General features: G+C 42.1%; 1 protein-coding gene across 1 annotated transcript; it reads right to left on the bottom strand.

Moving 5' to 3' along the window:
- Positions 1-24751: 24751 nt before the first annotated feature.
- Positions 24752-75194, bottom strand: LOC139549259 (D(2)-like dopamine receptor). Its single transcript, XM_071359518.1, has 8 exons — positions 74793-75194; positions 52673-52983; positions 39336-39445; positions 36256-36392; positions 32275-32477; positions 26842-26928; positions 26259-26634; positions 24752-25838 (listed from the first exon to the last, which is right to left on the bottom strand). The coding sequence occupies exons 2-8, from the start codon at positions 52949-52951 to the stop codon at positions 25642-25644; spliced, it is 1389 nt and encodes a 462-aa protein (XP_071215619.1). The 5' UTR covers positions 52952-52983; positions 74793-75194; the 3' UTR covers positions 24752-25641.
- Positions 75195-112893: the final 37699 nt, after the last annotated feature.

Below are 112893 nucleotides of genomic sequence, written 5' to 3'. Positions count from 1 at the left end.
TATAAAAATTTAATTATGACTCTGACCATGAGTGGATAATGAAATCATTTTTCATTAGCTGGCAAAAAGTGGTTTATCCTTCTCCTCACTGTGGTGACCAACCAAGAGGACTATATCGTGTGCAGGACTCAGCTGTCACACATGACTGTATATTGAATAGAACTGAAATGCATTGAGTGTCACGTTCTGACCATAGTTCCTTTGTATTGTCTTTATTTTGGTTTGGTCAGGGCGTGAGTTGGGGTGGGCAGTCTATGTTGTTTTTCTATGTTTTCCATTTCTGTGTTTGGCCTGGTATGGTTCTCAATCAGAGGCAGCTGTCGATCGTTGTCTCTGATTGAGAATCATACTTAGGTAGCCTGTTTTCCCCATTTTGGTTGTGGGTGATTGTTTTCTGTTTTGTGTGTATTCCTTACAGAACTGTTTCGTTTTCGTTCTCGCTCTTTATTATTTTTGTCATTTCAGTGTTCAGTTTATTTTGTTTATTAAAATGAACACTTACCACGCTGCACCTTGGTCCTCTTCTCCTTCACCAGACGAAAGCCATTACATTGAGAAATATACTTACTTTCCTCATATGCATTATTCATTTTGCACAGTTGTTGTTTTGTCCCAGGTCTAAGACCCAGAGCCAAATAAACATTTTGTCAGATGATCCAAAGGAACAGCTTTTTGTCAATTTCTCTAACTAGCAAAGCATTTCCTTCTCCAGTTCCATTATGTGAAAAACACTTGATAGAATTGCATTTTAAAAGTCATCCCTAGTGGCACTGCGACACGTTGAACATGAGTTAACATCTTTTCCCTATTTTTTCCCATACTTACAGTGCCTTCAGAAAGTATTCAAACCCCTTTCCATTTTCCACATTTTATAACATTTCAGCCTTATTCTAAAATGGATTCCATAAATAAAATCCTCAGCAGTCTACACACAATACCCCATAATGACAAAGCAAAAACAGGTTTTTCGAAATGTATTTAAAAAACAAAAACAGAAATACCTTATTTACATAAGACTGCTATGAGACTCAAAACTGAGCTCAGGTGCATCCTGTGCACTGAAGGTCCCCAAGAACACAGTGGCCTCCATCATTCTTAAATGGAAGACGTTTAGAACCACCAAGACTCTTCCAAGAGCTGGCCGCCCAGCCAAACTGAGCAATTGGGGGAGAAGGGTCTTGATCAAGGAGATGACCAAGAACCCAATGGTTACTCTGACAGAGCTCTAGAGTTCCTCTGTGGAGATGGGAGAACCTTCCAGAAGGACAACCATCTCTGCAGCACTCCATCAATCAGGCCTTTATAGTAGAGTGACCAGACAGAAGCCACTCCTTTTTAAAAGGCACATGATAGCCCACTTGGATTTTGCCAAAAGGCACCTAAAGACTCTCAGACCATGAAAAACAAGATTCTCTGGTCTGATGAAAATCAAGATAGAACTCTTTGGCCTGAACGTCAAGCATCACATCTAGAGGAAGCCTGGCACCATCCCTACGGTGAAGCATGGTGGTGGCAGCATCATGCTGTGGGAATGTTTTTCAGCGGCAGGGACTGGGAGACTAGTCAGGATCAAGGCAAATAGGAACGGAGCAAAGTACAGAAATATCCTTGATGAAAACCTGCTCCAGAATGCTCAGGACCTCAGACTGATGCGAAGGTTCACCTTCCAACAAGACAACGAACCTAAAAACACAGCCAAGATAACGCAGAAGTGGCTTCGGGACAAGTCTCTGAATGTCCGTGAGTGGCCCAACCAGAGCTCGGACTTGAACCGGATCGAACATTTCTGGAGAGACCTGAAAATAGTTGTGCAGCAACGCTCCCCATCCAATCTGACAAAGCTTGAGAGGATCTGCAGAGAAGAATGGGAGGAATTCCCCAAATACAGGTGTGCCAAGCTTGTAGCGTCATACCCAAGAAGACTCGAGGCTGTAATCGCTGCCAATGGTGCTTCAACAAAGTACTGAGTAAAGGGTCTGAATACTTATGTAAATGTGATATTTCAGTATTTTTATTTTTAATAAATCAGCAACAATTTCTACAAACCTGTTTTTGCTTTGTCATTATGGGGTACTGTGTGTATTTAAAAAAAATGTAATACATTTTACAATAAGGCTGTAACCTAATAAAATATGGAAAAAGTCAAGTGGTCTGAATACTTCCCGAAGGCACTGTATGTTCTCATGGCCATGGCACAGGTGAAATACTCTAGCATAGTAGCCATGACCGTACTGTAACATATCCCATGAGTTGTTATCATAGAAAAACACATGTAGTCAGCTAGTACTCATACCATATCACATCTGTTTGACCTACTTAATGCTTCACTGACAGCTGGAAGTGACCCAAAACCTGCGTGCAATGTTATGTAAACCTTCCCAGAATGTCTGTCTCACCAGAGAGGAATGATATCAATGTGAAGCATTCTAATCACTTTCACTTCCACCGTCTCCCTGAGAAGATAACTGGTTTGACAGCATTTCTCTCTCCCCAAACAGTATGCCGAACACTCTCTGACACCAGTGCATTTCTCCCAGATCTGCAGGATTTGATCAACACTCCTCATTCATAAAAGAGTGTGTGCCACTCCCATCCACAATAGTTGACGGCAGACCCCTCTGAAAAAAATCAAATCATCTTCACCATCTAATCAAAGTTAGTCTGAATCAATGTCTCCGGCACAACCTTTTACACCCACAGTGACACATTTGACGGCTTCCATCAGGCTGTAATTCAGTTTGCAAATGCCTAACGCAATTTCCGAGGTCAGGAGATGACGTGAAACAGCAGCTAATGCCAGTTCGATTGTGCAAGCTGCTAAGGCATTGCATTACAGCAAGGGATGCTAGTCAACAACAGGAGTTGAGATGGAAGAAGGAACGCTTGCTGTCATCCTATTTCCATGGGACATTCCTTGTAGGCCTACTACTTTCAGACAAAATATTGCATTATTAATTAATGCAATATGTTTACTCAGTCTATGGATATTAATAGTAGACCAAACTACTATTACAATGGCATTATGCTAACAAATCGTCACATATGGTGGAGAATGCATGCAAAATACTGTGCTACCTAAACAAAATGCTGAAAAATACTGTGATACCTAAACAAAATGCTGAAATCGTTTTTTACATACAGAAACCATAGACATTAACATACGTTGCAAGAGTTAAAGATCTAATCGGTGGTGTATTTAACTACCCAGCGGGCTAGAGGAATATCTTTGAGTTGAGACAACCTGTTTCAAGGTTAAATGATCCACAGAGGCCAGTGGTGCTTAGCAACTGCAAACATGACTAATGTAGCCCCTGATCCAGCTCCTGACCCAGGTGTGCCGCCTCAGCAGCCCCCCAAGAAAGTCTCCTCTGCCCGGGCACTTCTGGCCTCGCCCAGGTAATTGACGGTGAGTGATCGCTCAAGTCTCCAGGGTGATGATGTGGAGAAAAAAAATTCCATGCAATGTTAGCCCCCACATGGCCTCTCAGTATACCTGTACTAATAAAACACCTCCCGAGTTTAATCCCATTGCCGCTAAGGTTACTATTTGGGCAATTATCATTAAGTCTGTCGTCTAGCAGACTTCAAACCTGTCAGTATAGACACAGGTTAAAGCCACAACTATTTTATAGGCCGATGAGTTTGAAATACTTTCACCAGACATCCACTTGCATCCACTTGTGTGGATAGCATAGATAGCATAGATACTGCAGAACTTCCTTTTTCTTCCAAGCAAGCCCCTCATTCCCACATTACTCAATTCTACTTTTCCATGCCCTTGTTTTCATCAATATACAGTATCGTATTGCCTTCTCCTTTCCCTTAGTCTTATTGTCATCATACATGCCCCTTTAAGATGATAAATGTTTTAGCTTACTGCCATCTCCTCAAAACTGTGCACATTCCCCTACTTTCTCTCTCTTCCTCTCTCTCGCAAAACCTTTGTGATGGTGTTACCCAATTATACCCCTTATCAATCTAAAGTCATGATATTGACTATTTCCTGGCGTTTTCTGAGTAGGTCGGCCTGTTTTGTGCGATGAGAGACAAGTATGTACTGTATGAGCTAAAGCTGCAGGGACTACCATGCACTGAGGATCCAATCATTTCCCCTTATACGATATGTTAGTGGAATAGCAACAATCGGACTCAGTGGTGATAGCGGGGAGAGCTCCCCAGAATTGGATCCTTTGACGAATCCCTACCCTGACTTTCTACAAAAGGGTTAGCTTTTGCCGTGCGGTAGCAGAGAGAACAGTCTATGACTAGGGTGGCTGGAGTCTTTGACAATTGTTAAGGCCTTCCTCTGACACCGCCTGGTATAGAGTTCCTGGCTAGCAGGAAGCCTGGCCCCAGTGATGTACTGGGCCGTACGCACTAACCTCTGTAGTGCCTTGCGGTCAGAGGCCGAGCAGTTGCCATTTCAGGCAATGATGCAACCAGTTAGGATGCTCTCGATGGTGCAGCTGTAGAAACTTTTGAGGATCTGAGGACCCAATCTTTTCAGTCTCCTGAGTAGGTTTTGTCGTGCCCTCTTCACGATTGTTTTAGTGTATTTGGACCATGATAGTTTGTTGGTGATGTGGACACCAAGGAACTTGAAGCTCTCGACCTGCTCCGCCGCAGCCCCGTCGATGAGAATGGGGGTGTGCTCGATCCTCTTTTTTCTGTAGTCCACAATCATCTACTTTGTCTTGATCACGTTGAGGGAGAGGTTGTTGTCCTGGCACTACACGGCCAGGTCTCTGACCTCCTCCCTGTAGGCTGTCTCGTCGTTGTCAGACTTACCACTGTTGTATCATCGGCAAACTTAATGATGGTGTTGGAGTCGTGCTTGGCCATGCAGTCATGGGTGAACAGGGAGTACAGGAGGGGACTGAGCACGCACCCCTGAGGGGCCCCTGTGTTGAGGATCAGCGTGGCAGATGTGTTGTTACCTACCCTTACCACCTGGGGGTGGCCTGTCAGGAAGTCCAAGATTCAGTTGCAGAGGGAGGTGTTTAGTCCCAGGGTTCTTAGCTTAGTGATGAGCTTTGAGGGCACTATGGTGTTGAACGCGGAGCTCTAGCATTCTCACATAGGTGTTCCTTTTGGGCAGTGTGTAGTGCAATAGAGATTGCATCATCTGTGGATCTTTTGGGAAGGTATGCAAATTAGAATTGGTCTAGGGTTTCTGGGATAATGATGTTGGTGTGAGCCATGACCAGTCTTTTGAAGCACTTCAAGCTACAGACGTGAGTGCTACGGGTTGGTAGTCGTTTAGGCAGGTTACCTTAGTGTTCTAGGGGTACAAGCACTAGGGGTACAAAAGCCTGTTTAAAATATTATTGGTATTACAGACTCGGACAGGGAGAGGTTGAAAATGTCAGTGAAGACACTTTAGCAGTTGGTCAGCGCATGCTCGTAGTACATGTCCTGGTAATCCGTGTGGCCCTGTGAGTAATTTAGCTCGTCTGGTAGGCTCGTGTCACTGGGCAGCTCTCGGCTGTGCTTCCCTTTGTAGTCTGTAATAGTTTGCAAGCACTGCCACATCCGACAAAACTTCAGAGCCGGTGTAGTACGATTCTATCTTTGTCCTGTATTGATGCTTTGCCTGTTTGATGGTTCGTCGGAGGGCATAGCGGGATTTCTTATAAGCTTCTGGGTTAGAGTCCCGCTCCTTGAAAGAGGCAGCTCTAGCCTTTAGCTCAGTGCGGATGTTGCCTGTAATCCATGGCTTCTGGTTGGGGTATGTACCTACGGTCACTGTGGGGACAACGTAATCGATGCACTTATCGATGAAGATAATGACTGATGTGGTGTACTCCTCAATGCCATCGGAGGAATCCCGGAACATATTCTAGTCTGTGCTAACTAAACAGTCCTGTAGCTTAGCATCTGCGTCATCTGACCACTTTTTTTTATTGGTATAGTCACTGTGCTTCCTGCTATAATTTTTGCTTGTAAGCAGCAATCAGGAGGATAGAATTATGGTCAGATTTGCCAAATGGGCAAGGGAGAACTTTGTATGCGTCTCTGTGTGTGCAGTAAAGGTGATCTAGGTGGTTTTCTTTCCTCTGGTTGCACATTTAACATGCTGAAATTTGGTAAAACGGATTTAAGATTCCCTGCATTAAAGTAGGAGCGCCGCGTTTTCTTATGGCGGAATACAGCTCAGTCAATGTTGTCTTACTTACTTGACTGTGTTGGTATGTAAACAGCCACAAAAAAATACAGATGAAAACTCTCTAGGTACAGTTGCTTGCGAAAGTATTCACCCCCTTGGCATTTTTCCTATTTTGTTGCCTTACAACCTGGAATTCAAATATATGTTTTGGGGCTTTGTATCATTTGATTTACACAACATACTTACCACTTTGAAGATGCAAAATATTTTTGGGTGTGAAATAAACAAGAAATAAACAAAAAAACTGAAAACTTGAGCATGCATAACTATTCACCACACCAAAGTCAATACTTTGTAGAGACACCTTTTGCAGCAATTATAGCTGAAAGTCTCTTGCGGTATGTCTCTATAAGCTTGGCACATCTAGTCACTGGTATTTTTTGCCATTCTTCAAGGCAAAACTTCTCCAGCTCCTTCAAGTTGGATGGGTTCCGCTGGTGTACAGCAATCTTTAAGTCATACCACAGATTTTGAACTGGATTGAGGTCTGGGCTTTGACTAGGCCATTCCAAGACATTTAAATGTTTCCCCTTAAATCACTCGAGTGTTGCTATAGCAGTACGCTTAGGGTCATTGTCCTGCTGGAAGGTGTACCTCCGTCCCAGTCTCAAATCCCTGGAAGACTGAAACAGGCTTCCCTCAAGAATTTGCCACCACCATGCTTCACTGTGGGGATGGTATTCTCGGGGTGATGAGAGGTGTTGTGTTTGCGCCAGAAATAGCATTTTCCTTGATGGCCCAAAAGTTCAATTTTAGTGTCATCTGACCAGTGTACCTTCTTCATATGTTTGGGGAGTCTCCCACAGGCCTTTTGGCGAACACCAAACGTGTTTGCTTATTTTTTTCTTTAAGCAATGGCTTTTTTTCTGGCCACTCTTCCGTAAAGCCCAGCTCTGTGGAGTGTACGGCTTAAAGTGGTTCTATGGACAGATACTCCAATCTCAGCTGTGGATCTTTGCAGCTCCTTCAGGGTTATCTTTGGTCTCTTTGTTGTCTCTCTGATTAATGCCCTCCTTGCCTAGTCCGGGAGTTTTGGTGAGCGGCCCTCACTTGGCAGGTTTGTTGTGGTGCCATATTCTTTCCATTTTTTAATAATAGATTTAACGGTGCTCCGTGGGATGTTCAAAGTTTCTGATATTTTTTATAACACAACCTTGATCTGTACTTCTCCACAACTTTGTCCCTGACCTGTTTGGAGAGGTTCTTGGTCTTCATGGTGCCGCTTGCTTGGTGGTGCCCCTTGCTTAGTGGTGTTGCAGACTCTGGGGCCTTTCAGAACAGGTGTATATATATTGAGATCATGTGACACTTAGATTGCACACAGGTGGACTTTATTTAACTAATTATGTGACTTCTGAAGGTAATTGGTTGCACCCGATCTTATTTAGGGGCTTCAAAGCAAAGGGGGTGAAAACATATGCACGCACCACTTTTCCGTTTTGTATTGTTTTTGAATTTTTTGAATCAAGTCTTTTTTTTTCATTTCACTTCACCTATTTGGACTATTTTGTGTATGTCCATTACATGAAATCCAAATAAAAATCCATTTAAATTACAGTTTGTAATGCAACAAAATAGGAAAAACGCCAAGGGGGATGAATACTTTTGCAAGGCACAGTAAGTAGTGTGGTCTACAGTTTATCATGAGATACTCTAACTCAGGCGAGCAATAGCTCGAGACTTCCTTAGATATCGTGCACCAGCTGTTATTTACAAAAATAGATAGTTCTCCGACCTTGGCTTACCAGACGCCGCTGTTCTATCGTGCCGGTGCAGTGTATAACCAGCGAGCTGTATGTTGATAGTGTCGTCGTTCAGCCACGTCTCCGTGAAGCATAAGATATTACAGTTTTGAACGTCCCGTTGGTAGTTTAATCTTCCGCATAGGTCATCTATTTTATTGTCCAAAGATTGCACGTTTGCTAGCAGAATGGAAGGAAGTTGGGGTTTATTCGATCGCCTACGAATTCTCAAAAGGCAACCTGCCCTTCGGACCCTTTTTCTCCGCCTCCTCTCCACACAAATCACGGGGATTTGGGCCTGTTTCCGAGAAAGCAGTATATTGTTCGCATCGGCCTAAAAAAAGGAATCTGCCAGTCCTTGGTGAGTAATCGCAGTCCTGATGTCCAGAAATTATTTTCGGTCATAAGAGACGGTAGTGGCAACATTTTGTACATAATAAGTAAAAAAAGAAGTTATAAGTTTTCAACTCTTAATGATCGGCTATGAAAAGCCAACTGAAAATTATTCATGATTATTATTTGACCATGCTTGTCACTTATGAATATTTTGAACATCTTGGCATAGTTCTGTTATAATCTCCACCCGGCACAGCCAGAAGAGGACTGGCCACCCCTCATAGCCTGGTTCCTCTCTAGGTTTCTTCCTAGGTTTTGGCCTTTCTAGGGAGTTTTTCCTAGCCACCGTGCTTCTACACCTGCATTGCTTGCTGTTTGGGGTTTTAGGCTGGGTTTCTGTACAGCACTTTGAGATATCAGCTGATGTACGAAGGGCTATATAAAATAAACTTGATTTGATTTGATTTGATAAACAAACAAAAAAAACACAATCGGTTGGGGGCACGTAAAATGTCTGCCTTCTTCTCCGGCGCAATCTTGACATGCTGACCACACCGCCGCTCACGTCACGTGAGTGTTGCAAAATAAATGTACACATATATGTTATTCAGTCATTGCACCCACACTGCTCGTGCGCAACTAGCGTCTGCGTGACCAGGCGCTAAAATAGAACTTGTTTCTATTTGTGACGCTCGACGGCTGCAAGTCTTGCCTCTCCCATCTCCTCATTGGCTTTTAGGAGTATATACCTGGTCCACACCCCAGTTCAGTCGGTTGTGGTAATGCACCTTAAAGTTGGTTGCCAACCGCCATATAAAGTCCAAAGAAGAAGAAGAAGCCTGAAAGAGGAGAGATTACTAGAAATGAACTCAGTTTACCATTTTATGTGTGGATTAATTGTCGGAGTAGAGGACCTTGTGCATTTCGGGTAAAATAACAACCAATGTTTATATCCCAGGACAAATTAGATAGCAACAGCAAGCTAGCTAGCTAAATTGCCATAAATGTTTAATGCTTTTCGACCGGTCCCAAAATTAATATAAGTGCTTCAGAGTTTGTTTTGATAGTTCAACCTGCGTGTTCTGATCGCATCTGGTGTGGGTGGAAAAATATATACTTCTGTGCGTTGGTGCATTCGGACACACGTGCACGTGCGGTCTGGTCAGCATGTAACAATGAAAATACATTTCTTAAATAATGGAAGGCAGTGGGGCAAGATCAGGTGGGACCATTCTAACCAGTGAGTGGGCAGATACGCATGTGACAGTTACCACAGCCACAAAGTTGTCTATATCATAAAAATTAATGAAAACAAAAATGTGCTTTTTGGTTTTAATTTAAGGTTAGAAGTATGCTTGTTCTCAAAGTTGCAGTGTCCTATTTATATCACCACACTCTTTAAATCATTCCGAAACTCCTGTTCGATCAAATAAGTCACACGTAGGGAAAAAAGCCATAACTTTTTTGTCAACCAAATTTGACACTCGCTCTTTGACCTCTATACAAAAACTCCTTGCTTGGTTAGCAAAACAAATAAAAATTAAACAACACCACTGGCTGGAGAAAATAGATTTTCAGGCCCAGTTATCCCTTTCGCTTCGCCTCTTTCTCTCTTGTGTGGTGTACTGATTGGAATCATCCTCATTGACCAGAATGTGTTGCACCTGTTGTCCGAAGGTGTGCTAACACAGCTGATATTTAAGTGCTGCTGGCCCAGTGCTTCAGTTGGAAGAAGAGATCTTATAAGACCCAACTGGAGTTGATTGGCCAGCAATCAGTAGGCCCCCCATGGATGCCTTTCAGTACCCATTTGAAAACCCACCTGTTTTGTTCTGGTTCATTTGCTCGTTCCCTTTTTCTGTTGAGTGATGCTTTTTGGTTTCTTATTGCGGAACGTAACAAGTCAGACATGCACGCACACACACACATACCCATGTGTATGTACATACTCACACGTGTGCATACACACACGGACGTAACGCGTCACACACGCACATACAAGGCAACACGTGACTCTTTATGTTTTCCCATTGACATTGATCAACATTTTATCCAGCCAATGGCCTCTAATGATATGTTTAGAGCATAAAGGATGTGTTCAATCCAATTGTTGTTATTGTAATAGGAACTACACCCCCCAACCTTTGTGTGTCACACAGACTGTAGCTGGCTCCTAAGGCATTTCAAAGCTCAACAACTTAACAACTCAAGGAACACTGGACGACAAAGGCATTTCGACAATGTATGAAAACTAAAGTTGTACAGTGAAGTACATAGGCTATAGTGAAGTGAAACTCCTTTGTTCAGTCTCTTCTGAAGGATTGAATTAAACAGCACACAGATATGCATCTGTTTCTCCTCTTTGTCCTTCAGGCTTCAGCGCAGATAGCACCATAATGGGAGAAGAACGCGATTGTTCTTCTCATGGCCGGCCAATTCCCTTTAAAAATCACATCCACAACCCTTCGAAAAATCTTCCGCCCACAGTACTGTCGCACAATGGCAATCAGACATTCCTTGTAGTCTGGATCTGGATGGCTTGTGGATTTCACAAGACTGTATAGAACTGGGAGCTTTTTGATGTCACAGTACTGTACTGTATGGGAAGATGGTTTGACTGAAGACATGTTTACAGTAGAGGCAATGCATCGTGGCGACTAGTTGAAGGGGAGGTTTTCTGCTAACTGTCATGAAGAAATGTTTGTAACCAACTCCGATATTAATGTGTTTTAATTCTTACTTGCACATGTGAGAAGAATTAGGAATGGAGTATAGGAAGTTGAGGATTAGAGGCTCCAGAAATCAATGGCAAATCAATTTGGATGGGAAGAAGTTAGGCTGGGCTGTCACTCTTTTAAACAATCAGTTGTCAATTGTAAACCTAATTGTCAGCAGTAGGTAATATCATTACAGTTGTGAGGTTTGCAGCAGCAAAGGTTTGGGCTAGTTCAATTCAACCAGAAAACCTAAATGGAATAGAAAAATCTGGATCACACTTAATTTTAAGGGCTCCTTATCATTGACGTCACCAGACCAGGGCTTTCGTGGCTTTGGCCCCAAATTATTTTGTCTCAGCTCCGAGTCTTTTGCCCTGCTGGGATGGTGTAAAACAAGATAGGCTACACTGCAGTGAATACTCCAAACATGAGCCCTGGACTGCCTTGCCTTTTTAGTGCTGCCTAAAACCAGCATTTCTATGTACGGAGTCAAAGTGGTTTTCCAAAGTAATTTCTGATTAGTCCCCCAAAAATATATTTCAGACTGTTCATTCTCTGAGGGAGAGACTGCAAAGATGGGAAGGAGAACCGGAGATAAACTCTTTTAGCTTGCTATTACTATAGCACAGTGTGTTAGCCCAAGATGATGTTATTCAGAGTTATTGATCTCACAGTAAGCCAGATTCGAGTAACTTACATTTCATCATGTTGACTCAAAAGCTGCACTGACAGATAATGTTAAGCTAACTAATTAACGTGAGGGACGACACAGTCTAGCTTCTTCGGAATCGGTGTCCCTTCCACGGGACGGTTGAGCTAACGTAGGCTAATGCGATTAGCATGAGGTTGTAAGTAACAAGAAACTTTCCCAGGACAGACATATCTGATATTGGCAGAAAGCTTAAAGTCTTGTTAATCTAACTGCACTGTCCAATTTATAGTAGCTATTGCAGTGAAATAATACCATGCTATTGTTTGAGGTGAGTGCACAGTTTAGAACATGAAAAGTTATTAATAAACAAATTACAAATTATGTAGAAAATAGTAAAAATAAAGAAAAACCCTTGAATGAGTAGGTGTGTCAATTTTTTGACTGGTACTGTATGTTTCTGAAAAATGTTCACTGCTAGCGTGCGAGGCCAAGTGTGCGGGGTGCTTCATTTCGGTCGCGCAGCGATCAAATCTCCCCCCGCCGGATGTTCTGAATGTCTAGTGATGTCTCTGCTCCTTATTACAGTGCAATTAAATGTGTAATTAGTATTGCATTTAATTGTACTAAGTTGTAGTTACACTGTAATAACAAAATGAAACTGTCAGTAATTGCAGAGGTGTAACGACAAATGCTTGTTACAAATCATTTAGTGTTTTGTTTCTTCTCAGCTGCATCCGATTCAGTAACTGTCACAAGGTTGTAATCTCTTGTGTAAAGATTGCTGGGTGCCCGAGATTAAAAAGGTTGGAGGCTCAGTAGGCTCTAATTACCTACCTGTGAATGCGCACTCTTCAAAATATCCACTTAGTCTTGTTGCTTGCACTTTCCCCCAAAAAGTGTACCACCTGAGTTAACTTGGTTGAGTTTACAGAAACAGATCAGATATACACTGAGTGTACAAAACATTAGGACACCTTCCTAATATAGAGTTTCATCGCTGTTTGCCCTGAGAACAGCCTCAATTCGTTGGGTCATGGACTACTAGGTGTCGAAAGCGTTCAACAGGGATGCTGGCCCACGTTGACTCCAGTGCTTCCCACAGTTGTGTCAAGTTGGCTGGATGTCTGTAGGGTGTTTGACCATTCTTGATAGGAAACTCTTGAGAGTGAAAAACCCAGCAGCGTTGCAGTTCTTGACACACTCAAACCGGTGGGCCTGTCACCTACTACCAATCAACCAATCAAATGTATTTATAAAGCCTTTTTTACATCAGCTGATGTCACAAAGTGCTATACAGAAACCCAGCCTAAAACACCAAACAGCAAGCAATGCAGATGTAGAAGCACGGTGGCTAGGAAGAACTCCCTAGAAAGGCAGGAACCTAGGAAGAAACAGGCTCTGAGGGGTGGCCACAGTGGGTGCAACAGGTCAGCACCTCAGGAGTAAATGTCAGTTGGCTTTTCATAGCTGCGCATTCAGAGTTAGAACCATACCCCATTCAAAGGCACTTCAATATTTTGTCTTGCCCATTCATCCTCTGAATGGCACACATGCACAATCCATGTCTCAATTGTCTTAAGGCTTAAAGTCCCTATTTAACCTGTCTCCTTCCCTTCATCTACACTGGTTGAAGTGGGTTTAACAGGTGACATCAATAAGGGATCGTAGCTTTCACCTGGGTTCACCTGGTCTGTCTATGTCATGGAAATAGCAGGTGTTCCTAACGTAAAATAAGCCTATCCAACATGAACCTATTAAAAGAATACTGTAGTAATGAGGTTTGTGCAGCAGGCTATAGGCCCAAAACATTATGACTGCATACATTGGCTTTGCTTGAATTGCCCTGCCAATGCATTGTTGTTCTTCTCAGACCATTTATATTTCAACATTTCAGGTACGCTATATAATCACACCGGTAGTAGATCAGTTGTTGTGTTACTTGTGAGGCACAGCTGAGTGAGCATACATTTAAATAATTTACTTTTTTTATATCACTGGGCTGATTGAGCCTGCATCTGATGGTCAGTCACAGTGGAGGGAGAGGGCAGCAGACGGGTCCACCTCTTAATGTCATGTCCCTCCGCTCTCCCTTTCCTCCGCTGACACTGACCGAAAAGGGACACTGTCTTCCAGCTGATGGCGAAACTCAAGTCATGCACAAATTAATGTTGTTACTCCTATGACCAGAGAAAGTGAAATATTCCTTGCAAGATTAAATGATAGAATAAGAGTTTGTTTTATCACCATTTTAAGTGCATTTACTGTACAAACCATTATTCAACCAAGCTTAATAGGCTCACAATTTGACAAGCACAAATTACTATCTCATAATCTTAACCATAACTTTTTTATTAATTTGTGTAAAAATGTTTCATTGATGGTTAAAGTAATTGACCTATTGTCAAATGCACCTATAAATGACTTAACAAGTTAAAGTATTTTTTGATGTGAGGCGTTTGTGAACCCGTTTTGCCACTGAGCCAGAGCTGTTTATTGCAGAGCTGTGACATTGAGGTAGTCAGGTTTTCAGTTGGCTAACACTTATCACGTAGTTCGTGCAGGATGAAATATGGTGCGTTGGGACACTATCGGAAACTTTAACATTTGTAACAAACAAGCATTTTGTTGTTTACACCCCTGTAATTACCGACTGCAATTGCCAGAAGTGACATGTTATTACAGTCTAATTATTATTACAATTAATTACAATACTTGCGACATTGTAATTACATATGTAATAAGAACCCCTTAAAAAGTGGTACCAAATATCCTATTAGAAAACAGTGAGTCAACTGTCATTCGCTAGGCATGTCAAAAACCTGATTTGTTGACACACAGCGGATTTAGCAAGGGTACGTGACTAACTGCTTGGATAATAGATAGCTACAATACATGACGGTATGAAAACCCCGTAGTGAAGTAGTTTAAACCATGGTTAAAGATACACAACGGAAAGTAAGAATGAAGGTAACAATAAAACCACAGAGCACACAATTTGATAACTTATTGTACTGCAGACACAATACAACATGGATCTTAGTTCAGTTGTAATTTATTCCCCTAAACAGGCCTACGTACTTATATTAACCCCAAAGACCTTCCATTCTACTTCTCCAACAATAGCTTGTAATTCCCAGAAGCCATTCAGCAAGTTACAAAAGAGTCTTTTGCAGGAGGAATGGAAAAACGTTGTGATGAGATCCGATGAACTTGCCGGATTGCTCTGCCCAGCTATGTTCCTGTAGGCCTGTAGGCCTATAAAAATTAATCAATACATAGATAACTAGATAGCTATAGGCCTATAAGTGCAAATTATGGGTTATGGAAGGTTTTTGGATGCTGGATAAGCCTGAACGTTTCAGACATACTCAGACATCCCCATAGATAGTACTGATCGTCTTCAATATTGTTTCGATTGAAGTGGAATATGGGATAGTGGTTTTGAGGCCTTTCAAGGAACAAAAAGTGACTTCAAAATATTTCCTCCTGTGAAAGTGAAACCATACATTCTGTCTCAGAAACACATTTGTGATTGTGACTGAGCAAGACATGTTAATGAACTACATGTTAATTAATTAACTACATTCATCGGTTGTAATCAGGCCAAAAGACAATTCCCATTGCAGTGAATAATTGAGTCTGAAGTGGGTTAACATTTCAACTATTTATCAGATACTTGGATAGTATCCACCATTTTATTTATCTCACAATCACTGATGATGTAGAATTGTATTAAGATTCCTCAAACATGATCATATCTCTAGGGAAAGGATTGGAATAAGAGTAAAAATCTGGGATGGAAATGACACACATCGCAGCTGCTACCACTTAAATATATATATTTCCAGGGGATGGCAGACTGTGCCAGAGCTTTTATCCCTAGCCTCAGTAAACAACAGAGCCTGCACCTTGTACACAGCCCAGCCCAGGTACTTGACAGTATTGATTTATATGTGTGAAAAATGAATGCATAAAGCAAATCAACCAGCCGGCTCTAGTTTGGGTCCGGCTAGAAGTCTTATTAACACATTAGAAAAACAAACACAACATCTGCCAGTGGCTCAGCTGTGGCAGCCTTATTCTCCCCATCACCCTGACTCCGGAGGAAGGAGGAGGCGGCTTTCGGCGTGTCTCAAGCATGTGATTATGGCCGCGACGCCGTGGGAGCTCTCAGAGCTCTCCAATCTTCCACCACACTCCCAACACAATTAACAACAGGCTCCTCTTGCAATCTCCGGCCTCAAATGCGATAGATTGTACCAAGATTTAGATTGATACTGTGCCTGGGAGGGATAAATTATTACAAACGACTCCGTCCTGACTCCACAGCCATTAGTGAAATGGAAAAAGTGCCAGGTGAAAATAATTGCCATGATTGAAGAAAATGTTCCCTTTTAAGTAAGGGTCGAGCTTCGAAGGCTTAGGGACAAGTTGCCAATATTGTCTATCAGCCACAAAATCTGTTCTCCGTGCTTATCTACAAAGGACTTACATATGCATACTTTTAGGACAATAGTATGCTTATTTAATAACCCCGGAGTCGATTGACGCACCGGTGCACCGTCAGTTTAAGCTAGAGATATGTTTTTTATTTTTCATTGGATGAGTCTCAATCCACCTCATCCACCAGTGTCGCACTTACGCATCTGCGGTGAAAGTGGCAGAGCTAGAGTGGTGTTTGTCAGACCATGAGACATCCCGAAAAAATCGGTCTTCTCACAAAAATGTCTATAGCGTCCAAACGGTTTGCTCTGTCACCCACACAAGTGTCAAGGGACTCTTCTGAAGTCAGTACGGTTGATGTGCCAACTACTGTTTGTAGCGTCCAAACCGTTTGGCTACAAACTAATGTGACCCCACTGTGGAAAGGGGAGATTCTCACAAACACGATGTTGATTACACCTCTCCCAGGATATCTGTATCCAGTAAATTGATTTCTGGATTAACTGCTACAGTATTCCTCCTGATGGCATTTCAACCACCTTGGTCCAACCCCCTCAGACTCTGAAAACACTCAAAGAGCCAAAATGTGCAGGGCTAAATCATTAGTTCTGTTGCATCAACAACTTTATGAATTGTTTTCTTTTTGTCTCCACCATGCAAGTTGTGGTAAAATATTGTCTTTCAAATAAATATTCAATGCGGTTTATGCCAGTAAAATGTGAACGCATACAGCAGCAGATGGAAGGGTTTTGGGAAAAGAAAAAGAAAGTCTCTAAACTTCTGTATTTATATAGATGCCGTATTTTCTGTTGTTAATACCATTTTTTTTAAATGTCTATAAAAAAATAAGGAAATATTACATTTACATAAGTATTTGGACCCTTTCCTCAATACTTTGTTGAAGCACCTTCGGCAGCGATTACAGCCTCGAGTATTCTTGGGTATGTCGCTACAAGCTTGGTACATCTGTATATGACTTTAATGCAGGGTAACTTAAATCCGTTTTACCTCATTTCTACCAGCATGTTAAATGTGCAACCAGAGGGAAATAAAACTCTAGACCACTTTTACTCCACACACAGAGACGCGTTCAAAGCTCTCCCTCGCCCTCCATTTGGCAATTCTGGCCATAATTCTATCCTCGTGATTCCTGCTTACAAGTGAGATCTAAAGCAGGAAGTACCAGTGACTCGGTCGAAAAAGAAGTGGTCAGATGACACAGATGCTAAGCTGCAGGACTCCTTCCGATGGCATTGAGGACTACACCACATCAGTCACTGGCTTCATCAACAAGTGCACCGATGACGTCGTCCCCACAGTGACCGTAAGTACATACCCAACCAGAAGCCATGGATTATAGGCAACTGAGCTACAAGGTAGAGCTGCCGCTTTCAAGGAGCGGGACTCTAACCCGGACGCTTATAAGAAATCCCACTATGCCCTCAGACGAACCATCAAACAGGCAAAGCATCAATACAGGACTAAGATTGAATCATTCTTCACTGGCTTCGACGCTCGTCGGATTTGGCAGGGCTTGCAAACCATTACAGACTACAAAGGGAAAAACAGCCGCGAGCTAGTGACATGAGCCTACCAGATGAGCAAAATTACTTCTATGCTCACTTCGAGACAAGCAACACTAAAGCATGCATGAGAGCATCAGCTGTTCCGGACGACTGTGTGATCACGCTTTCCGTAGCAGATGTGAATAAGACCTTTAAACTGTCCGAGTCTGTACTACGAACATATTTTAAGCAGAACACCATAGTGCCTGTGACCAAGAACACTAAGGTAACCTGCCTAAATGACTACCGACCCGTAGCACTCACGTCTGTAGCCATGAAGTGATTTGAAAGGCTGGTCATAGCTCACATCAACACCACTATCCAAGAAACCCTAGACCCACTCCAATTTGTATACCGCCCCAACAGATCCACAGATGATGCAATCTCTGCAATCTCTACACTACCTTTTCCCACCTGGATAAAAAGAACACCTATGTGAGAATGCTATTCATTGACTAGAGCTCAGCATTCAACACCGTAGTGCCCTCAAAGCTCATCACTAAGCTAAGGACCCTGGGATTAAACACCTCCCTCTGCAACTGGATCCTGGACTTCCTGACAGGCCGCCCCCAGGTGGTAAGGGTAGGTAACAACACATCTGCCACGCTGATCCTCAACACAGGGGCCCCTCAGGGGTGCGTGCTCAGTTCCCTCCTGTACCCCCTGTTCCCCCATGACTGCATGGCCAGGCACGACTCCAATACCATCATTAAGTTTGCAGACGACACAACAGTGGTAGGCCTGATCACTGACAACAATGAGACAGACTATAGGGAGGAGGTTAGAGACCGGGCCGTGTGTTGCCAGGATAACAATCAATCAAATGTATTTATAAAGCCCTTCTTACATCAGCTGATGTCACAAAGTGCTGTACAGAAACCCAGCCTAAAACCCCTAACAGCAAGCAATGGAGTTGTAGAAGCACGGTAGCTAGGAAAAACTCCCTAGAAAAGGCCAGAACCTAGGAAGAAACCTAGAGAGGAACCAGGCTATGAGGGGTGGCCAGTCCTCTTCCGGCTGTGCCAGGTGGAGATTATAAGAGAACATGGCCAAGATGTTCAAATGTTCATAGATGACCAGCAGGTCAGCACCTCAGGAGTAAATGTCAGGTGGCTTTTCATAGCCGATCATTCAGAGTATCTCTGCCGCTCCTGCTGTCTCTAACAACCTCTCCCTAACAACCTATCCCTCAACGTCATCAAGACAAAGGAGATGATTGTGGACTACAGGAAAAGGAGGACCGAGCACGCCCCCATTCTCATCGACGGGGCTGTAGTGGAGCAGGTTGAGAGCTTCAAGTTCCTTGGTGTCCACAACAACAACAAACTATCATGGTTCAAACACACCAAGACAGTTGTGAAGATAGCACGACAAAGCCTATTCCGCCTCAGGAGACTGAAAAGATTTGGCATGGGTCCTCAGATACTCAAACGTTCTACAGCTGCACCATCGAGAGCGTCCTGACTGGTTGCTTCACTGCCTGGTATAGCAACTGTTCGGCATCCAACCGCAAGGCACTACAGAGGGTAGTGCATATGGCCCAGTACATCACTGGGGACAAGCTTCCTGCCTTCCAGAACCTCTATACCAGCCCGTGTCAGAGGAAGGCCCAAAAAATTGTCAAAGACTCCAGCCACCCCAGTCATAGACCGTTCTCTCTGCTATCGCACGGCAAGCGCTACTGGAACACCAAGTCTAGGTTCAAAAGGCTTCATAACAGCTTCCACCCCCAAGTCATAAGACTCCTGAACAGCTAATCAAATGGCTGCCCAGAGTATTTGCATTGTCCCCCCCTTTTACCCTGCTGTTACTCTCTGGTTATTATCTATGCATAGTCACTTAACCTCTACCTACATGTACATATTACCTCAGTTCCCTCAATCTAACCTTTGCCCCCGCACATTGACTCTGTACCGATACCCACCATACAGTGGGGAGAACAAGTATTTGATACACTGACAATTTTGCAGGTTTTCCTACTTACAAAGCATGTAGAGGTCTGTAATTTTTATCATAGGTACACTTCAACTGTGAGAGAAGGAATCTAAAACAAAAATCCAGAAAATCACATTGTATGATTTTTAAGTAATTAATTTGCATTTTATTGCATGACATAAGTATTTGATACATCAGAAAAGCAGAACTGAATATTTGGTACAGAAACCTTAGTTTGCAATTACAGAGATCATACGTTTCCTGTAGTTCTTGACCAGGTTTGCACACACTGCAGCAGGGATTTTGGCCCACTCCTCCATACAGACCTTCTCCAGATCCTTCAGGTTTCGGGGCTGTCGCTGGGCAATACGGACTTTCGGCTCCCTCCAAAGATTTTCTATTGGGTTCAGGTCTGGAGACTGGCTAGGCCACTCCAGGACCTTGAGATGCTTCTTACGGAGCCACTCCTTAGTTGCCCTGGCTGTGTGTTTCGGGTCGTTGTCATGCTGGAAGACCCAGCCACGACCCATCTTCAATGCTCTTACTGAGGGAAGGAGGTTGTTGGTCAAGATCTCGCGATACATGGCCCCGTCCATCCTCCCCTCAATACGGTGCAGTCGTCCTGTCCCCTTTGCAGAAAAGCATCCCCAAAGAATGATGTTTCCACCTCCATGCTTCACGGTTGGGATGGTGTTCTTGGGGTTGTACTCATTCTTCTATTCCTCCAAACACGGCGAGTGGAGTTTAGAGCAAAAAGCTCTATTTTTGTCTCATCAGACCACATGACCTTCTCCCATTCCTCCTCTGGATCATCCAGATGGTCATTGGCAAACTTCAGACGGGCCTGGACATGCGCTGGCTTGAGCAGGGGGACCTTGCGTGCGCTGCAGGATTTTAATCCATGACGGTGTAGTGTGTTACTAATGGTTTTCTTTGAGACTGTGGTCCCAGCTCTCTTCAGGTCATTGACCAGGTCCTGCCGTGTAGTTCTGGGCTGATCCCTCACATTCCTCATGATCATTGATGCCCCACGAGGTGAGATCTTGCATGGAGCCCCAGACCGAGGGTGATTGACCGTCATCTTGAACTTCTTCCATTTTCTAATAATTGTGCCAACAGTTGTTGCCTTCTCACCAAGCTGCTTGGCTATTGTCCTGTAGCCCATCCCAGCCTTGTACAGGTCTACAATTTATCCCTGATGTCCTTACACAGCTCTCTGGTCTTGGCCATTGTGGAGAGGTTGGAGTCTGTTTGATTGAGTGTGTGGACAGGTGTCTTTTATACAGGTAACGAGTTCAAACAGGTGCAGTTAATACAGGTAATGAGTGGAGAACAGGAGGGCTTCTTAAAGAAAAACTAACAGGTCTGTGAGAGCCGGAATTCTTACTGGTTGGTAGGTGATCAAATACTTATGTCATGCAATAAAATGCAAATTAATTACTTAAAAATCATACAATGTGATTTTCTGGATTTTTGTTTTAGATTCCGTCTCTCACAGTTGAAGTGTACCTATGATAAAAATGACAGACCTCTACATGCTTTGTAAGTAGGAAAACCTGCAAAATCGGCAGTGTATCAAATACTTGTTCTCCCCACTGTATATAGCCTTGATACTGTTTACTGCTGCGGTTTAATTATTTGTACTTTTTTACTTAACACTCATTTTTCTAAAAACGGCATTGTTAGTTAAACGCTTGTAAGTAAGCATTTCACTGGAAGGTCTACACCTGTTCTTTTCGGCGCATTTGACAAATAACATTTTATTTTATATGGGGGTTTCTCCCATTCTTCTCAGCAGATCCTCTCAATCTCTGTCAGGCTGCTCAGCTATTTTGAGGTCTCTCCAGAGATGTTCGATTGGATTTAAGTCCGGGCTCTGGCTCCACCACTCAAGGACATTCGCAGACTTGTCTCGAAGCCACTCCTGCGTTGTCTTGGCTGTGTGCTTAGGGTCGTTGTCCTGTTGGAAAGTTAACAGGTTTTCATCAAGGACCTCTCTGTACTTTGCACTGTTCATCTTTCCCTCGATCCTGCCTAGTCTCCCATTCCCTGCCACCAAAAAACATCCCCACAGCATGATGCTGCCACCACCATGATTCACCATAGGGATGGTTCCAAGTTTCCTCCAGACATGACGCTTGGTATTCAAGCCAAAGAGTTCAATCTTGGTTTCATCAGACCAGAGAGTCCTGTTTCTCATGGTCTGAGAGTCCTTTAGGTGTCTTTTGGCAAACTCCAAGCAGGGTATCATGTGCCTTTTACTGAGGAGTGGCTTCAGTCTGGCCACTCTACCATAAAGGCCTGATTGGTTGGTTGGTTGTCCTTCTGGAAGGTTCTCCCATCTCCACAGAGGATCTCTGGAGCTCTGTCAGAGTGACCATCCGGTTCTTGGTCACCTGCCTGACCAAGGCTCTTCTCCCCCGATTGCTCAGTTTGGCCGGGCGGCCAGCTCTTGGAAGAGTCTTGGTGGTTACAAACTTCTTCCATTTAAGAATGATGGAGGCCACTGTGTTCATGGGGACCTTCAATGCTGCCGACATTTTTTGGTATACTTCCCTAGATCTGTGCCTCGACACAATCCTGTCTCAGAGCTCTACGGACAATTCCTTTGACCTCACGGCTTGGTTTTTGCTCTGACATGCACTGTCAAATGTGGGACCTTATATAGACAGGTGTGTGCCTTTCCAAATCATGTCCAATCAATTGAATTTACAACAGGAGGACTCCAATTAAAAAAACATCTCAATGATGATCAATGGAATCAGGATGCACATGAGCTCAATTTCAAAGGGTCTGAATACTTGTGTAAATAAGGTATTTCTGTGTTTTAATGTTTTATAAATTTGCTAACTTTTCTAAAAACCTGTTTTCGCTTTGTCATTATGGGGTATTGTGTGTAGATTGATGAGGAACATTTGTATTTCATCCATTTTAGAATAAGGCTGTAACGTGACAAAGGGAAGGGATCTGAATACTTTCCGAATGCACTGCATCTCTATATTTACCGTAATATTTCCGTCAACCCTGCCTAACCCTGTCGTTGCAAAGTCATGTCTAGTCCATCATTACCGATGAACAGGTCTAAACTGGATCTAACTGCATAGATGTAGATATATGCTCTTCAGTTAATGAGACGAGACAGAGAGGTGAAATCAGTTGCAGTTCAAAACATCCTGTTAGATTGTCACAACGCAGTACCCAGGATGCTCCATCTCTGAGAGGCAATCATCCATCCAGCATACCCCCTGCAGCACAGCGATCACTAGTCAGAGCAGCACGACTTCACAGCTCACGCTGGAGGTAAATGGCAATGGCTGATCTAGCAATCACATGGAAAGCTCTGACACAAAGTCCATTAAGAGCCTTACAGGCCGCCTGATCACAGCTCGGGTGTGGAAACTTTTCAATAATGCAGTGTCTGGCAAGCCATCTTCGCTCAGTTCATTAAAGGGCCCCAGTGTTGGAACACACACCACCACTACTACTTTATTTGAACATGCCAATCACTGGGGCTCAGGCAAGCCTTAGGGTGATAGCAGGCGAGGAAAAGGAGAAAAGTCACTTCAGAGATCAGAGGAAGAGGGATATACACTGGAAGGAGGCGGGTACCTGCGAGGCCAAGGGAGGCCTATCCCTGTCCTCCCCTGATGGTTTGTATTTGGGCTGTGCAGAGATTATACAGTGTTCCCAGTTGTCCCTTGAGGTATGTGCTTGTCAAAAGTTGCCGTTGATATGAATTAAACTTGAGGAGAATCAATGTCACGGACCATTCAATGTTGCGTAAAGCTTAGACAACACAGTGGGGGCCTGACTGTGTCATCATCACGGATGGAGGGGAGGACATTCAGATTGACAGTGACCGGGGATAGTACATGTATATGGTTGGTATTGGGGTCATTGAAGGTGATATAGCATCTGAATAACAGGATTTTGAAGACTCGGTGCTGTTTGAATTGGGGCCCTGGGGACCTCCTTAAAATGTGACGCAGGGCCAGGGGCTGGATGCTGCTTGTAGGAAACGTCTAGTATTTACAAAAAAAATCTAAGGGAAGCTTGTTACAGAGCAAGGATGATGAAAGAGAAAGGTAAATATTCAAATGGCTCTGGCACAGATGAACCATGGCTAAAGTGTAAATCAAAGTACCCATAATAACACAGCAGCCTGTGATGAGACGTATAGTATGACGACAGAATGTGTCTGAATGCCAAACAAATTCAGACAAGGTATGCAAAGGCACATCACTTGGTCGGAAAAAAACAACGACGACAAGGTTGTGGGTTTAAGTCCCACAGGGATGACACAGACGTTCGAAAAGTGTATGCACTCATTGTACTGCAAGTCAATTTGGATTTTAAGGAAACATCTGGTAAGTGTCATTGCTATCCTACCAGTACAACAATGGGGTTCTGTGTGTGACCGCTACTATAGCTCTATTCTTTACTATTGTTGGTGGTATCAGGCCAGACAGCCAGGGTATACTTTCAGTGCAGTGAGGAGCCATCTCGTGAGGTAGTGATGAGGGACTTGATATGTCAAGACAGGTAGCTTAGTGGGGCAGAACATCTTGAGTGTTCAAGATTACACATTAATTACGGGATGAGGCATCCCTTTTACACTTGAAGACATAACTATTTCTGCGCTGTCATCAGAAACTGTGGCTTTGATCTTATGTAGAGACGAACCACAGTCTCTGATAATGGTTACCATGGGACTAATGACATTATAACATCCTACGAGATGGGGCCTGTAGATCAGGCTGTGTCATGCCACATAAACCATAGACTAGGCCTAGGGGGCTTTCACACTAAAGACTTGCTGTTGGTTTGTCTTTTTCAAATGGATAGATATATTGTATTCGATTTTTCACTATAATGGAAATAAAGAAATATTCAAACATGTTTTGTGTGTCGCATGATGGTTTCCTGCACAGAGAACATTAGAATCATCTGCAGAAAACATTGATATGGAATAGCGTGAGTCACTGTTTTTAGTTGCAACTACATAATTGCCATATAATATTTTGCTGTGTATTTACAGGAAAATAATGAACACCATCTCGACCAATTATAATAGAGTATTCAGCCTAGTAGTGGTATAACGTTTTGCATTGCACTATTGTATTAGTTATTTATACAGTATTACATGATATAAACAGTATATAGAGTATCAAAGAATAATACATTTACGTAGCACGTCTCATTACTTCATTTATTGGACATATAGTTTTTTTTGTCAAACTTACATTTCATGAGAATCCATGTAAAGGAGCATTGCAACATGCATCAAATTTTCATTGCAGGCATTTAGTCACATAGAACGGGTTTATAAAAAGCATGTACAGCAAATGTAAATAATAATTGCACAAAAACCCTTATTCATGGTCCTTCCGGGTCAGATAGGAACAATTGTCACATGGTGGCTGTAAGTTCTTTTGGTATAATAATAAGAATAAGAATAATAAGAATAATAATATTATTAAATGTAATCACAAATATGTGCCTCTCTTGCCAAGTGGACCAGTGAGAAAACCATGAGTCAAAATGTTTAATCTCTATATAACACACATTTTTATTCTGTGGGTGGTTTAAAGCTGCAGAGCTCATAGATGACCAGTTTAATATGATCAGGTTTAATACTGAGATGAACACTGATTTGTTGATATCTAGTTGTTCTTTGCAGGATTCAGCCATTATCAAAATACATCATATATACACAGATTAAATAGGTGGTTTGCTTTAGTGTTTTTAAACACATCGTCTTGTGTTTTCTTTACATTTCCTGACATGGACAGCTCTAAAGTGACAAGCACGATGGTTAAGACCAACATGACATTTCCAAGAAACAGCTCAATGATAAAGACATTATTCCTCGATATACATTCATGTGGGAGAACATGAGTCCACAAAAGAATCAAACAAAAGTCCCCAAGTCTTCATGTGTGGCATTTACTCAGTCTCTCCATTTCTCAAAGATCATCACTGAGATTAATGGTTATGTGCACTGTCCTCATGTGGATGAGGTATATTTTAGTAGGCTGTAAGATATGCATCTCATTCATTTCAGCTCCCTGCTCAAACATCAACCTTAGCAATGCAGGATCTTGATGAAAGCTTTTCTGAACTCTATATTGAAAGTGGTGTATATGATGGGGTTCACCGCACTGTTCACATACCCCAGCCACGTGAACGCGTTATACATCTCCGCAGGAACCTTGCACGTGGTGCAGTGGGTGTTCAATATATGAGTAATGAAAAAAGGTAGCCAGCATATGATAAATACACCTAAAGAGAGAGAGAGAGAAGACAAAATGTGAAGATGTCGGAGAAACCAGCTATTACCGTGGTACTGGATTGATGTTGACATTGAATCATGTCCTGAAGTTAAACTTGATTAAAAAAAAAGTCCTTCTGATTGATGAAAATGAAAACCGTGTCCTTTTGCTGCAACATTGTCTGCCTCGCTGCCTGTAAGCTCTTTTCAAGTTAAGGATTACTAAGGGAATACAATATACCTATACAGGCCATCGGAAAACTACAGCTAGTAAAATAAATATATCAGCTACATTTTATCGAGTTCTCTTATTGCTTATGACGTGTGAAAGTAAAATAGACTTTACCCCAATGTTTGTATCCCTCCTCTCTCCTGAAAAGTTCAAACAGTACTTTCAAACATTCAACGTGGTATTCATGTTAACAACTTACCAAGGACTATGGCTAGCATTTGAGTGGCTTTCTTTTCCTTCTGTTGGGAGATCTTCCTCTTACTCATGAGAGCGGGTTGCTGCTTGATAGACGTCTGGGTTTTGCCGTTGGGTAAGGCCTCGGTCTGAAACACTTTAGCCACTTTGGGCACCACCGCCAGTATATCCTTCGAGTCGCTGTTCTTTTCCACTTTGAGGGAGCTCTCAGGCGGGGAGGGGGACACGGAGGTGGGGCTGGCGTTGGCCTTGGTTGGCGGGAGGAGCTGGTGGCTGACAGGCGTGGCATTGTCCACATTCTTCTGTTTCTGAGGGTTGCAATTGGTCACCTCGTCCAACTCCATGTCGTCCCCTTCGCGGGCCACCTCTTTGATGAAGATCTGCAGACAGAGGTCAACAACAATGTAGTAGTAGCAGTAATAGTAGTAGTAGTAGTAATACTAATAATAGAGCAGTAACTTCTATATCTTGCTTATGGGGAGAAATGGGAACGATAGAGGTGACACTGCGTTAACTGCCTTTGAAAGGAAATAGATGTCCTTATGAGAGTTACTCTGTAAAAATAGCACAACAAATACTTGACGCACCACTTTTTTCTTGTTGACAGGGAAGCTCCCGTTAGGTTTCACAATCACAGTGCACAGCCTCACATCTCCTGGGTGACTGCACTTCTCCTGAAACAACAACAGGGGAGAGAAGCCGGCACACAGTCACTGCACAGGCACCAAATGGTCTCAGAGTCGCCGTTTGAGAGGGCACAATTCTAAAGAACAATTAACAAAATAAAACGGTAATTCTATTAAGCGTACACCGTTATTTGATTCCCATTCGAATCATTACATCCATAACACTCAACAGGGCAGAAATAAAAAGTTAAACTGACAATATTGTTTCAGAAATGGTTTATTGACTGTCAGTATAACAGTGATGAGGACTATTTTCCTTGCAATTGCCTAGTACTTTGTGAATTTATTTTCTCTTCTCTCTCCCTCCCCCACACCAAGACAAAAAGCATGCATGTACATGAGTAATGTACAGGGGTGAGAGAAACACGGCTTCTTTTCCTGTATTGATCCGCTTTAATGTCACTAAAATCAATATCCAGAAAAGGTAACTTAAAGGCACATTATAATTACTGTTGCATTTCACCTCTCCTTCTGTAAAGGCAGTCATTGTTGTTCTCCTCCTCAGACGAGGAGGAGCATGGATCGGACCAAGATGCGGATTGGTGATTAATCATACTTTTAATGAAAACAGCAAACAAGACACTACAAAACTACAAAACAACAAACGTGACTAACCTTCAACTGTCCTGTGTGGCCCAAACACTGACACAGGAACAAACACCCACAAAACCCCAGTGAAACCCTGGCTGCCTTAGTATGACTCTCAATCAGAGACAAACGATACACACCTGTCTCTAATTGAGAATCATACCAGGCCGAACACAAAACCCAACATAGAAATACAAAACATAGACTACCCACCCAACACTCACGCCCTGACCAATAAAGACATAAAAACAAGAGAAAACAGGTCAGGAACGTGACAGAACCCCCCCCTTAAGGTGCGAACTCCGGGCGCACCAGCACAAAGTCTAGGGGAGGGTCTGGGTGGGCGTCTGTCCACGGTGGCGGCTCTGGCGGTGGACGAGGTCCCCACCATAGTCACTCCCCGCTTCCGTATCCCCCTCCCAATGACCACCCTCCAACTCAACCCACCTAAATAAAGGGGCAGCATCGGGATAAGGGGCAGCAGCTCCGGGATAAGGGGCAGCAGCTCCGGGATAAGGGGCAGCAGCTCCGGGATAAGGGGCAGCAGCTCCGGGATAAGGGGCAGCAGCTCCGGACTGACTGGCAGCTCCTGACTGTAGGGCAGCTCCTGACTGTAGGGCAGCTCCTGACTGTAGGGCAGCTCATGACTGTAGGGCAGCTCATGACTGTAGGGCAGCTCATGACTGTAGGGCAGCTCATGACTGTAGGGCAGCTCATGACTGTAGGGCAGCTCATGACTGTAGGGCAGCTCATGACTGTCTGACGGCTCCGGCAGATCCTGTCTGGTTGGCGTCTCTGGCAGATCCTGTCTGGTTGACGTCTCTGGCAGATCCTGTCTGGTTGGCGTCTCTGGCAGATCCTGTCTGGTTGGCGTCTCTGGCAGATCCTGTCTGGTTGGCGGCCCTGGCAGATCCTGACTGACGACTGGCTCTAGCGGCTCCTGACTGACTATCGGCTCTGACGGCTCGGGACAGACGGGCGGCTCTAATGGCTCGGGACAGACGGATGGCTCAGACGGCACTGGGCAGACGGATGGCTCAGACGGCACTGGGGAGACGGATGGCTCAGATGGCGCTGGGGAGACGGATGGCTCAGATGGCGCTATGGAGACGGATGGCTCAGATGGCGCTATGGAGACGGATGGCTCAGATGGCGCTTGGCAGACGGGCAGTTCAGGCGCCGCTGGGCAGACGGGCAGTTCAGGCACCGCTGGGCAGACGGGCCGTTCAGGCACCGCTGGGCAGACGGCAGACTCTGGCCGGCTGAGACGCACTATAGGCCTGGTGCGTGGTACCGGAACTGGAGGTACCGGGCTGAGGGCACGCACCTCAGGGCGAGTGCGGGGAACAGGAACAGGGCACACTGGACTCTCGTGGCGCACTCTAGGCCTGGTGCGTGGTACCGGAACTGGAGGTACCGGGCTGAGGGCACGCACCTCAGGGCGAGTGCGGGGAGAAGGAACAGTGCGTCCAGGGCTCTGGAGACGCACAGGAGGCTTGGTGCGTGGTGCCGGAACTGGAGGCACTGGGCTGGAGACACGCACCATAGGGAGAGTGCGTGGAAGAGGAACAGGGCTCTGGAGATGCACTGGAAGCCTGGTGCGTGGTGTAGGCACTGGTGGTACTGAGCTGGGGTGGGAAGGTGGCGCCGGATATACCGGACCGTGAAGGAGGACACGTGCTCTTGAGCACCGAGCCTCCCCAACCTTACCAGGTTGAATGGTCCCCGTAGCCCTGCCAGTGCGGCGAGGTGGAATAGCCCGCACTGGGCTATGCAGGCGAACCGGGGACACCACCTGTAAGGCTGGTGCCATGTACGCCGGCCCGAGGAGACGTACTGGAGACCAGATACGTTGGGCCGGCTTCATGGCACTCGGCTCGATGCCCAACCTAGCCCTCCCAGTGCGGCAAGGTGGAATAGCCCGCACTGGGCTAAGCACGCGTACTGGGGACACCGTGCGCTTTACCGCATAACACGGTGTCTGACCAGTACGACGCCCTCTTACTCCACGGCAAGCCCGGGGAGTTGGCTCAGGTATCCAACCCGGCTTCGCCACACTCCCCTTTAGCCCCCCCCCCCCCAAGAAATTTTTGGGTGAGCCTCTCGGGCTTCCAGCCTCTCATACGTGCTGCCTCCTCAATCCACCGCTCCTGGGCTGTGGCTGCCTTCTTCTCCTCCCGCGAGCGGCGATTCACACCAACCTTAGCCCAGGGTCCTTCTCCGTTGAATATTTGTTCCCAACTCCATTCCTCTTCTCTCCATTGCTTTAGTTCCTTTCCTCCGGCTCCAATCCGCTTGGTCCTGTTGTGGTGGGTGTTTCTGTAAAGGCAGTCATTGTTGTTCTCCTCCTCAGACTAGGAGGAGCATGGATCGGACCAAGATGCGGATTGGTGATTAATCATACTTTTAATGAAAACAGCAAACAAGACACTACAAAACTACAAAACAACAAACGTGACTAACCTTCAACCGTCCTGTGTGGCCCAAACACTGACACAGGAACAAACACCCACAAAACCCCAGTGAAACCCTGGCTGCCTTAGTATGACTCTCAATCAGAGACAAACGATACACACCTGTCTCTAATTGAGAATCATACCAGGCCGAACACAAAACCCAACATAGAAATACAAAACATAGACTACCCACCCAACACTCACGCCCTGACCAATAAAGACATAAAAACAAGAGAAAACAGGTCAGGAACGTGACACCTTCTAATGTAGTAGACCAATGTAACATGGCCAAGGGATTGGGATTTGTCGTGTGAAATGACCAATTACAGCACAATATGTTGCTAATAATCTCAATGCACAAAAGATAACCCCCTTAAAAACACCTTAGGATAATTGCGTGTGCCCTTTTCATCCCAGCTAGAAAGCTCTCGTGTGTATTTCTTGCCCCCTCCTACAAGATCATTATCTACAGTTTAAGTCGGAAGTTTACATAGACCTTAGCCAAACACATTTAAACTCAGTTTTTCACAATTCCTGACATTTAATCCTAGTAAATATTCCGTTTTAGGTCAGTTAGGATCACCACTTTATTTTAAGAATATGAAATGTCAGAATAATAATAGAGAGAATTATTTATTTCAGCATTTATTTATTTCATCACATTCCCAGTGGGTCAGAAGTTTACATACACTCAATTAGTATTTGGTAGCATTGCCTTTCAATTGTTTAACTTGGGTCAAACATTTCGAGAAGCCTTCCACAAGCTTCCCACAATAAGTTGGGTGAATTTTGGCCCATTCCTCCTGACAGAGCTGGTGTAACTGAGTCAGGTTTGTAGGCCTCCTTGCTCGCACACGCTTTTTCAGTTCTGCCCACAATTTTTCTATGGGATAGAGGTCAGGGCTTTGTGATGGCCACTCCAATACCTTGACTTTGTTGTCCTTAAGCCATTTTGCCACAACTTTGGAAGTATGCTTGGGGTCATTGTCCATTTGGAAGACCCATTTGCGACCAAGCTTTAACTTCCTGACTGATGTCTTGAGATGTTGCTTCAGTATATCTACATAATGGTCCTGCCTCATAATGCCATCTATTTTGTGAAGTGCACCAGTCCCTCATGCAGCAAAGCACCCCCACAACATGATGCTGCCACCCCCGTGCTTCATGGATGGGATGGTGTTCTTTGGCTTGCAAGCCTCCCCCCTTTTCCTCCAAACATAACGATGGTCATTATGGCCAAACATTCTATTTTTGTTTCATCAGACCAGGGGACATTTCTCCAAAAAGTATGATCTTTGTCCCCATGTGCAGTTGCAAACCGTAGTCTGGCTTTTTATGGCAGTTTTGGAGCAGTGGCTTCTTCCTTGCTGAGCGGCCTTTCAGGTTATGTCGATATAGGACTTGTTTTACTGTGGATATAGATACTTTTGTACCCGTTTCCTCCAGCATCTTCACAAGGTCCTTTGCTGTTGTTCTGGGATTGATTTGCACTTTTCGCACCAAAGTACGTTCATCTCTAGGAGACAGAATGTATCTCTTTCCTGAGCGGTATGACGGCTGTGTGGTCCCATGGTGTTAATACTTCCGTACTCTTGTTTGTACAGATGAACGTGGTACCTTCAGGCATTTGGAAATTGTTCCCAAGGATGAACCAGACTTGTGGAGGTCTACAATTTTATTTCTGAGGTCTTGGCTGATTTCTTTTGATTTTCCCATGATGTCGAGCAAAGAGGCACTGCATTTGAAGGTAGGCCTTGAAATACATCCACAGGTACACCTCCAATTGACTCAAATTATGTAAATTAGCCTATCAGAAGCTTCTAAAGCCATGATATAATTTTCTGGAATTTTCCAAGCTGTTTGAAGGCACAGTCAACTTAGTGTATGTAAACTTCTGACCCACTTGAATTGTGATACAGTGAATTATAAGTGAAATAATCTGTCCGTAAACAATTGTTGGAAAAATTACTTGTGTTATGCACAAAGTAGATGTCCTAACCGACTTGCCAAAACGATATAGTTTGTCAACAAGAGATTTGTGGAGTGGTTGAAAAACGAGTTTTAATGACTCCAACCTAAGTGTATGTAAACTTCCGACTTCAACTGTATGTGTTTGGCCTCTCATGTGTGGGAAGAGAAAACACTTTATGGACAATATTTTGCTTCCTCCTGATAGATTACATTCTCCAAAAACACATGACGTGTTGTTGACAAAGTATTTAATTGAATTGGCTCTCCTAAGTGTGTCGAGCACTTCATTTTTGAAAAACATGATTTGCAGCCTAGTCACCTTTAACGTAACGCCTGTGTCGTGGTCGCCTGTCCCTTGACACGAGCGCTTTGTGTTCACCCGTTTTCGCCGCTTGCGAAGCACCACATAAATTTGCACGTAGACCAGCAGAGTGATGATGAAGGGAATGTAGAAGGACACAATGGAAGAGTACACCACAAAGGCCGGGTTGGCGATGATGCACAGGGACTCGTCGCGAGTCGCTAGGGAGGAAAACAAAATGACAGAAAACAACAATACTAGTCAAACGTACAGTGGCAAGAAAAAGTATGTGAACCCTTTGAAATGACCTGGATTTCTGCATAAATTGGTCATCAAAATTGATCTGATCTTCATCTAAGTCACAACAATAGACAAACATAGTGTGCTTAAACTAATAACACAAAAATTATTGTATTTTTCTTGTCTACACTGAATACATCTTTTACACATTCACAGTGTAGGTTGGGAAAATTATGTGAACACCTAGGCTATTGACCTCTCCAAAAGCTAATTGGAGTCAAGAGTCCACTAACCTGGAGTCCAATCAATGAAACAAGATTGGATATGTTGGAGCTGCCTTGCCGTATAAAAAAACTCACAAAATTTGAGTTTGCTATTCACAAGAAGCATTGCCTGATATGAACCATGCCTCAAACAAAAGAGAGCTCAGAAGACCTAAGATTAAGAATTGTTGACTTGCATAAAGCTGGAAAGGGTTACAAAAGTATCTCTAAAAGCCTTGATGTTCATCAGTCCACGGTAAGAGAAATTGTCTATAAATGGAGAAAGTTCAGTACTGTTGCTACTCTCCCTAGGAGGGGCCGTCCTGCAAAGATGACTGCAAGAGCACAGTGTAGAATGCTCAATGAGGTTAAGAAGAATCCTAGAGTGTCAGCTAAAGGCTTAAAGAAATCTCTGGAACAAAACACTAAACAAGAATTGTGTTCATGGAAGGACACCACAGAAGAAGCCACTACTGTCCAAAACAAAAACAAAAATGTAAAGTTTGCAAAAGTGCACCTGGATGTTCCACAGCGCTACTGGCAAAATATTCTGTAGACAGATTAAACTAAAGTTGAGTTGTTTGGAAGGAACACACAACACTGTGTGTGGAGAAAAAAAGGCACAGCACAACAACATAAAAACCTAATCCCAACTGTAAAGTATGGTGGAGGGAGCATCATGGTTTGGGGCTGCTTTGCTGCCTAAGGGCCTGGACAGCTTGCTATCATCGACGGAAAAATGAATTCCCAAGTTTATCAAGACATTTTGCAGGAGAATGTTAGGCTATCTGTCCGCCAATTGAATCTCAACTGAAGTTGGGTGATGCAACAGGACAACGACCCAAAACACAGATGTAAATCAACAACAGAATGGCTTCAACAGAAGGCCAGTCAGAGTCCTGACCTCAACACGATTGAGATGCTGTGGTATGATTTCAAGAGAGCAGTTCACACCAGACATCCCAAGAATATTGCTGAACTGAAACAGTTTTGTAAGAGGAATGGTCCAAAATGCCTCCTGACCATTGCGGGTAGATTTGCTTTTAGCCAAATCCTTTTAGAGCAAGCCAAATAATTTCATGTTTTAAAAGTTATCCTAGATCAGGATTCATTGTTTGAATGTAAGATGCCAATCATTTGGCATCTTACTACAGAAAATGTTTGGTTGAGGTTATTGCTGCCAAAAAAGGGTCAACCAGTTATTAAATCCAAGGGTTCACATACTTTCCCACCCTAAACTGTGTTCAATAAAGACATGAAAACGTATAAGTGTTTGTGTGTTATTAGTTTAAGCAGACTGTTTGTCTATTGTTGTGACCTAGATGAAGATCAGATCCATTTTGTTGACCAATTTATGCAGAAATTCAGGTATTTCCAAAGGGTTTACATACTTTTTCTTGCCACTGTAAGTAAGGAGCCTTGCACGAGCGAACAGGAACAGCTCATTTGAGTAACAGTAATTCTCTGTAGCATGAAGCAGTTTGATGTACAAGTACAACCCCTGGACAGGACACTATTCTATTGCAGTCTTTTCCCCAATGTACCTCCATAATTCTGAGTGCCAAGCTGAGACGCATCGGGTACCATATAAACAGGCTTTGATATGACACAGCCGATGAGCGGTCTCCCAACCTTTCAATCTCAGGGTGGGTACTCTAACCACAAGGCATCTGAGTTGGTCAAAACAGTGCAAAATACATAAAAAGGGACATTTTGGATGAATATACAGTCGTGGCCAAAAGTTTTTTGAGAATGACACAAATATTAATTTCCACAAAGTTTTCTGCTTCAGTGTCTTTAGATATTTTAGTCAGATGTTACTATGGAATACTGAAGTATAATTACATGCATTTCATAAGTGTCAAAGGCTTTTATTGACAATTACATGAAGTTGATGCAAAGAGTCAATATTTGCAGTGTTGACCCTTCTTTTTCAAGACCTCTGCAATCCGCCCTGGCATGCTGTCAATTAACTTCTGGGCCACATCCTGACTGATGGCAGCCCATTCTTGCATAATCAATGTTTGAAGTTTGTCAGAATTTGTGGGGTTTTGTTTGTCCACCTGCCTCTTGAGGATTGACCACAGGTTCTCAATGGGATTAAGGTCTGGGGAGTTTCCTGGCCATGGACCCAAAATATCGATGTTTTGTTCCCTGAGCCACTTAGTTATCACTTTTGCCTTATGGCAAGGTGCTCCATCGTGCTGGAAAAGGCATTGTTCATCACCAAACTGTTCCTGGATGGTTAGGAGAAGTTGCTCTCGGATAATGTGTTGGTACCATTCTTTATTCATGGCTGTGTTCTTAGGCAAAATTGTGAGTGAGCCCACTCCCTTGGCTGAAAAGCAATCCCACACATGAATGATCTCAGGATGCTTTACTGTTGGCATGACACAGGACTGATGGTAGCGCTCACCTTGTCTTCTCCGGACAAGCTTTTTTCCGGATGCCCCAAACAATCGGAAAGGGGATTCAGAGAAAATGACTTTAGCCCAGTCCTCAGCAGTCCAATCCCTGTCCCTTTGGCAGAATATCAGTCTGTCCCTGATGTTTTTCCTGGAGAGAAATGGCTTCTTTGCTGCCCTTCTTGACATCAGGCCATCCTCCAAAAGTCTCCGCCTCACTGTGCGTGCAGATACACTCACACCTGCCTGCTGCCATTCCTGAGAAAGCTCTGTACTGGTGGTTCCCCGATCCCGCAGCTGAATCAACTTTAGGAGACGGTCCTGGCGCTTACTGAGCTTTTTTGGGCGCCCTGAAGCCTTCTTCACAACAATTGAACCGCTCTCCTTGAAGTTCTTGATGCACCAATACATTTTTGATTTAGGTGCAATCTTACTGGCAGCAATATCCTTGCCTGTGAAGCCCTTTTTGTGCAAAGCATTGATGACGGCATGTGTTTCCTTGCAGGTAACCATGGTTGACAGAGGAAGAACAATGATTCCAAGCACCACCCTCCTTTTGAAGCTTCCAGTCTGTTATTCGAACTCAATCAGCATGACAGAGTGATTTCCAGCCTTGTCCTCGTCTACACTCACAGCTGTGTTAACGAGAGAATCACTGACATGATGTCAGCTGGTCCTTTTGTGGCAGGGCTGAAATGCAGTGGAAATGTTTTTGGGGGATTCAGTTCATTTGCATGGCAAAGAGGGACTTTGCAATTAATTGCAATACATCTGATCACTCTTCATAACATTCTGGAGTATATGCAAATTGCCATCATACAAACTGAGGCAGCAGACTGTGAAAATTAATATTTGTGTCATTCTCAAAACTTTTGGCCACGACTGTACTATGTGTTTGAAAGAGGAGCATTCAAACTAACCACCACACTGTTAACCCCCATTCACAGCAGTCATACAGTTTAGTATCACCTATCATTGCCAAATTGAGTCTACTCCTTAGTGCCGTGAAAGCCAAAACACAGCGGAAGCACTGTGCAATAGCAAAGATTACAGTGCAGCAGAGCAAGGTAGCTCACAGTTCCTGCTATTACCTGTGTTATTTAGGCCAAACAACAGGGGGCATGATATCGCAAAGGACAGAACCCACACCACCGAGATCATAACAGTGACTCGTCGTCTGGAGCTGTAGCGCGTGTTGTACAGCATGGGCATGGCGACTGCTGTGTATCTGTTGTGGAAGGAAGCAGATGGGAGGAAAGACGAGGGAAAAACACAGTAGGAATAGACAAACTGGCTTCTCTACTGCGCAGACTACACGTGGAGTGACAGACTACATCTTTCTCTATCTTCTCTTAGTAGGGACATCTGGGATGTATGGGTAGAAAAAAAGGTGGGTAAACACAGTAAACGCAAAAAAAACGCTAATTTAGCATAACAGGTAATGCTATTCAGGAAATAAAACGGTGCCTAAGGTGCATTAACCCTTGTGCATTAAATGTGTTTATATGAAATAACCCTCCACTACATCCCTGGTAGGGAACCTTATCAATTAACCTCTAGCCTGCTGTGTGACCTTATTAGTGAGTTAGTTGACATCCTTAGGAAGTAGAAATTCTCTAACAGACATACTTTACTGATTTCATTGTAATTTGGTTTGGAACCTTTAAGGTACGAAGCCGAAGGCGACTTAATAAGCACTTAAAGCTATAATCCTTAGTTGCTACATACATTTTTGGACTTAGAAATGAATGATATAAAGCACCAGTCAAAAGTTTGGACACACCTACTCATTTAAGGGTTTTTCTTTATTTTGACAATTTTTTACATTGTAGAATAATGGCGAAGAAATCAAAACTATGAATTAACACATATGTAATCATGTAGTCACCCAAAAAATGTTAAACAAATGAACAAATATTTTAGATTTTAGATTCTTCAAAGTAGCCACCCTTTGCCTTGATGACAGCTTTGCACACTCTTGGCATTCTCTCAACCAGCTTCATAAGGAATCCAACAGTCTTGAAGGAGTTCCCACATATGCTGAGCACTTGTTGGCGGCTTTTTCTTCACTCTGCGGTCTAACTCATCCCAAACCATCTCAATTGGGTTGAGGTCGGGTGATTGTGGAGGCCAGGTCATCTAATGCAGCACTCCATCACTCTCCTTATTGGTCAAATAGCCCTTACACAGCTTGGAGGAGTGTTGGGTAATTGTTCTGTTGAAAAACAAATGATAGTCCCACTAAGCGCAAACCAGAAGGGATGGCGTATCGCTGCAGAATGCTGTGGTAGCCATGCTGGTTAAGTCTGCCTTGAATTGTAAATAAATCACAGATAGTGTCACCAGCAAAGCACTGCCACAGCATCACACCTCCTCCTCCATGCATCACGGTGGGAACCACACATGTGAAGATCATCCGTTCACCTACTCTGCGTCTCACAAAGACATAGCTGTTGGAACCAAAAATCTCAAATTTGGACTCATCAGACCAAAGGACAGATTTCCACCGGTCGAATGTCCATTGCTCGTGTTTCTTGGCTCAAGCAAGTCTCTTCTTCTTATTGGTGTCCTTTAGTAGTGGTTTCATTGCAGCAATTGCAGCAAGGCCTGATTCATACTGTCTCCTCTGAACAGTTGATGTTGAGATGTGTCTGTTACTTGAACTCTGTGAAGCATTTATTTGGGCTGCAATCTGAGGTGCAGTTAACTCTAATGAACTTTTCCTCTGCAGCAGAGGTAACTCTGGGTCTTCCTTTCCTGTGGCAGTCCTCATGAGAGCCAGTTTCATCATGATGGTTTTTGCGACTGCACTTGGATTGGATTGACTGACCTTCATGTCTTAAAGTAATGATGGACTGTAATTTCTCTTTGCTTATTTGAGCTGTTCTTGCCATAATATGGACTGGGTCTTTTACCAAATAGGGCTATCTTCTGTATACTGACTGGCTCAAACGCACTAAGAAGGAAAGAAATTCCAAAACAAATATTTTTATTTGTTTAACTCTGCTTTGGTTACTAGATGATTCCATATGTGGTATTTCATAGTTTTGATGTCTTCACTATTTACCAAATAGGGCTATCTTCTGTATATCACCCCTACCTTGTCACAACACAACTGATTGGCTCAAACGCATTAAGAAGGAAAGAAATTCCACAAATTAACTTAAGGCACACCTGTTAGTTGAAATGGATTCCAGGTGACTACCTCATGAAGCTGGTTGAGATAATGCCAAGAGTGTGCAAAGTTGTCATCAAGGCAAAGGTTGGCTACTTTGAAGAATCTCAAATATATAATATATTTTCATATGTTTAACACTTTTTTGGTTATTACATTTTGTGTTATTTCATAGTTCTGATATCTTCGATATTATTCTACAATGTAGAAAATGTAAATAGTAAAGAAAAACCTTGGAATAAGTAGGTCTGTCCAAACTTTTGACTGGTACTGTACATAATAACCATTGATTCTTGAAAAATATAACTTATAAATGCCTTATGAGCTTAGTTCCATTATTGTACCCCATCAGAATCCCAAATTAGCTTGTTTTACTGCACTGTTTGTAAACAATGTAACTATAAACACCATATAGCTAAAAACACGGTAAAACTGTACATTTGATATCATGGAGGGTACAGTCCTTTCATCCATAGCTCTGTCTATGAATTTGAGACTGGTTATTGTTTCAATTAAGGACTCTAGCTTTATGGGTACTCTTTATTCAATAGTACAGATCACATGACTATCACAGGACTAATTGTTAATCACAGGACTATATACCCTCTTACTCTAAAATAAAGTATCTGTAGTATAAACAACTCCAAGATTTTCTGCACACATACTGAATGTGCAGACATTTTGTATTCAAATACAAATTACTTCAATAAATATTTAAATCAACTCTGAGTTATGTATTCACATAACCAAGGAGGTGTTCTGAACATGCATTTGAGTGACACGAAAATCAGTGAAGTGGAAAATCATTTAAAATGAAAAGTGGCGTACTCCATAGTCCATAAATAATGGCATTGGTATTCAATAGAAAGTACCAGCTGGGTTATGCAAGTAGGCCTTTTAGGCCCAGAGTCCAATGAATTTGCTTAAAGATTTTCACTGCAAATCCACAATGGCACCTGCCTCCAGCCAAGATTCAACAATTTCAAGAGCACTTACCGATCAATGCTGATGGCACAGAGATTGAGGATGCTTGCAGTGCACATCATGACATCTAGGGTGACAAAGATGTCACAGTGGATTTTACTAAACCTCCACTCTCCCACCACCTGAAAGGAAGATGTTCCAACATTTAGAGACAACAGAACAATTTGTTTTATCCCCCTCAAGCACTGACTCAAACACAGACTGTTTTACAGTTGCAGTTCAGTCAGATATTAAAAAGCACACCTTTCATGTTCCTGAATAAATGTTCTTATCTTTCCAGCTGTTCTCATGAATCTTCCAATGCCTGCTCCATTCACCATCAAACAATTCTAAAAACCTGTTTTCGCTTTGTCATTACTCGGTATTGTGTGTAGATTGATGAGGGGAAAAAAACGATTTAATCAATTTTAGAATAAGGCTGTAACGTAACAAAATGTGGAAAAAGTCAAGGGGTCTGAATACCTTCTGAATGCACTGTATTTACAGTATATACACACTGAGTGTATGCTGATCTTTCCATGACAGACTGACCTGGTGAATCCAGGTGAGAATTATGATCTGTTATTGATGTCCCTTGTTAAATCAACTTCAAATCAGTGTAGATGAAGGGGAGGAGACAGGTTAAAGAAGGATTTTTAAGCCTTGAGATAATTGAAACATGGATTGTGTACATGTGCCATTCAGATGGTGAATGGTTAAGATAAAATATTTAAGTGCCTTTGAACGGGGTATGGTAGTAGGTGTCAGGCACACTGGTTTGAGTACGTCAAGAACTGCAACGCTACTGGGTTTTTGACGCTTAACAGTTTCCAGTGTGTATAAAGAATGGTCCACCACCCAATGGACATTCAGCCAATGGCAGCCCAGTTGTCGAAAATGTGTCATTGATTAAAAAGGACAAAGGAGACAGACACAAATTGTGCAGAGCAACAGAGGGGCTACAGTTAGTCAACTAACAGTCAAGAACAACATTGCTGCCCAAAGACCAATAAAAGAAAGCACAATTCGTTGTACATTGACACAAATGGGTTATGGCAGCCGATAACCTGACAGACTTCCACTTCTTTCAGCAAAAAATACAAGACTCTGCGGTTGCAGTGGGCTCAGGAACGAAAACACGGGAGAATATCGAAAAACATTGCCTGGTCTGATGAATCTCGGTTCCTGCTGTTTCACGCAGATGGGAGGACTAGGGTATGGAGAAAACCACGAGTACATGTATCCATCACGCAAGGGGTCAACATTGCAGGCTGGTGGTGGTGGTGTGAGGTGTGTTTTTATGGCACACATTTGGGCCCCTTGATAAAAGTGGAGCAATGTTTGAATGCCACGGGATATCTGAACAACATTGCCATCGGGTGCATCCCTTCAAGGCAGTGAGGATTGTCCAGAAATGGTTCCACAAATATGACAGTGAATTTAGCTTATTGCAGTGGCCTGCCCAGTCACCAGATCTCAATTCAATTGCATCTGTGGGATGAGATGGAACAAGCTATCCACTACTAGCCAACTTGACAACTGTGGGAAGCATTAGAGTCAACATGGTCCAGCATCCCTGTGGAACGCTTTTGACACCTTGTAGAGTCCATGCCCCGACAAATTGAGTCTGTTCTGAGGGAAAAAGGGGGAATTGCAAATCAAAATTAGGAAGGTGTTCCTAGTGTTTAGTATACTCAGTGTATATTACCTCAGTGGCAAGTTTATTAGGTACAGCCAACTAGTACTGGGTCAGATCCCCTTTTGCCTCCAGAAGTTATCACTTTTTCTATTTATTCCTTATGTTATTTTTATTGATATATATATATATATATATATATATATATATATATATATATACATATTTGTATTTTTTCTACCATTTCTATTTTTTTATTATTATTGTTGGGGAGGTCCCGTAAGTAAGCATTTCTCTGTTGTTTACGTAGCACGCGACAAATACAATTCAATTTGAACAGCCTTAATTCTTCGGAGCATGGATTGATTCTATTTTCCATCATTTCTCAATGGTATCAAGGGACCTAACGTGTGCCAGGAAAACATTCCCCACACCATTACACAACCAGCATGTACCATTGGCATCAGGCAGTATGGTGCCATGGACTCATGCTGCCTACGCCAAATCCTGACTCTGCAATCAGCATGACGCACAGGAACTGGGATTTGTCAGAACAGGCAATGTTTTTCCACTCCTCAATTGTCCAGTGTTGGTGATCTCGTGCCCACTGGAGCCCGGTGTGGTCGTCTGCTGTAATAGCATATCTGTGACAAGGACCGACGAGTTGTGCATTCCGAGATGCCGTTCTGCACACCACTGTTGTATTGAGCCGTTATTCGCCTGTCTGCGGCCAGCCTGTTAGCCTGCACGATTCTTGCCATTCTCCTTCAACCTCAACGAGCTGTTTTCGGCCCATAGGACTGCCGCTGACTGGATGTTTTCTGTTTGTTGCACCATTGTTGATAAACCCTAGACATTGTTGTGTGTGAAAAGCCAAGGAGTCTGGCCGTTTCTGAGATACTGGAACCGGCGCAGCAGGCACAGACGATCATACAGTCCCACGCTCAATGTCTCTTAGGTCACTCGTTTTGCCCATTCTAAAGTTCAATCGAACAGTAACAGAATGCCTTGATGTGTGTCTGCCTGCTTTATATAGCAAGCAAACCGTTGCGAACGGGGTGGTGTACCTAATAAACTGGCCACTGAGTGAACGTATGCACACACACAACTGGTCAAAAGTTTTAGAACGCCAACTCATTCAAGGGTTTTTCTTTATTTTTACTATTTTCTACATTGTAGAATAATATTAAAGGCATCAAAACATATGGAATCATGTAGTAACCAAAACAAGTATTTTATATTTGAGGTTATTCAAATAGCCACCCTTTGTCTTGATGACAGCTTTGCACACTTGGAATTCTCTCAACCAGCTTCACATGGAAGGCTTTTCCAATAGTCTTGAAGGAGTTCCCACATATGCTGAGCACTTGTTGGGTGCTTTTCCTTCACACTTTTTTGGTTACTACATGATTCCATATGTGTTATTTCATAGTTTGATGTCTTCACTATTATTCTACAACGTAGAAAGTATGAAAAATAAAGAAAAACCCTTGAATGAGTAGGTGTTCTAAAACTTTTGACCGGTAGAGTGTGTGATATATATATAATATATATATATATATATATCACACACTCTACCGGTCAAAAGTTTTAGAACCCCTCCCTTTAAGTCTTGGAAGACTTTCTCCGTCTCCTCGGTCCACGTCAGCGGGCAGACGGCTCCTGGACAGATATACATATTATTATATATATTGTAGCAGGCTCAATAATGCACCAGTAGAACAACTAGAATGCAAATGGGGAGTTTATTAGGGATTTTTGTACACTGGGGAAAAGGGGTGAATTTAACTATTTCACAGTACACAAACCGGTCTCGTTGTCCGTTCCGTTCTCCAGGGGTAATCCTAAAACTCGGATCCTCAGCCAATCCTGTTCGGTACATAAGGGGGGTAAACAGACAGTCCAGGTCACAACGGGTAAACACACAGATATTGCTCTCTCTTCTCCCACTCTTCATCACGCACGCTTTGCTCTCCATTCTCTTCCCCTTTGTGCAGGCTGCTTCCTATTTTATCCCCCAAGCACTCCCTGGCTTAATGATCCACAGTCTCGCCTCGTGGGGCAGGAAGTCCATATAAGACTCGGGCGTGGAGCCAGCGGGCTGCAAGATATCTCCCTTCAATAATCACTCCCCTCACCTCTCCCTGCCGTCTGCCCCACACACACCCCAGCTCCGACCGGGAGGGAGGGGCGGTCCAGCTCCCTAGAGCATCCCTTCTGGAGAGGGCATCGGCATTTCCTTGGGCTGCACCTTATCTGTGGATGACAGAGAAAGCAAAGGGCTGTAAGGATAGGAACCAGCGGGTGACCCGGGCGTTACTGTCCTTATTCCGTGACATCCAAACCAGTGGTGCATGGTCCGTTATGAGGGTGAAGTGCCGTCCCAGTAAGTAATACTTCAGCGTTTCCAGCGCCCACTTGATCACTAGATATTCTTTCGCCACAGTGGAATATCTTTGTTCCCACGGCAACAGCTTCCGGCTAATGTACATGACTGGGTGTTCCTCACCTTCTTGTAGCTGTGACAGGACGGCACCCACCCGTTTCGGACACATCGGGCTGTACCACCAGTGGTTTGGAGAAGTCCAGGGTCACCAGCACGGGTCCAGAACATAGTTCTCCATTTAAGTCCTGGAAGACTTTCTCCGTCTCCTCGGTCCACGTCAGTTGAGCGGGCAGACGGCTCCTGGACAGATCTGTCAGGGGGCTGGCTAGGGAGGCAAAGTGGGGAATAAATCTCCGGTAGTAACTAGTCAACAACACAAACGTGCGTAGCTGCTTCTTGGTGAGGGGGCGGCGCTAGTCCCGAATCGCCTCCACTTTCTTCACCTGAGGTTTGACACATCCCCTCGCGATCGTGTACCCCAGGTACTCAGCCTCCCGCAGGCCGAGCCGACATTTCTTTCGGTTTGCTGTTAGCCCCGCCTCCCGTAAGGCCTGCAGTACCGCGCTCACCTGTTTTAGATGTGTCTCCCACGGATCACAATATTGTCAATGTATGCCGCCGCGTACTCCCGATGGGGTTGGAGAACCCAGTCCATCAACCTCTGGAAGGTGGCCGGGGCCCCGTGCAACCCAAAGGGCAGCTTCTTGTAATGGAACAGCCCATCCGGGGTGGCGAAAGCAGTTTTCTCCAGTGTCTCGGGAGTTAAGGGCACCTGCCAATAACCCTTCGTCAGGTTGAGCGTGCTGATAAATCAGGCGGTCCCTAGCCGTTCGATTAATTCATCAACTCGGGGCATGGGGTAGGTGTCGAACTTTGAGATTTCATTTACCTTTCTAAAATCATTACAGAAGCGAATGGTGCAGTCTGGTTTCGGCACCAACACTATGGGGCTGCACCACTCACTATGCGACTCTTCGATTATATCAGCTTTCAACATTGTTTTTACCTCGGTCCTGACAGCCTCTCTCGTTGCTTCCGGTATGCGATAAGGTCTGCGGTAAGGTTTTCCCGGGTTCGGTGATGATGCTGTGTCAGATCGGTATGTCCTGATTAACTGGAGAACACATCCTGGTTTTGGCCGACCAACTCCTTCAGCTCCTGCTTCTGTGCTTGGCTCAGCTGCTCCTCAGTGGCACATCTGCCCGGCTTGGTCTCTGTGGTAACCTTCTTCGGGGGAAATAGAGTAGAGTGCATCACGTGTGCATCACACTCCATTTCTTTAGCAAATTCACATGGTAAATCTGGGTTAAAACTTCTTAAGGCTAGGGGGCAGTATTTTGACGTAACCTAAGTAAACTGACCAAAGTAAGCGTGCCCAAAGTAAACTCCCTGTTACTCAGGCCCAGAAGCGAAGATATGCATATAATTGGTAGATTGGATAGAAAACACTCAAGTTTTTAAAACTTTTAAAATAATGTCTGTGAGTAAAACAGAACTGATTTGGCAGGCGAAACCCAGAGGACAAACCCTCCAGGGATTTTTTTTTTTAGGTCATAGGATTTCCCAATGGTTTTCTATGGGAAACCCTATTTATGAGGAACCTGGTTGCAGTTCCTATGGCTTCCATTAGATGTCAACAGTCTTGAGAAATTGGTTGATGTTTTCCTTTTGAGAAATGAAGAAGTAGTGCTATTCATTCCATGTGTCACTCTGAAGGTCCCTACTATTTTGGTGCGCGTGAACAGGAAAGCGCTTCGTGTTATTTTTCTTCGGTATTGGAAACAGATTATCCCGTCTTAAATTTTATCGATTATTTACATTTTAGGATACCTGAGGTTGGATTAGGAACATTGTTTGAAATGTTTGGACCAAGTTTACAGGTAACTTATTAGATACTTTGTAGGCATGTTGGGCGAGTTGAAACCGGTATATTTCTGAATCAAACGGCCCAAATAAATGGACATCTTTGGGACATAAAGAAGGACATTATCGAACAAAAGGACAATTTGTGATGTTTCTGGGATATTTTGGAGTGCCAACAGAAGAAGATCTTCAAAGGTAAGGCATTAATTATATCGCCATTTCGGACTTTTGTGGCGCACCTGCCTGGTTGAAATATGTTTTGCATGGTTTTGTATGCGGGGCGCTGTCCTCAGATAATCGCATGGTGTGCTTTCGCCGTAAAGCCTTTCTGAAATCTGACACAGCGGCTGGATTAACAAGAAGTTAAGCTTTATTTCGATGTTTTACACTTATATTTTCGTGAATGTTGAATATTGATAGTCCTGTAGTTTGAATTTGGCGCTCTGCAATTTCACTGGATGTTGTCAAATCGATCCCGCTAAAGGGATTGGCGCGTGAAGGGATCACTAAGAGGTTAAATGCCTAAGTCCCGGCTGTCTGACCCTATAGTTAACTTCACCCACCTTCTCAATGACTTTGTATGGCCCATTCCATCGGTCCAAAAACGTACATTCTGAGGTGGGGAACAACACTTTGTCTCCTGGCTGGAAGTCCCTTCGTTGTGCTCCTCTGATGTACACCTGCGCTTGGGCCTCCTGCATGTGTTTCTGTACCAGGGGCCACAGGGTTGCCATGTGGTCTCTCAAGTCTTCCACGTGCTCCACCAAAAGCGTGCCTTGATCCTGTCTAAGGTCTTCTACACTCATAGGTGAGCCCCAAGAAGGTTGGATTGCGCCAACTGCAGGACAGATGGTACAAAGGGACGGGGCACCAACAACAACTCCATACATTCGTCATTCTTCTTCACGACCTGACATAGCAACTTTTTCTTTATAGAAAAATGGGGAATTGCCTCGTTGGGGCAGGAAGTCCATATAAGGCTCGGGGGTGGAGCCAGCGGGCTGCAACATATTTCCCTTTAATAACCACTCCCCTCACCCCTGTTCAAGCCACAAATATATATATATTTTAAGACACATGACCTTTGCAATCATATACCTATGTGAGAGTGGATTCTCGGCCATCACTAGCATGAAAACTAAATACAGGCACAGACTGTGTGTGGAAAATGATTTAAGACTGAGACTCTCTCCAATACAACCCAACATTGCAGAGTTATGTGCATCCTTTCAAGCATACCCTTCTCATTAACCTGTGGTGAGTTATTCACAATTTCCCGATGAACTAATAAGGTTTTATATGTAAGATGGTTAAATAAAGAGCAAATACAGTGGGGAGAACAAGTATTTGATACACTGCCGATTTTGCAGGTTTTCCTACTTACAAAGCATGTAGAGGTCTGTAATTCTTATCATAGGTACACTTCAACTATGAGAGACGGAATCTAAAACAAAAATCCAGAAAATCACATTGTATGATTTTTAAGTAATTAATTTGCATTTTATTGCATGACATAAGTATTTGATACATCAGAAAAGCAGAACTTAATATTTGGTACAGAAACCTTTGTTTGCAATTACAGAGATCATACGTTTCCTGTAGTTCTTGACTAGGTTTGCACACACTGCAGCAGGGATTTTGGCCCACTCCTCCCTACAGATCTTCTCCAGATCCTTCAGGTTTCGGGGCTGTCGCTGGGCAATACGGACTTTCAGCTCCATCCAAAGATTTTCTATTGGGTTCAGGTCTGGAGACTGGCTAGGCCACTCCAGGACCTTGAGATGCTTCTTACGGAGCCACTCCTTAGTTGCCATGGCTGTGTGCTTCGTGTCGTTGTCATGCTGGAAGACCCAGCCACGACCCATCTTCAATGCTCTTACTGAGGGAAGGAGGTTGTTGGCCAAGATCTCGCGATACATGGCCCCATCCATCCTCCCCTCAATACGGTGCAGTCGTCCTGTCCCCTTTGCAGAAAAGCATCCCCAAAGAATGATGTTTCCACCTCCATGCTTCACGGTTGGGATGGTGTTCTTGGGGTTGTACTCATACTTCTTCTTCCTCCAAACACGGCGAGTGGAGTTAGACCAAAAAGCTCTATTTTTGTCTCATCAGACCACATGACCTTCTCCCATTCCTCCTCTGGATCATCCAGATGGTCATTGGCAAACTTCAGACAGGCCTGGACATGCACTGGCTTAAGCAGGGGGACCTTGCGTGCGCTGCAGGATTTTAATCCATGACGGCGTAGTGTGTTACTAATGGTTTTCTTTGAGACTGTGGTCCCAGCTCTCTTCAGGTCATTGACCAGGTCCTGCCGTGTAGTTCTGGGCTGATCCCTCACCTTCCTCATGATCATTGATGCCCCACGAGGTGAAATCTTGCATGGAGCCCCAGACCGAGGGTGATTGACCGTCATCTTGAACTTCTTCCATTTTCTAATAATTGCGCCAACAGTTGTTTCCTTCTCACCAAGCTGCTTGCCTATTGTCCTGTAGCCCATCCCAGCCTTGTGCAGGTCTACAATTTTATCCCTGATGTCCTTACACAGCTCTCTGGTCTTGGCCATTGTGGAGAGGTTGGAATCTGTTTGATTGTGTGTGGACAGGTGTCTTTTATACAGGTAACGAGTTCAAACAGGTGCAGTTAATACAGGTAATGAGTGGAGAACAGGAGGGCTTCTTAAAGATAAACTAACAGGTCTGTGAGAGCCGGAATTCTTACTGGTTGGTAGGTGATCAAATACTTCTGTCATGCAATAAAATGCAAATTAATTACTTAAAAATCATACAATGTGATTTTCTGGATTTTTGTTTTAGATTCCATCTCTCACAGTTGAAGTGTACCTATGATAAAAATTACAGACCTCTACATGCTTTGTAAGTAGGAAAACCTGCAAAATCGGCAGTGTATCAAATACTTGTTCTCCCCACTGTATATTGATTATTTGTACATTATTATTTGTGCCCTGATTATTATTTGAGCCCTTTGTCACTTCCCACCAGCCGGGTTGTGACAAAAACTCACACTCATTCTTATGTTTAATAAATGTATTGTATAGTGTGTGTGTGGCAGGCTTACAATGATGGCAAAAAACAACATTTGAGAGTGCGCTGACCCTTGCACCAGAGGGGGTAGGCAGCTGGAGGTTGAATGTTTGAAGGGGTACGGGACTATAACAAATTTGGGAACCACTGTTCTAGACGATTCGGTGCATTGAACTTTGTGGCAACAGTTTGGGGAAGGCCCATTCCTGTTTCAGCATGACAATGCCCCCGTGCACAAAGCAAGGTCCATACAGAAATGGTTGGTGTGGAAGAACTTGACTGGCCTGCATAGAGCCCTGACATCAACCACATTGAACACCTTTGGGATGAATTGGAACGCCAAGTTCCAGGCCTAATCACAAAACCTCACTAATGCTTCCATTCAGCCACAAGAGCAAGTCCCCACCGCAATGTTCCAACATCTAGTGGAAAGCCTTCCCCTAAAAAAGTGGAGGCTGTTATAGCAGCAAAAGCAGGGACCAACTCCATATTAATGCCCATGGTTTTGGAATGAGATGTTCGACGAGCAGGTGTCCGCATACTTTTGGTCATGACCGAGAGAGAGAGAGAGATTTTAATAACGAGTAGCCGATGCTTCTACTTCATTCCCAAGAGCCTGATGAACCCATTCGTATTCACAAACCACCTCCACTCTCTACATGAACAGGTCTGCCATGGTCTAGCTACTAGCTAATATCCCTGCTTGACTGACAGTGCGCTTCGAAGCCTGCCCATCGTTGCAGATCCTAAGCCTTTCCCCTGCACCACTACTGCTTTGCTTCTCACTCAATCATATTGGAGTCGTCAAGCTCAGCGATATCTGCATCTCACCTTTTTTCTTTTTTTTTAAACAGCCAGAACTGCGAAGCCGCTCTCACGGAGACCTGTCTGATTAATCTCTGTCCTGAGGCAGTGTGTTATTAATTATGCCAAGCTCAGGCTTGAAGAGGGTTATGTCTTTGCTCCTGGTTGTCAGTCTGCAGCCCTGCCAGTGATTAAAGAATGATCTGACAAACCTAATGAGAGACTCTTTCTACCAGGCTCCACAAATCAGCCTACTAACACACCTCCCTAACTGGTGGGAATGGAGGTCATTCTGAACACCCATAGACATCATGGTCAGGGCTTATTGGAAACATAGATCTACCTTCACCATGATATAAGTGATGCTGGAAAATGCTGGATTGATTTGGCCGAGGACTGCCCCTGACGTCGGTGACATCGTAAAATAAAACGCAGCGAGAAATCCAATTGCTATGTTAATGTCGACTGCGGCCCGATACATATTTTCTGATTTAGTCCGGATGTTTTGTTTTTCTCATTTTGCGTGGGGATTGTACACTAGATATCGCGCTCTCTCATAAATGTCAACATTTCGTTTGCTATCTGCACAGACACTTTGTTTAACATACGGGGAGGCTGGCAGGAAGGAAAGAGGCTAAGCTCTTTCCCAGCTGCTCATCAAAGCCAATAAACATCGGAAGACCTAAGGTCATCTAGCATATGTCAAGAAGAGGCTCTTAATATACCACATTTGGCATGGTCGAACTAAGGCGTAACATATTCATAATTAATGCAAATGTAGCATTTAGCGAGAAAGGGCAACAGTGCTCCTGCAGCAGACTGTGACCAACACATTACCACAGCTTGTTGTTAAACTAGGAAGATCAATTAACCTGAACAAGATCTCAGCAAGATGAAAACAAATAGACAACGGTCACGCAGCAAATTACAATGTTCTCCCGGGAGAGGGACGATAATCCAAAACACGGCATTGTAATAACAAAAGATCAACGTGTTTATTTTCGTTGTGTCGAAGCATAATCCTACATGACATCTCTTTTCTCTGCTAGAAATCAAACGTTTCATGACTGTGAATCATCCCAAAAAATCCACCCGTTTCACTTAAGGGCAGTGCTTATTCTCATGCTAACAATAAGCCCTTGTAATGTTGCCAAGCTGCAGCCTACTGCATACAATTGAGAGGCCCATTTGAAGGGAGCTGAGGGTCACTGTGGAAAGGTTGTGTAACGAGTTAGCCTACTGTATGTGGCATTTCTCAACTTTTAGTCAGATGTAGCCTAGCGGTTTAGAGCGTTGGGACAGTAACCAAAAGGTCGCTGGTTTGAATCGCCGAGCCAACTACATGAAAAATCTGTCAATGTGCCCTTGAGCAAGGCACTTAACCCTGATTGCTCCTGTAAATTGCTCTGGATAAGAGCATCTGCAAAATGACAGATTTTTAAATGTAAGTAGACCAGAGGAGAATTATTGGGGATTTCTTGGATGCTCGAGCAAGAGATCAAGTCACAGTTTTTCTCCAGAGCACACGACAGACTATAATTTTAGAGTGTAACTTGATAGCCCTGGTAATCAGGAGGCAGGCTCATTGACACACACATAGGAGGATTATTTTTCTGCAGTCTTGGATAGCCTCTCACGTCACTGGCCAAAGACCACGGTAAGAAATGACATCCTAACACAGCGAGGTAAGCCAAGGAGTTTTTCCTCCGAAACCTGTACTACTTCCTGCTCTCAATTGATTTGCTGGAATGAGGTTATTGTATTGCTGCCCAAGGCTACCGTTCTGCTGTTTTACGTCGCAAATGTCACTGGGCATTGATTCAACCTTACGTGGTTTACACAGCACACACCTAGATCACACAAGACAGTTTTAAAAGTCACATCACAAAATAATACATAATAATTCACCAATGTTGTCTAACCTAGCTATAGCTGGGAAATGAGTACATACACTACCATTCAAAAGTTTGGGGTCACTTAGAAATGTCCTTGTTTTTGACAGAAAAGCAAATTTTCTGTCCATTAAAATAACATCAAATTGATCAGAAATACATTGCTAATGTTGTAAATGACTATTGTAGCTGGAAACGGCAGATTTTTTAATGGAATATCTACATAGGCCCATTATCAGCAGCCATCACGTTGTGTTATCCTTTTAAAATTATAAACTTGGATTAGCTAATTGATCATTAGAAAACCCTTTTGCAATTATGTTAGCACAGCTGAAAACTGTTGTTCTGATTAAAGAAGCAATACAACTGGCCTTCTTTAGACTAGGTGAGTATCTGGAGCATCAGCATTTGTGGGTTCGATTACAGGTTCAAAATGGCCAGAAACAAAGACCTTTCTTCTGAAACTCGTCAGTCTATTCTTGTTCTGAGAAATGAAGGCCATTCCATGCGAGAAATTGCCAAGAAACTGAAGATCCCGTACAGCGCTGTGTACTACTCCCTTCACAGAACAGCGCAAACGGGCTCTAACCAGAATAGAAAGAGGAGTGGGAGGCCCCGGTGCACAACAGAGCAAGAGGACAAGTACACATTTACAAATTATCTTTGAAAGACAGGGTCCTGAAAAAGGGACGTTTCTTTTTTTGCTGAGTTTAGATAGCTTTGTAGGTACAGTGCCATTTATTTTCATGATGTGAATTTATTAATTTCCTCACTTTGCTCAAACTTAATCGTCTGACCTCCTGTATACAGTAGACATTTGATCAACATTACAGCCTATTTGCTACAGTGATAACTTTTTATTGAGTGACTGATTAAACTGTGAGTTATAATATGCAATGCTATTTCCCACAATTTAATGCTGATGCCATCTTAATTCGTATCTATTAAATTCCATAACTACATTGGATGGAACCATAATTACTTACATATTTTCTTGTTGACAGGGAAACATTTTTGATGGATTTAAACTTTAATATTTTATTGCGTGGTAAATTGGCATCATAAAACGCGATAACATTTATGCATTTTTTGAAAACGGCAGAGCTATTATTCCTCATGCACTTTTAAGCCACGCAGAACATTTTATTTGTAATATTTAAACGTGTTTATTACTCATTTAGTTAAAATGAACATCTTTAACCAGTTATGTGGAGAAGATACACAATGAAAACAGACACACATTGCATTCACATTGTTCCAGCAATGGTATTTGTTGCCTTTGTCCTTTCTGTTTGTGTAATGCTCATTGCTTCAATGACAGACACCTTGGGAAAGCTGTTGTATTACCAGACCTTTAATAAAGGAGCACTGTGAACGTATTCTTTTCAGATCAACAATGTGGCCCTAAAGGTTTGTTTTCATTTTGGAGGACTGAGGAGGAGGGTCAATGCAAGGGCAAAATCAAAGAGGAAAGGGTAAAAGGAACCCTGATTGGCATAAGCGTAATCAAACAACCTCTTGTTTATGTGCGCGTTTGTTTTGCTTCAGCTATGTACGCAATTTGCCGTGCAACCTCATGGGAAAGAATACTCCACTGCACATTTAAGCCTTTAGCCAATGACAAATGTGCATGAGTGTACAGGAAGCCTACCTCCAGCAACCACAGGGTAAAAAACAAAACTGTATCTTTAGCATCAAGCCTTTCTGCCAATGACAGAGCATGCGTGGGTGTGTAGGTAACCTACCTCCAGATAGACCACCCAGGGCATAACCAAGGTGGCCACCAGCAGGTCAGCCACGGCCAGGCTGACGATCAGGTAATTGGTGGTGGACTGGAGGGTCTTCTCCTTGGACACGGCCATGCACACCAACACATTGCCAAAGACGATGACGAGGATGAGCAGCGTCAGGAGCATGGCATAGTAATTGTACGGGTGCTTCTGCCCACTCTCCGTGTCATTGAAGCTCCCGTTCCCATTGTCCCAGAAACTCTCATTGTAGGCATACTGTGTGAGGACATCCATTAGCTGTGAGTGACGAAGGCCGAGAACGGGCCCTGAAATGGACACAAAGAAAAAGAGAGAGAATTTACATATTCAGCTTTAATTACAAGAGCTGTGTGTGTGTGTGCTAAAATACATCATTGGTGATTGCGCATTTACTTGATTGTCTTCATCTCTCTCTACGCGTGTGTGCATTTTTTTGTGCGTACATGTGCGTGCATTCGTGTCTGTGTGAATGCACGCATCTGTGTGTACGATGGTGTGCGCCGTACATGAGGAACTTTCTTTCGACTCAGCAGCCGAGAGGTTGGCTCTGGGATTCTATCCCCCTCTCTCTCTCTCTCTCTCTCTCTCTCTCTCCCCCTTCCTCACGTGCTCCCGCCTACCTGAAAACATTGCACCGGGGACCCAGGCCTGTGCCTTTACCCTGCAGATGCCCTGTGCTGTCTGATCTCATTTATTTGCCCGCTCCAATTCTTTATTTATGAGAGATTGTTCTCACTGCTGTCCTGAAAGCTTGTGTTTGAACTGGTTGTCCTTGCAGTACTCACTGGGGCAGTAGCAGCATCCAGCCTTATCCCTGCAGCGCATCATGTACGCTTATTCCAAGATGAGAGATAGTAGCAACGGCTAGCTATCTCCCAATCGCATACACAGTTTCAGATACACGTGGAGCTCAGGGTGTGCTATGAAGTTGAAGTCAGGGTGCTACTCCTGAAGGTCGTACAGATAAAACTAGTGGATTGTGTCAAGATATAACCAGATATTCAGGCCATGGTCCACTAGGAGCTAAAATGAATAAGCCAAGCCAGATATGCCCATTGATTGACAATCCATGGATTTACAGAATTATTTTTAAAAACACAGGCTGAAAACCATAGAGATGCAATATCATACGTTCTATTGAATTCTATTGCTGATAACCTTTATAAGAAACACACGTTACACAATATCCTATTATCTCCCTGTCTGCCAGCTCACGGAGGGGCTTTTAGTGTCTTCTCTCCGGCATCGTTTGACATCAAATGACTCCATATCCAATCATAAGCTGACCGCATAACCTTGACCTACATCATCCATGAGCGGGTGACCTGCCATGAAGTGCTGACCTGGATGAACACTCAACGACCCCAGTCTAGCCACAAGCATCCATACGCCCTGCATAGCCTGCTATGTCTTACACCATAGCAGCACAGATGACTGGAGCCTAGATAGAAGATGATGATTGGAATGTGCGTGCGTGTGTGTGTGTGTGTGTGTGTGTGTGTGTGTGTGTGTGTGTGTGTGTGTGTGTGTGTGTGTGTGTGTGTGTGTGTGTGTGTGTGTGTGTGTGTATATGGAATACAAGTGTCTGAGAGTGGGAAAAACCTCCAGTAGATACCACCTCTGTCAATAAGGAGTAAAAGTGTTTGATCTTATTCAGCGATAGCAGCTATTTAAATGAGTTTTCTATCTGCCATAGGCCTCTTAGATGCCTGGTTGAAATCATTGATGGCAACTAGCCAATTGCAGGCTGTGAATCATCGGTTGGCATCTGTTGTTACTGTCCAACTACCTACTGACACATAAGTACTGTAGGTAATGTGGTGAGGGAAGGCTCCGCACACTTTGACCCATGCCCATTTGAAGTTCACAGTACAGCATAGAAAAACACAGAACACAGTATTTTCACAGAAACGGATTGGCTGTAGGGCAGTTCGGGCAAATGCCAGATGGGCTGATCTTTAGCCCAGTGGGCCTGCAAAATGTTTATTTAATTTTTTTGCAGAATTATCATTATTTGGCCAATAATGGGGGCCTTGAGGAAAATAATTGGACAGTGTGGGGGCCTCAAGTAATAAAATGGTCCGGTGTGTTAGAAATGCTTGGGCTGATTTCTGGTCCCAGTCCACCCTTGTCCTAGATAGTCATTATACTGCATACCCATTTTACCTCTGTCTGGCATGCTTTCGGTAGGTAGTCATCATTTAGCCATTTACTAAGCAGGGTCATTGTACCTCTACTGTGCAGAGAAGAAAAAGCCCTCTCTGGCCTGCATACAGTAGCAATTACCGTCTCTTCCCTTTATCTTATTCTTTATCTTCTTAGTGCAATTATTTCCTTCAAATGGTTACATCACTAAGAATAATTACCATCCTTGCCCTCTAAATGTGCATCTATTCCGGTTTGGAACTTTTCCCAGATAAAAAAAAATGTAAACAAGAGAAAATTGGAAAAAGTGAGAATTGATTGCATTAATAAAACAATAGAAGCTGTTCCAGATACAAAAGGAATTCACTGTATCATCTTCTAAAATATTGGGGCCCTCGATCTGAACAAAGACAGGGGAGTGTTTCCACAGTAATAATAATTTCACATTTCTCAGGCTCCAACTAAAAGTACGACCTGCAACTGCAATGAGGCTCTTTCAAGGGCCAAAAGAATATGGCTCACAAATTGATTCGAATCCAAGAGGTATTCCTGTGTTGGGTTAGTGACTCAAATACAGCTGGTCTGAAATGGCTGAGTAACTCTTTAAGCCTTCGAGGGGATGTTTGAACACGAACAGCACTTCATCACTCTATAAATGTTTACGGAGGAGATTTGCAGGTCACATATTTCACAACTCGGGAAATTGTTTGTTTACACTTTGATGAAGAAAAATGCTCAGATGTTAACGATTTACACTTCTTACGATTGATACAAAATGTGTTCGGTGAAGGCTTATTAATTACAATACACTGAGAGCTAAGATTTAATTGTGGCCATATCGTGATAGGACAACATAGGAATAAAAGGCGTATCACCTTTTGATAGTATCCGACTAATGAAATATTTACGACCCTCCTGATGGGTTCAAGAAGACAACAAAGTTCACAGCAGCTGAACTGACTCACAGATTCCATAAACTGCAATGTAAGCATTGGAAACCAATAGCCTTTTAATAAACACTCTTAACTTTAGACATGCTATCAGAATATAACAGAAACCAGGTAGTAATTCTACTGATTTTAGCTAGTAGCTACTCAAATAGAGTAATCTGGGAAGCTGTGGAGCATCTGCCTGCTGGAGGAATCGGAGAAGGGGGACGTTAACAAGCCTCTAAATGGCCTCATTAGGTTGTGGGGAAGCTCTTTCCTAACACCTAGCCACGTCTCTGGTGAGCTTCTCTGCCTACTTTCCTACTCAGCTGTCTGCATAGGAGGCCCAGGTGAAGCTCATGCCTGTAGGTAAAGCCCTACCTGAAGCAGCTAGCAACAGAGAATGACAGAAAAAATCCATTGAATTCTGCCTTGAACCCGTTTGAGATGTCTGCGAATAACGTAGGTCGTTTTTTTGTTACTAAAGAATTCAATTTGTGTATGTAGTCACACTGCTACAATAAAATGTCCCTTTATGCTTTTCTGAGATGCTTTTTCCCTTTGATCAGTTGTGTCCCTTTGCCATGTGTTTTTTCCTATTGTCCCCCGATGCAAATTCAATAAATACCCAACATTCTATGGTAAATTCATTGCATCTTGTGACTTTGACGTCAAAACTCACTCAACGGTCTTGCAATATTTGATGAAAAGCACACGCACAATTGTGCTTGATGCCACAGCGTTCTCCAGAAGTCGCACCAAAGACAAAAAAACTGATCACAGCAAGTGTTTATTGCGCGGTCTGTTCCCCGTTGCCCAGACGCTGCAACATCCTTTTAGCCATTTAGTTTCTTACTTGTTTCTCTGAATGAAAAGTTCTGTTACCTAAATCCCTCATTTGTGTAGGAAAAACATTCCCTATCATCTCAACCCTTGCTCTCTTTATGTGAAACATGCAAGCATCGCATGCATGTAACCAATAGGGCCTGACCTATAGCCTATCATAAATCACATCAATAAAACACGTGACAGCAAAAAATGGATGCAGAGGACATGAAAAAGAAACCCGAAACGGGCAAATGTTGACTGGTTGCTCAGGAGGGAAAGGGGAAGTCCGATCTGTGGAAGACATTTGACTTAGTTGTGGAAACTATTGGAGATCAAGAGAAAGGAGGGTATAGGAGCAAGAGTTGAGTGAGTATTGTGTGTGCCAAACAGTTGCTGTTAGGTTACAATATTATTACTTTTTCTGACCATTTGGAACAGTGTAAACAAAAAAATAAGTGTACTAGAGAATCTGTTCTAACAGGTAAAAAAATAATTATATATAAAAGCCTGTATTACATCACACATTCATGAGTTGCGGTTTATTTAATGTTCAGGCTAATTATACAAAGCTCCCCTTGTTATTTAATTTAAAAACTAAAACGTTTGATTGCATTTCAAAGCATAAATGTCTCGTATGTTGTGTGATGGCATGAACAAATGAATGATTGAATGAATGATACAGTAGCCTATATATTGAAATATAGGTGTCACGGTTGTCGTAAGAACGGGACCAAGGAGCAGCGGATGTTGAGTTCCTCATATTTATTTCCAAGTGAAACTTCAGCAAAACAAAAATATACCAATAAACGAACAACTAAACGTGACCACGAGGTGCACATGCACAAAACACAATATCCCACAAAGCAGGTGGGAACAGGGAACACTTAAGTATGATCCCCAATTAGAGACAACCAACATCAGCTGCCTCTAATTGGGAACCATACCAAGAGCACCAACATAGAAATATATAACCTAGAACACCCCCTAGTCACGCCCTGACCTACTACACCATAGAGAACCACAGATCAAGAAAAAGGAGGGTATAGGGGCGAGAGCTGCGTGCATATTATGTGTGACAAACAGGTGCTGTTAGATTACAATATAGTTTTTCTGCGTGTTTGGAACAGTGTAAACACTAAATCAATAAGTACTAACAGTTTGTAAAAAATAAAATAAAATGTAAAGCCTTTATTGCAGTATATAGCAAAGATTTTTTTTAAATGACGAATCTGTGAAATTGCTTTATCCAACATTTTGCAGTTGCATAAGCCTTGGTGCACACGGAATCAGTAGGCTATTAAACAAACAAACACTCAAAGAGGCAACAGAAGCAAGATCGGTCTTATTTATGTAGATATATATATATATATGGTTGATTTATAAAGCCAGGCACATTTCAAAGTTAGGCTATTGATTGTAGACCTCCTCAATTTGGAGACAGGCTAAAGCAAGGGCCGTTGCCTCGTCTCTGCCGCTGCTCCTTCCGCCACATTGTTTTCATCCCAATATGTCGGTTAACTTATTAACTTATTATGCACATAGCAACACAGGGAAATGAGCCAATTCAATTGCACACTGAAGATTGTCCGCGGTTCTGAAACAGCGACCATATCCAACGCGGGAGAAACCGCATTTGTCCTTAAATAACATTCGATTTGTGTTGCACCATTATTTTTACAGAATATAAGCATACAGTTTCAGTATCACGTCTTAGAGTGATGGACTGTGCCATCCCCGTGGCCTCCACAATGGATTAGTCCACTGAGACAGGCGCGAGTCAGACGGGTGTCTTGTGCACCATGACAAAAAGAATTGTGACTGCTCGACTAAAAAAAAAATCTCAGTCCTACCCTGTATATTGTATGCTTACTTTGTGTTCTTCATATTTCTCATTATTTCTCGTGTGTTTTTTTTCTAGTATTACATTGTTATTGATTATTGCATTGTTGGGTTTTGTGTTTGCAAGAAAGACATTTCACTGTACGTGTACATGTGACATTACAACTTGAAAATGTAAACTTGAAAATCTGTGTGTAAGACGGTTCAATCAGAGAGATCAAGGACTAAATTATGAAAGGGGAGCCAATGGAGAGTATGAATCCCACACAGAAGAAATTACAGAGACAGTATTCATTTAACAATACTAAACCTTTTAATGAATGCCTGTGATGTTGAGGTTATGGGCCAAGGTCTAAATGGGTACATGATATTTCCAGATGTAAATCTTTAAGAACATATTTGATTGGACCATTACTGTATGTATCAAAGCCCACAGTAACGGTCATACAGTACGGTTTTGTACCAGTTGGGGGAACATTTCTAAACTGCAGTTAAAAAGCTATTTAAACTATACACACTCTAACCCACACTGTGTAGTCTAACATTTAGATCTTCTTGAAACGTTTCTCGACTAACATCACAAAAGAGAGGTTCTGCACTTCAACGCTGGGTAAATGTTGTTCCCTACACACCTCAGGGTCTGTCAATGTCACCAACCATCTGCTTGCACCAAGGCTTAATCTAAAACTAGTCATTCTGACTAAATGTCGAAGGGGTCCAACCCAGATCTAGTGCCACATTCACAGTTAATGGTCCTTTGACTGAATTGCCGTACACAAGCCTAAGATCACCATGCGCAATGCCAAGCGCCAGCTGGAGTGGTGTAAAGCTTGCCGCCAATGGACTCTGGAGCATTGGAAACGCGTTCTCTGGAGTGGTAAATCACGCTTCACCAATTGGCAGTTGGACATGCAAATATTGGTTTGACGGATGCAAGGAGAACGCTACCTGCCCGAATGCTTAGTGCCAATTGTAAAGTTTGGTGGAGGAGGAATAATGGTCTGGGCCTATTTGTCATGGTTTGGGCTAGGCCCCTTAGTTCCAGTGAAGGGAAATCTAAATACTACAGCATACAATGACATTCTAGACGATTCTGTGCTTCCAACTTTGTGGCAACAGTTTTGGGAAGGCCCTTTCCTGTTTCAGCATGACGATGCCCCTGTACACAAAGCGAGATCCATACAGAAATGGTTTGTCGAGATCGGTGTGGAAGAACTTGACTGGCCTGCAAAGAGCCCTGACCTCAACCCCATCAAACACCTTTAAGATGAATTGGAACACTGACTGCGAACCAGGGCTAATCACCCAACATCAGTGCCCGACCTCACTAATGCTCGTGGCTGAATGGAAGAAAGTCCCCAGAGCAATGTCCCAACATCTAGTGGAAGGCTATTATAGCAGCAAAGGGGGGACCAACTCCATATTAATGGCCATTATTTTGGAATGAGATGTTTGACTAGCAGGTGTCCACATACTTTTTTTTTATGAGTGAGAGAGAGAGATATTTTTACATATAGCCTATGCTTCTACTTCATTCCCAAGAGCTTGATTAACCCATTCTTATTTCACAAACCACCTTCACTCTCCACATGAACAGGGTTCCCACGGTGTAGCTACTAGCTAACATCCCGGAATGACTGACAGTGTGCTAGAGAAGCCCGCCCATCATGGCAGATCCTAAGCCTTAACAACACTGAACCCTTTAATGAATACCTGTGATGTTGAGGTTAAGGGCCAAGGTCTAAATGGATACATGCTATTTCCAGATGTAAATCTTTCATCTTTAATAAGGACATATTTGATTGGACCATTACTTGTATGTATCAAAGCCCACAGTAACGGCCATACAGTAAGGTTTTGTACCAGTTGGGGGAACATTTCTAAACTGCAGTTAAAAAGCTATTTAAACTATACACACTCTAACCCACACTGTGTAGTCTAACATTTAGATCTTCTTGAAACGTTTCTCAACTAACATCACAAAAGAGAGGTTCTGCACTTCAATGCTGGGTAAATGTTGTTCCCTACACACCTCGGGGTCTGTCAATGTCACCAACCATCTGCTTGCACCAAGGCTTAATCTAAAGCTAGTCATTCTGACTAAATGTCTAAGGGGACCAGCCCAGATCTAGTGACACATTCACAGTTAATGGTCCTTTGACTGAACATGTTGCCACATTGAGGTAGTTGTTGAGAGGTTTCATGTCACTCAAGCACTTTTCTTCGCTCTCTTTTTGTGCACAATAGTCAGTCATTTGGACAATCGTTGTCTCAAACTTGTAGGGAGATTAACATGCATCTTGTTGTACATATTTTACCTGTGCAGTGGTGTGTATTCATGGCTGCCAAGAGAAGCCAGGTTTCCCCAAAACATTTACAAATCGTTTCTGTGTTTCATGAATTTCCTTCAATTCGCAAGAAGCGGAATGTATCTCACCGGAGAAAGCACCCGAGCAAACAAAAGAGTACCCCTCTGTCTCAGTATATGTAGCCCATCCATCTGATGCCGTCTGGTCAAAAAGAGTATGACATTGTTGCCACCATTGAATGCAAGGGAAGCCAACAAGCATTTGGCTTCCTTAGATAAAACATTCATAAAATAATAGCCAATCAGAGTTGAGCTAATCTGAGTGAGCTCATTTTTGAATGTTCCTGGCACACCAAAAAAAAAAAGTGTCAAGGGAAGCCAGTTTGGATTTGGCTTCATACCAATCACATCACACCAGAAGCTAAATGTCATTGACAGAAAACGCTTGCATCACGTTGTGTCATAGTCCTCTGGTGGCTGCATACTGGACCCTATTCCAACTAAACTACTGAAAGAGCTGCTTCCTGTGCTTGGCCCTCCTATGTTGAACATAATAAACGGCTCTCTATCCACAGGATGTGTACCAAACTCACTAAAAGTGGCAGTAATAAAACCTCTCTTGAAAAAGCCAAACTTTGACCCAGAAAATATTTTTAAAACTAAAAATCGACCTATATCGAATCTCCCATTCCTCAAAAAAAAAAAATTGAAAAAGCTGACCCCATCATAGCACTGAGACTGCACTTGTGAAGGTGGTAAATTACCTTTTAATGGTGTCAGACCGAGGCTCTGCATCTGTGCTCCTAGACCTTCGTGCTGCTTTTGATACCATCGATCACCACATTCTTTTGGAGAGATTGTAAACACAAATTGGTCTACACGGACAAGTTCTGGCCTGGTTTAGATCTTATCTGTCGGAAAGATATCAGTTTGTCCTCTTACAAATCAACTGTAAATGTCGGTGTTCTTCAAGGCTCCGTTTTATGACCACTATTGTTTTCACTATATATTTTACCTCTTTGGGATGTCATTCGGAAATATAATGCTAACTTTCACTGCTATTCGGACAACACACAGCTGTACATTTCGATGAAACACGGTGAAGCCCCAAAATTGCCTTCCTTATGTCTGAAACACAGGCTTCCAGGGAAGTGGATGGCAGTAAATGTTCTACTTTTAAACTCGGACAAAACAGAGATGCTAGTTCTAGGTCCCAAGAAACAAAGAGATCTTTTAATCTTGATGGTTTTACAGTCGTCTCAAATAAAACTGAAGGACCTCGGCGTTACTCTGGACCCTGATCTCTTGCAAAAATCTGATACTTTGTCCAAAAATGATACAGCAAAATTAATCCATGCTCTTGTCACTTCTAGGTTAGACTACTGCAATGCTCTACTTTCCGGCTACCTGGAAAAAGCACTAAATAAACTTCAGTTAGTGCTAAAACCACAGCTGCTAGAATCTTGACTAGAACCAAAAAATGTGATCATATTACTCCAGCCTCTCTACACTGGCTTCCTGTTAATTTCTTGTCACTACAGGGGGTGCTGTTTCAACTTCGACATTTTGCGTCTCCAAATTAAACTGCCTCGTACTCAATTCTTGCTCGTACAATATGCATATTATTATTACTATTGGATAGAAAACAATCTCTAGTTTCTAAAACCGTTTGAATTATGTCTGTGGGTGAACCAGAACTCTTTCTACAGCGAAAATCATGACAGGACATGCGAAGGTCAGAAAAATAGTCTCTGTTCTCGGATCAGTTTAAAGCTCTGTGTGTGCCCTATGGATCGAAATGAACTGCACCCGCCTTCCCCTGGAAGTCAGTAACCAATGAGAAGTGGAATGGAGTCTCTACGTATTTCTCAGAGTTTATAAAAGGCAATGGAGTGACATGTCCTTTCTTTTCGACGCTCGCCAAGACGCAAGAGAGGACATCAGAATGGCATGCTCAAAAGCTCTCGTTATTGACCTAAGATATATCCGTCTGTGATTTAATTCGATATAGGTGTTAGAAACATCATAACGAAGTTATTTGAAACCGATTTATATCAGTTTATGCGAGTATATTGCTATTTTGCGGAATTTCCTTAGTATTGCGTTTTGAACATTTGGGCATGTTGTGGCCACATAGCTATTGTTAGCTGCTAGTTCCGAAGTTGAAGAGGACCTTTTACAACCGTGCAACGATTCTTTTGGACAAAAGGACACCTTGCCCAAGATTCTGATGGAAGCTCGTCCAAAAGTAAGAGCTATTTATGATTTTATTCCGTATTTATGTGGAAAAATGTAAACGCATTTGTCGGCCATTATTGCGGCACTAGTCTGGCTGTAACGCACACTGTATGTCTAGTAACGTTAATTTTAAAAATCTAAATCAGCGGTTGCATTAATAACCAATGCATCTTTCATTAGCTGTCCAACCTGTATTTTTTTAGTCAATCTAATCGATAAATAATCGTAAACTTAGGTGCCTTTCCAAGATGGCACCGGCCAGAATGCATGCCATGTTTTGACTGATTACATAGCATAACCACGATTTGTGATGCTAAATATGCACATTTTCGAACAAACTCTATATGCATTGTGTAATATGATGTTACAGGACTGTCATTTGAAGAATTCTGAGAAGGTTAGTGAAAAAATTTATATATTTTGGTGGTGATAACGTTATCGCTCTTTTTGCCTTGAATCAATGCTGGGGTGATGTTAGCTCATGTGGTATGCTAATATAACGATATATTGTGTTTTCGCTGTAAAACACTTAGAAAATCTGAAATATTGTCTGGATTCACAAGATGTTGGGCTTTCATTTGCTGTACGCTGTGTATTTTTCAGAAATGTTTTAAGATGAGTAATTAGGTAATACACGTTGCTCTCTGTAGTTATTCTAGTCGCTTTGGGTGGGTTTTGTGATAGTGGCTGCAATGGTAAACTGTGATTTATACCTGAAAAATGCAAATTTTTCTAAAAAAATATATGCTATACCATAAATATGTTATCAGACTGTCATCTTATGAAGCTGTTTCTTGGTTAGTGGCTATATATATCTTTATTTAGTCGAATTAGTGATAGCTACTGATGGAGTAAAAAACTGGTGGAGTAAAAAAAGTGGTGTCTTTTGCTAACGTGGTTAGCTAATAGATTTACATATTGTGTCTTCCCTGTAAAACATTTTAAAAATCAGAAATGATGGCTGGATTCACAAGATCTGTATCTTTCATCTGGTGTCTTGGACTTGTGATTTAATGATATTTAGATGCTTGTATTTACTTGTGACGCTATGCTAGGCTATGCTAGTCAGCTTTTTTACTGTGGGGGGTGCTCCCGGATCCGGGATGAGTAGGCAGTAGAAGTTAAGGCTAGGGCTGATTTCAAGGTTGTACTGCTAACCTATAAAGCATGACATGGTCTTGCTCCTACCTATCTTTCTGATTTGGTCCTGCCGTACATACCTACACGTACGCTACGGTCACAAGACGCAGGTCTCCTTACTGTCCCGAGTAATTTCTAAGCAAACAGCTGGAGGCAGGGCTTTCTCCTTTAGAGCTCAATTTTTATGGAATGGTCTGCCTATCCATAGGAGAGAGACTCAGCCTAGACCTTTAAGCCTTTATTGAAGACTCCTATTATCCTATTATTGAGTGTAGTCTGGCCCAGGAGTGTGAAGGTGAACGGAAAGGCACTGGAGCAACAAACCGCCCTTGCTGTCTGCCTGGCCGGTTCCCCTCGATCCACTGGGATTCTCTGCCTCAAACCCTATAACAGGGGCTGAGTCACTGGCGTACTGGTGCTCTTCCATGCCGTCCCTAGGAGAGGTGCGCCACTTGAGTGGGTTGAGTCACTGACTTTATCGCCCTGTCCGGGTTGGCGTCCCCCCTTGGGTTCATGCCGTGGGGGAGATCTTTGTGGGCTATACTCGGCCTTGTCTCAGGGTAGTAAGTTGGTGGTTGAAGATATCTCTCTAGTGATGTGGGGGCTGTGCTTTGACAAAGCAGGTGGGGTTATATCCTGCCTGGTTGGCCCTATCCGGGGGTATCGTCGGACGGGGACACAGTGTCTCCCGACCCCTCCCGTCTCAGCCTCCAGTATTTATGCTGCAAAAGTTTGTGTCCGGGGGGCTAGGGTCAGTCTGTTATATCTGGAGTATTTCTCCTGTCTTATCCAGTGTCCTGTGTGAATTTAAGTATATTTTCTCTCTCTCTCTCAGCCCTAGTACCATGCCTCAGAACTACCTGGCCTGATGACTCTGTGCTGTCCCCAGTCCACCTGGTCGTGCTACTGCTCCAGTTAACTGTTCTGCCTGCGGCTATGGAACCCTGACCTGTTCACCGGACGTGCTACCTGGTCCAAGACCCGCTGTTCTCAACTCTCTAGAGACAGCAGGAGCAGTAGAAATACTCTGAATGATTGGCTATGAAAAGCCAACTGACATTTACTCCTGAGGTGCTGACCAGTTGCACCATTTATAACCACTCAGATTTATTATTTGACCCTGCTCGTCATCTATGAACATTTGAACATCTTGGCCATGTTCGGTTATAATCACCCGGCACAGCCAGAAGAGGACTGGCCACCCCTCATAGCCTGGTTCATCTCTGGGTTTCTTCCTAAGTTCCGGCCTTTCTAGGGAGTTTTTCCTAGACACAGTGCTTCTACACCTGCACATTTGTGACATCAGGTGATTTAAGAAGGGCTTATTTGATTGATGATTGATTGATGATGTTGAAATGTTCAAGTTGAAATGGTGCTGCGGGGGGCGCTAAAGAGCGTGCTATGGAGTAGACGTGCTTTGCTAGAGCTCCGCTCTATTTTGAAACAAATTAGTATTTATCTTAACCTCTCACAACCTATAACTTCAAACAAATATGACAAAGGGAAAAGGCACCAAAAAAGGGGGCGCTAAACCAGAATTTGAATGAGATAGACAACGAACCAATTTCAACGTCGCCGACCCACGAGGAGTTAGCTGAAGAGGCTAGCTTCCAAGAGTTCCCCACAGATCCTACTCAAAGTGACATACTGGCTGCCATAAACTCCCTAAGCAAGAAGGTGGACACAAGGTTGGCTGATATCTCAAAGAGTATTGGGACTTTGGCCGAAACTGTGAAGGCAACTAAGGGAAGGGTGCATGAGGTTGAACAGACGACAGTTGATCACGAGGCCAGGCTACAGGACATAGAGAAACAGTGCGCAACGCTCAAAAATTACAACAAAACCCTGAATGCCCGACTGGAAATGCTCGAGTCGCATTCAAGACGCCAGAACATCCGAATACGTGGGATCCAGGAGGAAACTGAGAAAGGGAAACTCACTGAATTTGTCTCGGAGCTGATACTGGCATTGCTGGGGAGTGAACGCTTCAAAACGGCCATCCTGATCGACCGCGCACACAGATCTCAGGCAACGAAGCCGGCCAAGGGCGGGCCACCAAGGCCATTCATTGTACGGCTGCACTATCCCCAGACCAGGGATCTCATCCTCAAGCTGGCTAGTCAAAAGTTCCCCCTTAACTACAACGGAGCCAGGGTGTCTTTCTACCCAGATCTTACCTTGGAGGTGAGGAACCAACGGAAAGAGTATGATGAGGTATGCAACAAATGCAGGGCGGCCAACATCCGATATGGATTCCTCTTCCCAGCCCGGTTTAAGGTGACAGTCGAGGGATCAACACGTACGTTTGACAACCCAAAAGAGGCCGATCTGTTCTTGACAAGCAAGCTCCCCGGCTGAGGATACAGAACGGCTGTGTCAGCCGGCGAAATGGCCAAATACAGGCCAGGAATGTGTTTGAATTTCCGGCCTATGTCTTTTCGATCAGAAGATCAGAAATTGGGACTTATATGATAGGTTAGATGTTGTGGCTAATATAGCATTGTTTAGCATATCATGTTTCAGCGCCACTCACCCCCTAACGTGAGAGTTAAGTGTTATTTAATATTAGTTTATATGCGGAGCATCTATAGATGACGAGTTAGTTCAAGCTGTATGTCTAGACACCCTAAGGCTGTGTGTTAGCCAAGGAGTGCTTCATTTGGGGAAGTCACTCAGTAAAGGGACGGGAAGAGGGACGGGAGGGGGGATGGGGTCTGTGTTTTATGTTCACGTTTATTAAGACAGGTGGCATGACAAGCTCCCGCACGGCGGGATGTTTTTCTTCTGGGTTTTGTATGACAGCAACAATTTGCTCTAAAATAAAGAATGCCACATAGTGACAGAGCACAGAGTAGACCAGGTGGAATAAAGATAGTCAGCTGGAACTGTAATGGGTTAGGGCATGTCGTGAAACGAGCTAAGGTTTTTTCTCATCTTAAATCACTGGGTGCTGACATAGTGCTTCTTCAAGGAACTCATATTAAACGCTCTGCTCAGGCCAAGCTACGAGTCGGCTGGATCGGTCAGATATACCAGTCTAACTTTGATGCAAAAGCGAGAGGGGTAGCAATCCTGATAAGGAAAAACATTCCTTTTGTTTACTCATCCTCGATTTCAGATCCTAATGGTCGGCATATTATTGTGGCTGGTACACTGAATTCGAAACCAATAACCTAATCAATTTATATGGACCCAACTTCGATGACCCATTATTTTTTCAAAGGGTATTTAAGGCCATACCAAATATCTTGGATACAAGTGTTATTGTTGGAGGTGACTTTAACTGTACGTTAGATCCTGTTTTAGATAAACAGCTATCAAGGTCACTTCAACAATCAAATGCCAGTGTCTGTCTAAATACATTGACGACAAACCTTAACATTGTCAATATTTGGAGACTGACGCACCCAACAGACAGGGATTATTCTTTCTTTTCATCAGTTCATAAATCATATTCCAGAATTGACTATTTTTTGTTGGACTCCAAACTAATTTCAGCAGCTGAGTCGGTTACCCATCACCCTATTCTAATTACGGACCACTCTCCTCTGTCCATGGTGCTGAAACTCGACAATATGTCGACAGGTCGGCGACCGTGGCGCTTAGACGCATACCTGTTGAAAGATGAGGCTTTTTGTCAGTATTTGAAGGAGCAGATTGCCTTTTTCCTCAGAACTAACGACAAGGGGGATGTTGACGACTCCACCCTTTGGGAATCTCTAAAGGCTGTGATTAGAGGTTACATTATTTCTTATACATCAGAGAGGCGCCAATACTAGGCTGAGAGAAATTGAAAGAGAGTTAGGGGAACAGGAGAACGTTTTTAGGACGAATTCCTCGTATACAGTCCTTGAGAAGATCACAAAGTTAAAATATGAATACAATACCATCCTTTCGAAACGGGTGGGCTCTTTACTTGCTAGAACGCAACAAAGTTATTTTGAACTGGGTGACAAACCACATAAATTATTAGCAAGACAGCTAAGGCATGTAAAGGCATCTAGAGCTATTCACAAAATAAAAGACAAGAAGGGTAAAATAGTAACAGATTCGCAGGATATTAATAAATGCTTTGCGCAGTTTTACTCAGAGCTATACCAATCAAAATGCGATGCTACTGATCCACAAACTATGGAACGCTTTCTCGCTGAATGTGAACTTCCTAAACTAGACAGGGGGGCAGCTGCTGCACTCGATGCAGAGATAACTTTAGAGGAAATTAACACAGCGATAGCACAACTTCCAAACAGCAAGGCCCCTGGGCCCGATGGCTATGTAATAGAATTCTATAAGAAGTACTGCGCCAGTCTATCTCCACTTATGTTGCGAATGTTTAAACAATCCAAAGAAAATGCAAACTCCCGCAAACACTGTATGAGGCTACAATAGCACTGATCTTGAAAAAAGATAGAGATTCCATGGAGATGTCGTCGTATCGCCCAGTGTCGTTACTCCCCATAGAAAACAAGGTGTTGACAAAGATATTGGCAAACCGATTAAAAAAATATATTTCCGACATCATACACCCTGACCAGACAGGTTTTATCCCGGGCCGACATATATACTACAATTTGAGACGTCTTTTCAACGTAATGTATCATGATCATAAAGTTGAGGCAGTGGTAATAGCTCTTGATGCAGAGAAGGCGTTTGATCAGATTGAGTGGAAGTATATGATGTCGGTTCTGGAGCATTTCGGGTTTGGAAAGGAATTTATTAATTGGATAAGAATTATTTATGCACACCCAATGGCGTGTCTGTGGTAACCAATCAGGAAATGTCGCAGTCATTCCGCCTGTTCAAGGGGTGCCGACAGGGGTGCCCTATTTCACCTGCTCTCTTCGCTATGGCCACGGAACCCCTTGCTACTCGCATTCGGGCATGTGCCGATATAGCTTCTGTTAAAATAAAAGACACACAGCACAACATTTCCCTATATGCAGACGATGTTCTTTTGTTTTTCTCCAAGCCTAAAACTTCTATTCCACCCTTAGTTAACTTGATAAACACATTCGGCTCCTTCTCTGGCTACAAGATAAACTGGCAACAAAGTGAGTTGATGCCAATATCACGGCCAGTGGATATGCAATTTCTGCAATCTACCCCGTTTAGAACAGTGAGGGACAAGTTCACAAGCCTTGGCATTGTAGTGACAAGAGACCTTGATCAGCTATTGAAAGCGAATTGGGACATGAAAATATATCAGCTTAAACAAAATATTGATTTTTGGAAAACTCTGCCTATTTCCTTGGTTGGTCGTATAAACGCTATTAAAATGGTTGTCCTACCCAGGTTTTTTTACCTCTTCCAATGTCTACCCAATATCATACCACAAAGCTATTTTAAGAAACTGGATTCAATAGTAACTCCATTTTTATGGGATAACAAGGCAGCCAGAATTTCAAAGAAGCATTTATGCAAGTACAAGATTGAAGTGAGGAAGGCCAAAGCCTCTAACTGTATTATTGGGCTGCAAATCTGAACATTGTGTCTTTCTGGAGGGAAAGTTTACCTGTGATGAGACAGAAGGATATGCCTTCATGGCTTTTGATTGAGCAGGCCTCCTGTCAACGTTCCTCACTCCCTGCACTTGTTAATAGCCCATCATATGTGAAAAAAGACACTTATGACTCTAATCCAGTCATTTGTCATACGCTTAGGATCTGGAAACAGATTAGGTATTTTCTTAACATACCCACTGTTTACATAGACAGCCCAATTTGCCGGAATCATGCTTTCCACCCTGCATTGGATGATGTGGTGTTTTCACAGTGGAGGGAGAAGGGGCTCACAACAATCGGTAATCTATACATAGATGGTCAGTTAGCTTCATTTCAACAATTACAGGGAAAGTTCAACATGCCAACAACACATTTTTTCAGATACCTCCAAATCAGGAATTTCTTAAGGACACATATCCCACAGTATGGCATTAAGCCCAATAGTCCTACATTAGATAGCCTGATCCTTGTCAAACCCCATTCAAAAGGGTCGGTCTCTAGACTGTATGATGTGCTACAGGCCCACATAGAGGTATCCACAGACACCATTAAAAGGGCTTGGGAACAAGAACTTGGTTCAGAAATCTCAGATGAGGACTGGGTAGAAGCTCTCAGGAATATAAACCAGTTCAGTGAATGCCAGACACAACCTTGTACAGTTTAAGGTGATACACAGGTTACATTACTCAAAAGTAAAACTGCATAAAATATTCCCGGACACCTCACCACTGTGTGAGAGGTGCAAGCAGGATGAGGGGACGTTGACCCACTTATTCTGGACATGCCCTAAGTTACATGCTTACTGGGCTCTCATTTTTGATTACTTATCTAAGGCCTTTGATAGAGTTCTAGCCCCAGACCCATTGATCGATCGATCTGTTTGGTACAGTTGATGGGAATAACCAGGAAGGGAAAGCTGTGTCTCTTTGTACTCTATTAGCCAAAAGGCTCATATTGCAATGTTGGAAATTGGAGACTGTACCTACCTTTGAAATGTGGTTACGGGATTTAGGGAATGTAATACATATGGAAAAGATTCGATACAATACCTCCAATAGAAGTCCAGTGTTTTACAAAATATGGCAGCCGATACTGGATAAATGGTCTAGTCCCGCTTCATAACTGGGCTGACGATCTGCTGCTACTCTGTGCTGTACTCCACTCAATATTTATTTTTGGCTTAACCACACTGCTTGTAATGACTATATGCCGTCTTCTTATACATGTACAACCTAATAGGATTTTGTTTTATTTTGTGTATGTGTGAGTTAAGTTTTGTTTTGTCCTCTAAATTGGCCATCCCATTCAACAGTACAATGAATGTCATTGTTTGTATTGTTGTCTTTTTTTATTTGATTTTTATTGGAAAATAATACACATATTATAAAAAAATATAAAAATAATGGTGCTGCAATAATGTATTCTTTGTGATTTGCGTTAACTCTGTGGTTCTAAATCAATAGTTGTTTAGTAGTCCAAAATGTCAGAAACATGACCTTGCTTGACCATACTGTAGGTCATGTAACTGTTCGTTACATGCAATATATTTTCTGGACTTGAATTTATTCTGCCACTGTGTCTTCTTATTGTCTCGGCCTTAGGCCTATATATCACAGTGTCAAGGCATATGAACTAACAGGCAAACAACGCAATTATCACAACACATAGGTTGTAATGCAGATTTTTTCCCCCTGGCTTGGCTTCACTGGTGATTTTACCCACGCACCGCTACTGTACCTGTGATACTTTATCACGCCATGCAGAAGTAACCATAGAGGACACTCATATGAATGTGTGTGTGTACACCCGTGTGTATTGTTTTGTGCACGCGTGTGCATGTGTTTCGTATGTCTGTGGTTTGACAATTTAGCCTGACTGTGACTAAAGGAGTAAAATGTCTCCCAGGGGAGCATTGTCTCTTCATAATCCTGCAGTGGATGAGAGAGAGGGGGAGAAAGGATCTCTGCTTCTAAGCACCCAAAATAACCAAGACTGCTTACATATGATAAGGCGAGGATTTCACCGTGGACCATTTGTTTAGATAAGGTTTGTCAGGAAACATTTCAAATCAAGTGTGACGCCAGATGTACGACATTTTGATCAGCTTAGGATAAGAGTTCAAATGGACTTAGGGCCAACTAAAGGTTTCTACGGTCCCTCCCTTCTGACCTTCTCCTCCAATGAGTTTTGAGGAGAAATGAGAGAGGACGTGAGGAGTATGCAATTGAAATCTTCCCTATGTTATTATGTAAAAATGTACTCTTCTGTGTTTCAATAAGAAGAGCTGTTATCCAGACAGTATACAGTAGATGGTATTTTGGATGCAACAAATACTAGGGATACTGTACATCAGACCTGGATTCAAGTAGTATTCATTTTCTATAACATAATTGAGCTGTGCTTGATTGAGCTTGCATGGCACAATGCAACCAATGGAATAAGTCTTAACAAGTGTATACCCGCCCAACTGGCAGACAATCAAACACTCAGTATTTGAATTTGGAAGAAAACAAATGCTATTTGAACCCAGGTTTGCCTGAACATATCACACATTAAAATACCATTTAAAATGCATAACATTCTCATTCCTGGTCAGGCACTTTATTCATTATGTTGACCCCTACAGCCCCTTAATGACCAGACAGATGCACTGTGTCAGTGTATGACTGTAACCTGCACCATCATAAGCAGACCATATATTTTATTGGTTTTTGGACTTAATTGCTTCCTCCATCTCCTGTCCTTTCAGTGAGCATTGCTCTCAAGAGATGTCCGGCAGTTGACACACTCGGAAAAAGGTACTCCAAGTGGGAATATCAGTTCAGTTGTTTACAAATTCCAATAGACCAATACAATTAAATGATTGATATGTGAAAAACCCCCATGTCACATAACGTCTACCCACACCAGAAAACTATGTCTTCAATGTGTTATTATTTAAAGGTTGTTGTTATTGAAACTGAAGGTATGGAAACATAAGCCATGATGTATTGGCAGACTACAGTACGAGTGTCTGAACTATTCAAATGGAGGTCTTCATAAATCATGGGAGACAGCTAGCTATCTGCAAGGGGGAAATCTGCTGAAGCCTACAGTCTGCCTCCAAACAAACCAAACATGACTCAGGCGTGTAAACGAAGCTAGATTGTTCGAATCCTTCTCGTTTAGAAAATAGGGTCGGCAACGTGCACCCTCCTGGGTTTTGCCCTAGTACTACACAGTGGATTCAGATAACCAACTCAGTCAAGCTTTGAGTATTTTAATCAGCTGTTTAGGGCAAAAACCAAAACGTGCACCCAGGGAGGGGGGGCCCCCGAGGACTGAGTTTGGGAAACCCTGCTCTATAGGGTAATTGCAGCAGCTTGGATTGCCATCAGCAGCACAAGAGTGAGATACAGTACAGAGTAACCAGAGAGCTGAGAGGATCGTATTGAGATTGTATGGAGCAAGACAATGGACAGCACAAACAGAAATAATCATAAAAGTAGCATAACATAGCTTGATCAGACCCAAAAGCACTGCAATTCAGTTGTAATAACAGTTGCTATTTTCTGTGGCTTAAATAATTATAGCACACAGTGTGTCCATTTGTCCATTTATTCCCGTCTCTCCGCAGTTTGCATTTAAAGATGTTTCTCTGCAGTTGGAGAGTATTGAGTCATTTTTATTTGTCACCATTCAGGCTAATTGGTATTTCTCAGTAATTGTGTAATTGTTTTAAATATGTTCCAAAAGCCTGCTGGCATTTTTTGCTAAAACAGTGTTTGGTCCCTCACAAGAAAATGATTATATGAGCAACGCTGAAAATAGCAATTATCATCATCATCATCATATTTTGTCATGAGAATGACTGTCGGCTGTGGATTCCACCTTGTTATTTTTTATCATTGCTCATATAATAATTTACTTGTGAGGGATCAAACACTGTTTTAGCTAAATCAGATTTTTTTGTAAACAGATAAAAAAATGTAAAAACACCTTATGGAACAGCAGGGACTGTGAAGAGACACACACACACACACACACACACACACACACAGGCACAAACATGCACACACTCACGATAAAATACACACATACGGATGGATTTTGTGTTGTAGATATGTGGTGGTGGTAGAGTAATGGCCTGAGGGCACACACTTAATGTGTTGTGAAATCTGTTGTGAAGTGTATGTTGTTGTATAATTGCCTTCATTTTTGCCTGACCCCATAAAGAGTAGCTGCTGCCTTGGTAGCAACTAATGGAGATCCATAATAAATACAACAACAACATGGAGTATAGTCAAAACACAACCCCTTACATGTATAACCCTCGTTGATTTCGGTATAGCTTACTGTATGTACCGGTAGTTTATATTCCAAGGCAACACATTTAAGACATATTAAAGATGGTGTTGCTATTCTCGGGTAGTTTGTTGATAGGAACAAGCTGCAGCATGAGAAAAACAGGCCGTTCCCTCACAGGATCACAGAAACACAAAACACACCATCACTGGGACACAGCAGACCATACACTTTCAATAAGCCTTTAAATGACTTACTAGTTGTGAGTGTGTACATAATCACATGTTTGCTTTTCCCTATCATCAAGGCCTTTGAAGAAGACCAATATGCAGCCTTTTCACGTTCCATCACTGACATATTACACAGAAATTATCCTTAAATCCACAAAAATTTACTTTGATGCCGAGAGCATGCTGGCAAACACACACACACACAAACTTAAGCAAGCAGATAAATACATATTTATGCGCACACAGACACGCACGCAAAAACACACATATTAACGCGCGCAGGCACTCACGCACGCACTCACGCACGCAAATGTCATAGCCTAGAGCACATCGTTTAGTTTATCATGAAATGATCATTGCCCTACCGCACATGTTCTAATTTAATAAAATGACTCAGTACCTCATCAATTTCTCAAATTCAGCCGTGCGCAAATTGTTACCAATTGAAAACTTAAAAGGGAGAAGCATTAATTACATGAAAAAAAAGAACTATATTATGATCTTGAAATATCACTTTATTAAGCAACTGGATCTAGTCTACACTTTCCTTTATAGTGCAGGTATCGGGTAGTCTATCTTAAATGTGGACACTGTCAATTTTACCTCTAGAGCATTAGACCTGTGTTGAGATGTCAGAGCAAGATATGCTCTTACCTTCACGCCATAAGTTTGATTGAACCACTGCTCTTACAGGGATCCGTCTTTTAAATCCAAAGATATCCAAATTCACCGCGTCTGAAGTCCTCCGTTTGGCTTGAACATTTTGCTCAAAGTTCTCAAATTGTTCATCGAGTCTGGTTGTTCAGAAGCAAATAATAAGTTGCTCCACCAAAGGCACTGCCATATGGTCTGATGAACGCGCTTCACAAAAACATTGTTTTACAATATCCTACTCAAGTTGATATTATTTTGGTTTGTTGAAAACCTTAGGTAAGATTTCAGGCTAGCATCATACGGCGCCGTTGATAGAGTGTGTGAGAGCAGCGGAATATTCGTCTCCTCCCTGCACCGTTTACGCACTATGCACGAGGTAACCTTCAACGCTGACCGTGGAACAGTCGCTCCAACTATAACGAGCAGAACAGACTGTGTTAAATTAAGGCGGGGCTAGTTCTTAAACCTTTGGGGGGAAAAGCATAACCGCATTTTTCTCTTTAAAAGACACAGTTATCTTCAGTTTATGTAGTCTGCCGGACATATCTGTATTATTTCAATATGAATGACAGTGGAATTGTTGGCCCGCCTACTGGTGGGGAAAATTCGATATAAAATATTTTAAGGAGATGCCTCATTAAATATATGTTAAGGAGTCCCAAAAGGCATTATGTTAGACAATGAAAGAGATGCCTGCAAGTTGTTTATCGTTATTCATAAGCTAAGCAATTGAAAATGTTCATGTAAAGGTGTGAAACAAGTTTAACATGACTAATGATCTGTTCACACCTGAATTGAGAGACAATGCCAAACATTTACAGGTAGTGGGTGTCTTGGATCACAAGGTCAGCATTCATATTTCATGTGAAAATAAAAGTGCACGCTTACCAAACTATGCCAGGTATTTACACATTACATTCATAAAAGGGAACAGGTGAGTGTTTCCACAAAGTTGAAATGTTCAGTGCATTCCTAAAACCCCTTTAGAGAACCATGCTCCAGTCACATACTGCACGCACGCACGCACGCACACACACACACACACACACACACACACACACACACACACACACACACACACACACACACACACACACACACTAGTAAGGCAACTGGAAGTATTCTCTAAAGAATAGAATCAAAACCTTTTCTAATGATTTCTAATATGCCACTCTTACAGTAAAATACTTTTTACCAACCCATAGGATTACAGAGATGCTAACATGTAGATGATATGGATGCTCTGTATTTTGAATCCTTATGTATAATTTCCTAAATACATTCAAATACAGTCTTTCTATCCAGATACCCCCAAGCATCTATTTTTGTAGCCTTTACTGTGCAGTAGGAAGTAACTAAATCCACCAAAAATGTCTCAAATTTCCAATACGTCATCATGATAGCTAAATGCTATTTATCAAGTTTATTCTGCTGATCTGTGTTTGTATATGTATTTGTATGTATATTGTAATAATTGTTGGTTCACTAATGTTTTTATTACCACTATGTACCGCCCTTCCACAGGTGTGTGGGCAATTGTAATTATCACCTATTCACCTACATATAAAAAACAATGGCTTCCGCACATCTCTGATGAAGGCATAACTGCCGAAACGCGTTAGCCTGCCGGGACAAACAATAGAAAGGTGAATTGAAGCGATGTCTTTTTGTCAATTTTTTGAAAGAAACGTTTTGGAGTGCCGCAGTTTCCCAATGTTTCCTGAACTTGGGATTTTATGTGAAGTTAACACATACAGTGTAGCCTTTGCTTACAAATACAATGGCTGGCATATAATATTAGAACACGTAGACTTGAGTGAGGTGTGAGTCTTCACTTCGTTAAACAGTATAGTAAGTTTGATGAACTTGCAATGTTTTACTCCCAGTGGTAGAAATGTGCTCCTCCACAGTTGCAATAACTGTGCTTTGCAGACATCACATCAGATACTATACTGATGACAGTAAATCCAAAGGCCCAAATACTTACAGCCACTGAACTGAAATCGAATAGGCCAACATATTACCAAGGAGGAAGTTGAGATCATTTGTGCCATTTTTTTTAATATAGATGACATATTGCTCTCGGGAACATTATGTATGCAGCACTGCAAACCCACCATAGAACAATCACATATTAAAATGTTCATGACAGAACAAGCACAAGATCAAACAGATCGTGTCAAATCAATCACAATCACCCAATAGAGTATAAAGAAGAAAAGAGAGAACGAAACCATTGCCTATATACGACATCCATCCATCTCCCAGGGGGTGTAAAGGACAGAGAGAACAGAGGTGGGCTGCGCCCCTAATTGCACCCTGTTCGTTATGCAACGTTCTACTTTTCGACCAGGTCCCATAGGGCTCTGGTCAGAACTTAAGTAGTGTACTATATAGGGACTAGGGTGCCATTTGGGATGCGCACATGATCAGAAACACCTCATGGGTTTGAATGTCCTTGTCATGACAAGAACAGTGTTCCTATCAATCCGCCTGTCTTCTCCAGTCACATCCCCGGCCATGGGCACTAACAGCTCAGACCCGCCATAGTGCCACGGGGCTACCATTAAAGCTAGGCACTGCCACCAACAACCTCTATTAACTTGGGCTGGTGAGATGACAACTGTAGATTGCAAAAAATAAATCACATTAACTTCTAATTTCAAGCATCAGCTCCTTATTTATTTATATAATTTTTATTTATATATATATATATATATATAGGGATGTTGTATGCTTATTGGATAGAGCGATACAAGAGCTGAAAGGTAGGAGAAACAGTGCTGAGAGAGTAGTGGGTTGGATTTTAGGCCATGCTGGCAGCTGTACTTTGTACATGTGCTCCAGAGGCAGAGGCTTAGACCACTACATCACTCCAAGCCTCTACTTGGGTATATTCTTTAGTACGAACCAGCAAAATCCTGCCTGATATAGAATGTAAGGATCATCATTATTTATCATTCTATTTTTCTATTGAACAGTTCAATCTGCCAGTCCGACTGACATGCATCTCCTTATTTCATAACGGACACAGCTACAAAGTCTAACTCCAGGCAATTGTGATGAGCTGATTCTCATTACATCTTTTGGCTCAAAGCCTGCCTGTCTAGTCACAAGGGACCGTAGGGACTGTAGTGTGTCTTATGTACAGAAGGCAGTTGCTACGATGTGACAAAAAATAATGCTGTCCCGTGAAAGGACTCATCTCTACATCTTTAGTCCAGCACTCTGTCTATCTGCTGCAAATAGCTACATTGTCAGGACATGTTATTGGCCTGCCCATATTTCATGGATGTACACTTTGCTTGAACTCTCTCATAAAGCAAGTATAATAGATGAATCCGTGCTAAATAAACGTGTCACAACTGGTAGATACCACAATATTTAAGCTTCATGTATTGTTTGGCATATGTTTTTTTGCAAGCAGCCATTTGTGTTGTGCTACACATAGGTAGAGAAAAAGAGAGACAGAGAGAGATATAGAAAAATACAGAGAGATACAGTGAGAGAAAGAGAGAGGGAGGGAAACAGACTACAGAGAAAGAGAGAGAGAGAAAGAAAGAGAGCGAGAGAAAGAGAGAAAGGGAGGGAGAGAGAGAGATGGAGAGAAACAGACTACAGAGAAAGAGAGACAGAAAGAGAAAGAGCGAGAGAGATCTGGGCCCCAAGGGAAATATTTGAGTGGCTGCTTCCTCTTGGTACTAGAACATGATCAATAATAACAGGAGCTGCTATGTACTGTAAGTGTGGGGCAACCAACCACGGTGGTTTACAGCCATATGAAGTCCCCTTCTGCATAGTCATTAGATGCGTCGTTGTAGGCTGTTACACTGCCTCTATCTGTCTTCATATAGAGAAGTTTAGTCCACATTGATAAAGAGGCAGAGATAAGGACTTTCTTAATAAGGCAGAGGAAGGCATTAAAACTGGTGCTGGCTAAGGGAATTCAGATAAGAAAATACTCCAATTAGTTAGAGGGGAAATGAACCACGTAAAGGAAAGAGGCGTACTACAAACATGTTAGCCCTTGAGCCCTTCGCAATTTCAAAGTACTTGCTCACTTCGACAAAAACACTTTATGTGTCTGCCATATATCAAAAGAGAAACAAGCAGCAGGTGAAAGCAAACGCCAAGCGTCGTAATTTAACGATGGTTGTTCTATTTAGTCCGTCTGTCACCTCTGCAGATCTTGTTTATGACACCATTTTCTGCGCCATTGATCTATGTTAAAAGTCATATACGGAAGTATGGGTGGTTTTGAAGGGGAGGGCTAAACGTAATATAATGCTGCAAACTGTACAAGGAGGGGAAAAACACTAAATAATTGATAGAGCATATCTTAAAATTGTATATTTTCAGCTGTATCTCTCAATGTGTGGTGAAGGAACGCCGAAATACAGTTCATTAATAGGGAAGGAGTTGTGATATATTGATGTCAACATACAGGAAAGATCGAGGAAGTAATGATTACTAATCATAATGCTCAAAGTCTTTGCTACTGAATTGGCTAATGGTGAACAGCAGGTTAACCCTACAAGGTCCTATAAGTCATTGCATAATTTGAGCGGTTTGTGGGGGGTGATCGAAAGGAGCCTATAATACTCTTCTGTAAATTATTGTTCTGTAATAGAGGTGAAGCCTGAAACTGATGGAGACATTTTTATTCAACTGTAGATGCACAAGTGTAACAGCTTCATTTGAATGTAAACCTCTTTAGGGAGACACAGGCCATGTTATCTTTGAAGACTTCAGTTATGCCTCCTTTGGTACAGCCGAGTTGAGCTACATGAATCATAAATCAATAAATGCTTTGATTCAATCGTAGTGAAAGTTCTCCTGTTTTCTGTTGTCTTACCCTTTTCTCACAACTTGAAAATCCTTTAACCTCACTAGGGTAGGGGGCAGCATTCGGAATTTTGGATGAAAAGCGTGCCCAAAGTAAACTGCCTGCTACTCAGGTCCAGAAGCTAGGATATGCATATAATTGGTAGATTTGGATAGAAAACACTCCAAAGTTTCTAAAACTGTTAAAATAATGTCAGTGAGTATAACAGAACTGAAATGGCAGGCAAGAACCTGAGGAAAATCTATCCATGAAGTGCTTTTATTTTGAAATGCCTGTTTTTCCATCGAAAGCCTATCCACCATACAAAGACTTATGACCCAGTTCACCAACTCTATGGCTTCCTCTACATGTGGCCAGTCTTTAGGCATTGTTTCAGGCTTTTACTCTGAAGTATTAGGGAGAAACAGCACTTTCAATGAGAGGACAGTGGAAATTTCCGGACATGAGTCCAGCGGGAGCACGCCTTTCTTGTTTCTCCTTTTCTATTGACAAAGCTTTTGTCCGGTTGAAATATGATCGATTATTTATGACAAAAACAACCTGAGGATTGATTATAAATGTCGTTTGACATGTTTCTACAAATTTTCATGGTACTTTTTAGATTTTTCGTCTGTCTGTTTTGTTCCAATGTATTGCTGAACAAAACGCACCAACAAAACGGAGGTTCTTGAATATAAAGAGGGACTTTATCGAACAAAATGAACATTTATTGTGTAACATGGAGTCTTCGGAGTGCAACCATATGAAGATCATCAAAGATAAGTGATACATTTTAACGCTATTTCTGACTTTTGTTACTTCTTGTTACTCCTCTTCTTGGCTGCTAACTGTTTGTAATGATTTGTCTGCTGGGCGCTGTTCTCAGATAATCGCATGGTTTGCTTTCGCCGTAAAGCCTTTTTGAAATCTGATAGAGCGTTTGGATTAACAAGAAGTTTATCTTTAAGCTGGTGTATAACACTTGTATGTTTCATTAATTTTTATAATGAGTATTTCTGTTTTTGAATTTGGCGCTCTGCAATTTCACTGGATGTTGACCAGGTGGGACGGTAGCATCCCACACCCCCTAGAAAGGTTAACTGCTACATTCACATGAAACACATCAACAGGACGGAATGTCTAGGGTTAACTTTGCTATTCTTCATGTGTACATCTACCAGCACTAGTTTCCCCAGGTACTGAGTGTCATGCAGACACGCATTGCTCTTTAACCTAGAATCTCTGTAAGCTGGCAACATTCAAGCTTTTCTTTGTTCAAGACCATTGCACTGTGTTCCAGAGTATGGCAACTGCACTCAGCTAAAAATGTCAAGTGTAGGCTAGTTTAGTATTCCAGAGAGACATACAAAGGCTGCAAAACATAATTTTTTTAAGCTTTAACGTGCTTGTTCCGACTAGACCTCTATAACTCACAAGGGCATCTCACTCATGACTACAAAGGTCGAAGGTTAGTGTTTATGTAAATTGTGGCTTGTGTAACATCATCACTAACCTACTTTTCGGTTTTAATAAGTTTCAACATTTTGCAAATGCATGAATTGTGCTCATCTAAAAGCTATTTCTCTTTAATATTTACATTTAGCAGACACACTTATCCAGAGTGACTTACAGTAGTGATTGCATACATATTTGTACTGGTCCCCCATGGGAATTGAACCCTCAACCCTGTTGTTGAAAGCACCATGCTCTACCAACTGAGTCCCACTGCACTGAAATAACTTCATAAAATAAGTTCTTAATCCTAACAGCAATTTGAACAGCCCCTCTCGATCAAAGTGACACTCCATTTCCATGCTGATGTCAAAGTTGGAGTCATTTTTTTAAGTCTCAGGTAGATCTAATTTTTCCTCTCATATTCTCTTTGGCAAATTAAACATTCCATGACTCTTCAGCATCTTCTTATATAATGCCCAGAAAGAGTAAAAGAAGGCAGAATGGACTTGGGGTATAGAACTTTATGTGAGCTCAGCATTTTCAGACCATTATGCTCTTCATTGTTTTACATTTCCTTGGGTTATGAATAGTCTCACCATTTCACCTAAAAAACAATGTCTCACACAATTAGAAAATGTAGGCCATTTTGGTAAAATAGGACCACCTTTTTACGATTTATTCTGAACAAAATAGCCTAGTGCTTTTTTTCAGAATTCTTTACATTTTTTTTGTTTGTTTGTTAAAATATTATTTGGGTAGATCAGCTTTAAAATTGCAAATAGATTGTAGCTTCCATCAATGTAATTGTCTGCATCATTTCCAATCCCCCATATATTTGGGGGGTAAATATCCAGTTGAAGTAGGAAGTTTACATACACTTAGTTTGGAGTCATTAAAAGTAGTTTTTCAACCACTCAAAAATGTTGTGTTAACACACTATAGTTTTGGCAAGTCGGTTAGGACTTCTACTTTGTGCATGACACAAGTCATTTTTCCAACAATTTTCTACAGACAGATTATTCATTTATAATTCACTGTATCACAATTCCAGAGGGTCAGAAGTTTACATACACTAAGTTGACTGTGCTTCTAAACAGCTTGGAAAATTACAGAAAATAATGTCATGGATTTAGAAGCTTCTGATGGGGTAATTGACATAATTTGAGTCAATTGGAGGTGTACCTGTGGATGTATTTCAAGGCCTACCTTCAAACTCAGTGCCTCTTTGCTTGACATCATGGGAAAATCAAAAGAAATCAGCCAAGACCTCAGAAAGAAAATGGTAGACCTCCACAAGTCTGGTTCATCCTTGGGAGCAATTTCCAAATGCCTGAAGGTAACACATTCATCTGTACAAACAATAGTACGCAAGTATAAACACCATGGGACCACGCAGCCGTCATACAACTCAGGAAGGAGACGCGTTCTGTCTCCTAGAGCTGAATGTACTTTGGTGCGAAAAGTGCAAAACAATCCCAGAGCAACATCAAAGGACCTTGTGAAGATGCTGGAGGAAACAGGAACAAAAGTATCTATATCCACACTAAAACAAGTCCTATATCGTCATAACCTGAAAGGCTGATCAGCAAGGAAGAAGCCACTGCTTCAAAACCGCCATAAAAAAGCCAGACTACGGTTTGCAACTGCACATGGGGACAAAGATTGTACTTTTTGGAGAAATGTCCTCTGGTCTGATGAAACAAAAATAGAACTGTTTGGCCATAATGACCATTGTTATGTCAAGAGGAAAAAGGGGGCGGCTCGCAAGCCGAAGAACACCATCCTAACCGTGAAACACGGGGTGGCAGCATCATGTTGTGGGGATGCTTTGCTGCAGGAGGGACTGGTGCACTTTACAAAATAGATGGCATCATGAGGATGGAAAATTCTGTGGATATATTGAAGCAGCATCTCAAGACATCAGTCAGTAAGTTAAAGCCTGGTCGCAAATGGGTCTTCCAAATGGACAACGACCCCAAGCATACTTCCAAAGCTGTGGCAAAATGGCTTAAGGACAACAAAGTCAAGGTATTGGAGTGGCCATCACAAAGCCCTGACCTCAAACCTGTAGAAAATCTGTGGGAAGAACTGAAAAAGCGTGTGCGAGCAAGGAGGCCTACAAACATGACTCACTTACACTAGCTCTGTCAGGAGGAATGGGCCAAAATTCACCCAACTTATTGTGGGAAGCTTGTGGAAGGGTACCCAAAACGTTTGACCCAAGTTAAACAATTTAATGGCAATGCTACCAAATACTAATTGAGTGTATGTAAACTTCTGACCCACTGGGAATGTGATGAAAGAAATAAAAGCTGAAATAAATCATTCTCTTTACTATTATTCTGACATTTCACATTCTTAAAATAAAGTGGTGATCCTAACTGACCTAAGACAGGGAATTTTACTAGGATTAAATGTCAGGAATTGTGAAAAACTGAGTTTAAATGTATTTGGCTGAGGTGTATGTAAACTTCCGACTTCAACTGAATATAACATTCTATTGGTTGCAAGAATTTTGTATAATAATTTAAATGGAAACATTTTAAGTTTTGAATCCGGCGTCGTGTTGCGTGTCAATTCATGTGCCATGGAATCGGTACATCGAAAATCTCTTCCCAACTATTTAGCAATCTATATGGCACAGCTGGCCACTTTTGGTCCTTAAATGAAACTGGTATGTATTTTTATTTATCACAATTTTCTTTAACCAATTTTGATCTTTAATGCTGACAGACAAGTTCCGTACTTTTCCCCCCTTCCACTTGCCTCTTCCATTTTTGTGTTAATGCTGCAATTGCCTTGTTGTAATTTTGGGTAGAGCAGACATTTCCATATATTTGTGTTAGCTGCATGTGTGACAACTCCACCAGTCCTATTTCTGATATCATTTACAAAGATTATACCTTTTTTAAACATTTTATTTGATTTTTTTATGTTTTTATCAATGAGAATATTTGAGTTTAACCACAATATTTGTTGTATTATTTGATCTGTATTTTCTGCTGGATTAAACTGAAATTGCAACCAACTTTCTATGGCTTGTTTAAAAAATAATTATATTTTGGAGATTATTTCGTTTTCTAATCACCAAAAGTGAGCGGTTGTAATCTGAATAAAGGGGTAAAGGCCATTCTTGAACATGGGGTGAGACATTCTTACTAATTTGCTGGAGAACCAGTTCGGATTTAAGTATAACTTTTGTATGACTGATGCCTTTAGTGAGAGGTCTAATGCTTTAGTATTTAATCATTTCTGCCCTCCGAATTCATATTCATTATATAAATAGGCCCTTTTACTTTGTCTGGCTTGCCATTCCAAATAAAATATAATATTTTTTGCTCATATAATTTAAAAAAACTGGTCGCTAGGTGTAGGCAAAACCATAAGCAAATAGGTAAACTGTGATATGACTAAAGAGTTAATCAGGGTGATTTTTTCCACAAATAGACAGCTATTTTCCTTTCCATGGTAGCAAGATCTTATCTATTTTTTTCAAACTTTCTATTAAAATGTATTGGATTGAGATCATATCTGTTTCACCTGTCTTTTTCATTGTCTCCACACCCTCCAGGTGTCGCTTGCTTTCCACCGTGTATTTATCCCTGTGTTTCCTGTCTCTCTCTGCCAGTTCATCTTGTATGTTCCAAGTCGACCAGCGGTTTTTCCCGTACTCCTGCCTTTGCTATACTCCTTTTTCTAGTCCTCCCGGTTTTGACCCTCTCCTGTTCTGGACTCTGTACATGCCTGTCTGACCATTCTGCCTCCCTTGACCTCGAGCCTGTCTGCCACCCTGTACCTCCTGGACTCTGAACTGGTTTTGACCTTTTGCCTGTCCACGACCATTCTCTTGCCTACTCCTTTTTGGATTATTAAACATCTTAAATTCCAACCATCTGCCTCCTGTGTCTGCATCTGGGTCTCGCCTTGTGTCATGATAATTTCTTTCTTTCGGGATATGTATACCAAGTATGTCCACATCCCCGTCAGACCATTTTATTGGTGAACTACACGGTAATGTAAAAGTTGTATTTTTTTGTGATCCAGTACGTAATATACACTTATCATCATTTGGTTTTAACTCAGAGAGGTTAGAAAAAGTATCTAGATCCTCTATGAGGCTGTGGAGGGATTCTGATTGTGGATTTAAAAGAGCATGAATCATCAGCGTACAATGACGCCTTTGTTTTTAAACCCGGGATTTCTAATCTCTTATATATGGTGCCAAAAATAAGGTGTTAAAAAAAAATACAAATTAAGAATAATCCTGAATATCTCTCCAATATAGGACAGACCCCCCCCCCCCCCCCGGTTTAGACAGGGCTTAGACTCTTATGGGTTATAGTCTCTTCCCACACCTGAGGCATTTATGCCTATTGAGTTGTGTTTCAGCATTGTATGTGTGGGCCAAAAAGCCCAAAGCAACACATAAGCTCCCATTTCACGGTTTCAATCCACTTTGTAAGCCCACACTACAGTAATCAACTCCCCGCTGTTTCTCAAAAGACTCCACTGTACAGTACACAGTAAGAGATGGAATTTCTAGTAGAAAGCCATGTTTACAGTTTTAGTGACAGTTCTGCTGCCAGAATTCTAACTACTGTGGCCCCTGGCGTTCCAGTTGGGACACATAGTTGGGCCCCCACTGACAAACACAAAAAAAACATATATATCAGGGTTGAGGTCCCCATTAAACAAGCAGCTCTAATAAAGCAGTCACAGCAGTGACAACTTAATTGTAACTTTTGAGATCATTGCTCTTTCTGTGATGAAAGAACTGGTGCTGAGATTGAAAATAGTGACTACCCTGTCTGCCTGAGTCTTGGTACTTGGACAGTCTCAGACAGCAGTGGGGATTTGCCAGCTTGTGCATGTGCAAGTTACTGATATGAACTGGCACTGTTCTGACAAAAACATGAATCGGTCTCTTTGAAAAGATCTCAGTCTCTTTGAATCGATCTCTTCGACAACATTTTCATCACGATTTTCTCTCTCAAGTTGGCAGAAGTACTCTCTTCGGTTATCCCCATTGGATAACTCTTTTGAGGTCCATGTAGAACCTTCTGTGGAAAGGGTTCTACATGGAACCCAAAAGAGTTCTACCTGGAATCAAAAAGGGTTCTCCTAAAGGGACAGCCGAAGAACCCTTTCAGGTTGTAGGTAGCACCTTTTTTTCTAAACGTTTAGCCTCATGTCAGCACCGGAAGATGTGCACACTTGGAGTGCGGAGAGTGCAGAGACTAAGGAGAGGACCTGACTGAGCACTTCTGAATTAATGAAGGGGATGAGGTTGGAGTGTGCCCTGAGAATTAGCAGGGCCAGTGTTCTTCATTCTCAACAAGCCAACTCTTGGCCTAATTGGGAGCTAGTGAGGACCAGTACAGTGAGTGGAGGATGTGTTCATTAAGCTGGCTAGGAGTTGGAATTTACTTCACAGAGGGAAAAGTGTGATTTATTCACGACTCCTGCTGACACTCCAGTCAACGGAGAGCGATGGGGTAAAGTCCTGTAATAATTCATTGGTGTCAGAGATCCAAAGAGGGTACAGAGGGCATCCGTTCTCTGTCGGTTTGTGAGGGTTAAACTTAAAGACGGATATTAGTACCCAAGGGATTGGTTCCCTGAGATCCAGACAAAGTGTGGCATTCAGAGAATCTAGTAATGGCCAGGTGAAGGGATTGGGTGAAAAGCTTCTAATCTGCTACTACTGTCTTGCCAACATGTGCTATCCTTTTCCTGGTTACATTTTAGTAGCTTTATTACTGACAGTGTTTTTATCTGTTCTATATCATATCTCTTTGGTTTTCCTCAGCTTACAGGACATTGCATGAAACACTTTAAGACATATCCAAGAAATAACTTACTGTAATTGTAGACTTAAAATGCTCTTATTTGACTTCTATCTCTTGGTTCCGGGAGAAAGTGGAGTGCTACTTTAATGAGCAAGCTATCATGACTAGCATAACAGATGAGCGGGGCCACAGACCCTGACAGACCTGCACCCCATATGAGGATAAGTATGCATGTTTTGCGCTAACTAGTTACATATGAACTCTGCCTACCTCTAAATATTTAATCGGGAAGTGAAAGTCACAGCTTTTCTCAGGATGGTGATGAATAATGCTTTGCTACTGCAAGTACTGGACTCTGGGACTGTGACAAAAACAGACTTTTACACAGAAGGAGTAGCCGGACAACATTTGATGTCCTAAACGAGCCACGGAACCAAGCTCATGTGAAGAATGGACCCTGTGACACATTCATCATTGCATGAATCAGAACTACTGTAGGCCATAAGTCTCTGAGAATTCAGAAGTGCCTTTCAGGGGCAATGGATGCTGTCTAACAGGGCGTGAATATCACCGATAATAGACTGCACTCCAAATTCCATTACTGCAAATAACCAGGTTATTGTGATAGGTATTTTCTGAGAAATTAGATTGTTTGTTGTTGTTGTCTCCATTCTTTGCAATGGGATCCGGATCCCATCAGGAATTTAAATGTGCAAGGGGAACAAAAACACATTGGTGAAAACAGCAGAGTGGAACGCAGCCACTGGGAAGATCTCAATTGTATACTCCTCGCGTCCTCTCTCCTTGTCTCCTTCGGAAAACCCATTAGTTGAAAAAGCCAGATGTCCCTCCCTTCTGAACTTCTCCTCCAATGGGTTTTGAGAAGGAGGCGAGGACAGAGGACATGAGGAGTATGCAATTGAGAATCTCCTAATGTAATGGATTCCTCGGCTGACATAGCAGGAGCTAGCCTCGGCATTAAACGCAGAAAACACAGTGACTCCAAAAAGATCCATGTCTAAGCAGCCTGATCCCACAGAGACCCTTTCATATACATACACCACATGCACTATGTCCCTGGGAATGAAAACATACTGAAACATGCACCTTTCAAGTCAAGGGGGCATGCATAGATTTTTCCTGACAGTTTAGCAGCAGCACTCTCCTGTATTGACTCTCAGTTTCGCACGCTTAGAGCACAACTTTGATCCTTTCCGTTTTATTTCTCTTGTATTCTGTTCCTCAGTGACTCATGGATGGTGTTTTGTCAGACTTCAGACCAAAAATATATTTCTGAGGTCATTCGCTTGACCCCAAAACGCAGGGAGGGAGTTGTGATGAACATTTGCATAATATGTCTGGTTCAGGCACGGGCTCTCCTTGCCCAAGGGCTGATGGTTGGTATCTTCACACAATTTGTCCTTATAACTCCACAGATCTCTGGAATACATGCTGGCAGGCAGCTAATGCAGTGCACAGTGCTTGTGTAACCTGTCGCCTTATGGTTTCGATCAAAGCATGGCCTGACGAACCACCACTTTCTCCTCGACTCAGTACCGTTCCTGTGTCACTCTTTGTGTTGAGTATTGTGTCCCATGTCTCTTCACACATCGGTAGCTCAGTGTCAGGAGTCACTGATATCAGAGGGAGGGATGTCACCGGCGCTGACAGCAGAGGGGAACTGTCGCTATCACCTCCCATTAGGGCGAAGTTGGCAGGTTGTTGCCAAGCTGTCATCTTCAAGAGCCAATAGATGAAAAGCCAGAAAGCCACTGCAGGATCTAGGGTAACCCTACTGTACTGTAGCTCTGAGGGCTATCTCAGACCCTATAGCTCTCTCCATCCTTAAAGGGCCCAGCCTTTGCTCAGGCTGGCATACCACACAGCTGCCCGCAGAGCTGGGGGGCAAACTCAGTCGGAGACCATGAATAATGTGAATCGACACCACTGACAAAAGATCTGAAGTACCCTGCTACCACCACTCACCATGGGCCAGGAGGGAAAAAACACTATCTAACATCATTCCTTTATTCATAGCGTTTACTCAACATGAATCAAGTAGTGGGGCTCTTTGGGATTTCAAATCAACCAAGTAAACAAGAATGGAGTCGGTGGTTGGAAATGAATTAGCGTTGCTTACCTGAAACTCTGTATATTAGACTGCACGTGCGGCGAGGCAGGATCAATACATACCGTAGATTCTGTGCTCTTTTGAACTTCTCAGTGATGTGTTCTTTAAAGTGAAATCTTTCAATTCAAGGGCAATTTCACCCTGGCTCTGCCACGGCATATAGTCATTACTATATTAACAACATTACATTTTTATCATAAACATCACAATTTCCAAGCCACAAGCTACAACTAGCACATTTTAATTTCACTGGTAGAATCGGGAAGTTTTGACTCTGTGTATTCATCTGCTCATAGTGAACCACAAAGTCTGGCATTTATAGCGAATGCTGATACCGCCTGATAGGTAGAGTGGGGGCTCACACAAACTTGGATAATGGCATTGTTAACTTCGAACGATCAACACACAGTAATCTCAGATTCTTTGGGGTGTTCTGTGCCGGCCTGTGTGAATTACAAACAAGTGCGAAAATTAGTAGACTCTTGCCAACACCTCTCTGTATTTTTATACTTTTTGCAAGGCAATTGATCAGCATTAAAAACTTTGCGGATGGGTCCTCCCGAGCGGCACAGTGGTCTAACACACTGCATCGCAGTGCAAAAAGCGTTGCTACAGATGCTGGTTCGATACCCATGCTGGCCGCGACCAGGAGACCCATGAAGCGACAGTGGGCTTTTGGTTTCTCTCCCTCTAAAAATAAATCAATCCTTCTAAATAACAAACTGGCTAAATTTACAAGTTAGTAAGAATGTCTCATCCCATGTGGCCTTTTTCTAGCTCACTTTAGGTTATTTGAAACGAAATCATGTCCAAAATATTGTTATTTTTTAAACAAGCCATAGAAAGTTGTTTGCAATTTCAGTTTAATCCACCAGAAAAGACAGAACAAATAATACAACAAATATTGTGGTTAAACTCAAATATACTAATTGATCAAAAAAACTTTATTGGCTGTACTAGATTTTCCATTCCTCCTGAAAGCCCTAATCTGCTCACTTAAATGTATAGAGATCCTGGTCATGGTGCTACAGTATGTTGTTACAGCATAATCAAAGTGAGGACAATCGGCAATCTGCTGTATACTTATGGCCTATTGTAAACTGAAAGTCACACCTTTCCAGTTCTCCTCACCCGCCCCAAACGCCACCTGAAAAAAAAGCATGGTTGCCAAGGTTAGTTTTACTAGATTCTTAAGGCCAGGCACCACCGGCAAAAATTGTGATTTTGCTTCCATCTGTAAATTTTCGATTTTGGCATATTTTGCAACTATAACTTCCATACTTTCATAAAATGCACAAATAAATTGGCAATAATGTATATAAATACTTTATTTGTATAATTTTATCCCAAATCTGTCAACTACACCTACCATAAATGTCGTTCTTGATAGCATGTTTCATGTAGAACTTCAAACGCTATTTTTAAAACTTTCCATGTCAAATCATATATCATTCAAAAGCTTGTTTTCCGGAGCATATCCTTAGCTTGTCCATACATGGCTATATTCTTTGTAGACGGGGTGTTTCGTGCTGAAAGATGAGTAATTTCCTGACATCCGATTGGTTACTGGCATTTAAAGGCCCTTTCCTGAAACCTGATTGGTTAAAATGCCTCACTTCCTTGTTTGAAAACATCTCCCACGAAGAATCAACGTAAAGAGAGACAAAATGAGAAAATCTCGAAGAATATACCTACAGTATGTGAATAAAAATAGACGATATCAGTTAGCCAATGCGAGAAAAGCAGTTAAAGGAAGAAAATATTTGCCTGATCCGCCGATCGTGGCAGTACAGGAAGAGGAGGTAGCCCGCAGCAGCGCGTTGAGACGCAAGTTAGTTAAGATGAAGATGACAACTTCTGTAGCAGCGATCAACCAGACATCAGCCAGCCCAACAGTGGCATTTATTCCACATGTCTCAAATAAACCAACTTGCACATGATTTGATTTGCCCTAAGTGTCTGGACTGAAAATCACCATAGACTTCACCAACCAGTGATTCTGTAATTCTGTCATGATAGAATGTGCAGACTGTGAAGGTGATCGTGATGCATTTAGGATGAGTGTTTACACTTCCTCCAGTCTGCAGGAGTGCTCCAGAGAGATGTGGTATTTGATATAAATGTGAGGATGGTTCTTCTTGCCCACAAACTTGGACTTGGTTATGCAGCTCTAAAGAAAATAAGCAAAGTCCTAGGGATTCCTTCGTTGAGTCTCAGCTCATATCAGAGACATGACAGGAGAATGAAAGGTAAATTAAAAGGGAGAGTAGCCCATTATTGTCAGGTGACTTGCTGTGTATAAATAATATGTATTTCCTAGCTCCAGGAAATGTATTCAAAGTTAACAAAACAGAGTGATAGGAAAACATAACTATCCAATGAGACTGTCACATAGACCTACATTGTCATAGGGCTGTAGCCTACAGTGTCATCGGGCTGTAGTCTACAGTGTCATAGGGCTGTAGCCTAATGTGATTAGTGAGAAATTAGCTTTACATAAAGTAAATACATGCTGATATGCTAATATTTACATGGGGTAACATGCTGATATTTAGTCCTGCAGTTATGTCTAATGTCGACAGACATAATAAGTACTCCCCCCCCCCACACACTTTAGTTGCAGAGATTCAGAGAGGGCTACAGTCAATGGAGAGTGCTGCAAAGATAATTAGAAGATCATACACAGATATAGACCCAGACATAGCAGAGTTGCTGAAGGAGGATGAGGATTCCATCATAGACATTAATGTATCTTTGGATGGCACTTGGCACAAGAGAGGATTCACTTCCAGCTACGGGATAGGTGTGTGCATTGGTGCTGGTACCAGCGAGCCATAGAAAACAGTGAAGATCCACCCAGTCACAAAAACCAAAAAAATTATTATAGAGAGGTTGCACAGAAAATGGTACCTGTATATCATAGGATGTCAAATGATAACGTCCTCAAAAGCATGAAGCACGGAGGAACCCAGAATACAAATGAATGTCTGAACTCTGTAATATGGTTGCGATGCCCCAAAACTGTCTTCGTGGGCAAAAGCCACATTGCAGCCAGTATGGCAGTAGCCACGTTCAATGAGGGAGCCACTGCTATATCAATTGTGATGAACAAATTGTGGCTTGACAGCACTTTGGTGACACTGGAGCAATCAGAGAGTTGTGAGAGCTGCAGCTGCTTCAATGGAGTGTGCCAAGCGTAGGCGCAGTCAAGAAAGTAAAGCGTCACCAGCAACAACTCAAAGAGGGCCTTACATATGGGTCAGGCATAGCTGATTCATGTTCTGCACATTTCAACAGCCATACGAAATCCTTGTATGTGACAAATTGAGCAAAGTGATATGAGAATTTGCCCAAAACTGCATATTTGCTCAACACTTCCAGTATTCAAAGCATATGCTCTCTTGCTTGAAACAAATGTATTAAATGTGCTAATGTATTTGTAAAATTTATATTTTATGTTTATTTGTCAGTTTAGAAGTGATGTATGAATAAGAGTTTAATTCACGTGACATAAATGGTCATATTTATGGAAAGTACATTTTAATTGCATTAGCCTATCTTTATCGGCCATTTTCTCAAAATGACATGTTCCCGGTGCGCCAAATCCTTTTTCTCAAACTTCAAAGGACGTACATTCCCATTATTCCACACACAGGTTCTTAAGTCTTATAGTCAGACTTTTACAGATGCTTTTTTTTAAATATCTTGTGTCGTTTTGATTTTAAGTGTTATTTTATGTGTAAATATATGCAAAATATGCATCCGTCATACATGTGAGTAGTGTTTTTTTTAAATAATTCCATGAAATGACAATATTTTGATGAACTGATCTGTAAAAGCCTGACCATTGAGTGTCTTATCGCATTAAAACAACAACAACAACAACAATAAACATTCTGCCTTGAAGCAATGTGTTGAAAAAAAGATTCTCGATAATATGCTAATTATGCTAATTAGCGCATATTTATGGTCTGTTTGCCTCATTTGCATATTTTATTTATGTATACTTTCAACTGTTAAAGTTTCAGTCTGATCAGAGTAAAGAAAAAAAATCCCTATTAGCCTGTGGTGCCTGGCCTTAAAATGTGTAGGCAGCATTTGTGTGTTAGAGTCACTTTTCATTCTTAATTGGTCTACTGTTTCTATCATAGGCCACTAATCTATGGGGGCTCAGGGCGGTAGCATTCTGCTCATCTGATGAAGGTGCACATGGATCACATTCAAACTTTGAAGAACGAGATCAAGTCATTGAAGGCAGACCAGCAGAAAGAGAAACATTATCTGAGGGCAGAGATACGGGCGACAGCTGATGCATTGGCCAGGCGGTATTGGCAGAGAGTCAGATGGCATTGGCGGAGAGTCAGGCGGAGAATGACGCGTTGAAGAGGGCGAGGAACGAGATGGAGTCCCAATCCATGCCAGGCACACCTGTGAGCTCTGGAACTCCACCTCCAACAGGAAGAGTCAACATATGTGGCGGATTCGTCAGGTCATCGGTTCACCCTGACATTTGCATTCCTCTTCTGACAACAGTACTTGACCAACTGCTCACCAGGCACAGCAAGGGCCGTCCGGACCGTTATGCTGTTCTGCTATTCCAAGGATGTGTAAACGAAGAGAGATACCACGAGTGGGCACAGAATACCAACTGGGATGGATACCGAGGCAAATGTGGCTTACCAGTGAACCTCCGGGTGTTCATCATTAATACTGTGTCTCAGAATTTTCTGTACATGACTGATGCAACCTGAAAAAGCATTAAAGACAGAGTATTAATGATGAGAAAGTCAGGACATGGCTTGTTCTCCCTTATGTAAGGAATTAGGCACTTTACCATGTTTACTACAGTATGTACTGTAGGCTATGTTTACTTGTCAGACTGCACAGTAGCCAAATAAACAAATGCAGGTAGCTTCTATCTTCAAAATGCTTTATTATCCAAATGTTTAACTGTCCAGTTGCAGCTCATTCTAGTCACAAGCTACATCGAACTGAAAAGAGGAGCGACCCAAGGATGTGTGTGCTTTGGGGACCTTTAAAACCTGTTGAGGACAGAGGGCGCTGTTTTCACTTTGGGGGAAATTCGTGCCCAATTTAAACGGCCTCGTACTCAATTCTTGCTCGTACAATATGCATATTATTATTTCTGTTTTCTGCAAGGCGCGTGGAGGGACCTGTTATTGCCTACTGGAAAGCTGTCGTTATGGGCGAATACTATCTCCGGCTTTGATTTTATTTGATACATGTCACAATATCATCGTAAAGTATGTTTTTTCAATATAGTTTTATTAGAATATTGAAATTTATTCGGGACGTTAGGCGTGTTGCGTTGTTTGCGTTTGTTCACGAAGGAGAGCTTAGCACCACTTGGCCAGTGTGCTTGCTAATTCAAGAGGGAAAAACGACGTTCTGAATCCAAACAAAGACGGTTCTGGACAAAGGACCCCTTGTACAACATTCTGATGGAAGATCAGCAAAAGTAGGAACCATTTTGTGATGCTATTTCATATATCTGTCGAACTGTGTACTAGTAGCTTTGCGCTCAGGTTTTGGTTATTCCCTTACCATAACTAAGTCTTATGTCGTAATGAAGATATTTTTAGAATTCTAACACTGCGATTGCATTAAGAACTAATGGATCTATCGTTTCCTATACAACATGTATTTTTTTGTAATGTTTATGAATAGCTATTTGGTCAGAATAGGTGAGAGTCTAATAGAAATATCCGCACATTCTGGGAAAAATATGCTACGTTAGCACATTGTATAACCACGGATTTCAGCTCTAAATATGCACATTTTCGAACAAAACATAAGTGTATGTATAACCTGATGTTATAGGACTGTCATCTGAGGAAGGTTTATGAAGGTTAGTGAAATTTAATATCTTTTGCTGGTTTATTCGCTAACGCTAACGTGCCTATTGCTATCGCTAACGTGCCTTGATGAATGAATGCGGTAGTGTGGTAGGCTATTGTAGGAAGCTAATATAATGCTATATTGTGTTTTCGCTGTAAAACACTTAAAAAATCGGAAATATTGGCTGGATTCACAAGATGTTTGTCTTTAATTTGCTGTACACCATCGATTTTTCAGAAAAGTTTTATGATGAGTATTTAGGTAATTCACGTTGGTCTCTATAATTACTCTGGCTGCTTCAGTGCTATTTTTGACGGTAGCTGTGATGGTAGCTGCAATGTAAAACTGATTTATACCTCAAATATGCTCATTTTTCGAACAAAACATAGATTTATTGAATAACATGTTATAAGACTGTCATCTGATGAAGTTGTTTCTTGGTTAGTTTGGTTGGTTCTAGGTTAGTTTGGTTGGTTTTGTGCATGCTACCTGTGCTGTGAAAAATGTCTGTGCTTTTTTTCTATTTGGAGGTGAGCTAACATAAATATACGTGGTGTTTTCCCTGTAAAACATTTTAAAAATCGGACATGTTGGCTGGATTCACAAGATGTGTATATTTCATTAGCTGTATTGGACTTGTTAATGTGTGAAAGTTAAATATTTCAAAAAAATATTTTTTGAATTTCGCGCTCTGCCTTTTCAGTGGAATGTGGGAGGAGTTCCGCTAGCGGAACGCCGGGCCTGTAAAGGTTAAAGTGCGTGTTGGTGACCTCATGCAACCGCAAAATGTCGGATAAAGCATATACTGTACAGTACTGTATATCTTCATCGGCATCTTTATGCTTTTGTTAATAAAATATTTATGAATATACTCTTTCAAAATGCAGATGTGTATTTCGTTATGGATCCATAACGAATTACTATGGCAATAAATATCACTGAATGACAGAAATATTGGAACGTAGGCTAATGAAGGTAAACAAATTCGTCAAATGTATTTCTTAGTTAGGTTGGCTGTATCACAACCGGCCGTGATTGGGAGTCCCATAGGGCGGTGCACAATTGGCCCATCGTCATCCGGGTTAGGGGAGGTTTTGGCTGGCCGATATGTCCTTGTCCAAAAAATAGGCACGGTGGGCTTATAGTTTCCCTCCCTCTAAAAACAGAAATAAATATTTTGGCCTTTATAAATATTATTTTGGCCTTTATTCAGATTACAAACACTCACTTTAGGTTATTTCAAAACAAAATAATCTCCAAAATATCATTATTTTTAAACAAAGCGATTATTATTATTATTAATTAATTAATTTTGAATTATATAAAAGCCCCTTAGATATTCTCACAGATCAGATTTGCCCTAACAAAAAATGCCCCTTAGATATTAATTTAAAATCCCCAATCCTCTAAATCGAATTATTGGCGGAGAGTTACATCATTGAAAAAAATATTTTTAGATATACTGTAGGCCTACCGTAGGTGACATGAGTCTCACAAGTGTTGAGTATTGTGCTGTTAAGTGGTGTAGGTCTTATTTATTTTAAAAGCATATTGAAGTTAGAAGCAATAGGATTTGAAGCAATGGCCGACCCGCATGTGGTCAACTTTTTCAGCACCGGGACTGGTCTTGATAAATCAATGAGATTTTTATTTTCCCTGAATCTCCGTTTGGGTATTGGTTAGACTAAAATTAGGGTGTGGAAATGTTAGGATTATTTTGCTCTTACTGTCGTAATGTAGCCTACTCCCGCCCGGTCACGTTATACAGCGCCATTATGGGCTATTAGCAGGACAATAGATACTTTGTGCAATGCAATTGATCAGCATTAAAAACTTTGTGGATGGGGCGGGGGGCCCCAAAATGGCATCTTACATTCAAACAATGAATCCTGATCTAGGATAACTTTTAAAACATGAAATTATTTGGCTTGCTCTAAAAGGATTTGGCTAAAAGCAAATCTACCGGGGGGAATGGCGCAGCGGTCTAAGACACTGCATCGCAGTGTAAACTGCATTGCTAAATATGCTAGTTCAATATGCTGGTACCTGTCCTGGCCGCAACCGGGAGACCCATGAGGCCGGGCGACCCAGTGGGCTTTTGGTTTCTCTCCCTCTAAAAACAGAAATAATTCTAAATAAGAAACTGGCTTTATTTACAAATTAGTAAGAATATCTCAGCCCATGGTCAAGAATGGCCTTTTTCTCGCTCACTTTAGGTTATTTGAAAATGAAATAATCTCAAAAATATTGTTATTTTTTAAACAAAGTGATTATTATTAATTCATTTAGAATTATATAAAAGCCCCTTAGATATACAATTAGGGTGTGGAAATGTTATGCTCTTAGTACTGTAGTCTACTCCCGACCGTCACGTTGTACAGCGCCATATTTTCCTAACGGAAACCCTGAGGGTTTCGTTTTTTCTTGGAATAGAAACACTATAATATTAATCAAATACATTTCTTAAAATCAATCCCATATACTATGTTCTTACCAAAAAAGGTTTTAAATTCTCCAGTACAGCCAATGTTGAAGGCTATCAAATGCTTCTCAAAGATGCCCTCTGGTGGTCAAACTATCACTAACTAGCATTAATGGTAACAATGGCTGACAATTGAACAACGTGCCATAGAATTCTGTGGCACCCCACTAGGTGTGCTCCAGTATGACGTAACTTACAGGAAGAACCACTGTAGCTCGTCTGGTAGGCTCGCATCAGTGGGCAGCTCGCGTCTGGGTTTCCCTTTGTAGTCAGTAATAGTTTTCAAGCCCTGCCACATCCGACAAGCATCAGAGCCGGTGTAGTATGATTCAATCTTAATCCTGTATTGACGCTTTTCTTGTTTGATGATTCATCTGAGGGCATAGCTGGATTTCTTATAAGCGTACGGATTAGTGTCCTGCTCCTTGAAAGTGGCAGCTGTAGCTTTTATCTCTATGCGGATGTTGCCTGTAATCCATGGCTTCTGGTTGGGATATGTACATACGGTCCCTGTGGGGAAGACGTCGTCAATGCACTTATTGATGAAGCCAATGACTGAAGTGGTATACTCCTCAATGCCATTGGATGAATCCCGGAACATATTCCAGTCTGTGCTAGAAAAACAGTCCTGTAGCATAGCATTTGCGTCATCTGACCACTTCCATATTGAGCGAGTCACTGGTACTTTGTTCTTTGAATCAGGAGGATAGAATTATGGTGAGATTTGACAAATGCATGGCGGGGGAGAGCTTTGTATGCGTCTCCGTGTGTGGAGGAAAGGTGGTATAGAGTTTTTTTCCCCTCTGGTTGCACATGTGACATGCTGGTAGAAATTAGGTAAAACAGATTTAAGATTGCCTGCATTAAAGTCCCCTGCCACTAGGAGCGTCGCTTCTGGATGAGCATTTTCTTGTTTGCTTATGGCCTTATAGAGTTGGTTGAGTGCGGTCTTAGTGCCAGCATCGGTCTGCGGTGGTAAATAGACAGCTTCAAATAATATAGATAAGAACTCTCTTGGTAGATAATGTGGTCTACAACTTATCATAAGGTACTCTACTTCAGGCGAGCAATACCTCGGGACTTCTTTAATATTAGATATTTCTGTTATTGACATAGACACACACCCCAACCCTTTGTCTTACCAGACGTAGCTGTTCTGTTCTGCCGGTGCATGGAAAATCCCGCCAAATTTATATTATCCGTGTCTTCGTTCAGCCACGACTTGGTAAAACATAAAATATTACAGTTTTTAATGTCCCATTGGTAGGATAATCTTGATCGTAGGTCATCATATTTATTTTCTAATGATTGCACGTTGGCCAATAGAACGGATGGCAGTAGGAGTTTACTCGCACGCCTACGAATTCTATGAAGGCAGCCTGTCCTCCGCCCCCCTTTTTCTCTGTCTTTTCTTCACGCAAATGATGGGGATTTGGGCCTGTTCCCGGGAAAGCAGTATATCCTTCCCGCCGAACTCATTAAACAAAAAGAATTCTTCCAGTTCGAGGTGAGTAATCGCTGTTCTGATGTCCAGAAGTTATTTTCGGTCATGAAAGGCGGTAGCAGCAACATTATGTACAAAATAAGTTTAAAAAAAACTAAGTTAAAAATGAACAAATAGCGCAGTTGGTTAGGTGCACGTAAAGCGTCAGCCATCCCCTCCGACACCATTATACATTATTCAAGTGTAGAGAACAGTAGTTACAAGATAATGTGATTTACCCAAAGATTTTTGCACATCTTGTCTATTTCAAGTCTTCTCTCATTGATCGAGACAGGTGGGTGTCCACCCTAATGTGCTGCATGTCATGATGAGTGAGATCAATGAGTGAGAAGACTTGAAATAGACATGATGGCGGCACACATATTGTTGGATTACTTTAAGGAGCAAAACATTATAGCGGTGCATTTTCTAAATAAAAACTGACACTGCAACTGGACACGGACATTTGATGAGATTCCTGTTTCCCCAAATCGAGGACGAAGACAGCATTGCTAAGGTTTGTCGGAAATTCTTTGTGCAGCAACAAACAGTACCTATCCTGTAACTCCCGGTAATGGATACCAAACATCTTTGGTTAGATCACATTATATGGTGTAATAATCTGTAGCTAAGAGAACTGATGATCAGCAGTTGAGAGGTGATCATGATGAAATTCCCATTCTAAAGAAGCATACAGTAAGTTCAGGGAATACTTGTAAAGCTGTGGGAGGAGTGTCATGATCAAACTGCCTTTCAGGTCCTCATGAGTTCGCTGCTTGAAATCCAGCATAATGTCTAATTCCTTTGAGAGCAATACAGTTCACGGGATACACTTCTGCTGCAATGACACGCGCAGGCAAAGGAATTCTGTTTCTATATCTAGAATCCACTCCGAGAAGAAGCCTAGGCACCACACGGTATTATCTGTAAGACAAAATACAAAAAATTATACTTTATTGTACAGTTTGAGCAACCATTGAACCATGCCAGCATAACATCAACATTAGGGTAGACTAGTTGAACATGCATACAGGCACAGAGATTACATTTACAACAATGTCTAGCCTAATAGAAAGAAATATGGCACAACCCTCAACCTTTCAATTTTAGATTTACAACATTCAATTGTATTATTGTTTCTCGTCACAATATGCTAGTAAACTTAGCTAGCTAGCTTGCTGGACATGCAATATGTATTATTTACATCTGTTTAGAATCCTATCTTGTGTCGTGCTTATAATTTTGTTAGATTGAAAATAATCCAAGGTCATACTCATAACCAATGTCAAACCTCATCAATTATGTAACATAGCTAGTTATTACAATTATTTACAGTTGCTGATGTTACACATCATTTCTCACAAGTTACAAATGCGAGGCATGGTGCATACAAGTTAGCAGGCGCCAGGCTAACTAGCTGGCCAACTCCAGTCATGAGCTAACGTTTGCTGGTAAACCTAGCTTTTGGTGGCTGGTTGTAATGTTGCAGCTTGCTGTTTAGTAACTAGCCATATTTATGACTAAAAAGAGAAGAGGTTTTACAATCGAGATACAAAAGAGCTCTGATTGTAAAACCTCTTCTATTTTTAATCATAAATATGGCTTCTGGTAGTTGTTTAGCTAGCTAACTTAGCTAGTTAGCTATCTACATAGCTAGCTAAGTTAATAAACAGAAAAATAATTTGATTTCCCCCAGTGTACCACAGTAGTATGTTAGCCAGTAGATAAACTAAAGTTAGCTATCTAGCTAGGTGACTTGCAGGAAAAATAACTTGCTTAGCTAGGCATTGTATCTGTCAACTGGCCTGTTGGTGCTGGCATCGGCTGTAGTTGAGCTTCTAATTTTTGCTAAATCCAACTCTTTGTTTCGAATCCTCTTCACTGTATTCTGGTTGAAACATGTATGGTTGAATGACCATTTAGCTAATAGATGCTCTATCGTCAAATTCGTGTAGATGAGAAGAATCACGAGTAAGTTCTTTCAGTTTGCCGAAAGGATTGTTGTTAGAGTCCGTCTCTTTTTTTGAAAAGCGGGGGCCAGAGCACGATGTACCGCCCAACACAAATTGTAGTCTTTCAGAGACTGGAAAAACAGTGTCTGCTTGTATATTTAGCAATGTATCTGCCAATAGGAACATCGCTGAAAGATGTCCAATAGCTTTATCAAACAAGGACAACCATATCTACACCCACAAAAACATATAGTGTGATTAGTACAGCATAGAGCCTTCGCAAAATGCCACAAAGCAGAACTACATGTACTTTTAGGTCTCGCCTCCCCATCAATACACCGGAAGCCATCGTAGGGTGTATCATTCAGCGCGGAAAGCCCTAACCTGCCTTCCTCCTGGGCAATTATGTGTGAAACACATCTTACTGTTCTAGAAATGGCTCCGACATGATGAAAACAAGTCTAGATTCCCCCAGGGTGAAATTCCCCTTTAATGTACAATGCTCTGCAGCATTGCCCGTGGCATTGTATCTGACTGCAACAGTAAGCTTCATATACACTGAGTGTACAAAACATTAAGGACACCTGCTCTTTCCATAGCATAGACTGACCAGGTGAAAGCTATGATCCCTTATTGATCTCACTTGTTAAATTCACTTCAATCAGTGTAGATGAAGGGGGAGGAGACAGGTTAAATAAGGCTTTTTAAGTCTTGAGAGAATTGAGACATGGATTGTGTAAGTGTGCCATTCAGAGGGTGAATGGGCAAGACAAAATATTTAAGTGCCTTTGAACGGGGTATGATAGTAGGTGCCAGGCACACTGTTTTGAGTGTGTCAGGAACTGCAATGCTGCTGGGTTTTTCAAGCTCAACAGTTTCCCATGTGTATCAATAGTGGTCCACAATCCAATGGACATCCAGCCATCTTGACACAACTGTGGGAAACATTGGAGTCAACATGGGCCAACATCCCTGTGGAACAATTTCGACACCTTAAAGAGTCCATGCCCTGACAAATTGAGGTTGTTCTGAGGGCAAAAGGGGTGGGGGGGGGTGGGGGGGGATTGGTGCAACTCAATATTAGGAAGGTGTCCTTAATGTTTTGTACACTCAGTGTATGTTCTCCCTGTCAAATAGAATTTATTGACAGGTGTGTATTATACCGTAATCCTACTTTATTTAAAGGCGCTAAGGAACAGAATTGTCATAAGTCATTATTACTTAGCTGACATGATGGACTGTCACTTGGCTGATTCCTCACAGTCTTCCCAATTCATTACTGTCTCTTTCGACATGCTGCCTCTACAGGACAGTTTGTTTCAAGGGCAGAGTCGACGATGTAGGGTTTTGTAGATTGACCGACCAACGTAGACACTAAGATGTAGGCAGCATAGATGTCAAGATGTAAAATTTGATTCAAATCAAATGTTATTGGTCGCATTCACATTTTTAAGTAGATGTTTTTGCGGGTGTAGTGAAATGCTTGTGCTTGGAGCAGTCTCTGGGATATGAGGAATTGCCTTGGGGGGTACGAACAAAGGGTCCAATTAAGGAAAGTCGTATTTCTGGTCAAAATGCTGGTAAATTACCGCCACTCTAATATCCCAATGTTTTTTCTGGCTGTATGTGTGTGCAAAGGATGTTGTGAGCAAATCATGTGAGAAATAACACACAACGGAAAAAAATATTGCAAAGTTGCTAAAGAGCCATGAACAGGGTGACCATGTCTATCGGCGCCATCTTGTCCAACAGGTTTTCTATCCTCCATCCTAAGAGTTCGCCTGGATCCAAACATCAGTATGCTTTTCATAAAGAGGAAATACTATCGAAGAGGTTATTTTAAGGCTATTGACTGAGAGTAGCCTGGCTCTCAGATTCACATATCAACTATCCTATTCCCTCCCTATTTTTAACCTTATTCTTCCGCAAACATTTGTATAGACTCTGAGAGCCAGACTAATGACGCATCTATAAGGAGCTACCGGCAACTTGAAACATGAATTTCTGTTAAATATTGATTCCTTCCTTCATATTAATAATTGTTATCGTTCTAGTTCATAATGTTGCAACTCAGACCACATGGAATATGCTATCAGAGACAAACCGACCATGCTACACAGGGTAAAGAAATCAACACTGTTGTTTTTGCACCATACTGCACTTACTGCACTAACGTCCTGTCCAGAGGGTGTACATCAAGCTGCCTCACGCTAAGAAAACAGGAAATAGGCTGCTGGCTTATGGGCCATTCTGGCATTGACATGGCTATTTACTTACTATACTGCACTTGCCACTTGCTCTCCATCTCTTCAACGTCAGTCTTAGGATGGCAACCCTACAAACACTTGAAAACAAGGGGCGCATTCGTTTTACCTCACCTGGTGCAACACAGTTTGCACTTGAGGACCAGTTAAGGAGGGCTCATTAATAATACATTGAGGTGAGGGAAGGTGATTCAGGAAGTATCACACAGGTGAAATAGCATGAACTGTAAGCATACCTCACATATTCAAACCATATGGCCATACATGTATGCATTAAAATTTGTCCTACAAAATACTGAAGTCAGAACAGGCTTGGATATCAACCCAAAGTATAATGTGAAGAAGAGCTATCTATTGTGAAATTATTTATGGCTGTATGAATACAAAGCAGAAAAATGCAAAGAGACTCTTGGGTAATTTACACCCAGAGCAGGACCTTTGATATCCATGTGAGTGAGATAAGCAGCATTCTCTTAGACACAACTTAAATTCCCTGTTAACCACAAAGCATTCTCTACTACACAATTGCTATCAAGGGCATTTGGGAATATTTTATGGAAAACCGACTCCCATATATTTACATATTCCATTATTTTGATTTAGTTCAAATTCTTACTTAATTCTTCTCTTTATTTGCAGTACTCGCGTTAAGTGGAGTTTGGCTGTGTACCTTTAGGTCATAACAGGATGGTGCCGAGAAGTATACATTCGGTATTCAGCTCAAGTGAGACACATCCTTCTGGTACTCCATTATAGCTTTGAACATGTTAGTTTATTCTTGGGCTTTCTGTGCAGAAGTAAAAGGACAGTATAATTCATTATGTGACTGGAAAGAGTAATGTGTTTAGTGCCTGCCAAGCGGAGATAGAAAATAACAAATGCTCTATGATTCTTGACTTCCACCCTCAATACAAAATTAATTCCAAACAAGGAAACACTTTGTCTTTCATCAAGCCAGTATTCAGGAACAATTTGCGACGAAACTAGTTTTTTCCTCCCATCATTTCAGAACGGTAAAGGTCTATAGAATCACATTCTCTGTCTCCATGGACTGGTCACACACACACACACACACACATAGGCACGCACGCACGCAGGCACAGACACACAAACACACACAGACATAACCAGTTGGGTTCTGATAAGCTTTCATTTGTTTGAGGGAATAAAAAACGGTGACTATTTAATTCAATGACTAAATAACAGACATTTGGGCTTTGCATCCAAAGCAAAGATATTTTAAGATTAAACTTGAATTATTTCACGTCAATAGAGGCCATAATCCAATAAGTCTATCCATCTATCATTTAGGCAGGCTATCGAAATAAACAATTTCAAAGCAAGAAGAATCTCAGACAAACAAACGTCTGCCCTCTTGGGTTGGCTGCTTTGCTCCGTATTGAACTTTAACTTAATCTTCTAATTCAAGAGCATAGGTAGGTTGTTCTTATAGTGGTAGATGCAACTTCTTTGCACCAAAATGTTCTCTTCGCTTCTCCTGTCACTTGCCCTAAGCCAAGACAGATAAGGTCATCTTTTTCCACTGGTATTGCTTCTGGAATCTGAAAGCAATAGAGGCCAAGTAAATGATCCAATGTGTTCATTAGCAGGCTTTTCCAAATGATCAGTTAAAACAAAGGAAAATGTTTGCATTTATCTTTGCCAAATAAGCTTGAGGAGCAGAACAAAACTGGGGGAAAAAACAGCTATGAAAATATTTTAATAATGCAAACATGTAGAAGAATTGGCCGTGCAACGCTAGACATTGGGAAGGCTGTAGATATTTAGCTTTATGCATTTCCCAAACTAATTGGTCCCTTAAGGGTTGAATAAATTTGTTTTAACACTGTTTAAGCAATCACCTAACAATATACATTTAACAAACAAGGACTTGGTTGAGGTCAAGTAGAAGACAAAAATTGTGTGGTCATTATCTTATTGTAATTATTACTAACATTATTCTCATCACGTTGAACACACATATGGTCCTTGGGTTTTAATTAATTGAACTTTGATCTTCAGTGATGAGAACTGGGGATAGGCCTACAGGCAGCGTGTCTTTAACGTTGAAGCATGCCTTGTTATTTCTCGTCATGGGCCCTAATTAAATTCTGGATTTAGGAATTATTATTATTATTATTATTATTTTTTAAATAATTTTATCCCCTTTTCTCGTGGTATCCAATTGCTAGTAATTACTATCTTGTCTCATCGCTACAACTACCGTACGGGCTCGGGAGAGACGAAGGTCGAAAGCCATGCGTCCTCCGAAACACAACCCAACCAAGCCGCACTGCTTCTTAACACAGCGCGCCTCCAACCCGGAAGCCAGCCGCACCAATGTGTTGGAGGAAACACCGTGCACCTGACTACCTTGGTTAGCGCGCACTACGCCCGGCCCGCCACAGGAGTCACTGGTGCGTGATGAGACAAGGATATCCCTACCGGCCAAACCCTCCCTAACCCGGACGACGCTAGGCCAATTGTGCGTCGCCCCACGGACCTCCCGGTCACGACCGGCTGCGACAGAGCCTGGGCGCGAACCCAGTCTCTGGTGGCACAGCTAGCGCTAGCCCTAGACCACTGCGCCACCCGGGAGGCCGATTTAGGAATTATTGAAGTTATATTCAAGAGGAATCAGAAATAGGCAACTTTCTTAAATGTGGTTAACCAAAGGTAAAATCATGTGTCATTGATTGCGTGTAACGGTTTTCTTCCTGGGATGAAGGAGAGGACCAAAATGCAGCGCGGCTAGTGTTAAACATAATTTAATAAAGAATGTGAGAACACTACAAACAACAAAACAATAAATGTGAAAACCGAAAACAGTCCTATCTGGTGCAGAACACAAAGACAGAAGACAACCACCCACAATCCCCAACACAAAACAAGCCACCTATATATGATTCTCAATCAGGGACAACGATTGACAGCTGCCTCTGATTGAGAACCATATTAGGCTGAACACAGAAACAGACAAACTAGACACACAACATAGAATTCCCACCCAGCTCACGTCCTGACCAACACTAAACAAGAAAAACACATAAGAACTATGGTCAGGACATGACATTGCGTCTGATTGCATCTAGCCTCACCTTGGGCAACTGTCCTCATGTCTGCTTTATACAAAAGTAAAAGAATGAATTCGTACTCAAAGAAAGTTTCCAAACTTTGTATTAATATGTTGAATGTTAATATGGTCATAGCCTATATATGAATGTACACTACCTTTCAAAAGTTTGGGGTCACTTAGAAATGTCCTTGTTTTTGAAAGAAAAGCAAATTTTTTGTCCATTAAAATAACGTCCAATTGATCAGAAATACAGTATAGACATTGTTAATGTTGTAAATGACTATTGTAGCTGGAAATGGCAGATTTTTAATGGATATCTACATGGGCATACAGAGGCCCATTATCAGCAACCATCACTCCTGTGTTCCAATGGCACGTTGTGTTAGCTAATCGAAGTTGATCATTTTAGAAGGCTAATTGATCATTAGAAAACCCCTTTGCAATTATGTTAGCACAGCTAAAAACTGTTGTGATGATTAAAGAAGCAATAAAACTGGCCTTCTTTAGACTAGTTAAGTATCTGGAGCATCAGCATTTGTGGGTTCGATTACAGGCTCAAAATGTCCAGAAACAGAGACCGTCCTTCTGACACTCGTCAGTCTATTCTTGTTCTGAGAAATGAAGGCTATTCCATGCGAGAAATTGCCAAGAAACTGAAGATCTCGTACAACGGTGTATACTACTCCCTTCACAGAACAGCGCAAACTGTCTCTAACCAGAATAGAAAGAGGAGTGGGAGGCCCTGGTGCACAACTGAGCAAGAGGACAAGTACATTGGAGGGTCTAGTTTGAGAAACAGATGCCTCACAAGTCCTCAACTGGCAGCTTCTTTAAATAGTACCCGCAAAACACCAGTCTCAACATCAACAGTGAAGAGGCAACTCCGGGATGCTGGCCTTCTAGGCAGAGTTACAAAGAAAAAGCCATATCTCAGACTGGCCAATAAAAAGAAAAGATTAAGATGGGCAAAAGAACACAGACACTGGAACTCTGCCTGGAAGGCCAGCATCCCAGAGTCGCCTCTTCACTGTTGACGTTGAGACTGGTGTTTTCACGCAGTCTCCTCTGAGCAGTTGATGTTGAGATGTGTCTGTTACTTGAACTCTGAGGCTGATAACTCTAATGAACTTATCCTCTGCAGCAGAGGTAACTCTGGGTCTTCCTTTCCTGTGGCGGTCCTCATGAGAGCCAGTTTCATCATAGCACTTGATGGTTTTTGCGACTGCACTTAAAGAAACTTTCAAAGTTCTTGAAATTTTATGCATTGACTTGCCTTCATGTCTTAAATGAATGATGGTCTGTCGATTCTCTTTGCTTATTTGAGCTGTTCTTGACATAATATGGACTTGGTCTTTTACCAAATAGGGCTATCTTCTGTATACCACAACTACCTTGTCACAACACAACTGATTGGCTCAAATGCATTAAGAAGGAAAGCTATTCCACAAATTAACTTTTAACAAGGCACACCTGTTATTTAAAATGCATTCCAGGGTTACTACCTCATGAAGCTGGTTGAGAGAATGCCAAGAGTGCGCAAAGCTGTTATCAAGGCGAAGGGTGGCTACTTTGAAGAATGTCAAATCTAAAATATATTTCGATTTGTTGAACACTTTTTTGGTTACTACATGATTGTGTGTTATTTGATAGTTTTGATGTCTTCACTATTATTATACAATGTAGAAAATAGTAAAAATAATGAAAAACCCTTGAATGAGTAGGTGTGTCCAAAGTTTTAACTTGTACTGTATTGGCAGGTAGCCTAGTGGTTAGATCGTTGGGCTAGTAACCGAAAGGATGCAAGTTCGAATTTCTGAGCTGACAAGGTACAAATCTGTCGTTCTACCCCTGAACAAGGCAGTTAAACCCACTGTTCCTAGGCCGTCATTGAAAATAAGAATTTGTTCTTAACTGACTTGCCTAGTTAAATAAAGGTAAAATATAAATAAATCATTAGAAGGCCCAACAGGAAAGTACCAGCAGATTGAGCACATTTACAGTTAGTGTAATTTAAGAATGTGGTATCCATCCCAGGTCTCAGGTGGGGCTAAACATATCCCAGTAATTTAACACGTCGCTAACAGCCAGGTGTTAATTTCACTAACAATGGAGCTACGACGTCAATCAGAGCCGACGCCAGCTTGGTTCTCTAATCACGCATGATAAAGCAGCCCCAGCCATTGATTCACTGTGGATTTTGACTTGTTAATGCTCTTTTTATTTAAGGCATCCCTTTGTGCAAATAATCAAAGATGTCTTGTGTTTGAAGTGCAGGTGAATGAAATGGTGGTGAGGGAGAAGGGGCTAGTAGAAAGTAAATATGGGTGGACAGCCTTTTGGTTAATTCATATCTCCAATTTTTTTAATGGGGAGAGATGATAGAGAGTCGACATAGTATGGTGGCCCTAAGGGGCAAACCAGATGTTGAAATGATAGACAGATATCGCTCTTTTGATTATATCTTGTTGGATGAATCAGTCAAAATATCAGAATAGACCAAATAAAATGTTTCAACTTTCATTTTATGCTCAATCTCTATATCTCCTGTCTTTGTAGGAAAACCAAGGACATGTGTCTGTGGTATTTCACAAAGGATAAGGGAACACAAAGGATAAGGGAATATAACAGAATTCTGTGTAGGTGTAGAGAAAAACCTGCCACAATATTGTGTATTTACAAGACTTATAGGGATGTACAATAGTGTCAATATGTCTGTATTTGAGAAACATGATGCAAAGCAACCTCGGAACCATGATAGGACCATGACAAATGGCAAATTCCTTCCAAATGGGTTGTGGGCTTGTGGCTGAATTCATTCAGCTTTACAAAATGAAATGTTACGGCCTCAGCATGTTTGTAAGAATGTTGGAAGCTGTGTAAGTGTCAGGTGGTGAAAAACTAAGGTTATTACTTTTGCTCATTTTCAGTGCTCTCCAACCAAGTTGCATGAATTGAGGAACAAGCTGAAGTGAAGAGAAAATTCAGCAACTCTCGGAGGACAATGGAAGTTGCTAAAACAGCTTATTTTTTTGTTAATTAAGGTCCAATGCAGCCGTTTTTTTATCTCAATATCAAATCATTTCTGGGTAACAATTAAGTACCTTACTGCTATTTTTTCAATTAAAATGGTAAAAAAATATTTAAATAATCCTTCTTAGCAAGGAGCAATTCTCAAGATAGAATTTTGCTAGGACTGAGTGGTCTGAGTGGGGAGAAAAACTGAAAACTAGCTGTCTATTAAATAATTTGCCACCTGGTGATGTCACCAGGCAGGCCAAAACTCCATCCCACCGAAACAGGCTGAAATTTCAAATGTCTTTTTAAACTTACACTAAAAGGGCATTATCATAATGTTCACAATTTCACAGTATTATTCCAAACTCATAGTGTGGAAATATATACAGTGGGGAGAACAAGTATTTGATACACTGCCGATATTGCAGGTTTTCCTACTTACAAAGCATGTAGAGGTCTGTAATTTTTATCATAGGTACACTTCAACTGTGAGAGACGGAATCTAAAACAAAAATCCAGAAAATCACATTGTATGATTTTTAAGTAATTAATTTGCATTTTATTGCATGACATAAGTATTTGATCACCTACCAACCAGTAAGAATTCCGGCTCTCACAGACCTGTTAGTTTTTCTTTAAGAAGCCCTCCTGTTCTCCACTCATTACCTGTATTAACTGCACCTGTTTGAACTCGTTACCTGTATAAAAGACACCTGTCCACAACCTCAATCAAACAGACTCCAACCTCTCCACAATGGCCAAGACCAGAGAGCTGTGTAAGGATATCAGGGTTAAATTGTAGACCTGCACAAGGCTGGGATGGGCTACAGGACAATAGGCAAGCAGCTTGGTGAGAAGGCAACAACTGTTGGCGCAATTATTAGAAAATGGAAGAAGTTCAAGATGATGGTCAATCACCCTCGGTCTGGGGCTCCATGCAAGATCTCACCTCGTGGGGCATCAATGATCATGAGGAAGGTGAGGGATCAGCCCAGAACTACACGGCAGGACCTGGTCAATGACCGGAAGAGAGCTGGGACCACAGTCTCAAAGAAAACCATTAGTAACACACTAAGCCGTCATGGATTAAAATCCTGCAGCGCACGCAAGGTCCCCCTGCTCAAGCCAGCGCATGTCCAGGCCCGTCTGAAGTTTGCCAATGACCATCTGGATGATCCAGAGGAGGAATGGGAGAAGGTCATGTGGTCTGTTGAGACAAAAATAGAGCTTTTTGGTCTAAACTCCACTCGCCGTGTTTGGAGGAAGAAGAAGGATGAGTACAACCCCAAGATCACCATCCCAACCGTGAAGCATGGAGGTGGAAACATCATTCTTTGGGGATGCTTTTCTGTAAAGGGGACAGGACGACTGCACCGTATTGAGGGGAGGATGGATGGGGCCATGTATCGCGAGATCTTGGCCAACAACCTCCTTCCCTCAGTAAGAGCATTGAAGATGGGTCGTGGCTGGGTCTTCCAGCATGACAACGACCCGAAACACACAGCCAGGGCAACTAAGGAGTGGCTCCATAATAAGCATCTTAAGGTCCTGGAGTGGCCTAGCCAGTCTCCAGACCTGAACCCAATAGAAAAACTTTGGAGGGAGCTGAAAGTCCGTATTGCCCAGCGACAGCCCCGAAACCTGAAGGATCTGGAGAAGGTCTGTATGGAGGAGTGGGCCAAAATCCCTGCTGCAGTGTGTGCAAACCTGGTCAAGAACTACAGGAAACGTATGATCTCTGTAATTGCAAACAAAGGTTTCTGTACCAAATATTAAGTTCTGCTTTTCTGATGTATCAAATACTTATGTCATGCAATAAAATGCAAATTAATTACTTAAAAATCATACAATGTGATTTTCTGGATTTTTGTTTTAGATTCCGTCTCTCACAGTTGAAGTGTACCTATGATAAAAATTACAGACCTCTACATGCTTTGTAAGTAGGAAAACCTGCAAAATCGGCAGTGTATCAAATACTTGTTCTCCCCACTGTATATATATATATATATATATATAAAACACAGGAAAATCAAGTTGACTGCACTGGTCCTTTAAAAGTAAAACATTGATTTTAGCCCTTAGTCTTCATTTTGGGTTTTGCTCATTTTCACTCACTTTTGTTTATACAGTACTTGTAGAGTGTAGTACACAGTGGCTTTGACTCATATGAACTCATAAAAAGTACAGGATATTCCAAAGGTGTCCCAGACTTAATTAATGTACTTCATACCTGTCAAAACCATGGACCCCCTCACACTCGGAACTGTTTAAGATGCCCTTAGCCAATACACAGCAATAATAAGTTTGATCAAATTACGGCAATAACACGTTTGATCAAATTAACTTAAGCCCTCACCTGACTCACCTCTGAAAATGCAGTAATTTGCATTCTTTCAAATCCGATAGACTTTGTGTGGATTTGAGAAGAGCTTCTGTGGGTGCTCTGTTGACTACTTAAGCATCATTTAGTGTTGTGCTGCAGACAGACAGTGCTTACTTAAACATGCTGGCATTTTTGCCTTGTGGGTTTCTCAAATCAATTCAAATTGTATTTGTCACTGGACACATGTTAAGCAGATGTTATTGCGGGTGTAGCAAAATGCTTGTAGGAGCTAGAAGCAGAGTTGCCCTATCTGCCGGCGCCATCTTGCATAGCCTGACACTTTGAAGATGTCCAGGCCAGGGGAGATGTGACGAGGGAGAACATCAACAAGAACATCTTCTGTTGTCTATTTTATGGAGCGCTAGGCAGTCTGGGAGAGTCAAGGAGATTCATGAAAACCTTTTCAAGTATCAGAATGAAGTTGAAAACATTCCTAGTTGAAAGTCCACTCTGCTGAGATAATTTGAGGGAGGAAAGTGATTTCTTAGTGACTGAAGAAACATGTAAAAGAGAGACTTAAAAATGAATGTCACCAATACATGAGAGGCTGCAAATTCTCTCCAGGCAAAAATGTCCTTCTGCTTTCATATTCTACAAAAGTTCCCTCCCAACTTCAGGCAGTTAATTAACTTTAGATTATATGTTTTTTTCAGCATTCAGTTGTGCAATGGTCAAATGTAAATTCATCACTGCTTGTGGATCTCTTACACTCAGATGTAATCCTAATTCTCACTAGGCTTAAAATTCCCTTCGCATATAGTATATTTCCAAAAAGGTCGATTTTTATCAAACCTTTAAGAGTATCATTGTTTAGCCTGTATCACACTTTGGCTTAGATAGGGGTACATACACACACACAGGGTGGGGTGTATACTCCAAACAATAACATCAAATCAGCAAACACGATGAGATCGTAGGGTAGAGTAAGGTTTAAACCAATTGTTTTCTCTCAACCTGCCACCCATACAAAACCACAATTCCTTCAGTAAACAGGTACACTGCCCTCCTATGGGCCTAGAACCACATTGCACTGTCTCATCCCATAACTAACATCAACTCAGACAGAACTAATGCGCTCAAATATTCTAGGCCTAAATGGAGAACATAGGGGCAAAATATATTATTTTGTCTTCCCAGTTTTTCTCCAATAGGGGATCTTTCAGAGCCCTGGAGATACTTATTGAATAGAGATAAATAAATGCATTTTTGGGGAGAGGGATTGAGGGATTGTCACTGCAGTCTCTGAGCTGAGTCAGATGTGAGGAGTCAAGTTTGGCTCATTAAGGGACTTAACAACTTAACGCAGCGTGAAATAGTCTGCTTTATATTCTCGTAACAATCTGACTAAATAAACAGTTTTATTCAGGTAGGCTACTTTACAACAGTG

This window comes from Salvelinus alpinus, chromosome 22, assembly GCF_045679555.1.
Source record: "Salvelinus alpinus chromosome 22, SLU_Salpinus.1, whole genome shotgun sequence".
In the NCBI taxonomy this organism is placed as follows: Eukaryota; Metazoa; Chordata; class Actinopteri; order Salmoniformes; family Salmonidae; genus Salvelinus; species Salvelinus alpinus.
Note: the sequence above shows the minus strand (reverse complement) of the source record. Positions and strands in the feature narration are given on the sequence as shown.

Bases quoted from the DNA above. Each gene is read 5' to 3' on its own strand.
- LOC139549259 (XM_071359518.1), bottom strand. From the start codon at position 52,951: ATGGATGTCCTCACACAGTATGCCTACAATGAGAGTTTCTGGGACAAT. The intron at 36,393-39,335 runs GTAAGTGCTCTT...CTTCCACAACAG, and splicing joins TGTGCCATCAGCATTGATCG to ATACACAGCAGTCGCCATGC. The intron at 26,929-32,274 runs GTGACTAGGCTG...TTGTTGTTTCAG, and splicing joins ACACAGGCGTTACGTTAAAG to GAGAAGTGCAGTCACCCAGG.